At 50.6% G+C, this 137,797-nt stretch overlaps 2 protein-coding genes across 4 annotated transcripts; one reads left to right on the plus strand and one right to left on the minus strand.

The window, feature by feature from the left end:
* Window positions 1–7,207: 7,207 nt before the first annotated feature.
* DSTN (destrin, actin depolymerizing factor) lies at window positions 7,208–44,543 on the plus strand. The gene is made up of 4 exons (XM_082671382.1): window positions 7,208–7,442; window positions 38,434–38,741; window positions 41,281–41,357; window positions 43,371–44,543. Exons 1-4 carry the CDS (start codon window positions 7,440–7,442, stop codon window positions 43,478–43,480), a joined length of 498 nt encoding a protein of 165 aa, XP_082527508.1. The 5' UTR covers window positions 7,208–7,439; the 3' UTR covers window positions 43,481–44,543.
* A 3,773-nt stretch (window positions 44,544–48,316) lies between these two features.
* On the minus strand, window positions 48,317–107,279 carry RRBP1 (ribosome binding protein 1). Of its 3 annotated transcripts, XM_082670133.1 has the most exons (24): window positions 107,095–107,273; window positions 84,172–86,203; window positions 72,100–72,248; window positions 70,938–71,060; window positions 66,367–66,519; window positions 65,562–65,680; window positions 63,465–63,618; window positions 61,735–61,873; window positions 59,757–59,926; window positions 59,607–59,641; window positions 57,094–57,184; window positions 56,317–56,409; window positions 54,501–54,593; window positions 54,340–54,420; window positions 54,138–54,227; window positions 53,627–53,719; window positions 53,197–53,268; window positions 52,656–52,751; window positions 52,114–52,197; window positions 50,445–50,552; window positions 49,802–49,885; window positions 49,553–49,651; window positions 49,078–49,221; window positions 48,317–48,877 (listed from the first exon to the last, which is right to left on the minus strand). In XM_082670133.1, exons 2-24 carry the CDS (start codon window positions 86,180–86,182, stop codon window positions 48,836–48,838), a joined length of 4,323 nt encoding a protein of 1,440 aa, XP_082526259.1. In that variant the 5' UTR covers window positions 86,183–86,203; window positions 107,095–107,273; the 3' UTR covers window positions 48,317–48,835. The 3 variants fall into 3 exon arrangements, 2 of the variants coding, with proteins under 2 accessions (XP_082526259.1, XP_082526260.1); XM_082670134.1 differs by lacking the exon at window positions 50,445–50,552; XR_014297691.1 differs by lacking the exons at window positions 48,317–48,877; window positions 49,078–49,221; window positions 49,553–49,651; ... (10 more) ...; window positions 57,094–57,184; window positions 59,607–59,641 and having other exon boundaries at window positions 59,790–59,926; window positions 61,735–61,898; window positions 107,095–107,279.
* Between the last annotated feature and the right edge of the window lie 30,518 nt (window positions 107,280–137,797).

The following is a 137,797-nucleotide window of genomic DNA, read 5'->3' on the forward strand; positions in this document are numbered from 1 at the left end:
ACAGCAGAGCAGCCCCTCAAAGCAAAAACAAACAAACAAACAAAATTCATTTATATCTACCTAGGTATCTTAGTCCACGGAGTCTAGTTTTTTGGTAAAAACATTTGGTGTTCTTTCCTTCCAACCATCTGTCTCTGAGTGAGCCCCTCTCACCACCTTTCCGTACTTGTGTTTCCCAGCCTCAGTGAGAAATCATGTGGGGAACTTCCTCTCCTGATACCTCACCCATTAAGCTCCAGTAACATCTCCCTGCTATGATCTGCCCCTCCAGTAGGAGTCTGAGAATTCCCAAGGGATCCTGGGCGGAGTTGTCCTTGGCATTGATCTGTTTGCACTCGTGATCTCCTTGTGGCAGGGCCCATGACTTATTCATCTTCCTGTCCTGGTGGCAAACACAGCCACAGCTGGCACACAGTAGGGACCCAGCTGTCAAATCTAACTGAAAAAATCTTGCAAAGTGGCATCCCACTGTGAACGCAATGTTTCGCCTCCAAACACACTTTCATTTTTTTAACATTTACCTCCTCTTTTTCGTATGAGAAATTCAGTTGGTAAAAATAGATGAGATGACGCAAACATACTTTAAAAAGGCCAGGCTGCTAGGACTCCTACTTGGTTAGTGTGTATTAGATTGAACCATAAGAAAGTCCTGTTTTTGTAAGTCAAAGATAGTTGTTGAGTATTGCCCATTTTCTATGTTCAGACTAACATAAGTGAAAATAATATAACTACAAATACACCGCTTTTTACTTTTCATCTCGAAGGGACTGTTTTACTTTTCATCTCGAAGGGACCGTTTGGCCCAAGGGGGATGAATAACCACTGGTTGGGGTTATTGTGAGACTACCTACTCCAATTTCTCAAGTATCAATAGTGCACTATTATCTGAAAAACACGTCATAGTTGTTCAATTTTTAACATTATAAAATAGTGGTATATGACTTTAAGGATTAATAGAGAAATCAATAGTGTTACCATGTGGTACTACATTGTTCCCATGAATGTACTTAAATATATTTAGCCCTTTCCTAAAATAGATGCCCAGGCCCCTGGGGCTGCCTGATCCAGCAGGACTAGGCTACAGTAAAGGAATGTCCAGAATGTATTTCCTATGGCTTCCATTTGCCTCGTTTTGTATAACCACCCATCCCCCGTGGTGTTAAGGAAGCAACGAGGGGTCCCTAGTTCTCTTGTTCGGCATCACTGTGAGAATAATAATAAGCAGATGGCTAACTCCTCTGGGCTCCTAAGGAACATCTCTCCCCCTAACCTCATCTGTAGAATGGGACTAATAATAATATCAACCTATGGCCATCACCACTAGTTATCTCCCAATATCCATTTCCCCTTCTTCCTTGGTAAAGGAACCCCAGTTTCTTAGCTGAGCACGTTGCTACTCAGAGAAGAGACCACACTTCCCAGCCCCCCTTGCAGCCCTGTGACCAAGTTCTGATCAGTGAGATGAAAGGAGAAGCCTTGCCTAGAACTTCTGAGAAGTTTCTTTAAAAGGGAAGAGGCAGATGTCACATTTCTACTTCCACATTTAAGGAGTTTGCAGCTCTGTCCTAACAACAAGTAAGAAGCTGGACAGACAACTCTTCTTGGATCCATGAGAGAGAAGAGAACACAGGGCAAACCGCCGCCCCCAAAGTGGAGACAGACAGGAGAATCCAGGGAGCTGTGGTTAACCAGAGCAGTCTTACGAGGGGCAACCACCGGGGAACCAGTGCCAGGTGGGAAAACCTGAACTGTGATGGACAAGTTAGGGAAGGCTCAGTGTGGACAAGTCTGAGGGTTAAAAACTCCCGAAAGACTCAGTCACAGGGGGACCCTGTGTTTTGCCTCCTGAAGCTTACCATGTTCCCACAGTAAATATCAGAGAAAAATCCCCTCCTGCTTCCTGCAGGAACCATTGGGAAATCCTCCAGAGCACTTTGTTCTTCTTAACAAAGCCTGCCCTCAGGGGAAACTAGTTAATCGGAGCCTAACCAGTCAGGATTTGATCAGAGCCTAACTCATCTGGGTAAGGGAAATACCCACCTCCAGCCCACTCTAGACAACTTGGGAGTGGGGGTAGGAGTGGCTGAGAAACACTTGTGCCGTCCACAGAGGCACAGGCTCAGTAAAAGACTGAGTCCCCTCACACCACACCACGTTACTAAAGGCCTATTCACCACAGTTCCTTTTGCCTAGGACATCATGTCCAGCTACCAAGAAAACATGACAAGGCATACCAAAAGGCAAAAAACAAACAAACAAAAACCCACAAAGAAATAAAGAATGCCTTTGATGGGCTTATTAGTAGACTGGACACAGCTGAGAAACGAATCTCTGATCTAGAGGACATATCAGTAAAATCCTTAAAATCAAAAAGCAAAGAGAACTGAGACTGAAAAATACAGAACAGAAAATCCAAGAACTGTGGGAAAGCTACAAAAGGGGTAACATACATGTAATGGGAATACCAGAAGAAGAAAAAGAGAAAGGAACAGAAGAAATATTTGACACAATGGTGACTGAGAATTTCCCCCAATTATTGTCAGACACCAAACCACAGACCCAGAAAGCTAGGAGAACACCAAGCAGGATATGAATACCAAAAAACTACACCTAGACCTATCATTTCAAATTACAGAATATCAAAGCTAAAGAAAAGAAAATCCTGAGAAGGGGGAAAAAAATCTTACCTATAGAGGAACAAAGATAAGAATTACTGACGTTTCCTCAAAAACCATTCAAGCAAGAAGAGAGTGAAGGGAAACACAAAGTGTTGAGAGAAAAAACCCACCAACCTTGAATTCTGTACCCTGCAAAATTATCCTTCAAAAGTGAAGGAGAGGGACTTCCCTGGCGGTCCAGTGGTTAGGACTCGGTGCTTTCAATGCTGAGGGCCCGGGTTCAATCCCTGGTCAGGGAACTAAGATCCCACAAGCTGCGGGGCATGGCCGAAAAGAAAAAAAAGAACTTTTACTTTTCTTATTCTTAATTGATGGATTAATGGATAACAGTTTGTTTCAAATAACAGCAACAATGTATTCAATTATATATGCTTTTGTATATGTCATATATGCCTATATATGCTTAGATATAAATGAAGTGAATCACAGGAATAATATAAGAGGAGGAGGGTATTAGGATTATTTTGTTACTGTATTTTGTTACTGTATTAGGATTATTTTGTTACTGTATTATTTTGTTACTGTACAGATAGTGTAAGGTACTCACACTATCTGTCAAGCGGTGAAGCGTTATTTGAAAGCAGACTTGGATTAGTTGTAAATGTATACTGCAAACTCCAGGGCAACCACTAAAAAAAGTGAGAAAAGTATAACTGATATGCTAGGAAAGAACAGAAAATGAAATCATCTAAAATGCTCAGTTAAAACCACAAATGACAGCAAAAGAGTGGAAGGCAAACATAAGACCAAAGAACAAAGGCAACAAATAGAAAACAGTAGTGAATATTACAGCTATTCATCCAGCTATATCAATAATAATTTTGAATGTCAATGGTCTAAATGCACCAATCAAAACACAGAGGTTTTCAGAGTGCATCAAAAAAAAAAAGAGCCAACTCTATGTTGTCTACCAGAAGCTCACTTTAATATAAAGACACATACAGATTAAAAGTAAATGGAGAAAAATATACCATGTTAACACTAATCAAAACAAAGCAGGAGTAGCTACATTAATTTCAGACGGAGTCGACTTCAGAATCAGCAAAGTTCTTGTGAATAAACAAGGGGGTTACATAACGTTAAGGGGTCAGTTCTCCCCTAAGACATAATTCTTTATGTGTATGTTCCCAACAACAGTGTCAACCTAAGTGAGGCAAGACCTGACAGAACTGCGGGGAGGAATGGGTGAATCCGTTATCACAGTTGGAGACTTCAACACTGCTCTATCAGACATGGACGGATCCAGTAGGTAGGAAATCAAGAAAATCAGAAAGCAAGCTACGGGCCACCACACACCCAGCACAAAACCATGACACAAAGCACCGACAGAAACAAACCACAACACAAAACACCTGCACATGGCTTACTTCTCCATAAGGCCATTCACCAAATTGAGAGCAGTGGTTACCTCTGAGGAGGAAGCTGACGCTGTGGGGATGGAGAGCAAAAGCGCTCTGGGGGCTTTTCTTATTGTATCTTGGAATCTTGCATAATGAGAACACACTCATATCTTACTTACATAATTAAAATTATTTTTAGAAAAGAGCACAGACATAAATAAGGGTAGGGGAGAGAGAATAGGTGAATTTGTGAAGAGGCAGGAAAGAAGCTAAAAATAGTTTTTCTGCAATATATACTGGCAGGGTTATATCCCCTCGCAGGCTTTTCCTGATCATTGATTAACACATCTCTCTTCAAGTGCCTCATTAATGTATTTTCTCCCCTACCACTCATATTTATGGTTTTAAATGAAAGCACCTATATGTTCACAGATGGTTACATACGCAGAATATTTTCTAAATTAGAAACGGAACACACTCAGTCTCATATTCAAGGGGAGACCTTATGTTAAAACTTTTTCCCTCTGTGGGATGATAAGGAATGAAAATATCTAGGAAACTAATGTGTAAAGGAAGAGGTTAAAGTTCAATGGGGTCTTAAGAAAAATGGGGGCTCATTTTAGGTTAAAATGAACTGATATAGAGGTTTGCCTGATGGATTGTAAAACATCTTCAGATACTTCACTGACCGAAACAAACATGTATTAAACACCTACTATACATCAGGGGCTATGCCAGTCCATATAAGATACATTCTAGGGACTTCCCTGGTGGCACAGTGCTTAAGGATCCTCCTGCCAATACAGGGGACACAGGTTCAATCCCTGGTCCGGGAAGATCCCACGTGTTGCAGAGCAACTAAGCCCGTGTGCCACAGCTACTGAGCCTGCGCTCTAGAGCCCGTAAGCCACAACTACTGAGCCCGCGTGCCACAACTACTGAAGTCCACGTGCCTAGAGCCAGTGTCCTGCAACAAGAGAAGCCACAGCAATAAGAAGCCCGCGCACTGCAACTAAGAGTAGCCCCTGCTCGCCGCAACTAGAGAAAGCCTGCGCGCAGCCACGAAGACCCAACGCAGCCAAAAATAAATAAATTAAAAAAAAAATGCATCCTAAACACCCCTTGACCTCAAGGAACTCTCAATATAAAGTAGTGATGGTGGCAGCAAATGCATATATAAATTACAGCTATACTAACAGTAGGGAAAAATGTTAAGACCTCACTATGGAAGTGTGGTCTGAGGACCCACAGCATCTGAATCTCCTGGGGCAACTGAGACCCACTGTTAAACCCTTGAATTTGCATTTTAACAAGATCCTCAGGTGGTGTGGATGCTTCTCAAGGTTTGAGAAGTGATGAACTGTGGGACTATAGAAGGACCCACTCTTGATCCCTTGGGAAGTGGTCAGAAGTCTCCAGACTCTTGGAACATTCCAGGATGAGAGACCAACAGCCCCGTGATGATGGCAGTTAGAGCAAGAAGGATTCTGGAATGAGAAGTTTAGTCTGGAAGGATACTGGGAACTTTGGAAAGTGTGGGAGACAGGACAAAAAAGGCAGGCTGAGGCCAGAGGCAGAAGGGCCAGACTGAACTGCTGAGATTTCTGGAGGAAGCCACAGGAAATTTTAAGCAGTAAAGTGACAGGATAAGATTCCTCTGTTTGGCCATAACTCTGGTTGCAGTGAGGAGGACGAAATGCATAAGAGAGGTTGGAGCAGGCTCGACTTGCATCCTTACATGAGGACGATTCCGTTTTGAACAGAAAAGAAGTCTTTGAGGACTCAGAGATGGAGGGTGGCACTGAGTCTCGGCCGACAGGGAAACACAGGGCTCCAGCTGCAGCTGGATACAGGTGGGTTCTTTCTTCTCAAAGTGCCCGATACCCACCAGTCACATCAGCATCACCCGGGAATTGTTAGAAATGCAAATTCTTGGGTCTCACCTGAGATACATTGTCAGAAACTCTGGGGATGGGGCACACAAATCTGACTTGGAATAAGTTCTCGTTCACATTGCAAACCACTGTTCTAGCCTGCCAAAAATCTTGTAGTAGGTGGTAAGGCTTAGAATTGCCACAACTTTCTTTCTTAAAAAGAAAACAAACACAAAACAGGAGAGTAACGAGAAATGAGTCTCTATGTCTAGAGGCCAGAATAAAAGCCACATATAACCTAGATTTTATATAGTGCCCAGGAAAAGCAAAAGACATATTGACCATCTTGTCCAAAAGCCTCACATTTGGAGAATTAAAATAGTTCTGGTAGAGGCCTGTTAAGTTCTAGGTAGCCTAAGTTAAGTAAAACTTAATCATCACGGTTGTAAATTCTTTTTTGCCTTTATTCCCCAGAAAAACACCCTCAGAAAAGGCGCTGGGATTCCTTCTGGCCCTCTGAAAATTGTGTTTCTGATGCAACCGCCCATTAAAAAAAACGCAATCTCAAATTAAAAATCCCCAAAACGGAGCAGCGGGGCTGGCGCCACCATCCTGAGGCATCTCTGCCGTTTCCCTGCCACACTGCTGCGGACTGCAGTGCTCCTTTCCCGGGCTGTTCCCAAAGACAAATAAATCACTCCTTGTTTTTTCCAGACCTGAAATTAGCGGTGACTCAGAGCGCTCTGAATCGCCACAATCGCCTCGGCAAAGAGGAAAAATGTGCAGATTTTTCCTCTCGCCCGAGGGCCAGACGTGCAGGTCTGGGCCAATCAGGCGAGGATGGCGGGAATCTCACCAAAGTAGGTAAAAAATGCGGGACGCGCGGCCCCCGCGACCGCCCGCGCCCCGGCTCCCGCTGGTCCTTTCTTCGTCCCTCCCTCCCTCCCTCCCTCTCGTCCTCCTTCCTCCCTCCCCCCTCCTCCTCCCCCTCCTCCTCCCCCCTCCCTCCTCCCTCCCTCCTCCCTCCCGTCTCCTCCGCCGCGGGCCCCGCCCCTCTCACCCCTCCCCCCCCCAGGCCCCGCCCCTCGCGGCGGTGCACACCTGGCCAGGTGGCTACTTCCATGTAAGGGCAACGGCGGCGCAGTGGGCGGGGCGCTACGTGGCCCCGCCCCGGTGAAGGGGCCACCGCCCCTCGCCCGCAGGTGCCAGCTGAAGCTCCGCCCCCTCGTCCGGAGCTGTTGGGGGAGGACCTCGCCCCCGCCCCACAGGCCAGAGCTGGTGAGGGGTACCCGGTGCCCCTTCTCCGGAAGGCGAGGAAGACCCCGCCCCCGCGGAGTCGGGGTTGGGGGGGGGACTGCCGGGGCGGGGCGTTGCCAGGCCGGCCGGTTGCGTAGCAACGGTGGGCAGCGCGTGACGTGCGCCGCAGCGTCTGGGCCCGAGGCGCCCGCCAGTCCCTGGGAGGTTAGTGGGGCTGCTGTGAGGAGGTCGCTCTGCAGACTTGGTGCTCGCCGGCTCCCTCTCCGCGCTCTGCGGCCGCCGCGGCGAAGATGGTAAGCTGGGGGCCCGGGGCGCCGCGGGGTCGGGGCGGCGGCGGCGCGGGGGGACCCGGGCTTCGGCCGCCGCGGACCCGCTGGGCCCCGCGCCGGGGCGGCTCCCCGGCCGCTGCATTCTCGCCGTCGCCGCCGGCGCGGGGCCTCCCCCTGGCCTCGGTAGCCCAGCCGGGGTCGACCCCCCCGCCCCGGCGACGCCGCCCGGGGTCCGCCCGCGCTCCCGGGTGGGGCCTCTTTGGCGCACGTTTCGCCAAGGCCGGGAGCGGGCGGTCGGCGACTCGGGCGGTTTCGGCCCCTGAGGTCCGTGCGTCTTGAGGAGGGAACGAGGCCTTTATTGAGCCACTTGGGGGGCGGGATGGCCACCGAGCGTGACCCCCACGATTCCGAACCGGGCCTGCGGTCCTTTGCTGCCGCCCCCGGTGGTCCGCGTCCCGCAGCTCCTCGTCCTGCGCGTTCGGCCGGGCGGTGGCCTGTCCGGCCTCCATGTACGGTCACAGATTTTCTTCTACCTGCAAACAGGTTGGCTCTGCCAGTATTTAGCGGGCAGGGGGTGGGCATGATGCTGGGATGCTAACTAAAGCAAATGAAAAAGCTTTTTAAAGTCCATTAAGCTATCCGAGTCGCTAAAAAGTAAACAGATGTTCCGCATATTCTAGGTGTTGGACTGCTTAATTCACGTATTTTCCCCTCTAAACTGTCACTCTCGTTTGCTGTAGAACCGTGCTCTTAAGTGGACGATGAAGTAGGACATTTTGTCGTTTTCTGTAGTCTGCGCATTCTGTTACCATTTTTGGTCAATGATTTGCAGGCAAAGGCTTACCAGACTTTGCTGGAAATATTACACTGTTATTGCATCTGTCTGCCTGGAAACAGTTGGTACCAGTTTATCTTCCTACACAGTGTTTTCACTGAATGACAATTTGGGTTTTCTTAAGGTATTGCACCTTTCAGGGCTATGCAGACTGGCTCAGTGGTGGAAGAAAATTAGAGATTAACAGTAGTTTCTGGATGACTGAGGATATTTAGTACGAATTTGATGTTGTTCAGTTTTTGGTTCTTCTTTGGTTTGATTTTGTAAGCTACAAAGGAGATCGGCATCTTACAACTTTCTAACTTATTTAAGATTGTACTACTTTATGCTAAAAGACTTAATCTTAGGGCTTTGAGTTTTCATAAATTTAAGACCATACACTCAGACGAAAGTGCTTTGAAATCAGGCTGGAGCCGGCTTTAGTGCCTTCTGATTTGACATAACTTTATTTTCTGTTTGAAAATAGGACCAAACCTTTTTACTTTAGCTAAATGCTTAAACTTTAAAGCTTAACTTTCTTATTTCTATACATTCAAATAAAATGAAGAGTCTGTTTAAAATATTTATGGTTCGGAAGGAGGAGGAGAAATAAAAATTAATCAAGATGGGTGATTCCGAGTACGTTTCAAACTTCGGGAGGTCGGAAGAACTTATGAACTACTCTTGTTAGGATGCTTGCAAAGAAAGAGAGTTTAGAATACAGGTGACCATCTTTATTTTATTATTTTAATTGACACAGTTGACTTACAATGTTGTGTTCATTTCTGCTGTCCCGCAGAGTGCTTCAGTCATACATATATATACATTCTTTTTAAAATATTGTTTTCCAGTATGGTTTATCATAGGATGTTGAATATAGTTTTCTGTGCTATACAGTAGGATCTATATGTAGAAGCTCGCATCTGCTAACCCCAACCTCAGTCTGTCCCTCCCCAACCCCCTCCCCCTTGGCAACCACAAGTCTGTTCTCTTTGTCTCTGAGTCTGTGTCTGTTTCGTAGATCAGTTCATTTGTGCAGATGACCATTTTTAAAGCTTACTCTTGTATTTAGCCTTATGAGCACAGAGCTTCTCCCTTCATTCCAGCTATTAGAGAATATTATGAAGATGTATGTTTATTCCCTGATTTTAGCACTTTACCTCTGTATTTGAAACTGTTTAGATCTGTTGGTTGGATACTTGGTTCCAAGTTTCTAAGATTTTTTTTTTTTCAGATTGAATTTTAACTGTTGATGGATTTGTTCTACATTAACAAAATCACTTCCTGGTACTCACCAAGTCTTCTCGAAGCACTTGGGAATAAAGCAATTTGAAACCAACTCAGATCACCCTGAGCACTTTAAGATGAGATTTCATGTTTTTAAAGTCTCACTTTACAGTGCCAAAGAAAAAAAAAGCCTACCCTCCACAGGAACCACATCTACACTCTCCAAACAAAACTTTGGTGTGCGTGTGTACTGGGTGCGCCAGCTTCCTCATACAAAGATTATTTACCAGCCTACCATGAAATTCCTAGGGTTATCTGCTGAGTAGTTCTTCCTGTTGGGTATGGATTGAGACATCACAGGAGACTGGCCTAGCTTCTCTTGTAACCAGTGGCTCTCTGGGAAGTCAGAGTGTAGTCTTGTCCCTGAAACAGTAAAGGTCTGCATGATAATCTAACCCTTAACCTTACCCTAATCAGAACTCGGCTCTAACAAACTGAGCTGTTGGCTCAGACTGAATTACACCTGTATTCTTCCACTTGATGATTAGCAAAAACACTTTTACTTACAGCAATCTAGTGGAAGAGGTTGGGCATGTGTTCCTGTGCCCATTTAACATATTACAAAACAGTCTGTAAAGGTTTTATTGACTTGTGGCCTTTTCTGACTCCACATCAGGTTTTAAAATAATTTAAAAATTAATTTTGAAACATTTTAAGCAGGAAGGTACACAGAATAATAAGTTCCTTTGTACAAAAAAAGAAAAGGTTAACTTTTTGCCATATTTCAGGTTTTTATGTTACCTTTACAGGTAAATACGCATCTTTTTCCTCATCCCATTCCCTTCTCTCCCCAGAGGTAACCACTCCTGTGTCAAAGACGTAATGTACTGGCCGATTAAGGAGATGATTTTTGCAGGTTATTGCATTTGAGAGAACATTAATTGAAATGAGGAACATCTCAAAAACAAACAAAAAAACAACAAAAAAGGACAGAGACCTGGGGCTGGTAAACTGAGGAGTCTTGAGGAAGCCTGGGGACATGTCTTAATCTGGAAGTAAGCAAGAGCAGGATCCTTCTGTTGCCCTGAACACAAAATGATGGGAGTGAATTTCTTAATCTTCACTGCTTTTCAGGAGCTCAGGGCTCAGGTAAAAGTTCAGCATAGTCACCTGAAACTAACACATTTCATTGATGTTTCCATACTTTCAGTTGTACATGTATGCATCTGTAATAATATATGTTGCCTTGACGTATTTTAAGATTTTACATAAATGTTATCATGCTTCGTGTATCCTTTTGCAACTTTGAAAAAAAGAACTTGATGAGGTTTAGTTCTAGTTTGCCTCCCATCAGCTGCTTTCACGAGCCTGTTTCTCTATTTTCACTACTTGGCATTATGAGACTTTGAAAACCAATCTGATAGGTGTGAAATGGTTTCTCATTCTTTTAATTTGCATTTCTCTGATTAGCAGTAGTTGAGTATCTTTTCATTCTTGTTGCAGCTTATGTTTTTACATGGATGAGCTTTCAGTGACCCTGACACTGTGTAAATACTCCTCACGTCTTCATATAAACTCATTTGTGGAGCCATAAAGTAAATCTAACCTTAAAAGAAAATCAGCGAGAATGTGCTTGTCAAAGCCAGACCTGCATAATGAAGACTAATATACCTTGCCTCTGGCACCTGCTTTTCTTTGCCTGCCTTTCAAGCTGCTAAGTAACAGAAGTTCAGTACTCTTAATTCTAGCCACCTGCCCTTGTGAGGCCCTGGTTGTGGTAGAATGCACAGTGATCCAGAGTAGAGTTCCATCTTTGCCACAGGGCGTGGAGATTAACATCCTCTGTTCTATACTTACCCTTTTCTTTCTTTTTCCTCCGTTTTGGGGATTTTTAATTTGGGATTGCGTATTTTTTAATGGGCAGTTGCATCAGAAACACAATTTTCAGAGGGCCAGAAGGAATCCCAGTGCCTTTTCTGAGGGTGTTTTTCTGGGGAATAAAGGCAAAAAAGAATTTACAACCGTGATGATTAAGTTTTACTTAATTTAGGCTACCTAGAACTTAACAGGCCTCTACCAGAACTATTTTAATTCTCCAAATGTGAGGCTTTTGGACAAGATGGTCAATATGTCTTTTGCTTTTCCTGGGCACTATATAAAATCTAGGTTATGTGTGGCTTCTAGCCAAAATGTTAAAAACAAACACACATGGGATATACGGGAAAACTGTACTTTCTGCTCAATTTTGCTGTGAACCTACAATGTCTCTACAAAATAAAGGCTATTAAAAAAATAAAACAAATAACCATAATCGTTTTTTGTAAACAGAATTGTTTTAAATCAAAATGGTGTTTATTGTATACAGGAAGATTCTAAACATTTGTGTTTTTGTTTATGTTAATGTAACTTATATTTTCTTTCAGTAATAATTAAGATACTTTGAGCCGAACACCACATTTGAAATTTGAAAAAAAAAATTGAAACTCTTTAAAAACTGTTGTTTTAACATGTACTTTTTTTTTATCTACAGAGTAATGCTCTAGTCTGAATAACTAGGCCTGGTCTCTGTCGTAGTCTTTGCTATTTGCATACCTAAACCACAGAAAATAATAAACCATAAACATGATGCTTGTTATTTAAGCATCTTGAGCTACCTTTCCACATAGCCTAATACTCCTCTCTAGGTTTTCCATGAAAGACATACCCAAAGATTTATATGTAACACTCAGAAATATTTTAATCATTGGTGTTAGAAATGAGTTTTCACTTGGAGTTGTCCTGCTTCTAAAAGCTGTCTCCTGTTCATTTTGCTTGAAATTTTACATTGGGAGAAGCATAGAAAAATAAACATCAGATTGGTTCATCTCAGTAATGCTTTGACAGACTTGTTACTTAATTCATGGAATCTTGGAATTCATGTACAAGGAATCTTCTGTACAAGGTCCCCCATAGAGTTGAGTACATAGTCTTGAGTGATCCTTAACTCTTGTAAGATTGTCTTCTAGTAGCTGACATTGTAATGCTTATGTGCTGTTTACCCTATTTCATGATTTGTTTGCTGTGTTAAAGAATCAATTTTTGGTAGATCTTTTAAAAGTAGCTCATTTCAGGAAAAATGCAGTCAGAATTCTTAAAATTCATATTTTAATCTGTAGTGTGAAATGGTGGAGATTTTGGCTTTATTTTTTTTGACATGACAAGGGACCGTCAAAGAACTCTTATTCTGTTGCAACAAGGCTTAGGATGAGCACTTGAAAGGTAGAAACTTCAGTGCGTACTGTAGCAGGAAACCTACATTTAAAACTAATTTATCTGTGTGTTTGTGCTTTTGGATCACATTAGAGGAAGACTGTTTACTACTTTCAACATTTTTGCATTACTTTGTAGGTTGTTCCTCCTATTTCTACCCATATTTTTCTACCCGTAGAATTTTCTACCCATATTCCTGTCTTGGCTTGTTTTCAGAAGATGGGCAACTTGTAAATTTTTAAATTCTTTCACAAAGCACATTTTTGTTGGTGGTAGTGTTTTTTTTTTTTTTTAAGTAATAGAGCTAAAACTAAAGCATGGGCAGATATAGGTAAAACTTCTCCAGCTGGCTCTGGAGCTATCTTTTAAGTCAGTTATGGAAGCTCTGAAGCTCTGAGGAATTCTCAAATCATTGAGGCCTTGTTTTAAAAACGTTGTAAGTCATCTTTAGACCAATGTTGTCGAATAGAAATAAAATGTGAGTTACATATGTATTTTTAAATTTTCTAGTAGCCCCATTAAAAAGGTAAAAAGAAAAGATGAAATTTGTTTAACCCAATATATCTGAAATATTTTATCAACATTTAATCAATTAAAAAATGAGACATTTTACATTCTTCTCTCATACAAATTGTTTGAAATCCACTGTATATTTTATACTCAGCACAGCTCAATTCAGATGCTCGGTTTTCATTGGAAATATTTGGTATATATTTAGACATAAAATTTATAGTTGAAAAAGCAGAGTCATATACTTAAGTTGCTCCAAGCATACTTAGTTTTCCAGTAATGGAATTGATAATGAATTTAAAAATTTAAGTTAATTAAAGTGAAATAAAATTAAAAATGCAGTTCCTCGGCAGCACTGGCCATGTTTAATGGACTCTCTAAACCACATGTGGTTAGTGGCCACCTTAACGGACCAGCCTCAGACTTTGTGGATTGGCCTGTTTAATGTGTAAGGGGACGTTAGTGTGGGTACCAACACTTTTGTTAATTCTTGGCATGTCTGCATATGACTAACAGTGCTGAGGTAGCCTGTGAATCCCTTTTATGGAACTTATTAAGATGTTTTGTGGGACTAGACTGTTGAGCTCCATTGGCTAGGATTTGTATATTTCAGTACCACAACACCTCTCCAAGTAGGCCCACAACAGATGTTACCAAATGAACACGAATGAGTGAATGAGAGGGCATTCTTCATTATGATGGGGCCGGGTCCCATGGAGATGGATTACTTTAATTTTTATACTTTCTATTCCCACATACCTTTCTTTTAATACAATGGGAATTGAGTTTTGAGTACTGAACTAATTGAATAGTACCTCCCCTTTGTATATTGCGTTATAATTTAGTTCGAGTCTTAACAGTGAAAATCCTTTGAGATAGACAAGGCAGGTATTATTAGAGTAGCACCTTTCAACTAATTCTGACATGCAAAAACTGCTCAGTAATGCCAATTCTCTTTCTTTCTTAAAAATGAAACTGAATGGTATTTGATGCTCATTGAGGCATCCTGAACCATAGAAAAGCACTTGAAAGCTCAACAAATGAAAGAACAAGAAGTAATGCTATCTTAGATAACTTATAAGTATTTGCTGTGTGTCAGACATTGTGTTAACTTATCTCACTCAATCCTTCTAGCAACCCAGTGAGGTAGGTATTGTTATCATTACTGTTAAACTATACTGAGAAGTGGTTAAGAGCTTGAGCCCAGAGTCTGGCTGCCTAGGTTTTTTGAATCTTGGCTCTGCCACTTACTGACTATATAACCTGAGACACATTACTGACTGTTCTGTGCCTCAATTTCATCATTCCTCCAAGTGGGGATGATAATAGTACTTAACCATCACAACATTTTGTCGATGCATATAAGTAAAGCAATGCCTGGCACACAGTAAGTGCTTATCAGCACTGGCTAAAACAGTAATATTAAACAACCTAGATCCAAGTTTAACAGTCTCTTTTCTTTATATTCTGAGTACACCAGTGTTTACTTCAGTAATTGTAGATAAAATAAAAACGGTGAAGGAGTGCATAAAAACATGTTTCTAATTGTTTATTATTTCTTTAAACTAATTTTATTTTACTTGGAGTCATTATATATGATCAACTTTTTAATTTGACTTTTGAGGTGATTTTGATCCTTGATGTAAAAATATCTTGTCTTCCACTCATAGTTATATTTTTCTTGAAGTAATTAATGGAGAATGAAACACAGTTGTTCATTGCCCTCAAGGTTTAGAATAGCAATCATCTATTCAATAAATATTTGAGAAGTTATTATATGCCAAGAACTGACCCAGGTACTTGGCATACAGTACAGAAAAACAAAGTCCATTCCTTGTAGAAGTTATATTCTAATGGAGGTGGGCAGGTGGGAGGGACAACCAAAAAATTACAAGATCATGTCAGGTAATGGCAACTGGTGTGAAAAAAATAGGGTGATCAATAGGGAGTACTAGAAAAGTTGGCTACCTTGGGGTAGATTCTTAGGGAAGTCCTCTTGGGGTGACATTTGAGCTTAAGACTTGCATGGCAAGAAGGAGCTAGCTAGCCATGTTAAGAGCATTTTAGGTAGAAGGAACTCTGTAAGTAGAAAGGCCTTGAGAAGAGAATGAGCTTGACATGCCAGGGACAAAAAAAGGTTTGTGTAGTTGGAATTCAGTGAAAAGCAGGGAGAAAAGTAGGAAATGGACTGTAGGCAGGAGCTAGAGCTGGGTGAGCCAAGGTGACTGCTCCAGGAAGCTGTCGGGTGTCTGGTGGTAGGGAGGTGTTAGGGTGTTAAGTTGTGGAGTGAGATAGGATTTAGATGTACAAATGGGGACAAAACTGATTGACGGTTGCTATTAGTCAATCAGTCAGTGGTAGCTTGGATTAGAATTGTTAGTACTGGGATAGTGAGAAGTGATTGGATATTGTATATTTGGGGGAAGAGCTGACCGGACTTACTGATCATTTGGGTGTGTGGCATAGGGGAAAGAAAGACATCAAAGATAATTCCAAAGATTTAGACCTGAGCCACTAGGTAGTTGGTGGTGTCATTGTGCTGGGGTACTATATAAAAGAAGCCAAAATAGTTTGGCAAAAATTGAGGTTCTTGGGGCTTCCCTAGTGGCGCAGTGGTTGAGAGTCCACCTGCCGATGCATGGGACACGGGTTCGTGCCCCGGTCCGGGAAGATCCCACATGCCGCAGAGCGGCTGGACCCATGAGCCATGGCTGCTGAGCCTGTGCGTCTAGAGCCTGTGCTCCGCAATGGGAGAGGCCACAACAGTGAGAGGCCCGCGTACCGCAAAAAAAAAAAAAAAAATTGAGGTTCTTGGAACTTTGAGGAACAACAAATTGATGCAGAAGTATTACAGATCTTTAAAATATCTTCACATCTGATTGTAATAATAATGTATGTTCGTTATATAACATTAAGGAAAATTGAGTTGTAATGACAGCCCTATCCAAAGTGCATTTGGTGCACTTTCTTTCAGGCCACTTTAAACATATGCTCATTCTTTCAATAAATAAGTGTTAGGTACCTTCTGGGAATCAAGTACTGTTGTAGGTTCTAGAGATTCAACAGTGTACAAGACAAAGTCCCTTTTCCTATGGAATATACATTCTCATGGGGGAGACAGGTAAGAAATCAGTAAATAAATAAGATAATTGGAGATTGTAATAAGTACTATAATGGAAATAAGGGAGATAGTGAATATCTGGAGAATGTCAATGTAGATTTTTCTCAAACAGTTGAGTTCATCTGTAACAGTTTTATGTCCTTTATTTCTCACATCTCAATGTGACAAGGGTGTCAAGCTAATTTAATGGGGAAACGAATAGCGTCTTCAACAAATGATGCTGGGACAGGTGATGTCCACATGAATGAATTTGGATCCCTGCTTCACACTATATACAAAATTTAACTCAAAATGGGTCATAGACCTAAATATAAGAGCTAAAGCTATAAAACTCCTAGAAGAAAACATAGGCATAAATCTTTGTGAACTTGGATTAGGCAGTGTTTTTTGGACAATTTTCGTGGTATTTTTAGGCAGTGACACCAAAAGCACAGGTGCCAAGAGAAAAATAGGTAAATTGGACTTTATTAGAATTGAAAACTTTTTTGCATCGAAGAACACCATTGAGAAAGTGGAAAAGACAACCCAGAGAGTGGGAGAAAATATTTGCAAATCATATGTCTGACAAGGAACTTGCAGAATATATGAAGAACTCTTACAACTCAACAATAAAAAGACAACTGAATTATATGGGCAAAGGCTTTGAATAGACATTTTTCTAAAGGAAGATACACAGATGGTCAATAAGCTCATGAAAATATGCTCAAAATCATTAGCCACTAGGAAATGCAGATCAAAACATAGTGAGATCCTATTTCATACCCACTAGGATGGCTGTAAAAAAACTAACATGTTGGCAAGGGCATGGGGAAGTTGGAACCCTCCCACATATGTTGCTGGTGGGAATGTAAAATGGTGCAGCCATTTTGGAAAACGGTTTGACATTTCCTCAAGAAGTTAAACTTAGGCGTTACCATATGACCCAGCAGTTTCACTCCTAGTTATATACCAAGTGAAATGAAAACACATGTCCACATAAAAACTTGTACATGAATGTTCATAGTGTTATTCATAATAGCCTCAAAGTGGAAACAACCCAGATGTCCATCGACTGATGATTGGATAGATAAAATGTAGTATATCTGTACAATGGAGTATTATTTGTCAGTAAAATAAATGATGTACTGATACATGCTATGACATGGATGAACCTTAACACATGTAAAGTGAAAGAAGCCAGTCAGAAAAAGACTGCATGTTGTATGATTCCATTTATATAGCATATCCAGGATTGGCAGATACATAGAGACAGGAAGTAAATTTGTGGTTGGCTAGGTTTGGGGTTGGTAAGAATGGAAAAGAGGAGTGATTGTTCATGAGTACTGGGTTTCTTTTTAAGGTGTTCAGAATGTTCTAAAACTAGACTGTGATGGATGCACAATGCGAATAGACTAAAGCCCACTGAATTTACACTTTAAATGGGTCAATTTTATGGTGTGTTAAATATATCTGTAAAAACTATTTAAACTGTAATGGTATTATGCATATACAGTGATGGTATTAAATCATCTTCCTGTTAGATTTTAATCCGTATTGTAAGTAGTGCCCAGTCATCCTTGAGCATAAATCTTTGCCTTCATTGGCATTGTTTGTTCAAAATAGAGTCCTAGGTATGCAGTTACTGAGTCAAATTTTGGTGTTTGTGTGTATATATTTCTGATTTTTAAAATTTGCTCATCATAGAAAACTTGGAAAATAGAGGAAACTAGGGAGTAGATAAAGTCACTTATATTCCCACTGTTAGAGATGAAATTTCTTTTTCCTCTATGTATTTTACTGTACATAAAACTTTATATCTAGCTTATTTTTTCACTTAAACCAAATCATAATTATTTCCCCCATGTCATTAAAAGCTTACCATAAACATAATTTTAACAGCTGTATCACAAGCTATCCTGTGGATATATTATGATTTTCTTAGTAATTCTTCTGTTTTTATTTGGACTGTCTCATTTTTAGTATTATGCAGATTATTTCCCCAGAATAAATTCCTTGAAGTAGGAATACTAGGTTAAAGGGTCAAAGAGTTTAGATTTTTTTAAGGCTCTTGGTGAAAATGGCCAAATTGCTTCCTGAAAGGTAACAGTGAGTAATATCGTTGCCTGTGGTGGAAGATAAATCTGGAAGGGTAGGTTGGTTCAGATAATAAAGGGCCTCTTATGCTGTGTTAATGAATTCGGACTTTTGTGGGTGCTTGGGAATTGGTGAAGATTTTTAATCTTGGGCGTGATAGAAGATTTGAAGAGTAGATGAGAAGGAATAGATTTGAAATACACATTTAAGGAGGAATTTGGTAGAGCTTAGAAACTGAGTGTGACCACGGAACAAAGGTAGATCAGTTAACCAACAGCATCAAGTCTGCTTCCTGTCTTCGGTTCACTGACATGCTAGCTCATCCTCCAGAGAAGCCAAGTTGTTAAGCTAAGACAACATCGTTTACCATTAGCTTATGGTGTGTTCAGTATTATCTTTCTCAAAAGGGACTAGAGTGTTTTTTACATTGTTGCTCTTGAAGTAAAAACTAAAAGTAATGTATATTTTTTCCATTTAGGATAATTTACGTAAAGTAAAATTCACCATTTTTAGTGTAAGTTCTGCAGATTTTGGCCATATACAGTTGTGTAACTACCACCACAATCAAAATATAGAATAGTTCCTTCACTCCAAAAAAGTGCCCATATTAATACCTCCTCCAATCCCCAACAACCACTGATGTTCTTTTTTTAAAAAAATTTTAAATTTAATTTTATTTATTTTTTTATACAGCAGGTTCTTATTAGTCATCAATTTTATACACATCAGTGTATACATGTCAATCCCAATTGCCCAATTCAGCACACACACCCCACCCCCGCCGCTTTCCCCCCTTGGTGTCCATACATTTGTTCTCTACATCTGTGTCTCATTTTCTGCCCTGCAAACCAGTTCATCTGTACCATTTTTCTAGGTTCCACATATATGCGTTAATATACGATATTTGTTTTTCTCTTTCTGACTTACTTCACTCTGTATGACAGTCACCAGATGCACCCACGTCTCTACAAATGACCCAATTTCATTCCTTTTTATTGAGTAATATTCCATTGTGTATATGTACCACATCTTCTTTATCCATTCGTCTGTCGATGGGCATTTAGGTTGCTTCCATGACCTGGCTATTGTAAATAGTGCTGCAATGAACATTGGGGTGCATGTGTCTTTTTGAATTATGGTTTTCTCTGGGTATATGCCCAGTAGTGGGATTGCTGGGTCACATGGTAATTCTATTTTCAGTTTTTTAAGGAGCCTCCATACTGTTCTCCATAGTAGCTGTATCAATTTACATTCCCACCAACAGTGCAAGAGGGTTCCCTTTTCTCCACACCCTCTCTAGCATTTGTTGTTTGTAGATTTTCTGATGATGCCCATTCTAACTGGTGTGAGGTGATACCTCATTGTAGTTCTGATTTGCATTTCTCTAATAATTAGTGATGTTGAGCAGCTTTTCATGTGCTTCTTGGCCATCTGTATGGCTTCTTTGGAGAAATGTCTATTTAGGTCTTCTGCCCATTTTTGGATTGGGTTCTTTGTTTTTTTAATATTGAGCTGCATGAGCTGTTTATATATTTTGGAGATTAATCCTTTGTCCGTTGATTCGTTTGCAAATCTTTTCTCCCATTCTGAAGGTTGTCTTTTTGTCTTGAGTATGGTTTCCTTTGCTGTGCAAAAGCTTTGAAGTTTCATTAGGTCCCATTTGTTTATTTTTGTTTTTATTTCCATTACTCTAGGAGATGGTTCAAAAAAGATCTTGCTGTGATTTATGTCAAAGAGTGTTCTTCCTATGTTTTCCTCTAAGAGTTTTATAGTGTCCGGTCTTACATTTAGGTCTCGAATCCATTTTGAGTTTATTTTTGTGTATGGTGTTACGTACAGAGTGTTCTAATTTCATTCTTTTACATGTAGCTGTCCAGTTTTCCCAACACCACTTATTGAAGAGACTGTCTTTTCTCCATTGTGTATCCTTGCCTCCTTTGTCATAGATTAGTTGACCATAGGTGCGTGGGTTTATCTGTGGGCGTTCTATCTTGTTCCATTGATCTATGTTTCTGTTTTTGTGCCAGTACCATATTTTCTTGATTACTGTAGCTTTATAATATAGTCTGAAGTCAGGGAGTCTGATTCCTCCAGCTCCGTTTTTTTCCCTCAAGATTGCTTTGGCTATTTGGGGTCTTTTGTGTGTCCATACAAATTTTAAGGTTTTTTGTTCTAGTTCTGTAAAAAATGCCATTGGTAATTTGATAGGGATTGCATTTAATCTGTAGATTGCTTTGGGTGTATAGTCATTTTCACAGTATTGATTCTTCCAGTCCAAGAACATGGTGTATCTCTCCATCTGTTGGTATCATCTTTAATTTCTTTCATCAGTGTCTTATAGTTTTCTGCATACAGGTCTTTAGTCTCCCTAGGTAGGTTTATTCCTAGGTATTTTATTCTTTTTGTTGCAATGGTGAATGGGATTGTTTCTTTAATTTCTCTTTCAGATTTTTCATCATTAGTGTATAGGAATGCAAGACAGTTCTGTGCATTAATTTTGTATCCTGCAACTTTACCAAATTCATTGATTAGCTCTAGTAGTTTTCTGATGACATCTTTAGGATTCTGTATGTATAGTGTCATGTCATTTGCAGACAGTGACAGTTTTACTTCTTCTTTTCCAATTTGTATTCTTTTTATTTGTTATTCTTCTCTGATTGCTGTGGCTAGGACTTCCAAAACTATGTTGAATAATAGTGGTGAGAGTGGACATCCTTGTCTTGTTCCTGATCTTAGAGGAAATGCTTTCAGTTTTTCACCATTGAGAATGATGTTTGCTGTGGGTTTGTCATATATGGCCTTTATTATGTTGAGGTAGGTTCCCTCTATGCCCACTTTCTGGAGAGTTTTTATCATAAATGGGTGTTGAATATTGCCAAAAGCTTTTTCTGCCATCTATTGAGATGATCATATGGTTTTTATTCTTCAATTTGTTAATATGGTGTATCACATTGATTGATTTGTGTATATTGAAGAATCCTTGCATCCCTGGGATAAATCCCACTTGATCATGGTGTACAATCCTTTCAGTGTGTTGTTGGATTCGGTTTGCTAGTATTTTGTTGAGGATTTTTGCATCTATATTCATCAATGATATTGGTCTGTAATTTTCTTTTTTTGTAGTATCTTTGTCTGGTTTTGGTATCAGGGTGATGGTGGCCTCAGAGAATGAGTTTGGGTGTGTTCCTTCCTCTGCAATTTTTTGGAAGAGTTTGAGAAGGATGGGTGTTATCTCTTCTCTAAATGTTTGATAGAATTCACCTGTGAAGCCATCTGGTCCTGGACGTTTGTTTGTTGGAAGATTGTTAATCACAGTTTCAATTTCATTACTTGTGATTGGTCTGTTCATATTTTCTATTTCTTCCTGGTTCAGTCTTGGAAGGTTATACCTTTCTAACAATTTGTCCATTTCTTCCAGGTTGTCCACTTTATTGGCATAGAGTTGCTTGTAGTAGTCTCTTAGGATGCTTTGTATTTCTGTGGTGTCTGTTGTAACTTCTCCTGTTTCATTTCTAATTTTATTGATTTCAGTCCTCTCCTCTTTTTCTTGATGAGTCTGGCTAATGGTTTATCAATTTTGTTTATCTTCTCAAAGAACCAGCTTTTCGTTTTATTGATTTTTGCTGTTGTTTTCTTTGTTTCTATTTCGTTTATTTCTGCTCTGATCTTTATGATTTCTTTCCTTCTGCTAACTTTGGGTTTTGTTTGTTCTTCTTTCTCTAATTGCTTTAGGTGTAAATTTAGATTGTTTATTTGAGATTTTTCTTGTTTCTTGAGGTAGGCTTGTATAGCTATAAACTTCCCTCTTAGAACTACTTTTGCTGCATCTCATAGGTTTTGGATCGTCGTGTTTTCATTGTCATTTGTCTCTAGGTATTTTTTGATTTCCTCTTTGATTTCTTCAGTGATCTCTTGGTATTTAGTAACATATTGTTTAGCCTCCATTTGTTTGTGTTTTTTATGTTTTTTTCCCTGTAATTCATATCTAATCTCATAGCGTTGTGGCCAGAAAAGATGCTTGATATGATTTCAGTTTTCTTAAATTTACTGAGGCTTGATTTGTGACCCAAGATGTGATCTATCCTGGAGAATGTTCCGTGTGCACTTGAGAAGGAAGTGTAATCTGCTGTTTTTGGATGGAATGTCCTATAAATATCAATTAAATCTATCTGGTCTATTGTGTCATTTAAAGCTTCTGTTTCCTTATTTATTTTCATTTTGGATGATCTGTCCATTGGTGTAAGTGAGGTGTTAAAAGTCCCCACTATTATTGTGTTACTGTTGATTTCCTCTTTTATAGCTGTTAGCAGTTGCCTTATGTATTGAGGTGCTCCTGTGTTTGGTGCATATATATTTATAGTTGTTTTACCTTCTTGGATTGATCCCTTGATCATTATGTAGTGTCATTCCTTATCTCTTGTAACATTCTTTTTTTTAAAGTCTATTTTATCTGATATGAGTATTGCTACTCCAGCTTTCTTTTGATTTCCATTTGCATGGAATATCTTTTTCCAACCCCTCACTTTCAGTCTGAATGTGTCCCTATGTCTGAAGTGGGTCTCTTGTAGACAGCATATATATGGGTCTTGTTTTTGTATCCATTCAGCAAGTCTGTGTCTTTTGGTTGGAACATTTAATCCATTCACATTTAAGGTAATTATCAATATGTATGTTCCTATGACCATTTTCTTAATTGTTTTGGGTTTGTTTTTGTACGTCCTTTTCTTCTCTTGTGTTTCCCACTTAGAGAAGTTCCTTTAGCATTTGTTGTGGAGCTGGTTTGGTGGTGCTGAATTCTCTTAGCTTTTGCTTGTCTGTAAAGCTTTTGATTTCTCCATCGAATCTGAATGAGATCCTTGCCAGGTAGAGTAATCTTGGTTGTAGGTTCTTCCCTTTCATCACTTTCAGTGTATCATGCCACTCCCTTCGGGCTTGTAGAGTTTCTGCTGAGAAATCAGCTGTTAACCTTATGGGAGTTCCCTTGTATGTTATTTGTCATTTTTCCCTTGCTGCTTTCAATAAGTTTTCTTTGTCTTTAATGTTTGCCAATTTGATTACTGTGTGCCTCGGCGTGTTTCTCCTTGGGTTTATCCTGTATGGGACTTGCTGCACTTCCTGGACTTGGGTGGCTATTTCCTTTCCCATGTTAGGGAAGTTTTCGACTATAATCTCTTGAAATATTTTCTCTGGTCCTTTCTCTCTCTCTTCTCCTTCTGTGACCCCTATAATGCGAATGTTGTTGAGTTTAATGTTGTCCTAGAGGTCTCTTAGGCTGTCTTCATTTCTTTTCATTCTTTTTTCTTTATTCTGTTCCGCAGCAGTGAATTCCACCATTCTGTCTTCCAGGCCACTTACCCGTTCTTCTGCCTCAGTTATTCTGCTATTGATTCCTTCTAGTGTAGTTTTCATTTCAGTTATTGCATTGTTCATCTCTGTTTGTTTTTAATTCTTCTAGATCTTTGTTAAACATTTCTTGCATCTACTCAATCTTTGCCTCCATTCTTTTTCCGAGGTCCTGGATCACTTTTTTTTTTTTTTTCCCCGGTACGCTGGCCTCTCACTGCCGTGGCCTCTCCTGTCGCAGAGCACAGGCTCCAGACGCGTAGGCCCAGCAGCCATGGCTCACGGGCCCAGCTGCTCGGCGGCACGCGGGATCCTCCTGGACCGGGGCACGAACCCGCGCCCCCTGCATGGGCAGGTGGACTCCCAACCACTGCGCCACCAGGGAAGCCCCCTGGATCATCTTCACTATCATTATTCTGAATCCTTTTTCTGGAAGGTTGCCTATCTCTATTTCATTTAGTTGTTTTTCTGGGGTTTTATCTTGTTCCTTCATCTGGTACATAGCTCTCTGCCTTTTCATCTTGTCTGTCTTTCTGTGAATGTGGTTTTTGTTCCACAGGCTGCAGGATTGTAGTTCTTCTTACTTCTTCTGTCTGCCCTCTGGTGGATGAGGCTATCTAAGAGGCTTATGCAAGTTTCCTGATGGGAGGGACTGGTGGTGTGTAGAGCTGACTCACTGATCTGTTCTTTGTCCCTGTAGTTTCTTTCACCTTTGCACGAGTATCATATAAATGGAATTGTGCAGTCATAACCTTTGAGTCTGGGTTCTTTTCACTTAGGATAAGGTATTTGTACATCAGCAGTTTGTTCCTTTTGTTGCAAACAGTATTCCATTCCCCAGTTTAGGAATGTATTCTTTGTTTCCTATCTTAGTGAAAGGTGAGGCAAAATATTGTGGAGATCTTTTTCTCCCTAATATTAATAAGTGCTTGAAACAGTCATTCTCTCCACCTTGGATAAAACCACTAATAGATATATCTTATTATTAAGTAGTGCTTTTTAAATTTTTTCAACTGCAGAATCAAATGGCTATTTAACAGGGGAGGGGATTGCAGAAATTTTGAAATGTGTCAGTTTGTTTTATGGGATATTGACTTCTTAAAGGTCATACTCTTTGCATATTGAATACTGTATACATTAATGTCTCTTATCTAGCATTTATTCTGAAATTAAGTGATGCTTACATATCAGTTTTAGAAATAAAAAGTGTATATTTGTGACCTTTAGAACAGAATATTAAGTAGAAAACTTACGTTGATTAAATAAACATTTATTAAACAGCTTCGGTTCCGGGTAGATGGGGGATTGTGTGTATGTGTTAGGCAGAGGGCATTGATAAAGATACCAAGAGTTGAGGTGATGTCTCATGGTGGTTTTGATTGTTTCCCTGATGATTAGTGATGTTGAGCACCTTTTCACGTACTTCTTGGCCATCTTTATGTCTTTGGAAAAATGTGTATTCAGAGCCTCTGCTCATTTTTTAATTGAATTTTTTTTGTTGTTACTGAGTTGTATGTGAGTGAGTTCTTTACATATTTTGGATATGTACCTTATCAGATACCTGATTTGCAAACATTTTCTCCCATTCAATAGATTGCCTTTTCATTTTGTTGATGGTTTTCTTTGCTGTGCAGAAGTGTTTTCATTTGATATAGTTCCACTTACTGATTTTTGCTTTTGGTTTTTGGAGTCAGATCCAGAAAAATCATCACCAAGACCTATGTCGAAGAGCTTACCATCTGTGTTTTATTTTAGGAGATTTGCAATTTCATATCTTCCATTCAAGTCTTTAATCCATTTTTTGAGTTAATTTCCTTATGCTATAAGATAGCGGTCCAGTGTCATTCTTCTGTACGTGGCTGTCCACTTTTCCCAAAACCATTTATTAAAAGAGATTGTCCTTTCCCATTGTACAGTTGACCCTTGAATAGCATGGGTTTGAACTGCACAGGTCCACTTAGAGGTGGATTTTTTCAGTAAATATGTGCTGTAGTACTACACGATCCGTGGTTGGTTGAATCCACCAATGCGGAACCATGGACTTGGAGGGCTGACTATAAAATTATATGCAGATTTTCAGTTGTGCAGAGGGTCAGTACCCCTAACCCCCAAGGTGTTCAAGGGTCAACTTTTTATTCTTGGCTCCTTTGACATAAATTAATTGACCATATATGCATTAGAATGTCAATTATAAAAAAGACAGAAATAACAAGTGTTGGTGAGGATGTGAAGAAAAGGGAACCCTTGTGCACTATTGGGGGGAATGTAAATTGGTTCAGCCATTATGGAAATCAGTATGAAGATTCCTCATACTGATTTTTTAATTTAATTAAAAATTAAAGAACTACCGTATGATCCATCAGCTCCACTTCTGGGTATTTATGCAAAGGAATAAAAGATGTATGCAACCCCTTGTTCATTGCAACATTATTTACAATAGCCAAGGCATAGAAGCAACCTAAGTGTTCATTGATGGTTAAGTGAATAAAGAAAATGTGCACACATATATAAATACATAAATGGAATATTATTTAGCCATAAAAAAGGAGATTTTACCACTTGCAGCAACATGGATGTAGCTTGAAGGCATTAAGCTAAGTGAAATAAGTCAAACAGAGGAAGACAAATACCTTATGATCTCAATTATATGTGGAATCTAAAGAAAAAAACCCAAACTCATAGATAAAGAGAACAAATTGGTGGTTGCCAGAGGCAGGGTGGTGGGCAAAATGGGTGAAGGTGGTCAAAAGGTACAAACTTCTATTATAAAATAAATAAGTTCTGGGGATGTGATGTACAGCATGGTGACTATAATATTGTAATAGTACTTATTGTATATTTGAAAGTTGCTAAAAGAGTAGATCTTAAAAGTTCTCATCACAAGAAGGAAAATTGTAACGATGTGTGGTGATGGATGCTAACTAGACTTATTATGGTGATCATCTCACAGTGTATACAAATACTGAATCATTATGTTGTACACGTGAAACAACAGGTATGTTGTTGTGACCTAACAATGCTGTGTCAGTTATAGCTCAAAAAAAATGTCTTTCAGTTTCATCATCATCGCAAGTACATTCATGGTTCCATGATGTGATATGCAGTGAGTTGTCCTTATAAAATCAAATGATGTAAAAATTTTCCTTCTTTACAAGTTGTTTTTGTCAGTTATGAGGAATCTAAAAGATAAACATTATAAATATATGCAAACAGTATGTCAGAGGTCTGAAGTTCTGTATTTTTAGGAAAAAGAAAATAATAGCAGGTCTGATCAGGACCAAAATATTCTGTGGAGATCAATAAAAATTGCTTAGAAGTTTTTCGCTTTGTTTCTTTCAGAAAACCCTAAAGTTTTGAGATGTAGTATTTTCCTTGGTGTAAACTGAAGAATTGTACCATAAAGAATGGGGAAAAAATACAACATTTCATAAAAATTTTAAGGGATAATCATTTTTCAAAACCTTATAAAGTAGCTGATATTTCTTAGGTAGAATAGGGTTGGAGAAAAAATGATACTGTTAGTTCTTGCCCTTAAGGAGCACAGTCTAGAGAATGAGACACCCAATAGAAAGTTCATCACAGTCGTTGATGATTCTGTGATGGAAATAATCGTCCTCTGTGTTAGCATATGGTGGTTGAGAGGCCAAGTAAGCATTTCCTTCCCAGAGGGGAGGCCTGAGCTGAGCCCTGAAGGACTTGGCCGGCGGCAGAGGAGGAAGGTGAAGTATCACTAGAGAATGTGGTGTATTCAGGGAATCCCAGAGGTCGTGCATGACTGGAATTACGGGGTGCACGTCAGGGAGAAGTGGGAAAGGAAGCTGGAAAGATAGGGCATAAAGTGCTTGGCATGGATTTTATCCTGAAGGAAATTGGGCACTTGAAAGAAAACAGGAAAGACCTAGGACTTTTTGCCAGTGTGCTTCTATCCCTTGGTTGCTCGGACCCCCTCCCATTTTTCTATCTAGATTTGAGGCGGGTGGGGGGAGAAATGGGGGCTGTTACTTTCTCCGTCAGGTTTATGGAACTCCTTATTGTTCCTGCCCTGCCTTTCTGACTCCCTGCCTCAGCCTCCCAGCAGGTGGGGAACCTGTTACACCTAGTAAGACTGTCTGTAAATAAGATTGCATACAATCGGAGTGAGACAGATGTTTAGCAACTGGGCCTTTATTCTATCTAATCTGTTTTGGCTGTTGAGATGATTTTTCTGTAAGTTATTTTTCTTTTGGTGGCGGGTTTTTTTCTGTGGGTGGTGGTTCCTAGAATTTAGGTTATTGAATGAGTTTTTTTCCTTACCAAGTAAGGTGTAACCATAAAATGGTTTTCGTGGAACTCTAAACATTAACATGCAGCTAGTAGAGAGTTGCTGTTTGGTCTACATAGGCTGTCTCAAGGACATTGTCTGTACTTTGCTGTGAGGTGAATGAAGGACTTCTACAAGTGGAAATTGGCTGTAAATTTAACAGTTTAGTCACCCTGGCTTTGGGGGATGAGCTAGTGTATCAGGGCAGAGGGTTAACTAGGAACATTTTCTGGCTCGCTGCTGGCCTGTGTAGTGACTGCGCAAACGACAGAACGGCGCTTCCCTCGGTGGCGCAGCCCCAGGAGGCAGGCAGATGGCGCTGCTGCCAGCTTCGCAGCCCTGCAGAGGCGCCTCTCGGCTAGTGGAGCAGGGGCTCAATTTAGCTCTTTCTTGGCCCCCTTGGCCAGGCACGGTCTAGAAAACTGTACTCAGCAGCTGTGGACATTTTGGGCTTATCAAGGGATGGAGGATTTGCTGTGTGCTTGCCTGACTGATCTTTACTTACTGGGCAGGGACAGATTTTAAGGCAGAGCCTGTTAGCTCGCCCCACAGCAGGCCCCAGTTTTCATCCTTGTGACCTTTGCTTCACACCTGTAGCTGATAGTTGTGCGGAGGATAATGGTAAGAGGTGGTGTGACTCAATCTTGACTGTTAAAGAAGACGGTTCTCATCCTTTGTGTTCTTCATATCTTTGCTGTTCATCCATTTAATAGTCACGGGAAGAAAGGGGAGAGATACAGCGAATGTCAGTATGTTTTTCAATCTGTAGTTGCGGTCGTCAGAGGACAGGTAGAAATTACTGTTTCAAATACAAATTTTAAGCTGTCTGGTTGTTTTGACTCTTCCAAATTAACACTCAGAATATCCCCGTGCCAAAAAAAGAGTCTATTATAAGTCTCTTATCCCCCCAAGACTGCTTCCTTACCTCCAGAAATAGTTGGCCATAATTATTACAGTAAACTGGAGTTGAAATCCTTGCTCTTGGGGGCATTATTTTACTGCATAGTATAGTAACGGTGGTTCCTGAGGACAGGAGGCATCCATAACGCTAAATAGTATAGTGTTTTTCCAAGGTAGAAAACTACGTAATATGTTTTATAGATTTGTCTACCCAATATATACTATTTTGGTACATATTGAGTTAATTTTATGTGTTATTTTATGTTAAACTATTTAAAATCCTCAGTTGTATTAGCCATATTTCATGTGCTCAGTAGCCGTGTGTGGTAGTGGCTGCCATATTGGACAGTGCAGACAGAGAACATTTGTATCATCACAGAAAGTTCTGTTGTTCAGCACAGCTTCAAGGTGGTGTTGGAGGTGGAGTGTCTTAGCATCATTTGCATATGGCCACCTATTTTCCTGTTTTCAGTATGATAACTAAGCCAGAAAGACATACTGTTTACCCAGAGAATAACCTCTAGTATTCCAGGGAGTGGGGTGGCGGCAGAGTGGAGTTCAGGACGGGATCTAGAGACCTAAATGCTTCTCAAACTAATTTCATTCATTCTTATTTGAACTCTCAGTGGCTTTTTGGTAGGGAGATAAATTAAATGTATGTATTCTGCCTCCCACCTTGACACAGGATCTGTGAGGTTCTTAAATCTTACATGTAAAAATGTCCCTGAAGTACTTGTCACTCTCATTTTATTTGTTGTGTGATCATTATTGCTCAGAGGCACCAGTTGTAGTAGCCAAAAGCCTAAATATTCTGTAGTCAGTAATTTTCTGATTCTCTTGGCCCTTGTGCAAGGCATGGTGTAAATAAAGGATAATTGTGAACCCATTTAAACTCCCCAACTCCTTTGATTAGCAGTTATGGTGGGTGTTTAAGAGTTGGTAGGTTGAGAAAGGACCTAATTAATGCCATTTTTTTCTGCCAGGTGTTTGTAAATTTGAAACTGTATTTGTCTGCTATGCAGTATTCTACTTTCAAATGTTTCAGACGCTCAGCTTAGAAAAATAATTTTTTAAAAATTAATAATTTTCTGAGGCAAAACAACAGCTTTCATTCCTGTTTTCTCCAATGAGGATTGGGTTAAGTGTAGTTGGCATCAGTTATGGAGCCAGCAGGCATCCTACGTGAGTTTGGTAGTATAGACATAGACCACTGTTTCTGAAGTTTTGTTGAAAGGTAGGCTGCTGTAAGCCATCACATTTCGTTTTTGGCCTGGTTCCGTTGTCTACAATAACTGAATCAGAAAACTTGAGCTTCTTTCAAAGATTACCACCCTTACTCTAGAAGTGGAGAGAGTTGATGTTTTAACTTTAAAATACCCAGTGTTTCATAGTCTTTGTAGCTTTTACTTCCCCCTCTGTTTGTGAGTAGTAACTTTATTTAAAGAAGCGTACACTGGGTGAATGTTGAATATAAAGACAGTGCCTCCGTGTACATTATGCATTTAATCTCTGAATCAGTGTTTTACACAAGCTCTGCCAGAGGAGACTCAGGTTTGAGATCCATTATGCTTCAGGTACAAGTTAAAACTGGTAGTCACGTGAGATAGAATAAGTGAAGAATCATTTAACAGCAACTATTTTAACATGGGGGTGGAGTTCTGAAAGCAACTGTTATTCTCCAGTGGTCACTGGTACAGAACAGAGAGAAACTGAAGTCGTGGATAACATATCTTTTTAAGGTAATCACAAGGCTCTTGTAATAGCAATCTATTTTTGCTCTCAAGATTTTCTTTCCCAACAGTGCAGCAGATTTTGGTCCTATTTCAAAGTATCCTTTAATGGTCTTTATTGTTAAAACTTTGCAGTTGAATATAAATAACTCTTTAGAAGTAAATTTAAAATTGCAACTGAATTTGGTTTTGCTTTAAAAAATAAACTTTGGATTTCTTGACAGCTGAGCAGTTAAAATGTTAATAATTAACATTTTAGAGAAATACTGAAAACTGAGACTTATGGGAGAGGATCTTTTCTATTAGGTAAAAAACACAGTGAACAAATGATTCTGAATATTAGTGTTACAACTGTTTTTAAGAGATTCATTGAAATGTGATAACAAATCCACAGAATTTAATACTCACAGGAATTCTTAACCATCATGATAGATGAACTGTATTTCAATATAATTGGTTTTTTTTTAATGCTGTATCTTTTATTTTGATTGAAATACCATGTTGAGAAAGGACCCATAGGCTTTACCAGGAGTCTGTGGCTCAAAAAATGCTTTGACTTTGGGCCTATTAGTTTTTATAATGTACTCTATCACTACTGCTTCATTATAAAAGTTAAACTTGTAGGCAAAGAAGTAAAATAGCAATGAGCTAAGATTTTAATGTTTCTTGAAATTTTAGAGCAACAGTTTAGTGATTGTCACCTGGGGCTGATTGGAAATGCAGAGTCTCAGACTCTACCCCAGATATTCTGAATCAGAATCTGCAAAATCTGCATTTTAACAGGATCCCCAGGTGATCCTACTGACCTGGTGCATGCCCCTAAGTAAATCAGTTGAAGGAACTCCTTTACTCAGGAGATGTTAAATGACACGCCCGAGGTGACACAGCTGGTTAGTGGGGAAGCTTGGGTGGAGCTGTTGCTCTCATAATTCTGGTGCTTTAATATCAAGTTATCTGCTTTTGGCCTCTAAAAAGTTAATAAACTGTAGTTACTTAAGGAGTAGTTTATCTTTTTTCCATCCCACTAGTCCGTACCCCAGGCTTTTCCGTTCACCCCCCAGAGTCAAGGTGGAAGAAGAGCCCTGCTGGTGCCCGTGAGACCATGGAGGAGCAGTGGCAGAGGCGCCGGGCTGGAGGAGTGGTGTCCCCTGCCTTCCCAGTCTGCCCTCGCAGTTTTATTTTAGTCCAGCTTTATAAAAATCATTATCAAGAGTCTAGGCACCAGTTGTTTAATCTTCCATATCAAGTGTATTCCAAGTATATACTAAGTAAATCAAGGTCTAACAAATTCAAGCATATTTTATTCATTACAATTGAATCTAATGTACATGTTGCCTCGTGCATGTTTTAAATTACTTTCAAGGGCAAAAGTTAGTATTACAGTGTTAGTAGTCGTAAAGAAATCGTACTTGTTTAACATCGAAGCCCCTAAAGCCACCGCAGTGGGAAGATGAGAGAAAATGAGCATTTGGTGATATCAGTCAGCCTCCTGGTCACTGACCTGAACACTTGATTCTGTCTGCTTCCTCGCTGTCTTCCCTTCCCAGCCAGCGGCTGTGGAGCACAGGGGATGTCCTCACCACCTCCTCCTTGTACTGTGCCTGCCACGCTGGTGGAGGCCTCATGGCCCCGGCCTTGCTGACCGCAGTGGCCTTTAGGTTGTCTCCTTGCCCCAGTCTCCTCCTGTCCTGGCTCTCTCATGCATGGCTTCGTGTATTTTCCAAAAAATACCCAGTGCCTCCAGACTCCTGGGCCTGCCGTTGGTGGCCTCTCCCCCGAACCCAGTCCACATCCTGGTTTCCTCCTCTCATACTGGACGAACCGCGTTCTGTTTGTCAGGAACTGTCTTTTCATCCTTTCAGCCCCCTTATTCTGGAGTGCTTTAAGTCACCTTCCAGACGAAACTTTCCTTGATTTACCCGCATCCCCTCCCTGCCCCCAGTTTGATCTCTACCTTCTTTAAACGCCCTTCTGTTGGAGTTTATCAAGGAATAGTGAATGTTTTACCAAGTATTGAAGCACTATATGTGCTCTTTATCTTCTCCACTAATCAGTACACTCCCTTGAGGGTCTGATTTATTCTTGATTTCCTCAAGGGAACACAAAAGTGAACAAGACAGACATATAGTCTTAAGGAGCTTACTGCCCCTTTGGGGAGACAGTCAAGTAATCTTGAAGGTAGGACATTGAGGCTGTAGTAAGTGCTATGGGCTAGAGGCATATGATCTCATGGAAGCGCGTGATAGTGGTTTTGGCCCAAACAACTTGTTTTCCAAGTGAAAATTGATCTGAGGTGTAAAGAGTGAATGAGGCACAGTGAGCAGAGGCCCCGAGCCGGGAGGGAGCCTGAATGCAGACAACTGACAGAAGGCCGGTAGTGAGCTTCCTGAACTTCCGAGCACGGGTGCTGTAAGGTAGGGCTGCAGAGGTGGGCGGATCACGCCTGCGCAGAGCAGTGGAAAGCCGCCACTGAAGTGTTTTACGCACGGTGATGGTATTCCTGTTCCAGATCTGTGGCTGCAGTGCACTGGATGAATTAGGGGGAGTGGAGGTGATCACAGGGTGCGTGAGCAGTCTGTTGTGTTTGGGATGACAAATTAAACGCCAAATATCAGTGGCCTAATAATAGAGTAAAGGTTTATCTCTGTCGTGCAGTGCAGTGGGGTTGGGCAGCCCTCTTCTGTCTTGAGGTGTGTCTGCCAGGGTCATCTTTGCAGGGGAAGGCAGAGCTTGAAGATCAGCTTTAAAGGGCCAGGCCTGGCGGTGCTTCCTGTCACGGTGACCACCTCTCACCGAGCAGGGCTCAGTCTTGTGGCCCCAGCTGAGCTTGCGAGGAAGGCTGGAGAACGTGGTCTTCCTGGGTCCATGCATGTCCTCGTCTCCCTCCCCTGCAGTGACTTGAGAGGTTACTGGCACAGTTACGGTAATAGGCAGTGGTAGCTTGGGCTGGGAGAATGGCAACAGAAATGGGGAGAAATGAATATCTTGGAGAAAAACTTGGAAATTCAAAGGGCTAAGTGAAGTGAGGGTAGAGGATTGTTGAGGATGTCTCTTAGGTTTGGCGCTTATATGAAACTGGGATGGTGGTGTGTACTGGGAAAGGAAGACTGATGAGAAGGAGACCAACCTGTATCAGATTTTGGACATGCTGAGCATCAGATCCCTTTGAAACATCCAGCTGCAGATGTTAGATAGGCAATTGGGTGTAAAGACTGTGAGTTCAGAAAGGCAGAAATCTGAACACCGTGCGAGTCCTTTGGATTAGGTGATGGAAACCTCGAGCGTGGATACCTCAGGAGAATGCAGAGTCCTTCCTTTCCACCAACACCGCCATCAGCATCTGCTTTCTGCCAGATTGCTCAACCGTTGCCTCTCTGACCTCACTGAACCTGTGGGGTCCTCGGATCCCTTTGCTGGTCCTTAGGGGATTCCCTTTGGAACTACCCATCATAGCTATTCTAAACCTTTACCCTCCCTCTTCCTATTATAGAGGAATAAAGGCATAGTCTTTCCTAAGACTGACTCGTGCATCTGTGCCCTGCATCTCGTCAGTCTCATTAGGATTCTGACTTGTTTGAGTGGTTAAGTATCCTCTGGAGCCAAATCGCCTGAGTTCAAACCTCAGTTCTTCTGTCAGTTTCTTTGTGACCCTGGCCAAGTTACTTAATCTTTCTATGCCTCAATTTCCCCATCTGTAGGATGCAAGCAGTAATGGTAGCTAGCTCATAGAATGGTGATTTAGAAGTGTGTGACAATAGAAGTACTCAATATTAGTATTTTTTTCTTTTTCTTTAGGGTTTGGCTTTCTTTCTCTTGTTCCTTCAAGCTCTTAAACTGTTAGTGTGGCCGCATCTCCCCAGTGGAAGACAACTTACATGCATTGGAAGTCAGCGTTCAGTCCTCCCCTTCCCTTCGCCATCAGCCATCCTGTCTGCTGTACCTCAGTTCCCTGTGCATCCCCAGCCCACTGCCCTGGATTCCTGCCCATCCCTCTGTCTCCTGAAATGCTCAGAGGCCCAGTCGTCAAGCCCAGTGGTCCGTTTCCAGTCATTCTCGAACTTTACAGTTTCTGGTATTGCTGACCTCCCTTCTGGAAATATTTTCTCTTGGCTTCCAGGATGGTCTTTTCCCCCTTCTTACTTTTTCTTCTTAGCCTTCTGATAATTTCTTCTTAATTCCATTGACTTGTTTCTCTTTTGCTACTTAATGTTGATATGCCTCCGTGGTATTGACTTTGGTCCAAAATACCGATTAAGTGGAGCCTTCCTATTAGATTTGTGCTGTTTCCAGTTACTAACTGGTCATCTCCACCTAGATGTCTTGCACATTCTTCAAGATTAACGTGTTAAACTGTGCCCATCCTCCCCCTTCTGTTTATCCATCAGTCTTTCTAGTCACCAGTCTGGAGAATCCATCCAGGGTCGTCTTTGATGCTCTTCTGTACTGTTTCTCTCAGCTGTATTGGCTCTGCTTTGAAATGTCCTTGGATTTGTTTTTGTTTTCAGCAGCACTGCTGTAGTTCAGAGCTTTCTCTGGATATTGGCAGTTGCCTCAGAAGTAGTCTTCCTGCTTCCAGTGTCTTTGCCAGTTTCTCCTTCACAGTCTTTGGTGTTAGTTTCCTCAAGCATAAATGTCTCTAGTATTCCCCTCATCAGAAACCTCCATATTCCTCATTTCAGATAGAAAAAAGCCAAAATTCTTCCTTACTGAGGCTTTTAAGGTGCCTGTAAGTTACAGCCAGATTTGACGGAGGTTAGTTGCATTATGATTGCAGGATGCACATTTACTTTCTGTTTTCAATTACTGATACGTAATTAATTTAATTTCCAAGTCGGAATTGAGTGTTGTTTGAAATACTTCACTTAGATATTGACAGATACATTCAAATATTAAATGGTTGGATTCAAGGCTTCACATGTTTCCTTCATGCTTTTAAAGATGGATTAGTCAAATGTGATTTACAAATCACCAGTTATGGACTAGGGAGTTAGAGGAATTAGGGTCTGTTTCTAATTCCTTGTTAATTTTTGTCACTTTGAACATTTTATTCATCTCTATTCAAAAAATCAAAATAAAGATTCTTAACTTGCTTTCCATAGATGAACTGTGAAGATCAGAACAATACTACTCCTAAAGCAGTAAAAGAAGGTTTAAGGTAGTATTTTTTAAAAATGGGAAAGCGGTAAGATTGTGTAACTTTGGAGGTAGTTTTCTAGCCTTAATTTTCTATATATTCCTCTTTGTTAGAGTAAAATGTTCATTTAGGATTAGATTAGGTAGGATTGAAGTGGATTATGATTAGATGTAGATTAGATTAGATGGGATTGAGGTGAGCTCTTTTAATCAATGAGATGATTAAGTGGCCCAGTTACCTTAATACTAAGTAACTGCTAGGATCTTTGTGTATTTTAACCCCCAGAATTCTTACATGGATTTTTCTTTTCTTTTCTTTTTTTTTTTTTTTTTTGCGGTACGCGGGCCTCTCACTGTTGCGGCCTCTCCCGTTGCGGAGTACAGGCTCTGGACGTGCAGGCTCAGCGGCCATGGCTCACGGGCCTAGGCGCTCTGCGGCATGTGGGATCTTCCCGGACCGGGGCACGAACCCGTATCCCCTGCATCGGCAGGCGGACTCCCAACCACTGCGCCACAAGGGAAGCCCCTTACATGCCTTTTTAAGTAACAGCTTTATTGAGATATAATTCACATATCATAAAGTACAGTTCGCTGATTTTCAGTATGTTTCCAGAGTTGAGCATCCATCACCACTATCAAATTCCAGAACATTCCATCACTCCAAAAAGATGCCCGTCCCACTAGTAGTCACTCTGCATTCCCTCTCCCCTTTGCCACTGGAAACCACTAATCTGCTTCCTGTCCATGGATTTGACTGTTTTCAACATTTCAGGGAATAGACTTGTGAGCAATGTGGCCTCGTATGTCTGGGCCTTTACTTAGCATGGTGCTTTTCAAGGTTCATGTGTCGTGTAGCGGGTATCAGCACCTCATTCTGTTATGGATGAATAATATTCCATTGTATGGATATGCCACATTTTGTTTATTCATCAGCTGATAAACATTGGATTCTTTCTACTTTTTGGCGGTTAGAAATAATGCTGCTATGAACTTTCACGCACAGGTTTTTGTATGGACATATGTTTTCATTTCTCCTGTGTCTATGCTGAGGAGTGGTGTTGCTGTGTGTTAACTCCATGTTTAATGTTTTGAGGAGCTGCAAGATGGTTTCCTGAAGCGGCTGCACCATTGTTGTAGTTCTTTCAGCAACATTTAAGGGCCCTAGTTTCTCAACAGCCTCACCAACATTAGTTTCTGTCCACAGCCATCCCGGTGGGTGTGAAGTAGTTTTTCATTGTGGTGTTGATGTGCACTTACCTAATGACTAATGGTGCTGAGCGTTTTTTTCCAAGTGCTTCTTGACCGTTTTTTAAAAATCTTCTTTGGATAAATGTCTATTCAAATTGCTTGCCCATTTTTAAATTGGGTTGTCTTTTTTATTGTTGTTATAAGGTTTCTTTATATATTCTGGATGCAAGTTCCTTATTGGATATACGATTTGCAAATATTTTTTCCTAGTGTGCAGGTTATTTTTTCATCTCACACGCATTTATATTTAATCAAATGGTGTGATGTTAATTTTGGGTATCATTAACATTTTGGCATTGTTTAGTATTTAAATTCTATTAAGTTTATAATTCTTGCTTTAGAAAAGCTAACATGCAAACCAAAGTAGTTAATGAAGCATAAAAAATTATAAAGTTAATGGAAATGGCACATTCCTTAAAGAAGTTGAAAAGATCAAAAAGTGATTTTAGATCTTTGGTTATCAAGATCTTATGTAACCACTTCTTCATTTTGGAATAGCAAGTATAACATGGTAAAAGGTTATTTTCTGTAGTCAGTATAATCCTAAATTAAGCTATCCTCTTTGTTATAGCAGTAAATATTTATTTATTTTTAATCAAGATATAATCGACATATAACATTATGTAAGCTTAGGGTTTACAAGGTGTTGATTTTTGATTCATTTATATATTGCAATATGATTACCACCGTAGGTTAGCTAACACTTCTATCACATCACATAATTATCATTTCTTTTCTTGTGGTGGGAACGATTAAGATCTAGTCTCCTAGCAGTCTCATTTATTCTAATTTTAATTTAAAACTTGGAGATTTTATAAATGAAATTTTACAGGTATGTGACTGGTATGTTACTGGATTAATCATATAATTTTGACATGTTAGTAGAACAAAGATCTTTCAATTCTTTTATTAGTGAAGTATGTGCTGTAGTAGTGGAATTTTCTCAACCCAGCCACTCTGACCATCTATTATTCGTTATGAAAAGAATTTCGGGTATTATTAACACCCAAACTGGGGAGATGACTGCCCCAGTCAGGGCTCTGAGCAACCTTTATAAGAAGAAACTAATTCAGCACCCCAGGAAGCACTGCTTGCTAGGTTTCAGGGTTGGAGGAGCTGCTGTAGCTGAATCTTCCCTTATTCCCGCATAATAGTGATGAATGGCTTAGATATGTAATCTTTTTAAAAGTTTAATGACTGCAATTAGTGTTTGCAGCTCAAATTTTCTAGTCTTCCTATTAGATGGTAAATATACCTAAAAAAATTTAAGTGTATGCCAGTCTATGAACCAAAAGTTACGTAGTGTTTTGTATTTGGCATGATAAAAACTGTAAGCCTCCTTATGATTTTTTCCCCTCTCATTCTAGGCCTCAGGAGTGCAAGTTGCTGATGAAGTATGTCGCATTTTTTATGACATGAAAGTTCGAAAGTGCTCCACACCGGAAGAAATCAAGAAAAGAAAGAAAGCTGTCATTTTTTGTCTCAGCGCAGACAAAAAGTGCATCATTGTGGAAGAAGGCAAAGAGATCTTGGTTGGAGATATCGGGGTAACCATAACGGATCCTTTCAAGCATTTTGTGGGAATGCTTCCTGAAAAAGATTGTCGCTATGCTTTGTATGATGCAAGCTTTGAAACAAAGGAATCCAGAAAAGAGGAGTTGATGTTTTTTTTGTGGTAAGCATTGTTAGAAATATTGAACCTTTGTAAATCTCAGAGTTAATCTCTCATTGTCAGCTTAGCACCTCACCAGATTCTTCTCCAACACGCCCTGCCAGGAACCAGCCTCCCGCTTCACTTGTGCCTCTGTGGCCTTTGAAGCTGGTGCTGGCGTGGCCTCCAGCTGGGATTTGCTCTGCATTCACATTGTCCAGTAGGGTAGCTACTAGCCTCTTGGGGCTGTTGAAATTAAAGTCTGAAGTTCAGTTTCTCAGTTGAATCACCACATTTCAAATGCTCAGTAGCCACATGTGACTAGTGGCCACCTTTTTAGGTAGCACAGCACCGATACAGAACATTTCCTTTGCTGCAGAAAGCTCTATTTATTAGACAGCGTTGTTGTAAATAGTGAAACTGTGCTATAAAGTGATTTACATGGCCTTAAAAGGCTGTTTAAATTAGTTATTCTGGTCTTTTCAAGTAAGTTCATATTTGAGATTAAGCTTGATTTAAAAGTCACCCTATATTCCTCATTTAATTGTATTGTATGTAGTACATTCCTTGGTATGGAATTCTTACACAGCGAGAATCTTCTCTGGCTTCCAAGGGGAAGGGGGAAGTGGTAACGGCCTCTGATTTGGGGGGCGTGAGTGTCCTCTGGACTCTGGCCTGAGCCCAGCAAGGCAAGGAGGGGCTTAACTCTCAGCTGTGTGCCACCAACAACGTGGGACCATGGGGCTGGGAAGTCAAAAGAGTTCAGGTCTCAGGGAATGTAACCCTAGGCCACGGCTCAGTCCCTTGCAGCCCTGGCTGCACCTGGTGAGGTCAGATGCACGTATTGGGCGCCCACTGTGGAAGGAGCCTGGCAGCCACAGACACAAGTGCATAAAGATAGTAGTGAGACTTAAAACCGAGCATGTTGAATGAAGGTGCATCCTTTAAACTTTTATTTCTGCTACATGCCAGGCATTGTGTTAGGGCTGGGAAAATAGCTGTGAAAAAACCAGCTAAAGCCCTGGCTCTTCCGGGCTTTACTCTTGAGTGGCAGGTATGGCAGGTAAAGGTTTAAGCTTTTAAACTGGTTAATATTTCCTTCATTTGCACTATTTTTTATCCTGGATTTTTATCCTTTTTTTTTTTCCACTATGAAAATGATACATCCTTATTAAAGAACATTTGGAAAATAAAAGTAGAATGAAGAAGAGAAGATTCAGTGTTAGTGCAGTGTTTTATTTTTGCTTTATTACTTTTTAAAAGAAAGATAAAACCTTATAGGAGTTTTCCATCACAAGCTCTGTTTAGGGCCCAGGGAACGGCTCTTGCTTCAAGTATTTTGAAGATCTGTTTAGAGTAAAATCAGAACAGCTAAAGCTTTTTTTGTCCCTGACGTATTTTGCATAAGAAAAGCACCCACTTACTTTTGTAGCTGGTGCATCTGAGGTCCTTGTTGTGGCTTTGCCTCCCTCCTTGGACCTCAGAGTTGTGAGGAATATGCGCTGAGAGACCGAGAAACTGCCCTTCGCCTTGTTCCCAGGAATAGACTCAGCCCGCTGTGTGGGCGGCAGACTAGCTGAGGGCCCCACCGGGCCACGGTGTTCATGACTGTGGAATGTCCTGGAAATATGGCAGCTAAATGGAATCGTGGTGGTGTGGAGTGCACGCAGGCCTGAGGTTTGGTGTATAGTGAGAGATGATGCATTCGTAGATGTGCAGTTTGAGTAGATGAGATGTTTCTGTGCATTGTTAGTATTTCTCTTACTTTCAACGTTGCAGGTAAAGAACATGGTAAAGCGTATGCTGTGCTTCCAGTATTCGTTCAAGAGGGGGAGGCACTAAACATTTTGTAAATATGAGATAATAGTTATATTAACAATTAAGACATAATGATTGCTGAATTACCATTAAGCTTAGAAAAAGAAATCCTTGTGACGTGTTTTACTATGTTAGACTGAGATGGACAACGAGTGCCTGAGGTCAGAACTTGCTGCTGGAACAGATGTGAATGAGGGGACCGGGTGGGCAGGGGTAGTAAGGGGACTTGGACTTTATATACATTCTTTTCCAGAAAACAATCTGAAGCAAAAATTGCTAGCATCTCTTAATTCTGGGTGGCAGATACTTGACTTACAGATTATTCTCTGTACTTTTCTGTATTTTGAAACTTTTCCACCAGAAAGTATTAAAAACCTCATACAAAAGATGGTGGTTATTAGCCTGAACTCAAGCCTTTATTGATACGAGTGAAAAACAATTATTTGCAAGAAAACAGTTGGGTCATACAGTGAATTATCCAACGTTGTTTCTTTTATTCTAGCGCCATTAACTGATTTCTAATCATTGGTCCTCAACTTTTTTCCCACCTTCGTCAACCTGAGTTATTCTGTATACGCTCAGCCACCACGGTCCAAGGAGCGGAATTGGAAAAATTGTGTAGTTAGAGAAGCTCTCCCAGAAGATTCTGAGGACCCTCCCTGCCCACTGCTGCAGATGTTTAACAAGATGTAAATTGAACTTTCTCTAAACCACTGTTTTTCTTCTTTGGCGCTTCTGTATCCAGGGCTCCAGAACTAGCACCTCTGAAAAGTAAAATGATCTACGCAAGCTCCAAGGATGCAATCAAAAAGAAATTTCAAGGTAAGGCCTAGCTGACTTCCGGTACTCGGCGGTGTCGTGAGCCCTGGCACGGGGACCGCCTGTTCTAAGAAGCACCTTACTCTCTTTGGAGGGCCCTGGCCACAGAGGAGGGCATCACTGCTTGTTTAGAGGAAAACCCTGGAGGCTGACCCAGCTTTCTGCGCGTCTCTGCCTTGTGCAGGCCACCCTGGGCCGAAAGGCCTGTGTTCGATATTCTGTTCCCTCGACACTGTGTGTGTACTCCTGTTCAGTCTGGTGTGAAACTAGTTTGAGATGCTGTCAAGTTTCTCACGTAGCAGGTGGGGACTAACTGGTCATACTAAGTAATAAATTTGCTGTTACCTCTGAATGTAGTTGACAGAACACAGTTGCACAAAGGAAATGTTCATAAATGGGAAGGGCTGCTCTTGTCGCTGGCTCTTCTTTGGAATGGTATGATTTTACGTTATAGACGCATCTGTGTCCAGAGGAGAGTGGCCTCAGTCCTTGGGCTGGCCAGTTATATTTGACTTGCCGCTGGGTGATTGGGACCCTGATGAGATGGCCTGGACGCACTTACTGTCTCCAGCCAGGAGGAGATGTTGGTATGATGGACAGAGCATGGGGCAAGTGCCCTTAGCCCGCTGAGGGCTAAGCTTGTCGTCTGAGTGCTGTGTGACCTCCACGGGCCGGGTTCTCCCAGCTGGGAACGGGAGGTGCGCAGTAGAAGAGGTGGCCCCCTACCTTCCTGCTGTGGCCGCTCCAGACAGCTGGGAGAGCCGCGGTCACAAGGGCTTGGCCTAGGGTCATTTTCATTTTGCTTGTTTTACTGTGACTGATTTTTATATTCTTGTAGTAGATCGGGTTTGCCCTAGCGTGTTTTACTTGGGAAAACAAAGTTCTCGCTTCCTTTCCTGCATCGTGCAGTCCTTGTCAGGCTCCTCATGTGCTTGGTTTGGTGTCGGGCTGCCCCTAGAAGTGTGTGCACTGGCCGGGGAACTGGTGTTTTGACGTGACCCCTTAGCTTCAGCACTGGCACAGGGCACCCCAGAGGGCGTCGGAGTGGATTCCTCCTCGCTCTGCGGTGCGTTCCAGTAAAGGAGCTGCTCCGTGGACTTGATCTGCTGACGTGAAAGACCATCTCCCTGGTGCCTTTTTTCCTGGTGAAACCTTCGCTGGCTTTCTCCAGTCAGTCCTGAGTGGTCCAAAAGCTGACCTGCTGTGCTTTCAGCAGCTTAAGAAATGGTCTTAAAATTATGGAAAATCAGAAAATGCAGCTGTTTAAAAGAGAGCAGCTGTTTACAGAGAAGCTACTGTATATGATTCCATAATTGAGCTCCTTTTGTGCAGTGTGGTGTTGTAATTTTGATGAGAAGGCGATCAGTAAAACATTTTACATAGTCTTAATTGTGACAGATTTCTTGATGTATTGTGCGGTGCCACTGGAGACCTGTTTTCTGGAGCAGAAGTGATCCCATTTGTAAGTGCTCTTATTCCTCAATTCAGTTGACTAAATCAACTGTACGATCAAAACATCAAATTCATATGTTTATGTATATTTCAAAAACCAAGAAAAACTTCCTAGACCTGCTTTTTAACTTGTTGAAATACAGCGCATCTGTAGAAAAGCGTACGTGAATTACGGTTGTTTCCTGGTTTAATGACCAGCGCCCCGAAGCCTTCCTGGTGCCCCTCCTCACACCACTGCCCCTACTTCTTCCCCCCAGGGACACCAGTCCCCTGGCTCCTAACAGCATAAGGTAGCTCTGGCTGATTTTGTGTTATACGAGTGGAACCGTCTAGAACATACGCTATTAAGTCTGGCTTCTTTTTGTCAGCATTAGTCTGTGAGAGTCATTCGTGATGATGCATGTGGTTACAGATTGCTCGTCACTGTGTGCTATTCCGTGGTTTGTATATGCCACGGCTTTCCCACCCACGTTTGAACTGGTCTTTTAAAACAGTTGGATATCTTAGAGAAATACGTAAGCTACTGCCATAATTCTAAATAGAATTGTTGTTTTTCCTCCCTAGGCATAAAACATGAATGTCAAGCAAATGGGCCAGAAGACCTCAATCGGGCTTGTATTGCTGAAAAGCTAGGTGGATCCTTAATTGTAGCTTTTGAAGGATGCCCTGTGTAGACCATCACTCGGTGCCACAAACTGAAAGCTTCCGTGTTTAATGTTATCCTTTCGCTATGTAAGTAAAGCTGATGCGTTTAGGCCAGGGACTCGCTGAGGGGAGCTGTCTTGTCATTTGCTAGGGTAAACTATTCCATGCACATGTGCAAATGGCCCTAAATAAATCTAAACTCTAAAGTTGTATTGGTGTGAAATTAAATTCTTACTGGCCAAATGCCTGTTTTGATTAGTTGACTTGTAAAGATTTTTGTTAAGCTCATGATTTTTAATAGTGCAGTTCACACAACAGTCCAAGGCCACATGAAGAGAACTACTGCATCTTCATTAACCTCAGTAGTTACTTTGTTTCTTTTGCTTAGAGAATTGGTCATAATCTGGTTATAATTTTGGCCCAAATTCTTTTTTCTCTGTTGAGCTAAACTGAGTAATGGAAAATAATTCTCACAACATGTAACAGCACTAATGTACTTACTAACTACGTAAGATTCTACCAGACGTGTGGTGGAGACTGCTTAGAACCAGCACTGATCTTGCACAGCACTACTTCATGCACGTAGCTGGCACACAGGAAGCAGCTCCTGCACCTGCAGCTGCTCGCTGGTCTAGTTGGGAGGCTGTTCTGAGAGTGACCTTGCATCTTGGAAATCTGGAGAATGTGCACTGTCTTGTAACAGCGAATTATAATGCAAATTTGGGCTCCAGTGTAATCCACTTTGTTGATGAAAATGGTGCGGTGGTGTATTGACAGACTGGGATACCGGGATGTCTTTAATTGTGTCTCCTTCAGAACTGTGTTGCTTCTGGTACAATAAGGTTTGGAAGAACATTATGTTTACTCTGGGGCCTGGGCAAGCTTCTTAATTTCCTAGAGTAGTTTGCCGACTGTCTGAAGCAGGGAGCGGGTGTGACGGCCGACAGCCACGGGAAGCCACGCTGAGGACACCTGGAAGTGACTGCCTTTCACATCACAGGCGTAACACTGAAAAACACAGAGATGCATAAACAGTGGAATTTAGAAGTAGCAGTACTGGCTTTATGTAATAAAGGAAGCATTTTTAATTTCTCTCTCGTGTAATTATTCATGGCTGAATTGGGGATAAAGGATTTTGCCTTCCATGTGTGGGGTTAGGTGTGGAAGTTTGGGTATTTCGGACAATTAGCGTTAAGGCCACAGCCCCCTCCTCCTCTGACTGAATGAAAAAGTTGGTATAAAAGTTGGGAGTCTTTCTCTTATTCCAAATGTTTATCCAAATGCCAGGATTTTGTCTCTCTGATTCATCTGGGAGCCAAAAAAGGATACGCTTTGATCAAAGTACTTCTTTCAAAATTATCTAGAAAATAGTGCTGGCTTTACCAGCACTGGCTTTACCAGCACTATTTTCTAGATAATAGTGGTTTTCTAGATAAAAGTGGTTTACTGATAAGCTGCTTGTCGTTCTTTCATCCTGAATTTGTTTTCTCTTCTGGAAAGCAGTGCTTTTAGTGAGTGTACGTTAACAGGCCTCCGAGAAGCGCTGCAGGCCCAAGGCTGCCCTTTTGAAGAATCAGCTTTGTAGGTAGAGCCAGGAGTCTAGAAGGAGAAGGTCTTTTCTGTGGCTTCACCTTGTGACGTGTGGCCCCACCTGTATGAGTACCACCACTCCTCCGTGCAGGTATGTCGGGGTGGGGCTGCTGCTGTGGGGAGGGTTTCGAGCACAGGGATGTGATGTGATGTAAACAGCTCCCAGCGGTCCACTTGACTCCAGAAATTGGGAAATGCTAACAGTCACTTATATCTCTGCCTAGGGGAGCTTTTGGATTCCTGAGGTTGGGGCCCAAGAATCCTGCTAACCAGCACTCCGGGTAATTCTGCTGCAAAATTAGAGTTTTGAGACCTCAGCTGACATTGGTGAGGAGTAAAACCACAGGTATTCTCTGCTTTCAACACATTTACACTTTTATAAGTGTTAACACATTGCAGAAGTGTGTGTGGAAAGCTGACTTAGGGTTCATTTAATCATTACTCTTTTGTCCCAAGGAGGAAGCAGATAAAGCCACTGCTAACGGAAGTTCAGAGCTTGACTGTGAAGTTTGTTACTCAGAGAATATTAATCTCTAAGAAAACAGTGAGCACAGTGACTCAATAACATTAGGCTTAGTCGAGTGGTTTCCTTTTTTTAGAACTCCTCAGAGTGCTGGCTGGTCCACACACAGAAGTGCAGCTTCTGTTTCTTCACCAGTTCGTGCCCTTTGCACTATCAGAGCCTGGATATGCCCAAGGGCAGACTCATCACTTTGTCATGACCTGGGGCACTTCTGAAACGTGCAGTCAGTCTTTAGACCAAGTTCCAGCCGGGCTGCAGCTGGAAGAAGGGTCACTGCATGGTTGGCTGGAGGGGCAGCAGGAGGGGACTTACTGAGCCTGCAGCCAGTGCCTCAGTAGCCAGTCCAGAGAGGTAAAGTAACTTGTCTAAGGTCACACAGCTCATGGGCGGCACAGCTGGACAGCTCAGGTATCGTTTTCCGGTCCTAAGCTATTCCCATCACGCATCTGGAGTTCTGAGATTTTGTTCTATTTGGGGCGGGAAGGAAAACAACACTCTTCTTTTGCGTTTTGAGTCCTGTTGGCCCCAAACCTGCAGGAAGCTCAAAGAGAAGGCGTTTGTGGAGTGTCTGGTGGCTTCTAGGATCTTGTGTCTTTGCTGCCTGCAGGTCAGGCATCCCGGTGTTTGTGCATTTTATTGACCGTCACGCGGAGGTGACTGGAGGAAGCTAGTCCAGAAAGCCGCCACCAGCGTGACGGAGCTTCCGGGTCTGGAGGGGATGTTGATGGGCCTCGTGACTCTGAGCTTCAAGTCAACCCGGGAGCCTCTGCAGGGGGACTTTGGACCAGATGCTGTCAGAGCCCCCAGCTCTCCTGTCGGGGCCTGAGACATGGGCTGGGTCTGTGAGGGCAGCTGCCCGCCCCCCTCCCCAGCCCGAGGGTGGGACCTGGCCCAGGGACAGCGAGGCCCGTGGGCTCCCCCTGCCGGCCATCCGGGAGCTGCTGCTGCTGCTGGGCCTCAGGGTGGGGGGTTGGGGAGAGAGGGGCTCACCCTGCCCTGGGCCGCCTGGTCCCCACAGGTGGACGCTGGGCCCCACCAGGCGGTCTGAGGACGGAGCCCAAAGGCAGCAGCTCGGCACCCCCAGGGTCTCCTGTGCCTTCTTTCCTGGAAGTGACCCATTCCTGTGCCTTCAGGGGGCATCTGCCTAGCGTCAGGGTCCTCAGTTCTGAAGCTGGTGTGGTGAGGGAGGGGAGCTTAGTGGAAACGCAGGCTCCTGGGCCCACGGTGGCCACTCGGATGCCAGAGACCTGGTTTGGGGCACGAGGCCGTCCTGTTTCCCACCAGAAAATGGCTCCAAACCCCTACCCTTGCGTGAAGGGCGCTGTGTGCCAGAGGGTGAGTCGTGAGCCGGGCGTGGGCTCCAGGCTCACAAACCTCCCCAGGTCTCCTGACCTTGGCTGGTGTTAGAGGCGGGCCTGAAGCCTGCCCAGCCTTTCACCAGGTGAGCCACTCTCACTTCTGCAGGGTTCTTTGCAGGGTGGGGGAGGTTCCTCTCCCACAGGCACTGAAAGATGTCACGTGAGAACTGAGCCTACGGGCAGGCCCGTGGCCAGCTCAGGTGTCATCAGTCACTTCCGCTTGGGCTCCTGGCCAGAACCTGTGTCCTGCTGCCCGCGGGCTCCCTCTCCACTTTAGCCCCCTGCAGAGTTCCAGGCGGGTATGACTGTCCCCCTCAGTGGCTCCCAGTGCCCTCCTGTCTAGACCACTTGACTTCATGACCTGGCTACACAGGGCCCTCCCAGACACTCACTCTGTGTGCACCACTGTCCCCTTGGCCTTGACCCCTCCTCCTCTGACAGTGCCTCTGTGCTGAACTCCAGCTTCTGCTCACATCTCTGGGGAACTATCCCAGAATTTCCAGCACCCTGATCCCAACAGAGTTGCAACATACAAGTGCCACACAGCAGGGCCAGGTGGCCCACGTACCAAGTGCCCCTGAAAGCCAGGCCCAGGTCTTGGCTGTGCAGACTGAAAGCACTGCCCGGCCTCTGGCAGTGGCTCGCATGGGGCCTTGGGCAGCACCCTGATCTTTCCCTCCCCAAGGTCCCGAGGCTGCTGTGACAACCACCCCAGAGAGGAGTCAAACCCCCACCCCCCACTGCGATGAATGGGATGCGGAGCTTCTCAAGCAGGTGGTGAGACCCCAGTACTCAGCTGCTTTCCCTGGGAGCACCACCCTCCCTTCCATCTGGCTGTACCTGTAGTCTAAGTTCAGCCTATCAGACCCCTCTCCCAGGATTATGGGTCCTGGAATTGAGCTGAAAGTACCAGCGAGACCCCCGCCCCCCGCCCCCGCCCCGCCAGGGTTGCTCTGATTCACCTTCTGTTCCTAGGCTGGTGCAACTGCTCCTGTCACCCTGCCTCTAAATCCTTTTTTTTTTTGCTTGAGCTCCAGGTTCCTTACAAAGCCCCTGACACACCTCCTGACCACAGATTCTGTGGGCCCCTCAGAACACAGTGGGTCCAAAGATCACCCCAAGTTCAGCTGCCTGCCCCCCCGCCCTGGGCCAGCCCTCCTGCGGCGTGGATGTTTGCCCAGGTCCGTGTTCATTCCTGGAACTCACTTCACATGACAGCCTAGGCTGCCCACAGCCCTTCTAGGGAACCGCCTCAGTTCCTCAGGGTGGAGCCCACAGGGCATCTGGCCACCAGGTGTCACAGGCCCTGCTCCCTCATCCTGCCCGGTGGGTGCTAGGGCCCGGGTGGGGAAAGCGCGGGGGGGACCAGAAACAACACTCATTCTCTCCCAAAGTGCCGGGCGACACGCGGGTTTTAATGGCATCAACACCCAGGAGGTCACACGTCAGTTGTGGTGGCAACTTCTTCCAGGGGTGAGAACTGCTGCCTCGCTGGCTGTGACCCTACAGTCTGCGCTGCAGCCTTCAGGACTCACCACCTGGACCGCCCATCGCCCGACCGCCAACCCCACAAAAGACACAACAATTGCACTGACTGATTGACATACACACCCCAAGGTCCCGGCCCCCTAGCACACACCCAGGTCTGTCACACAGCTGCTGAGGGCTTTGGCGTCTGCTGGCCGGTGGTCCAGGGCCGGTCCTAGGGAATAGTGTTTATCGAATGTGACAAAGATTCTTTTACAAACTGGGGTCTGGAAGAGCTACTTCTGGTGCTAAGAGACTCTCGTCTCTATGGCTTCTCAGAGCTACCCAAGTTGGGCCCAGATAACGCTGTGTTGGTTTGTTTATTGGTCAGGAATGTGTAAGGCATTTTGGTAAGTTGAACAGTGACTTTTTTTTCCGCAGGAAGCTCAGACAGATGTTCCCTCCTTCGAGCTGCTGCTGCCGGCCTCCTGTGAACAGAGGGCGGGGGAGGGGCAGGCTGGGCCTAGGGGCCTCGTCCCTACACCACCCTACCTACCACCTTCCACCTTGAGAGGCCCCTGGGGCTGGAGGAGGCACCCGAGGGCTTGGCGGGGCAGAGGACAGCTTTCAGGCATCCCGGGGCGCCCAGCCCTGCCCAACCCCCGAGGGGATGGCCGGCGGCACTCACTGGTCTGTCCAGCTGCTCCTGCAGCTTCTTCACCGTGTCTTTCTCCTTTGCCAGCTGCTCCTGGGTCGTCTTCAAAAGCTCCTGTAGTTTGGTGGCAGCGCGTCCCAGGTCACTGGTTAATTTCTTCTCCTTTTCTAGTCTCTCCTGTGGGTCAGAGGGTTGAAGGGGATCAGCCTTCACGTGACGCACAGCAGGAAGGCCACCTGGCTGCGCACGTGGGGCCGAGGGTGTGAGGACGCGGCCTGCGGGTCACAGGGCTGTGCTTCAGTGTCGGGCACTGGTTGCTGAGCACCTGCCCTGTGGCCAGGGTGACGGAGGAGCTCAGCTTCAGTTCTACTCGATTTAAATCGTCACACTGGTGACGTCCAGCTGTGACACTGGACACTTAGGGATCCCCCCCCGACCTCGCCAACCTCCAAATTAGGCTGGACGCTGCCCGAGGGGCCTCCGGGGGTGACAACGGGGAACCTTGTACCTTGAGCCGCGTGGCCTCCTCCGCCTCTGAGGACCCGAGGGCGCTGCTGCAGCGGAGCTTCTCCAACTCCCCCTGCAGACGACTCGACACGAGCTGAGCCTGGACAGAGCGGGGCAGCGGGTCAGGCCCCATGTGGACAGGAGGCGGGTGACGATGGCGCAGCGACACCCCCTGGGGTGGGACGCGGCTCAACCCCCTAGACCCGCCGCCCTGACCCAGAGAAGCCCCGACGGCACGGGGCAGCCTGACCTCCTCGAACTCAGCTGTGAGCTTCTGCCGCTGCGTCTGCTCGTCCTCCAGGATGGCTTCCGTCCGCTCCAGCTGCATCTTCAGCTGCATGCAAACACCGCAAACATGCTCGGAACCTGGGGCAGACCCTCCTGGGTACCCAGGGCTCTGGGCAGCCTGACACCTGCGGCCACATCTTCTGGCTGTGCCCAGGGCCCCCTCGACCCTGCCCTGCCTGGGACAAGCGAGCGGGGAGGCCTGTGTGCCTGAAGCCCCCCTGGGGGAGGCAGGGCCCCGACCCCTGGGAACGGAAGCTGGTATGGCTGAGAAGAGACGCAGACGCAGCCCCTCTGCTGAGACCCCAGGACAGAGGAGCCTAGGCACCGCACGAGCCCTGGCGGCCTTCCCACCCCGGCGAGGCTCTGGGCGGCTGCCGCCCACATCAGGGGTCTGGATGGCAAGGGCCCCACCAGTGATGCCCCAGCCCCCGCCCCCCTCCCACTCTGGCGTCCTGAGGAGTCGGGCATCTGGGCAGTGGGGCCGGGAGCTGCGAGTGGCCGGAGTTTAGCCAGAGCAGAGGCTGCCGTCCCTGCCCTCCAGCTGGGTGGAAGGGCCCACACGGCGGTCAGTGATGGACACCGGGGGACGGGCTCACCACCCTAACCTCGATGGGGTCCTGCTCTGCTGAGGGGGCCTCTGGGGGGGCAGCCGGGGACCCGGCTACGTCACCATCCTCTACGTGGCTCTTCATCTCACTCAACTGCTGCCTGACCTGGAACAGGGAGGGTGGGTTTGTGCCTGACATAGCTGGATGCACCCCGCAGGAGGACGGCAGATGCTCTCAGCAGCCAAAGCCCACGGGGGACCTGCTCTGACAACTGTGGCCTGTGTTGGCTCCCGTGCAGGTTCCCTGGGGCAGGAGAGCCAGCGCCACGAGCCCTCACCCGAGCCAAACTGTGGCCGAGGGGCCCGCAAGGGGCCCGGGCTGACCCCACATGCACTCTGTGGCAAGGCCAGCGGCGCAGAGACCCCCGCGCCGGGAGCCAGGTGACCCCCAAAGGATGTGGTATGCGCGGGGCTACGGAATCTGAAGAACGGCAGGCGGCCGGTGGGCTCGGCGCAGACACTGCCGCCTGCCTCCCGCTACCCTCCTGGGTGCGGTCCCCCGTCAGGGCCTTTTGTGGGGTCCCCGACAAGCTGACACTCTTACCTCATAAGGTCCCCTCACCCCTGAGCTCCACTGCTGGGGGGCCTAAGCCCCAGACCTCTGAACCTCAAGTCTGAAGGGGCAGCAGTGTCACCCACAAAGCTTGGGTGAAGGTTCCCAGCGGGGATCTGGGGGGGGCCCTGACAGAGCTGCCCCATGAGGGGCGCCCCAAGTGTGTGGGGCTTCACCCTCCAGGTCCTTTCCTCCTGCCAACAGCCCCAAAAGTCAACACCAGACCGCAGAGGCCAGTGACGAGGAGAAACTCGGGGCGTGTCCTCTGCATGTGGCCCAGGCCTGGCTTGGACATGGCTTTGGAGAATGGCCCTCAGACTCGGCACCTGCCCTCGGGGGCGATGGTCCCCGGTCAGGCCCGAACGACCAGAGGGGGCACCCGGGGAGCCAGAGCGTGCACCCAGCGAGGGGGCTGCTCAGTGGGTGCTGCTTTGGGAACGCCAGCCCCCCGGACCAGACCTGGGGTCTCCTCGCAGAAAGCCAGACACGTACGTTTTTCACACACACACAGCGCCCCGCGCCCGCTCCCCCCACCCCCCCACGCCGGTGGCTCAGTGTTAACAGCCAACTCATGATTTAATGAAAGACCGTGCAGATCACACGGACTGTGTCTGGCCTCACGGCCTGGTACTGGAACCAGTGGGCCGCCCCCCCGCCGCTACAAGGCCAGGCTGACCTGGCCAAGGAGCGCGGACCAGAGTCACACATCAAGGCTGAAAACCGGAAGAACCAGAGGCTCCCGCGTGGCCGGGAGCCCTGCGCAGCTGCAGACAGGTCACCTGGTACCGCCCAGCGTGGAGCAGGCTGCCCTGCACACTGCAGATCTGACTGACCTGACCTGAGCCACTGCTGGGTGAGGAAGGACCCTAGTCCCACAAGAAGGACCCTAGTCCCACAGAAGGCCACGGGGCAGAAGGACCCCCCCAGAGCTCCCAGCGCAGACCTGGAGCCCCGTGGTCCCGGCAGCCACAGGCCCAGTGTGCAGCGTGGAGCAAACGTGTGAGGGGCCGTCCACACCGGGCCCAGCACAGACCGGCGCACGTCCCCTTTGACGGGATGCAGAAACACACACACCCAACCCCAGGGCACATGCCGGCCACACCAGTTCACTCACCAGGGCAAGCTCGTCGCTTTGTTTCTGGGCTTCACTCTTGGCTGCATCCAGCTGAGACTGAGATTCTAATAAAAGCTGCCTCAACTTGGACAGAAAACAGACCCGGGTGGTGGGAGAAAAGGAGAGAGAGCCAGTTCCAGTGAGTCAGCACCTCACACCCAACCAAGCACATCCACATACGCCACCCGGAGAGCCTGTGGGGCGTGGGGGAGGGGTGGGCGCAGGCCCCCAGGAGCTTCTGCTCTTTTTTGAAGACGAAGGAAGGATCGCCTTCAGTACACGCTAGTCTCAGGCCTGCACAAATGTTTGTGGATTGTCTTTTGCAAAGCGAGGCCAGAAGTCGGAGATCGAACCAGGATCGGGGGTGCCAGGCTTGTGTTCTCTGCTCCCCGAATCAGAAAACACTGAGATTTAAATGCCTTCCCCGCAGAGATGGTGTCTCCACACCGGGTAGAGAGATCCTCTCGCTGCCAGGCTGACCTGGCTGCCCCCTGCCCTGGCCGCAGGGCCCCCACCAGGCCCACCTGCGCCGGGACACTCACCCCTGCCACCTCCGTGGCGTAGTTCTGGCACTCGGCGCTCGCGGCCGCCATGTGCTTCTCCAGCTCGGCCTCCAGATGTGACGTGTGCTCCCTCACCTGGACACAACACACATCAGGAGCCTCGAGCCGGCCAGTGGGAGGGCACGAGCCACGGGGACAGGGCGCTGGGGCCACCAGGCCCTGGGACAAGGGCTGAGAGGGGCCCCCGTGGCCTGATGGCTACGAGCCAACTGAGGCCATGCAGGGGGGTGCCCCCCAGGCCCAACACCTCCTGAAGACGCACCCTGGGGCCGCACGTGTTCTCAGACCTCAGCAGCTTTTAGGTTTACTTGCAAGGAGGGTGCAGAGTGCAGCAGGGCCACCCGGCAACCCTCCCACGGTTCATGAGGCCACGGCAGAAGCCATGGTGCACTGGGGCCCAGCCACCCCGAGGTCGTAACGGCTCATTAAGGACAAGCAGGGACGTGCGGTCGGGGAAGGAAAGCCGCTAGAGGAGCCTCTGTAGCAGGATGGCAGGCCTCCGGACGGCGCCCGCACGCACCTGATCGGCACTTTCAAGTTCCCCTTTCAGCTTCCCGACAGTCTCTTCGAGATGCTTCACTGTGACCCGCGACTACAAAGCAAGAAGGGGGAGCGCCGTCAAGCACGAGCCCCGGGGGTCCATCCTGGGATGCACCCCACCTCCCGGGAAGCCCTGTGGTGCCCCCGCCCCCCCCCCACCCCCAGGTATGACCAGCACTCTCTTCCTTGGGGGTGGGGCTGGGGGGGGGGTCTCCTTGAGACCGGGACTCAGCTGTCGGTCATTCCACAATGACACTGTTTGTGGCATCACCAAAACCCAGCAAATGTGACTCCCAAGTGACCCAGATAACCCGGTGGGCGTTTCCCCTGAATTGTATGGCATTCTGAGGGAGTGGAGTTTGGGTTCCGAGGGAAGGTGGGCCCTGGGGAGACTGGGGGCCGTGCGGTACCTTCTGGAGCTCCTCCTCCGTGGCGCTCACCCGGGCCTTCCACACCTGTTCCTCCTCCTCCACGCTCTTCTGCAGGGCTTTGAGCATGGCCTCCTGCGGGGACGGCACTGAGCAGGGCCTGGAGAGGCCCCCCCCACACCCCCGTGGCTCCCCGCAACCCCCCGGCTCAAAGCCCAGAGCGGCGGCCGTGCGGGAGGAGGGGGTACAGTTCCGGAGGGGGGCCCCCGGCCGGTGTGCGAACAAGGTTGTCAGGTCTCTCGTCTCCGGTGGGTTTGCACCAGGTGGGCCTCAGCGGCCCAGGACGGGGAACCCAGGACTGGCCATCGCAGAGGGAGGCTGAGTGAGCATGGCCCCTGGAGTCGCAGGAAAGCGGATTCAAGCCCAACGCTGTCCTATCCCTTCCCATACTGTGCCCCAGACCTTCAACCTGAGCTCACCCCCTTCACCATTCAGCCAAAGAAACTGGGCCCAGAGAGGGGCAGTGACTTGCCCAAGGTCACAGAGGCCTCACCGTCTCGGCCAGGATGCTGCGGTACTGGTCACACTCGGCCTGAAGGCTGTTCTGCGTCTCCTCCGCCTCCCTCAGCTTGGCAGCCAGGTCCTGAGGGTGGAGGGCAGGACAGGGGCCTGCTGAGCCAAAATCCGATGGCCAGCTCCAGGCACCCTCCATCCCGCAGACAGGGCAGGGCGCGAGTGACAGTGGCCGTGCTCACCGAGGGCTCCGTGTGCGCTGGTGGCTGCTTCAGCAGCTCTGGGCCTTTCTCTTTGAGCTCCTGCAGCCAGTCGGCGTAATTCTGCGACAAAAATGTTCAAGGTCGGGCGGGATGTGCCCCCACCCGCACAGGGGTCCCCCGAGAGCTGCCTCCCCTCCTACCTGGTGGGTGGGGGCAGAGAGGCCCGGGAGCAGGGCCAGCAGGGCCTCCCTGGTCTGGGCCTCCGTCAGGCTGAGCTGCTTCTCCGACTCCTCCTGGGGGCGGGGCGGGAGGGCGGGAGGGTGGTCAGCCATGGAGCTTACGGCAGCCCCGGGGGTTTCACCCCAGGAACATGTCCCCAGCCCTTCAGGAGAGGGACAAGGATCGGAGGAGACCAATGGTGGCTCCGTGGGGCCGGCTGGGCGGGGGTGTGTCTAACCTTAGCAGTCAAGTTCCGGCCACCCCACCCCAGGCCTGGCCAACTTTAAACAAACTCAGCTCTAAAGAAGAGGGATGGCAGCACCCCCTACGGGACATGCAGGTTCACGGACACCTCCCAGCAGACACTCAGGCTCAGGTCTTCTTTCTGAGCGTGTGCATATGGGGGGCAGGGAGCGCAGAGAAGAGGGGTGGCCACCAGGGTCAGGAGCTCCTGCAACCCTGTGGGCGGGAGGATCAAGGCTGCCATGTGCTGAGGGGATAAGGCAGGTCGGGGTCTCGGCTCTCCAACAGCTCCTGGGCCCCCTGCAGCTGCGCTGGCCAGAGCCCCCTCCATCCCCCCTGATGCTCCCACTCAACGCAAGAAAAAGGAGCCCAAGAAAGCGGGAAGGAGCCATAAGTAAAGCCGAGAAGGACTGCACTGTCCCTGGGGACAGATAGCCTGTCCCCACACCCTGGGGTCAGGGGGGCGGTGCAGATTTCTGGCTGAAAGTCCCATCTGGTCACCCGTCCCCAGCAGGCTGAGCCTGCCGCCTGCCCCTAAGGGCCCGAGGCCTGGAACGGCACTAGGAGCTCCCGGACTAGAGCCGGGAGTGAGGCTGTGTGTGTGACTTGGGGCCGGTGGCGGGGGGATGGATGGCCGGCAGATGGACGCCCAGCCTGACCACAGCACCACGTGCCTAGACTTGAGTCTCAGAAGCCGACCCTTCTCGCTCACCTGCTGATCCGTGGCCTGCTATGGGCCCCCGACCTCGTGACCACCATTCAGGTGCCCGGGTCATGGGATGCCAAGCAAGGGCTGAGGACCCAGAGGCCAGCTCCCTGTCTTCATCTGGCTGTGTGACCACAAACAAGTCAGGTGACACCTCTGGTCACAGCTTCTGCATTTGCCACAGAAAGGCCAGACAGGCGCCCAGGTCACTCCTGGGGAGTGTAAGTGTAAGCTCCCCAGCTCCGCCTCTCGGAGGCCTCATCTGACACAGCCTCAGGCTTCCTGGGAGGCTTGTGAAAGTTGCTGCAAAGCTCATGATAACAGGACAGTAATTCTGCGTTGCAGGGGGAGCAAAAGGGAGAGGGAGGGCAGGCCTGGCCAAAGCCAGTGGTGAGGCCCCGCCTGCTCATGCTGCAGCTGCAGACCATGTCCCGGCCAGGGCCCTGGACACTGACCCACCCGTGCTCCCCCGACCTGGGCCTGAGTGCTTGCTACTAAAGACTGTCCTTCCCCCAAAGCTCAATCACGGAGCCCCTGGGCCAGGACCGCAGGGGGCCTGAGAAAGCAGACAAACGTCAGGCGAGAAGAATTAACACGAGCGAAGTCCATGAACAGACCCAGCTCGGGGCCCCCATGGCCTCCGAGGGCAAAAGGCCCAGCTGAGAAGCAGGAGACAAGGGCTTGCCGCTCCCCGCATGTCGGGGAGAAGGCAGGAGGGCGGGCAGGAATGTGCAGCAGCCGGGCCCCGGGTGGACTTCTGAGATGCCCTGAGGCTGAGGCTGCCCTGCACGCAGTCTGTGTGGTCTGCTGAGCTGCTAGACGGAGGCGATCCCGAGGCCGATGCTGACCTTGGCCTGGGTCAGGGACCGCAGCTTCTCCTCGCAGCCCCTCTCAGCCGAGGCCAGAGCCTCCATCGCCTTCCAGTTCTTCTCTCGGAGGTCCTGGGAGGAGAGGGGAGACGGTCAACAGCCAGGCTGGTGTCCGCCGGGCGGGCGAGCCCTCTCCGACCCGTCTCTGGACCTCACAGGCCACCCCGGGCAGCACTGGCGCCAGGCTGCTCTCGGGTGGCCGGGGCCTGCGGGCGCCTTTCAGGGAGATGCGTCTGCGGGCGGCGGGGATCTGGCAGCTCTTCAGTGGGAAGAGGGTCTGCCACCAAATGGGGCCGTGTGTGTGTGTGTGTGTGTGTGTGTGTGTGTGTGTGTGTGTGTGTGTGTGTGTGTGTGTGTGTGTGTGTGTGTGTGTGTGTGTGTGTGTGTGTGTGTGTGTGTGTGTGTGTGTGTGTCTTGGGGTGTGTGTGTGTGTGTGTGTGTGTGTGTGTGTGTGTGTCTTGGGGTGTGTGTGTGTGTGTGTGTGTGTGTGTGTGTGTCTTGGGGTTGTGTGTGTTGTGTCTTGGGGGGGGGTCCGGGGGGACGGCCCGGGTCGGAGGGACGCAGCCGAGGTTCCCATGCGCCCACCACAGAGGAGGCGCCCTACAGCCCCCTCCTCACGCCAGGTGACCACATGACCAAGCCGACCCAGTGGGAGTCAGGACCCCCGAGCCCCACCACAGGGAGCAGCCGGACGGGACAAGGAGAGGCCCCGAGCCCCCTCCGCATCCACACGGCAGGTGGCCCCTTGACACTCACGTTGTTCTTCACTTTTTGCTGCTCAACTGCCTCCTTGAGCTCCGTGGCCTCCTTCTCCAGACACCACACCTGCGACTCCAACTCCATGAGGCTGAGGGGGGATGGCGGCGTCACTGCCGGGCTCCGAGGGCCCACGGCCGCCATAGGCCCTGTCTCGGGGCCCCTTCCTCTGCCCCAGAACACCCGTGGGGCCTGGGGCTACGGTCAGTCCCCTCCCCAAGCCGGCACAGGCTTCAGGGGAGCCCCAGCAGCCACCGTGGCCCCTCCCCTGAGGGCTGGGGGCCCAGAGGCCAGCGCTGTCCCACTTGGTGGCACTGGCTGCGGGGACGGCAGCGGTCAGAGCTGCCACAACGGCCAGTGCGTGGACGCGCCGTGGACAGTCAGGTTTCCAGATGCTCTTTCTTCTGGTAAACTGAGCCTGGTCCCACTCTGTCCCGCAGCACGCGTCGGCTGGCCCTTCCCTGCGGCCACAGCTGCCCTCGAGACTGGGCTGGGGCTCCTCGGAGGACGCCGGGGCCGGAGGCTCGGGTGGCACCGTGGCCGGCACACCCATCAACTGCATCCCTGCTCTCGGCGCTGGGACCGTCCTGTGTCCAAAACCTAACTCTGCTGAGACCCGAAGGCTCCCCCTCAGTCCTGCGCCTGGGCTCCAGGGAATCAGCCCAAGACGACCCCAGATGCATGCGGCTGGCAGGCCGGGGGGGCCATCTTTTCACACTTCTCTCTGGACTCGAGGCCCTGCGGCTCCGTCCACCCCATCACCCGGAAAGCGAGGGGTGGATGCTCTAGAACTGCTCTGGCTGCTCTGAGGAAGACGCTTCAAATGGACACTTAATACGTCACCTTCTGCGTTAAGGTTTAGGACAGGGAAGCCCCGGGGTCGCACAAAAGCTGACATCCAGAAGCCGCCAACGCCGACTTGAAGCAACACAACAGGGCCCCTCTGGGAGCAGGAGGAAGCCCGTCTGAAGATGCCCCCGGGGGGGACACATTCGTATTTCTCACCAGGGGCCGGCAGTACACCACGCTAAGGAGGTGCATGAGGACCAAATAACCTCAGCGAGGCTGTGTGCGCTGCCCGCTCTGACGCCCCCGAGCACCGTCTCATTTTCATTCTAAGTACCGTTTGCATGTGGCCTTGAAGACGGCTGTCGACTTCTTGGATGTTGGTTTCAGGCCACAGGACCTGACCCCACCCTCAAAGCTCCAGTGGGACCCCTCGCAGTTTCTCCTTAAGCCGCTGGCATTCTGCACCAGCGCTGGCCCCGCACACACCCCTGCAAGAGCACCCCCAAAGGCACGAGGCCCCGAGGAAGAAGGCACAGCAGGCCGGTGGCAAGGACACGCTGACAGTCACCCCCCTTGGTAGCTACGGCCCGAGTTCCAGAACATCTGGGGCCGGATCACTCATCCCCACCCCAGAACACGATGGCCTGGCCTAGACGCAACTTCCAGATAAACAGTCTGAGAAGGAAATTTTAAAAAACCCTAATTCTGCCAAACATCTACATGATGCAAAAAGCTAGAATCAGCCCTGCTTGCAGCATGACTTAGGTAACTAGCAATTAGCTGTGCAGTCCAAGAAGCTGATCGTAAAATACAAGAAGCAAAACGCTTAACAAACACCTCTCTACCCTGGCAAGTGCCGTGAGAAACAGAGTTTGCGCAAAGCTTTCTGGGAAGGTGCACGGAGAGGGTTTCCTTCTGAGTCTCCAGCAAGATGCTTTGGGGCCGCCGTGAGGCCGGCTTCCTTCCCCAGCCCCCAAACCCGAGCCCAAGGCCACGGAACATGGGCTGTGGCCTGGGGAGGCGCTGGGGAGGGGACTCACTGGCAGCAGCAGCCGGAACAAGGGAGGTTGGTCAGTGGACGACCCAGGACATGACCGACCACCTGCATGCTTAACCCCACGTGGCTGCCCTGGGGACCCCCAGCCACGGCAGCCAGGGCCACCCCCCAAGCTCATGGACATCTGCTGAGGGACACGTACCCAGCCCCCTGGCCTGAGAAGCCCACCAGATCTTAGCAACAGCAAACACACAGTCCAAGCAGGCCTGGGGCTGGGCCACTGAAGTCACCCAGCATCAACCCTGCGACCTGGTCAGCTGTGAACCGCACCGCATCCCAGATCTGTGCAAAAGCCCGGGCATCCTCCCGAGTTCTCCACTCTGGGCACGTAACCACTTTCCCGTTTGGGTTACAACTTCAGCTCCTAAATTCCCTCGCCCTGTGACGTGGAGAGAACACCCTGACCAGCCGGTCCTTCCCGGGGAGAGAAGGATGGATGGATGCATGGATGGACGGATGGACAGCGAGGCCCATCCCCCTGCCGAGGCGCAGCCACTCTCCCCACAGCCTCGCTCCTCGAAGCAGGAGCTCCCTGCAAGGTGCCCTCTTCCCTGCCCAGCCTGTCCTCGTCCTCGAGGTCACTGGAGGGATGGGGAAAGGCAGGGCGTCTCAGAGGGCTCCTCCCTGGGACCCCCGCACCCAGGCCACGGCCCCTGCCTCCTCTTACCGGGCCTGCTGCTGGTTGGCCTCCTCTCGGCTGGCCTGGAACGAGAGACAGAGCCCTGAGGTCACCACGAGACCACCTCGCATGACAGGTCATCAGGGCAGGGCCCCTGTGGGGTGGGTGGGGGCGCTCCCAGGAGGAGGTGCAGCTGACCTGGGCATCCCGGGCCTGGCTCGCCTCCAGCAGGGCCTCGATGGAGCGGATCCTCTCCGTGAGCTGCGAGTTTTGCGCCTTGGCCTCGTCCAGCTGCCCGTGGACACTGCTCAGCTCCTCGCACCTGCTCCTCACCTCAGCCTCGGAGGACTGCAGCTTGCCGTGCAGCTCTGCGGGGAGGGAGGCCAGCGGGTTGCAGGGTGCGGGGAAGGCCGGCACAGGTGCCCCATGCTGCCCAGTGCACGCCTGCGGGCTTCCAGGCACTCCCCTGACCCCTGGGTGTCCTGTTAGCTGGTGGAGAAAGTCACAGCCTGGCTTCCTTCTCAAGGACTCACTAGGGTAGAACAGAACGCCCCCGGATCACTCAGGAAAAGATGGAAAACTGAATGGGCTCCTGTTGCAGTTTCTAAAACCTTACTCTCTGGGAGATGGGCTCACGTCGCTGAGACCAGAGGCAGGGGGGCGCCTCAACGTGCCCTCCCTCGGTGACCTCCGCTAAGCCCCACCACGGCTCTGAAAGTCCTCCACGTGTGCCTGACTCCAAACGGCGGCCCGGCCCTGGTCTCCTCCCTGAGCCCTGGCTCAGACGCCGGCCACGTCCACACGCAGCTCTGCTCAGACCTCCTGGTCCCCTCGCTGTGGCTGTTCTGCTTTCCTGTGCCCCCGCCTCTCACTCACCTACCAGGCTTGTGGATCCAACGTCCACTGCCTGCCGAATCCACCAGCGCCTCCGTGGCTGCCTGGGCCCAGCCCAGGTGCCTTTGGTCCGACGACTGCAAGGCCCCATCCCTGGTCCCCACCGGGAGCCGGAGCATCCAGAAGTGCAGATGGGATCCCGCCAGCCCTGCCCGTGCTCCCCGCCCCCTCAGCACTCCACACGGCCCCTGAACTCTTCAAAGGAGGGTGGCCCGGCCCTGCCCGTCTACCCCACACTAGCCACTGCCTTCTTCTCCAGTCTCGCTTGCTGACCTGCATCTGTTTCTTGTACAGGCCAAGTTCAAGTTCACTCCCATTCTCAGGGGCCCCTTCGCGGTTTCTGTGAGGCTGGCCTCTCCCCATCATCCAGACCTTGGGTTTAAACATCCCCTTCTCCCTAGAGAGGCCTCCCCTGACCACTCAAAGCCACATCCGGCCCATCACAGCAGGGGTCAGCAAACTAGGCCCTTGGGCCAACCCAGCCCACAACGTGTTCTTGAAAAATAAAGCTTTATTGGCACGCAGCCAGGTCTGTCTGTCTAGGGTGGCTTCTGCACTGTGGCAGCAGAGCTGAGCAGTTGTGACAAATACCATTTGGCCTACAAAGCCAGAAGTATTTACTGCCTAGCCCTTCACAGACACAGCCTGCCGTTTCTAGGACCTGCTCTCGGTCGCGCTGCCTACCTGAAGTCTGTCGACATGGGTCCATCTACTGTGCCCGTCTCTCCTGCCGGAACGCGGCCCCAAGCCCGCTGCTTCACTCCCGGCCAAGCCCCAGGCACCCACAGGAGTGCTCGGCCCCCAGCAGCGGCTCCAGAAGTACTGGTGAGCCCTCACTGGCACGGTCTGCCCTGCTTCTCTAGGGGCCCTTGGTGCCCTGGGTTTCGTCACCACCTCCCGTTTGAGAAGGTGACTTGTGAACACAGGGGGACCATAAACCCACCTTCCAAATCTGGCCTCCAGGCCTGACTGGGCTGGAAGAGAAGGCCGGCAGCAGCCCCAGGAGCATCATGGCTCCAGGTGGGCCCCACAGCAAGTGACGCCGAAGGGGCAGCATCTTCCACCTTGAGCCCGCCCCCGTATCCCACCCCACAGACCACACCCCCACAGGCTCCATCCCACCCCCATATCCAGCCCCACAGGCCCCGCCCCCACATTCAGTCCTCCGCAGCCCAGGCCTGACCCCGAGCACCCCCGGCACGTCCCCTGACGGGTGGGGAGTCAGGGGTCCCAGCTGCCCTCGCCACCCCCACCACGGAGCCGGCCCCCACACCGCCCTCACCGGCCATCTGCTGCTGCTGCTCCCGGGCCTTCTCGGCGTCCGCCCGGAGGCTGGCATGGCTGGTCTGCGAGCGGCACAGCTCCCGGCTGACCTCATCCAGGCGCTTCTGCAGGGCCTCCTCGCTCTCCTTGTGAGACGCCTGGGGGCCAGCAGAGGGAGGAGGGCTGGGAGGATGCGGCAGGAGGTGGGCCCTCAGCCGGCTCTGCCGTCTAGAGCTCCTCACACCCTGCCATCCTGTGCCGATGACTTATATAAGCCTCCTGGATTTCCAGGTCAGTTCACCTGCTAGAAAAGGCCAAGAGGCCACCCTGGACCCTGAAGAGCGGGCTCCTGGGGAAGAGGCCTCAGGTGAAGGCAGGACAGCCCCAGAAAGGCAAAGGCCCATTTTCACCTGAATGTGGCACAGGGAGAGGCTTCCTACAAGCTAAACGTCCGGCCTGGGCTGGAGATTTCCCGAGGGGGCCTGGGAAAGGGCATATGGTTGTTAGGCAGTTCTGGACAAGGCATCCGTGTGTGTCAGCCACCCCAAGACACAGGTACCACCACCACACCCACATTACAGGTGGGGAAACTGCACCTCTGAAATCCGGGCCTCACTATCAATACCACGGGGACTCTGTGACCTCAGAGAGAGGAGATGCTCGCGGCCTGGGAATTCCTGGCTACAGTGATGGTGACAACCCGGGCGCCAGAAGGCTCCAGCCTCGGAAGCCCCAGGGCCACCCGACAGCCTTCAGAACATAACCACCAGGCCCTCCCCAGGGGCTCTGATCTCACTGCTCAGGGTGGACCTACTTTACACCAAGTTATCCATCTCAATTCCACCCAAACAATCCAAACTTTGTTTATCTGTGCCTGTTTTTAGGCACACACACAGCAGTCTTACAATTTCGTGTCTGTCGTTCTAGTCCCTTCCATAAAACAGCCCCACTGCCCCACACGCTACAGCCGAGAGCTTCAGTGACTGAGCAGAAACAGGTGCAAAGCTGTGTGGGTCTCCAGGGTTTCCTTGTCCTCCAGAGAAGTTACACGCACAGAGGTATGACAATTGCCCCACGCCCGGTCACCCTGCCCCGAAACAGGCCAGCTGGGGGACGCAGCACTCGTCGGGCCAATGAGCAGGGAGGCCCCGAGACTGAGGGGCCCACTGGTTGCTGCCCAGCACCTATGGGGCAGGGAGGGGACAGTCTTCCTCCCTCTGGACAACAGGCGTCCCCCTGGGAAAATACGAGCTTCCGGGCCACATCCAGAGGCTGAGAAGAAAGAACACCCACCGGGCCTTGAAGCCAGAGGCCGCGCCCGCCGGCCTGGCTGCGGCCGGAGCTGTGACACCACACGTGTGGCAAGGGTGGGACGCTGACTGCTCTGGGGCTGCCCTGGGGCTCAAACCCTGGCTGTGGGTGAACTGGCAGAGTTGCTGAACTTTGTGCATTCAATTTCCTTCTGGGTAAATTACAGATAATAACAGTATCTACCCCATAAGGTTGCAATGAGAATTACCTGAGTTAAGCTTGTAAACGTTCAGAACAACGCTTAGCACACAGAAAGCACCCACTCTATGCTGACCAGGTATCACTACTAACGAGGCCAAGGTCAAGGGTTCCAGCCCCAGCCCTGCCTGGGTCCACTGCAGTCACAGTCACAGCTGAGAAGGGAGGACCCAGGGAGGCCACGCGTAGAGCCTGGCGGGCAGGATTCACGGGCACCGAGGCGGCTGCCCCCGAACTCACCTGCAGCTGCAGGACCTGCTTCTCAAAGGCGGCCGCCTTGGCCTCCAGCGTCTTCCGCTGCTGCTCCTCCTGCCGTGCGGCCTCCGACTTCTCCACCAGCTCCTTGCTGACCTTGCCCAGCTCCTGCCGGAGCTTGGCCAGCTCTGCATTCTGCCTGCAAGACAGTCAGGAGGCCCCGCATGACGGACAGAAGAGGGCTCACGTCAGCTCTCGCCAGCCCCGAGAGCCGCCCCGGGAGATGGGACCGGAGGTCTGAGCCCTTCCTCCGGGGCACCTGCTCTTTCTGAAGTAGCTGCCCATCTTGGAGCCCCTCTGAGGCCCTCTATATAATCAGCCACGTGGGTGTGACGTGTTTTGTTGAAGATGCTGTTTTACAAACACGGTGGAGGGACCAGCAAAAGCCAAGGGCAAAATGTGCACTAAAGCAGCCCATGGAGCCCCTGACAGAAGTGGCTGATTCCTCACGGCTGGTCTGGGCCCAAATGAGCCCTGGGATGCTGCCCTGCAGGACCGGGGCCGGCGGCCCGCTCGAGTCCACACGCTGGATTCACTGGCCCACTGGACCACAGCCAGGCAGGGAAAGAGGCTGCAGCATCTTACACGAGACCCCTCAACGCTGCACAAGAGCTGGGTCTCAGGACCAGCGAGGAGGTTCAGGAGTGACGGAAGGAGATGTGACTGACAGCGAAAGGGGCAACTCCGGACCCGCCTTTCCCAGCATGAGGAGGTCATCAGCGTGCAGCCTCCTTCACAGCACAAAAGACACCTCTTCACGGCAGGACTGACCGTCCAGCCAAGGGACAGTACCAGACCAGGTGAAGGCGACAGAAGAGACGGTCCACAGCCCTGAGAGGCAGGAAACCTGGCCAACACCAGCTCTGCCCTGCTGCCTGGGGAGGGGAGATGTGGGCCCCCCGTCTGCACGGGGGAGGCCGCCCCAAAGCCCTCTGCGGGGCCCTCAGTGCACGCTTTCCAGGGCCAAGATTCGAGACCGGGGAGCCCACGCGAGGCTGGACTCCGGTACCAGGGATGGGGATGAGGGTGGGAGGCCAGCTGGGTGGCCCCTTGGGACCGACATGAAGCTCTGGGAGGGACGTGGGGACACCCGTCCCACACGGCAGAGTGTCCGCAAGCTGATGGAGTCAGCAGCCGCAACTCAGGGCCAGGCTTTAGAGCTGTCCCCAGGATGGAGCCAGTAGTGGACACTACATGAGAAGGAAGCCAGTGTCCCTCCGTCCCCACGGTCACCTTCTGCCATGACTGCTGAGGAAACCGCAGCCCCAGACCATCAACCTGCCAGCAGGTCAGGACGGAGATGAAGACAGGGACCCCTGAGAGAAGGGACCAGCGAGGAGGGTGGCCGTCAACCTCACTCCGAGTCAGCGGGGCCGCCAGGAAAAGCAGCCTTGTGAGCACAGGCTTTGCTCCCGGTGCCGCTTGTGGGCGACACTCTTCCCACACCTGCCCTCCTGCTACGGGCGCCTGCTCTCTCTGCTCCCGTCAGCCTCCTCTGGGGGAGAGGGGATGGTCTGGGGATAACAAGCACCCCAGAAATCCCTACAGGACACCCCAGACGAGAGAAGGCAAAGAAACGGGAACCAAGAGAAAATGCAGTGGGGCTTCCTCCTGGCCAGCCTGCTGGGGTGGTGGTGCTGAAACCAGGGCCACAGAAGACCCTGCCCCCTGGGGAGTGGCCTCTGCCGGCTCACGGAGGCCTCCTGGCTTCAGCTCCTGAGCAGCAGACGTCCCCTCCTGCACAGGAGACCTGACCAGGGGGATTCAGGGCACTCAGGCCCACGGCAGGGCCCACACCACACCAGACCCTCATCTTGGATGGTCAGCCTGGCTCTGATACTCTGGGCCAGAAGCAGGGACACTGTGAAAATAGACATGAAAAAGTATCTGCTCTCCCAGCAAAGCCAGGACCTGAGGGGATCTGGTGACATGGATGCCGGGCATGGGCTGGAGCTCACTAGCCCTCCCAGGGCCTGACCACGTGAGAGGTCGCCGGCCACGTGTTGAAGGCTCACGGAGGGACCCTGCCCACTCCGGGCCCTCGGGGAGGTGCCAGGGTCCGGCCAGGGGCGCAGGGCTTACTTGCTCTCCACTTGGCTCGTGGCCTGGTTCAAGGCGTCCCTCAGGATGGAGTTCTCCTGCTGCAGGCGGGCCAGCTGCGTGTTGGGGCCATTCTCCAGCTGCTCCTGGAGCGTCCGGATCTGAAAGGTCATCCAAGGGGCATCAGAGGCCGCTCGGCCTGACACAGAGAGCCACCTCGGAGCAAGGTTGGCAAGACCCCAGCCCGCAGACAAGAGCCCGGAGGGCTCCGCCTTCTCCCCCCGAGGTGGGGAGGCCCCCTCAGAACAGGGGCCGGAAAAGTGCAGAGCCGAGCACTCAGCCCAAAGCCCCAGATGGAGCTGGTGCGCTCTGCCCCGACCGAGGCTCTGAGACCCAGCAAAGGGCCACAAGCCACAGCCTACGGTTACCCCGAAGATGCCCGTTTCCTGCCCTCTGACCCCCTGTGGCGCGGCCCGCGGAAGCGGAGTGCAGGGCTCTGACTGTGCAGGCCAGGGCTGGCCCGGCCCTCCGCTGGGGCTGTGCGGTGTTTTGGGCCTCTAGTTTTATGGCGTTCTCCCAACCTCGAGTGGAGGAGGTGGAGCCGGCATGACTCCAGGGTCATGGAGAGGCTGTGAACTTGACCCATGGGCCCCCAGGGAAAAGGATGGAGTGCTGACCACTTGGGACCAGAGTGCTTTCAGACAATGCTCTTTAAAATGTGCATACATCTTCCTGCTTATTAACGTTAAACACACACACCATCTGGCCAGGTGAAACAACCCTCCCCCAAACAAACGCGATGGTGAGGGCCCCGTCCGCGGGCATCCGTGCCCGCCCTGCTGCCCACCTTGCCCTGCAGCTGCTGCACCTCCTGCACATGCTCCCGGTAGCTGGCCTGCATGCGCGCCTGCACAGCCGTGATCTCCTGCTCCCGGGCCACCAGCTGCTTTTTCACTTTGGCCTCCCCGGCTGCTGCCTTGGCCTTTTCCGCTGCCAGCTCCTGGGAGAAAGCAGAGGGCAGAGAGGCTGGTGAGGCGGGCGGGGGCAGCTTATCAGATGAAACCAAGACCATCATGACCCGGAACATGACCTGGGGCCAGGAGGAGCCTGATTGCAGAGCCACAAGACCCCCGTCCTGAGCTCTCGGACAGACGGGAGCAGCCACAGCAGAGAACGAGCAGGGGATGAGGAGGGACCCCGGAATCCCTGCCGGCCTGACTGGCGGAGGGCTGGCCATCAGGCCTTGAACACAGTGGGCACCGTGGATACAGGCAGGAGCTGGGCAACGTGGCATCCTGTCCCTGGGCTCTCCAGGGGCACTGGCTGAACCCTGCTGGGATTACAACACCCTGGTTTGGCTCAGTGTCCGACAGCCAGGCCCCAGAACGCCCTCTTCTACTTGAGTATCTCTGTCAGGACTGACAAGGCAGCAAGCCCTGATGGCCGAGGGGTCAGCCCACTCCTAGAGGGCCTAGGTCCCCGTGGACAGCCACTCGGTCCACCGCCCTATCCCTGGAATGTCTGCTCCGGTCAGTGGCAGATACCCACAATGAACACGGGACGCGGGGCCTGGGGACCCAGAGCCGCAGGCAGGGGCAGAGCGCAGGGTGGGAAGGGCTGGCCAAAGGACGGGGTCTCCATCATCGCATTAGGAATGGCAGTGGACGGAAACAATGGGGGAGCAGGAAGTGATAGTGTGAGGAGGGACCCGTGCACCGGCCCCCTGGCGGAGGTGCTCTCTGTCGAGGGGGCCTCTAGCCAGACTGGGGCACAAGTCCCATGAGATTCAAGTCCCCTCCCCGTCCTGGGCAGTGGACCAGAGAAGCGGGAGAGCCTCCTCTTCTCCAGGCCGGGATGCTAGGGAGGTCTATCCCAAAGGGCCAGAGGGCCCCTCCCGTCTGAGATGGGACAGAACTGGAGGCCAGGGAAGGGCCGGGCTGAGCGGGTGGCCGCTGGGTGCCAGGGCAGCTCTGCATGCCTGGAGTTCCCTGGGACCATCCGGGACCCCTGGCCCCGCTCTTCAAAGAAATCCTCTTCCTGGCTGTGCCCAGGGCGAGGGCCCACAGGGGCAGAGGCCACTCGGACACGCATGTGTCTCGTTCCTTCAATCCTCTCAGTAAGGCGAGGCTCTCCATCTCTGGTTTGAAGCTGAGCTCACAGAGCCTCGGGGAGGACACGCTTTCGAAGGCCGAGAGCAGCCCTAAGCGACAGGATGGGCAGGAACCTGGGGCCTTGTGGGCCCACGAGGGTCCCAGAAGGGATGGTATGCGAGGTGCCCCTCCTCTGGCTGAGCTGGCCGCTCGGCGGGGATTCAGGGCTCCGGCAGGCTTCCTCTGACCCATGCCTGCCACCCTACCCCAAGCAGAACAGAGGCCCCTAAGTACACGGTCCAGCCCGATGAATAATCACGGCCACACAGAGGTGGCCCTCCGCCCACCATGCCAGATGCCCGGAGGCTGAGCATAGGTCTGGGGAAGGCCTTCCCCACCCTGAGCAGGCCTCAGGCAGGTCTGGGCATCCACCCGGCTCAGGGTGTAAGGATCCCAGTCTCCTGGGACAGGGTCCCAAGGCCACCAGGATTCAATGGGATTTCCCTTCCTTTTGCCCTGGGACTTTTTAAAGGCAAAGAAAGGCCAGATTTTCCTCAGGGCATCTGCTTCATCCTCCACAGCTTCTCTTTCCTCTAGGAGCTCAGAATCCCAGGACTCCTCCTGTCTGTCAAATTCTTAATTCAGTTGCAGTGGTCAGACTTATCTTCTTGAAAGGCACACCTGCTGCTGGGGGCCGGAGCCCCATTTCCTCTGACTGAGCTGAGAGGCACCGTCGCGACACCACCAGCCCAGAAACTCACTTGCTCCCCAGGCCGAGCGGGCCCTGCACCGTGAATCTCCCGAGGCGGCTGAGGCGTGGACTGGAGCACCCCCGCCCTGAGAGTCTCCTTGTCCACGGAGGATTCAGAGCCCAGCCTCTCGGGCCCGCGTGAGGACAGGATGGGGTCCAGCCCAGAGTGTCACCTCGGGACAGAGGCCCCGGTGCCCAAGCAGATGACAGCTGGAAAGAGTTTTCCAGAAGGACGGCTCTGGAGCCACGTGTGGTTCCTCAAATCCCTGAACACGTCCCCGAAGACGCTCAGAAACCAGGATGGAGGTCTCAGGACGCCCGAGCCCGTGAACTGGTGCCCGGAATGGTCTTTGAACCCAACTCTGTCGACTTCACCCACTTGCAAGGCGCCCACTTAACCTGGCAGACAGTCCACACGGCCTCTGTGTCCTTTAGCCACAGATCACAAGAAAAGGAATTCACCAAAACCCTCTTTTGCAACCATAAAAACTTCTGTACAAGGACAAAGAAATTGTGACGGGAACTAAACAAGAAACGCGGATCCTATCCACCCCCCAGCTCCTGGGATGATCAAGTTAGTCGGAACTTCTACATTCTCAGAAGTTTCTCATATAACTTTACTCAACGGTGCTAGGCTGGAAGACGTGGCACAGCAGTGGAATCCCCTCCGCTCTGCTTGAAACTCTCAACAGAGAAATGCAGGGACTCAGCATCCACGGACTCCAGGGCACAGAAGGACAGATGGCGATGCCTGGGCCTCAGTGGCCCCTGCCAGGCAAGGTGACCTCTGAGCTGAGACAGGAAAATGGGGGCCCCACCCTGGAGGGCTTCCTGAAGGAGGGGGCTCTTTCCAGTGAGCCAAGCGGTGAAGGGCACTCGAGGCTAATGCAGGAGCACCAGAGGCCCCGGGGAGGCAGTGAGGAGCAGGCGCGTCGGGGAGCAGACTCGGGTCTGAAGACTGGGAGCCACCTGCGCTTGAAGAGGCGGCCCTCCCAGGGCTGCATAAGCGCTGAGAGCCCGTGAAGACCCCCTGCGGCTCAGGGAGGAGGATGCCGTGGGGGAGGCAGGGCCCCAGCTGGACGCACTGTCAGACGTCTTGCCTCAGAGCCAAGGCCTGGAGCCCCAGGGGCTGCGCCTGTGTCTCATGGCAGGGAGACGGTGCCTGGGCAGGGCTGGAAATGCGTCTGGTCAGGGAGGGGGAGGGTGAGGGTGAGGGGGTCTGTGGGTCAGCTGCGCTAGGGTTTGGAAACTCAAGTAGCCGCCCCGGAGGGGAGCAGCAAGTGCCCTACACAGGCAGCAACGCCTAAGGGGCTTCCTGTTGCAGGGTGCACCCCCCACCCCGCACCTGCTGTCCAGCCCGAGGTGGCCGGAGACCCCGGCAATGGCCACCATCCCCGTCAGAGGCTGCAGCTGCTCACTCGTGACACGTCCAGCCCACCCTAATCTCAGGGGCCAGCACGAGGAACTGGCCAGACAGCCACACAGCCACCAGCCACAAAAACAGTCACTCCCCTTTCCTCTCACGTGAGCTTTATTTTGGGGTCAACACATCTTCTCAGGTTGTCCAAAAAGAGGATACAGAAGAACAGCCCCCAGAACCACAGACTCCACAGTCGCTGCTGGCCGCAGGCCCTTGGGGCAGGAGGCCTGGGACTCACAGCCCACTTCCATGGAGCAGAGGCTCCTGGCCTGAGACGCGCCAGCAGCTGGGCGGAAAGGGAAGCGCAGTCGGCTCTTGGGAGCAGGGTGAGTGGCTCTGGCCGCCCTGCATCCAACCAGCAACCCGAGGCCGCGGGGGACACTCCCGAGAGAGAGGACGAAGGCCACCGGGCAGGAGGCTGCACTAGGGGAGGCCTCAGAGACCGGCCTTCCCCTTCCGCCTCCTGGATGGAGCCTGACCAGGAGCGACCACGGCAAAGCCTCGTCTTCCGCTCCCGCCGCCCGTCCGTCCCCCACTGAACAAACCTTCCCGTCTGGCCTATAGCCGCTGCCGTCGCTCAGGACGAACTCTGAGGCCTCGTGAGCGAGCGACGCAGGCGCCCAGCCGTGTGGGATGTTCCGAGGCCCCAGCCGCCTCCCTGCGCCCGCTGTCCCGCGAAGGAAGCAGGGACAGGGCGAGGGCCACGCAGGGCGCGATGCTGGGAAGGACAGCTTAAACGGGAGGGACGAGCTTTCTGCAGGGCCCCGGACCTCCTCCTCACAAGGAGCGGCCATGTGCCGACCCCTCCTGAACGAGGCCCCCAGCCCGTCGGGGCAGCACGGGCCCTCGAGACCAGTGTTCACTGTGTACATACGTGTCACGTGCTGAACCACCACGGGACCGCTCCCCAGACAGCGGAGAAGGGGCAGCAGCCCCGCTAAGCCCTCGCCACGGCTTTCTGCTCCAATTCTCAAGAAAAGACCCTGGGACCCACCGTGCCCACCCTCCTCTCAGGGCATCACCCTAAAAAGACGGGGCCACAACCGCAGGGCCGGCTGTCCCCTCCAACCCGTGCGTTCCCAGTCCCGAGAGGGACCCCGCTGTGCAGGGGTCCTCACGCAGCCACAGCCCCCGGGCCGACCCGGCGCCAGCCCTACCTTATTGAGCTCCCTCAGTTTGCTCTTGGCGGCGGCCGCGTCCTCCTGCTCTGTGGCCAGCAGCTTCTCCTTCTCTTCCAGCTGGCGTTTCAGAATCGCCACGGGGTCACCCTTCTGAGTGGCCTAGAGATGCCCACAGAGCCACGTTAATGGGGTGGCCAGACGCCTGGTTTGAGACTCACCCCGACCATCAGACCCCGACCCAAAAGCAGAGCGGCAGCCTGACGGCACACACTTCTGGGGGCGGCCCCTGCCTCTGCCGCCCGGTCGGCCAGGCCTCGGGTCCAAACTCCTGGGGTAGTTGTGGGAGCATGGTTCTTCCCTAACCCCAGTCGATGGTGGCCAGGGCCTCTTCCTGGCCTGCTGGGGGCCGTCGGCCATCGTCCCTGGCTTGGTGCCCATCCCTCAGCTGCTGGGGGCGGCCTGCAGGCTGCCAGCTGAAGCCTGGAGGCCCGGGCACGGGGTGGGGGTGGGGGGTGGGTACCTGGGGACAGTGGCCTGAGCTGAGTTCAGGCCTCTCTTGTTGGAGGGGAGCGGCCACCTTGACCTCCGGCCACTTCAGGCCCAGAAGACGGCCCAACGCGCACTGAGCGAGGAGCTCCTGTGACCGCAGGGCCCGTCACCACTCAGCAAGGGCTGGGGCGGGGCGGGGGGGGGGGTGACCCAGTGGCCTCAGGACACTCCCAACATCTCTCATCACTGAGGTGCCACAAAATCCTCCAGCAAAATTACCTACAATTCCAGCTGTTTAAGGAACAAACATGCCCCGCGGCACCTCCTGGGGCAGCTCGTGGCCACAAGCACCAGACAGAGAGAAACCAGGGAGACAAACACCCTCCTTCCTGAGCCCGAGCCCCGGCCACAAACCAGCGGATCCCAGCTCCTGGCCCCCCCGACGCCCCGCCCCGGCCCTTAACAGCCCTCCTGCTGCAGTGGCTGGGCTGCAGCTGAAGCAGAAGCATCTGCGGGTGATTCACGCAGCCCGACCTGGGGAAGGGCACAGAGTTTTGCCGAGAGGCAGGTGGAGGTGTTCCAGGAACACTCCGCGCAGCTTGTCAGGTCAGGTGCGGCTGGCCTGCGGGGCACCATCCAGGGGAGGCCGGGGCCCAAGACCAGGAAACCACTGCCACTCACTGGCCCCTGGGGTGGGGGGAGGGCCCACCTTATGCCACGTGTCCTGGACAACACCTGCTTTCTCAGACAGGATCTCGATGAGCCGCTGGGCCTCGCCCTCGCTGAACACCATGCTTCCGACCGTGGAGACCAGCGTCTTGTAGGGGAGGCAGAGGGGGCTGTCGGTCTCCGGGGGCCCTGCACAGAAGGGAAGGGGCAGGGACTCACACTCGGGCACCAGCCACCAAGCCCGTCACACCCCAGAGCAGCAGAGGCCAGTCAGAGCCGAGGTCTCTGTCTGGCTGCCCAAGGTCTGCGGGCCGAGTGCAGCGAGCCCACCCTGGGGTCTCAACTGGACTCAGCTCAGGTCCTGCTCAAAAACAGCAGCGGGGAAGGTCCCCAGGAAAGAAAGGCCGAGTATTCCTGGGCTGGAGGAGATGTCCCCCTACTTTTTCATCATCAAAGTGAGCAGACTTGGGCAAGGCATACTTTCCCATAGGTGCTTTTTTCCTTCCTTCTTTTCCCAGCAAACTGCCTGGGCCAGCTCTGGCCGTGCGCCACCCAGCGACGCTCACGCCCCTGCCAAGACTGAGCCCCACCGGCGGGGAGCAGGAGGCTGCCTCCCCGACGTCCTGGTTCAGACTCTCTATTTCCAGCCCTCCCTGGACGAAGCTTAAGGCAGGTTTCAGGACAGGGATGGCTGGGTTCGTCCAGAACAGGGCTGCCCGCTCGCTGGTCCATTAGTGCGTGACCTTGCTGGAGAACACAGAGCCATGTGCCAACAGCCAGCTGTCACTCCTGGACGCCCGACGCCCCCGCGATAGCTTCACTCTCACGCAGCCCCTCACACAGCCCCAAAGACACAAAAGGGTGAACAGAGACCCCCCCCCCCCCGTCTGGCAGCTCCTCGCACTGAGCTCCCCAAACTGCCCACGAGCTGTGGAACGACAGGGCCCCAAACGAGCTGAAACAGAGCCAAGCGGCCGCCTGCAGCGGCACCTGCAGCCAAGCCCACCTCACTGAGGACAGCGAGGGGAAGGTTTCCATGGCAACCGAAATTCTCTGGCTTGTCACAATATTTTCACTCCCTAGTCACAATATTGTCATTACAAGTCAAAGCACTTAGCAGGATCCCCTAATAAAGGGGACGTGGCACGTGGCGAGCTGGTTGCTACGAGCACCTTCACTTTAGAACTTTCTACCCCGCGAAGCTCGGGAGTAAAAATAACCATGTTGGGCTTCCCTGGTGGCGCAGTAGTGGAGAGTCCGCCTGCCGATGCAGGGGACACGGGTTCGTGCCCCGGTCCGGGAGGATCCCACATGCCGCGGAGCGGCTGGGCCTGTGAGCCATGGCCGCTGAGCCTGCGCATCCGGAGCCTGTGCTCTGCAACGGGAGAGGCCACAACAGTGAGAGGCCCGCGTACCGCAAAAAAAACAAAAAAAAAAACAAAAAAAAAACAAAACCATGTTGACATTAAAGGCCTAGGAGCTTGAGGGTGTCATGAAAACTGGGAGGTGGGGGGAGGCCCTCTTCAACCTTCATTCTTTTCACTGAAATATGTACGTAAAATAATTTTAATGGTAAACTTCTGCACCCTAGAGAAAATTCAAGTACAGCTAAGCCAAAAGAGAAGGAACCACTCGGACGAAAACCTCACGGTCAGCAGTTTGGTCTCTGGGCTTCCTGCTCCGCCCCGTCGGCCTGCAGACCGATGTTTCTGCCAGGCTTTTTCAGAAGAGGGAGGTTGGCCGGAGTCAGACTGGGCAGGATGGCCTCCCTGAAGCTGGCCACTCAGATGTTTTCCTCTGCGGACCCAGAGATGCCTGCTCCTGCGCTGCCCCCAGCCATGCCGGCTGCCAGGCACCTGCCACGTGGCTAGTGGTGGGAACTGGGGTGGCTCCCAGGGGAGCACACACCAGATTGTGAAAACTTGGTATGGAAAAACAAAAGAATGTAAAATACCTGCAATGATTTTTTTATATTGATTGCATATTGAAATGATAGCATTTGGGGTAACTGGGTTAAATGAAATATATTAAAATGAATTCCACGTGTCTCTCATTTGCCTTTTGTAGTGTGGCTCACAGTGTATTTCCAGCCCTGGGGCCCCAAAGCACCGCCTGCTGAAGCCCTGGCAGCCCCGTCCCTGCAGAGGCCCCAGAGTGACCATCCTCCTAGGCCCCAGGGCCCCTGCTGCACTGCCCCCCACCCACCTGGGGGAGGGGACACAGACCTGGATGACACAGCTACGCTTCCCTATGGAATGCCGCATCCTTCACGGCCACTACCCCAGTGGTCTCACAGATGCATTCCCTCCAGGAGGGCCCTGTGCACAGAACGTTCCTGAGAGTATTCTGGGAGCGTCATTCTAACACACGTTTGTTAAAACTTTCTCATGTAATTATACTAAATTGTATTAGATGTCCTAGTGAACAAAGTCACAAAAACCTGTAACAAGTGGAACACCCCAAAGCTATGTAACGGCAGAACTTAACTCTCCTCGCCCACCCCCCACAGAAACTTCCACGGCCTTCTCCATCCTCATACAAACACTGCAGCATTAGTTTTAGAGTAGAGAGATATGACTTTACTTTATTTCATTAAGGTAAGAACGGTGCCATATTTATTCACCCCAAATCGGGGAAAGTAAAACTGAAAGAAAGGAAAGTTCTGGGAACCAGAACTCTGGGCCTCACGTGAGTGGCATTTATTTCTGGGTTTCAAGGCCCACGAGACGGGCACGCTGACCCATACACAAAGGACTAACGTGTCCTCTGGCAAAGGCTCGAAGGCTAGAAATAATCCTTGGGGTTGTGAAATCTTAAGGCCCTAAGAGAAACTTGTCAGAGACTCAACGTCTATTCTGTGAAGCCACAGGCTTCACAAGGACCACGTAGCAGTGAACTCCCGTGAGAGAGAAGCAGCCAAGGCTCCGCCCACGTAGGTGAGTCTGAAATTCCAGGTACGGCTGGGCCAGAGGCCTGGGGGAGGAACCAGGCAGCAGAAGGGCACAGCGGCCGGGGAGGGCCAGCGTCTCACTGCTCTGGAGTAACCCGGGCTCCTGCCTGGCTGGGGACACAGTGAGCACCCCAAGCGCTGTGCCCTGCAGGGACGGGGCAGCCTCCCCTGAGCGGGTGGCCTTGGCCATGGTCCTTTCCCTCCAGGTGACAGCTCCCACGGGGTCCAGGCCAGAACCCGCAGGGCTGCGGACGCATCGAGGAGAGCTAGAAACGAGACTGCTGTGTGCCATCTCCTGACCTTCAGTGCTGACAGCTAACTCAGTGAAAAAAACCACCACGGAGCTGAACACATCCACGGGCCAATTCCGATCTGCAGGTCATCCCTGTCCTTGGGCTGTGGGCACCCTGGTCAGAGCAAGGCCCCTGGAGCCAGGTGGTCTGGGCTTGAATCTTGGCTCAGCTCCCTCCCACCTGTGCATCCTTGGGCAAGCAACTTCACCTCTCTGAGCCTGTTTCCTCATCTGTCAAATGCGGGCAACGGCAATGTGCTGGGCACAGGGTAAGCACGGCAGAACCGATCAACAGGGCCAGGAGCACCCCACACCCTGACCCCTCCTTGGGCGGACAGCGCCCCAGTGAGGAACTTGGGTGGGGAGGCAGGGGGTGAAGCAACTCTGCCTTCCTCTGCCCCCGCAGCTGGCACTCACGCCCCCGTGGACAGAGCGCTGGGGCCCACGGCCCCTGCTCGCACCACTGTCTTTGCACACGAGGTCAAGCGGGCAGCACATTTAGGGAAATGAGGGGCCCTCTGCCTCCCTGGGCTCTGAGCAGAGAAGCACTCAGCGCTTGTATAACGTGCCTCAAACTCCCAAACTACGCTCCCTTTCGTGACCACGCCGGGAGGCTTAATCACCTAAAATTAGACCTGTCCTGCAAAAAGGGCTGAGGAGTCTCCCCTCTCACCGTCGACAGTGGGGTCTCAGCCACCAGGGACTTGGCGCTGTTTCAGCAGCAGCCCCTCCAGGTCCGGGCCCTGGAAGCCCTGCCTGCTCGTGCCCGGCTCAGCCAAGCGACAGGGGGCGTCAGAACAGCTGCAGGGACTGCGCGCACACAGCTGTGATCGAGGGAGTTACTGCCAGGCCCTGGCACGGGCGTCAAGAGCTCCAGCTCCACTCCAGCTGCTGCTGCAGGTGCCTGGAAGCCCTGTGCAGATGGTCTCCAGACATGAAGTATGCACCTACTGTGTACCCCACAGTCTGCAAAATCCTGGAAAGGCCTGTGGGACTCCCAGCTGGGAGAGGGGAGGAGACCCCGGACACGGAATCAGGCAGCAGAGCCACAGGGCACCTGGGGAAGCAGCCACGGCAGCAACACTGGCGAGGCTTCTAACGCAGGAGGTGCTTGAGCCAAACACTACCAGGTGGAGAGCAGGAAGGGGAGGGAGTGGCAGGGATGACCCGAGGCTGGTGGAGCAGAGGCAGGTGGCACTGGCATGGGTCCCGGGGATCCGGGCTTCACCTCATGGGCAAAGGGGCAGTGCCTCAGAGTGAGCAACGTTTGCACTTGAGGACACCTGGGGGCCAAGGCTGGAGGCAGGTCAGGGAGGAGCCCAGGGCCGGGGCTGAGAGCACCCAGGAAGCGGGGTGGCGGTGACAACCTAGGGCTCTGACAGCAGACACGGGTGGGGTCCTGGAGGCCGGACGAGAACTCCAACGGCAAAGACGCTCACATCCCAGGGAGCGTCCAAACCGGTTCTGAACGCCTCCGCTCACACACACAGGTGCAGGCCGAACGGCAGCTGCTGGCTCGGGACCCTGCAGGGGCGCCACCCCAACAGTGTGGGTGGGGGACCTGCACGCTCCCCCCAACAGGAAGCCAGACCCCAGCCTCGGGAAGCCCCCCAGGACATTCCCCAATCACCTGAGCCAAACTCAGGTCAAAGGCCAGGGCCCCAGGAAGGGCCCCTGCGCCTCCTGGAAGCCCAGCACTTCCCAAGCAATCGTCAGATTCAGAAACAGAGCCAAGCCCCCGACTCCTGCTGACCCCAAGTCCAGAGGGCGGCCACCGTGTCCAGAAACAAGGAACCTGGGCCACATCCCCAGCTGCACGTTCACGGACAGTGGCCGTGTAGGGTCCTCCTGAGTCTTCGGGAAAGCGACCCTTCGAGGCCCGCGACGGAAGATCCACCAAGTGTGTCAAGAGCTGGAGCTGCAGCTCCTGCCGCCCTCACAGCTGCTGGTCTGCACCACGGCGGTCCAGGGCAGCACACACGCGGCCGACCCCAAGCCCGGCTCAGGCTGAAGCCCAGCACTGCCCAGGGCTTCCGGCTCCCAACAGGGTGCAGGCCTCAGACCAGCGGCTGCACTGGACCCTGGCAATGGCGTTTTAAGTGCACTGGAGCAAAGGACAAATAATGTCAAGAGCAACCCTACCTGGGGCCTTTGAATCAGGCCTTTTCATTTGGCTGGAGAAAAAAGTAATCTCTTGACAAGCTGGGAGACTGGACACATAATGACATCTAATGGAGTTTTTAAAAAATCCTATAAATTGAATGACTGTATTTTTCTCTTTATACTTTTGCTTTTCCCCCCAAATTTTAACAAAATCAATTTTAAATCTGAAAAAAGAACTAAAACACATCACAGTATTTCTTAAAGAAATACAACCCCTGGAGGGCCTTTGCACAAGCTCCTTCCTCGGGCCTGAGGGGACCAGGAGGTCTGACCTACTGCCTGCAGGAAGGACGGGGGACGTACAACCTCAGCCTCCTGCCCTGGCAGTGACGGGAGCCACAGTGCCACCCCGTTTAAGAGGAGTGAACGGAGAGCCCTGGAAGAACATCTTCCAGCAGGTTCTCTGAGACGTGACACCAGACTCGCTTCCCCAGGGGATGTTTTGTTCTTTCAAAAAGAAGAAAGGGAAAAGTTGAGTTTGAAGAACTTACACAGAAAGTGAAAAAAATCTCAGGAGCTCTGCAGTTTTCTTCAGAGCTTCAGACCCCGAGAAACTGAGTTAAGTTCAAAAGAGAGGCTCAAACGTAATCTCCACACCCCACCTCTGTGCCTCGGCCTGTGCAGGAGGGGCAGCTGCTGGTGGTTGAGCCTGGGCGGGGGCAGGCGGAGACCCAGGCCCGGGGTCCCAACTCTCCCTTCTGGGAAGTCCTGAAACAGAGCTGAGCTTTGGTTTCTGCTGTCCTAAAACAGGTAAAAATACAAACCCACCTTAAAGGAAGTTGGGGGATAAATGCACAGAAAGAGCCCCTCCCCACACACCAGGCTGGAGCACAGTGGGGCCGGTTCCCCGGGACCCCGGCCTCAGGCACAGCAGCCCGCGGGGGGTGGGGACAGCAGGAGGCAGGGGTACAGCTACTGTCCAGTCACACGGCTCAAGATGAGGCCCTGTGGGCCACAGACACCCCGACTGAAGGTCTCCTGGTGGGTCTGGCCCCTGTCCTGTTACATTACAGGACACGACCCTATTCCTGCATCTCCCGGGGTCCAGCAGTGGCAGGAGGCCTCTCACAGCACGGAGCTGACACCCCTAGGATGCCGCCAGGTCCCGGATGCAGGAACTACCTTTCTCTCTCACCTGACCTCAGTCACCACCATCTGCTGGGTGCCCAGGGGCTGGGGCAGCCCAAGAAGCACTGGCCACTTCCCTTCCTCAACCTGCGCCCCCGAAGGAGCAGTTCTCTCTGCGGCTCAGAGGATGCTCAGGGCCCTGAGGTCAGGGCCCTGAGGTCAGGGCTGGGCTCCCTCCTGGCGCCCGAAGGGGTGGGACCTCCACTTTGGTACGAGGAGGGCCTGTTTCTTCAACTCACAGACAAAGAATGGAGTTTTGGTTTCTCTTCCATTAACAAGAATACGTGTGACAGAAAAACTGGAAAATGCAGAAGGGTGAAGGGAAGAAAATAAAATTCACCTACAGTCCTCCCCGCAAAGATGGCTCTTCTGCCCCGTGGACCTGTGAGCGCATCGGACTCAGCCGTCGTGGGATCGTGCGGGCCGGTCTGAGGGTAGGTACCTCCACCTCCTGGAGGCTGGCTGGGCCCTGACGTGATGGCCTCTGGCCCCTGGTAGATGGCACGCGTCCGTGTTAAGGGCCAGGGTCTGGCATGATGCTGGGCACAGAGTCCAAGAGGAGGGCCCCCCAGCCTCAGCCTTGCTCGGCAGTGATGCCCGCAAACCAAGCCCCCGTGGCAGCATGAGTCCCAGGGCTTGGGCCCAACTCAGTTTCCAGAAGGTGCCTCCTGTCCGGCCCAAGTCTGGGCATCCAGTTCCCCAGGCCTGGCCCGCACTGTGTTTGCGTGGACTCCCTTCCAGGAGCTGAGGAACGGCCCTGCCGAGAAGGTCCCAAACCACCCCCATGTCCGCTTGCTTCCTGGGCAAGAAGCGTGCTTTCCTTATGAACATGAATACTCGCCGCGGTGGCCCTCGGAGAACAAACCAGCAGAGGCCTGGACGGTGCAGCCGACTCGGAAGCTTCCGTTCTGGAAGTTTCCACTTCGTTATGATTCCGTGAATCCCCTCTTCTCCAGACACTGGGAAAAGAATCCGTGCTTCTGTTTCAAAACCAAGTGTTTTCTCGTAGTCCATACCTGGGCTCCTGACGGCCCTGAAATCGCCCCCATCTCCACGGGGCCACGTGAGCACCGAGGTCAGGTTGGGGGGGCGCTCACGTGGGCCCATCACCGCGGGAACCGTCCGCTGCACCAGGCCTCCAGAGGGTAAGGCAGATAGAGCTTGTCTTCCTAAATTAAAAAAGCACCCGCCTTTGGATTTAGCAGTTACCTATCTAGGAATTTACGTTATAGAGATACTCACCCAGTGATACATGTACGCCACTGTAGCATTAATTTCAGCAGCAAAAGAATGGCACACTGCTTCGTGGCATTTAAATAAATGACGTTATGGTCACGCCGTGGGCTACAATGCAGCTGAAAGCAGCAGCCCCAGGGTGTACTGAGGAATAAAGGAGGCAAGTCCGTCTCTGCAACGCAGGCCCGCTGCGTGTGCCGTGTGATGAGCGGGGCATCTCCGGGGGCCCCCCGGGAGGTCGGTGGTGGCTGCGATGGAGTGGAGAGGAAGACTCTCAATTCTTACCTTCCACGCTTCCATACTGTATGAATTTTGTTTGCTGGAAGCACGCATTTACACAATAAATTTAAGAAAGGATTAGGAAGGTGGGTGTCCATGTCAAAGTCTGGTCAGACCTGTCACACAGCCTCAATTTGCTCCTGTAGGAAGATCAGATCAGAAGTTCCGGAATAGCTCCAACTCGGGCCTGCGGAAGCGTGTCCTGTGCCCGCTCTCCTCTGGGGCTCCCGTCAGCGGAGGCCCTGCTGGGACAACCGGGTGTCAGGACAACTGCGGGAGCCACCCCAGCTCCAGGGCTGCTCTTGCTGCTGACATGCCACGTGTGTGGGCTGGCCACAGGCTCTGGGAGCTCTCTCACGGTTTCCGTGATGCGGGGCGACGGGGAGCTCACTCCCACCCCACTCAGGACACAGACAGAACAAAGACGGAGGAACTCCTGACGCCACCACAGGGCTGCAAAGACAAGTCCATTTTCACGGGGCCTCCTGCAAGGTGACCCAAGAGGCCCCCTCATTCCCGATGGCTCTTGTTTAGAAAAGCTTTGTCCAGTAGAACCTTCTGTGCTGATGGAGATGGTCTTCATCTGCACTGTCCAAACAGGTAGCCACTGGCCCTGTGGAACTACTGAGACCTTGAGTGCGGTTTTCACTCTGACCTTTTGATTGATTTGAATGTTAACTGGCCCCACGTGACCAGCAGCTCCCGTACTGGTCAGCGCAGCCCCAGAACCTAGCTCTCTGGTGCCAACGGTTAAACCTCGTGGCCCTGGACCCTCCCCTGCCCGAGCCCGGGTCCCCTCCCCCAAGCTCCCTCCCCGGCCTGCTCCGCACCAGCGACACAGACCCCCCCCAGCCATCTCCCTCATCCCCGCGGCATGGTCATCAGGACACCTCACCCCCCAAGGCATTCACACCTCCAGGCCCCTGAGTTTCTGGATGCCCAGGGCCAGCCAGCCAGTGGGGATCTGTCCACAGTTCCCTCGAGGGTATACCCGTGGCCCTGAAGAAATGGAGTGTGCAGCCCCCAAACCGACTGAGTCCTGGCTGGCAGGCAAGGAGGTCAAGGGCAGGCAGCCAGGGGTCAAGGGAGGAGCACGGAACACGAGGTGTAACTAAGTGAAGGGAACGCGGCCTGCTTCTCACTGGGCAGTGCGGCCACAGGGGCCAAAAGCTCGATGTGAGTCAGATGAACGGGACCCCAAGCTCCACAAACAAGCTGTGACTGCAAGGGCAGTGGGGGCCGGTTCCATGAGCCACGGGAAAGGCCGAGCCACCCGTCCACACCCGTCCTCGCACCCTCAACCACCATGGCTGTGGCGGACATGGCTCAGCGGGGAATGCGGGGCAGTCAGAGCGACAGGTTCACTCTGCCCTTGGGAAGCGGTCCTTCACAGGCGCAGCTGCAAGGCTGCTCGAAGCCAAGCCCTTACAGAAAGAGCCCACCTCCCTTTCCTGCCCCCACCCTCAGGAGACTCGGGGCCCTGACCATCACTGCAACAGCACCGGCATCTCCGGGGAGCCGCTTAGACATGCAGCACCTCGGGCCTCACTGGGAACCACTGAGTCTTTATCTTAACAAGACCCTGCACGTCAAAGCCTGAGAAGCCCTGCCCTGGGGGGATCTCCACGGAGACGGTGGGGGTGGGGTGGGAGGGCAGCGGCGGACAGGGGCCTGCATCCACTTCGAGGGTCCACCAACCGTGGGAAAATGGGGGAAAGCACACGGGGCACGTCCAGGAAAATGAAAAACCGCAAGCACATCCCCCACATTTCCAACTCTTCAGAGTTGAAGACAAGCAATTCACCGCTCAAGTGTCACATCACCCGCAGGCCACCGGTGTGGCTGCGCTCTCTCTGCGGCCTGTCCGTGTGCTACGTGGCTGGCCGTGTGGCCCAGCGCCCCGCCCTTTGTGATTTTCTCCCTGCAACCTCGGAGTCACGGCCTCCTGCCACGAGTTGATCAGTACTAATTTCGGCCATCTTTCCTATTTTCTAGGGTTTGATTTCTTTTTACGTTAACTCCAATATGATACACACCTGACATTTTCACAGGGACTAAGCAGACCCTTCCAAACCTTAAACATCCTGCCTAGGATCACTGCCTTGACCTGTCCCCTCCCCGCCCTGAAGCGCAGGTGAGATACAGTCTAGTTAGGACCAGTCTCTTCCCTGACCTGCTGGCCTCACTCCAGCACCCTACTGTAATTACAATAGTTTGGGACTGTGTTCACACATCAGACAGAACCGGCCTTCCAATAGCCACTTAAAAGTCTATTCAGTATTCTTACTTATTCTTCCCTCCAGGGGGGACTTTTAAGCCCACTGAAATTTTGGCAGGAAGAATAATAAACTACTAAGTTAACTTGGGAGTGACTATCATTTTATCTGCAATATTTAATCTTTCTTATCCTGAATCATGGTATTTTTTCTGTTCAAATTTCCTCTTATACCACCTCAGGCGAGCTGCTCTGTGGGTTCACACAGGTCGTTAAGTTAGGTCTTCCTCCCAACAAGGTTCTTTATTACCTGCAAATTAGGACAATTTTGCCTTCCTTTCTAATATTATCATGTTTCTGTTTCATACCTTACTTCAATGGCCAAAGCCCTACACAGTAACGATGACCACAGGAAGCTCTAGTCTGAACACACCTGATGCGCGAGAAGCCAGAGAACAGGCAGCTCTCACCTGCATCCCCGTCTTCTGCCTCGAATGCCCTCCTCCCAGGGTCAAGTGGAGCATCACCGTGAAGAGAGGGCAGCGTGCTCTCCCTCCGCCACGGAGTCAGGGTTGAGGCTGAGCGCCTGGGTTTTCAAAGGGCCTGAGAGGCTGACATGGCCTGTGGGGCAAGGTGGGCCAGTCCCTGACCCTCACATGGGACGAGTGTTGCCTGAGTAAATGTCCCCCCAGAAGTTGGGGCGGAGGAAACAGCAAAGCAGATACAACTTCACAGAGGGGAAAAACGTAGGGCCCTGCCTACCTGGCACAGGTCCAAACGTTTCAAAGCCCCTAATGTACCTCACCAAGACAAATGCAATTAATTTTCCAAATCAACTAATGGCTAATCTAAGAAAGAAAGAAATCTAGAGAGAAAGAGAAGGAGAGAGAGAGAGAGAAAGGGAGGGAGGGAGGAAGAAAACATCAGACTACTGTATCAAGTGAGTGATGAATATGAAACAGGAACTCGCGGGCCCAATTTCTACAGTAACCCATACTAAAAAGATAACGGACGTTCATGTTCTACATTATCTAATATATGTATCTGATACATAATGTCTATTTTAATGTGCTATTAATGCTCCATTACATAACGGGGGTGGGGGGTAGCGAAGAGGGAAAACTGGGAGGCAGGGGTGTGGATGCCATTGTTTCTCAGAAACGTCATCCTACTGCTACTCATGCAACAAACATCTAGAAAAGAACAAAGCTATGCTAAAGCACCAGGTGAGGTAAGAACGCAGAACAGGCTGACAGAACGCAGCCAGACGTTTGAGAAAGACTGCAAGACACGGAACTGTCCTAGACTGGGTGGTGGATGGAGTCACTGCTCCTAATTCCTCACCCCTCCTCAACTCACACCTTTTCCCAGGTCGCTCCGCAGTCCCTCCCACTGGGGACAGTAGACTTCCTGCCCCTTGACTCAGGCTCAGTCTCATGGCCTGCTCTAGCCAACAGGATGCTGGTTTGAGCAGTGCCCTTTCACAGCTCTGCCAAAACCATGGGAGGGCCTCTGCCCTCGAAAGTCACTGATGCCTCGGCCAGGGCCCCAGAAGTAACACATAGAAGAGACCTATGTTCAACCTGCAGCAGGAGCTGAACCAGTTAAACTGCAGCATGAAGCAGAGCCACCAGCCGAGATAACCCCAACCAGTCAACCTCCAGCCAAGTCAACAGAAACATGAGCAGGAATAAACGACTGACACTGTGAGACCCTGAATTCTGGGATGTTTGTTATGCAGCCATGTGGCGATAGCTGACTGATACAGATGGCTTCCCCAAAGGGAATCCATAAGCCACTTAAAGACTGCTTTTCCCTCCAAAGTCATAAAGAAATCAAAGCTACTCACCAGGCTCACCTTTCTTCTTAGACCCAGACTTCTTCTTCACAGGAGCTTCTTGCTTTTGTGCCTCCTGGCTCTGGACCATATCTGCATTTTTGCCCTGCATAGGAGCTGACTCTGCCTTTTTACCCTGGTTGGCAGATGCATCCACCTTTTTGCCCTGGTTGGGGGACCCTTCTGACTTTCTGCCCTGGTTCAAGGTTCCCTCTGCCTTTTTGCCTTGATTGGGGGCCCCCCCTTCTGCTTTTTTCCCCTGGTTTGCAACACCCTCCGCCTTTGTGCCCTGATTAGCAACCGAATCTGCCTTTTTGCCCTGATTCTGGCCCCCCTCCGCTTTCCTGCCCTGGTTGGGGGTTCCCTCTGCCTTCTTCCCCTGGTTCTGGGCCCCCTCTCCCTTCTTGCCCTGGTTCTGGGGCCCCTCTGTCTTCTTGCCCTGGTTGGGGGCCCCCTCTGTCTTCTTGCCCTGGTTCTGGGCCCCCTCTCCCTTCTTGCCCTGGTTCTGGGGCCCCTCTGTCTTCTTGCCCTGGTTGGGGGCCCCCTCTGTCTTCTTGCCCTGGTTGGGGGCCCCCTCTGTCTTCTTGCCCTGGTTCTGGGCCCCCTCTGTCTTCTTGCCCTGGTTGGGGGCCCCCTCTGTCTTCTTGCCCTGGTTGGGGGTCCCCTCTGTCTTCTTGCCCTGGTTCTGGGTCCCCTCTGTCTTCTTGCCTTGGTTGGGGGCTCCCTCTGCCTTCTTGCCCTGGTTGGGGGCCCCCTCTGTCTTCTTGCCCTGGTTGGGGGTCCCCTCTGGCTTCCTGCCCTGGTTGGGGGCCCCCTCTCCCTTCTTGCCCTGGTTGGGGGCCCCCTCTCCCTTCTTGCCCTGGTTGGGGGCCCCCTCTGTCTTCCTGCCCTGGTTGGGGGCCCCCTCTGTCTTCTTGCCCTGGTTCTGGGCCCCCTCTGCCTTCCTGCCCTGGTTGGGGGCCTCCTCTGTCTTCTTGCCCTGGTTGGGGGCCCCCTCTCCCTTCTTGCCCTGGTTGGGGGCCCCCTCTCCCTTCTTGCCCTGGTTCGGGGCCCCCTCTGTCTTCTTGCCCTGGCTCTGGGCCCCCTCTGTCTTCTTGCCCTGGTTCTGGGCCCCCTCTGTCTTCCTGCCCTGGTTGGGGGTCCCCTCTGTCTTCTTGCCCTGGTTGGGGGCCCCCTCTATCTTCTTGCCCTGGTTGGGGGCCCCCTCTGTCTTCTTGCCCTGGTTGGGGGCCCCCTCTGTCTTCTTGCCCTGGTTGGGGGCCCCCTCTGTCTTCTTGCCCTGGGTGGGGGCCCCCTCTGTCTTCTTGCCCTGGTTCTGGGTCCCCTCTCCCTTCTTGCCCTGGTTCTGGGCCCCCTCTGCCTTCCTGCCCTGGTTGGGGGCCCCCTCTCCCTTCTTGCCCTGGTTCTGGGCCCCCTCTGCCTTCTTGCCCTGCATAGCACTGGTGGCAGAGGCACTGCCCTTGGCACCCACTGGGGACACAACCACCATAGGGACCTCCTTGGGAGCGGCTTCCAAAATGGCAGCCTTTGAGGCAAGAACCTGGATGGAATTTACTACAGAACTGACTGCTGGTTCCACCTTTGCCACTTTTTTCTCCTTCTTCTTTTTGTCCTTAGGGGAAGAAGCCGGCTTCTCCTGGGGCATGGCTGGTACCGTGGCTACAGGGGGAATGACCACGGGGGACTGGACGGGGGTTGGAGCCACTGCCACTGCAGGCGCCCGCACTGCGTCCTTGGGGAGGATGGTCACGTTGGGGCCTGGCTCATGGTCAGGTATCTTCCCGTTGGGTTTCTCGTCCTTTTTCTTGGTCTTTCCTTTCTTCTCCACTGTTTTCTCCTTCTTTTTCTTCTCCACTTTCTGGTGGTGAGTTTTCGCCATCTCCCTGCGCTGGTTGGCTAGAGCTTCTTCATACGACGTCTCCTTCATGGAGAACGTCGACACCAGGAAGATGCCGATGGCGGAAACAACCATGAATCCACCAAAGACCACAACCCCCAAGGTCTGGGTGTCGTAAATATCCATCCTGGCTTGCTTTCCTTTCACCTGCCAAATACATACATGTCAATTATTTTTTGTAGAAACTGAGGTATTCAACAAGCACCAACCCCACCCCTAACACCTGACTTACGGTTTCACTAATTCTTCAGACTGATAAAGTGAAGGAAGAAACAAACTCAGGCCATCTCCGATGTCACCCATTCTCCCCGCCCCCTTCAGAAGTGAGCAACTCTTACGTAAGATATTCCATTAGTGCTGGGACATACGAAGCCATGGAGAGACAGCAGCGAGGAGCTCTATAATCAGGGCACATAACACCCAGGAGACTCAGATGCCATGCTCCCAGTTCACGATGTTCCTCACGGCAGGGGTCAAAGATGCACATGAGCACAAGCACCGGCCAGGTGTGAGACAATTGGGAGTAGTGAGGACTGTGGCAAACTGCCCCACTACATTAGGGCCAGGTGACGCCCAGCCACAGCTGATTACTGTAGACATGCGGGCACCGTGTTGAGAGATCTTTCGCTTTCTCACATTAGGACAGAAAATTTTTTTTTGCTTAACGTGAAGTTGACTGATTTTAAAAATACCATGTGAGTCAAACCAAACACGGCTGCCGGCTCTCAGCCACAGCGTCCAGGCCAGCAGGCCCTTGCGAGCCATCTGACTCTGCTGCCTCCATTTCCTCCAGTGCTGATAAACACAGCTACCCAGGGCCAAAGATGAGAACCCACGCATTACAATCCGGAAAGGTGATCAAAAGTTGGTGAGGAAAAATGGCCTTTAACCAGTGATAGCTCCGAAGAGCTATGCAACCTGCAAACTTGCACATTAGGAAACAGGAAATACCAGTCTTGGGAAGCCGACCAAGTAAGACTCCAGGTTTGGAATTTCACATCCAGAGGCTGCAAAGAGGGAGGAGGACAGTGTCACCAGGTCCACTCCTCGCCCTGGGGAGGGGACCCTTTGCCTGATGACAAACTCCCAATCAAGAGGATGAACCACCCCTTCTTGCTGGCTGGGGACCAAAGTCCATAGGGTCAGAGGTGGCCAGGTCCACACCCATCAGCTGTCAGCCGGGCTAAATCTGACTTCAGTGAGAAACTCCAACAGGCTCATTTCTTGGATACATTCAACTTTTATCAACTAATATTGATGCTACTACAATCGTATTCCAGTCCCCTGAACTGGGGAGTGAGAAACAGCTCCCCCAGGAGGACAAGCAGTGGACCTGAGAAGGGAACGCAATGGTGAGGTGGGGGAGGAAGGCAGCAAGGGGGAGAGCTGAACGGCCCCCGGGTCCCCAGAGCACAGTTTCTCCGTCTTTCTACAGAACGCTTGCGGGAAGAGGGTGGAACGCGCTCTGCTCTCCACGGTGGTAAGTCCCTCAGCTGCGGCTGTGACACTTACTTCACCCAGACTGTCGCCGGGCCTGCAGCTCCAGGTCAAGCTCCACATTCCACTCCTCAGGCCCGAGGTGGACTCCTGGGGCAGCGGGTTCTGACCCCGGGCCATGGGTTCTGGCAGCGAGATACACAGCCAGGGCCCCTCACACATGACAGTCAGGAGAGGTCACCCCACACGAGCCCTTCGGGATCCTCGCAGCCAAGTGTGCAAAAGGCCTGGAGGGGGGTCCCGTGGGTGGGAGGACAGGGACAAGAAGCTGGAACGTTCCAGGCCCCGTTCTAACCCCGCTGCTTGGAGGGCGTCCACCAACTGAAACTCCGGGTCCTCACAAGCACCCCTCAGAACTTCGCCAACGTGGACACGTTTCAGGTACAAAGCAACACCATAATCACTATATCCATCCTATTCAGATGACAAAAACCCTTTGACCTTCTGTACAGCACAGGGAACTCTACTCAATGCTCTGTAATGACCTACATGGAAAAAGAATCTGAAAAAGAATGGATACAAAACTCCTTTGAAACACCCCTTCTCCAGAGGCAGCACCACGCCAGGGGCCCGGGTCACCCTGGCTGAGGGTCCGTAAGCCCCGGGTGGCGTCCCCAACAAGCCCTGGAGGTCGGGTCCCCTGGAGTCCCAGGGCCACCACCCCCACGATGGGCGCCTGCCCCCCACCGTGGGCTCTGCAGATGTGTGGTTTGGTTAGAAAAGCCACGGTTGAAAAGTCAGCTTTGACTCTCAAGTTAGGCAAACACGGGATACAAAAATATATTCTCTGTCAGGGGCAGAGTGGAGAAAAGCCAGCTGGGAGAGCACTTCCCTCCGCAGTGGACAGACAGATATCTGAGTCCATCACAGATGTGTCTTCCCAGCTTTGCAGGACCGCTGCTCCAGAAAGAAATTGTATCCCCACCACTAACTCCTGAGTATGAGTTTCTTTGAAAGGACGCTTTCACAGGAAGATGAAAAGCCCTAGATTTGTGGTAACTCAGTGAAACAGTGAAGGCTCAGGACACATCACCATCACCACGGACAGCCAAGAAGTCGAGGTGGGAGCCGCCTTCCCGCTGCCCCGCAGAGTCAGCTCCTGCTCGAGGGGCGGGAGTGCCACCCGTGCTCACAGGCACAGCAAAGCCAGCGATGCCTCAAGGACGCTCTCAAGGTCAGCCTTCAAGGTCGGCCTTCTGGCGCTTCGCTTCTGAAATCCCCACCATGGTAAAAGGCCCCCAGAGGGAATCTCCCGCAGGGTTTCCCCAAGGGCCGTGCCCAGGAGGGCAAAGAATCCGGCCAACCGTGCCACTGCATCCTGTGTGGGCTGACCACAAAGAACCTGCACTCCGTCAATCCCGGAAACCTCTATGAAATGCGCACTCTTATTTACTATGGCCAGTCCGCTTAGAGTGCAAAGCAGAAAGGTGAAGGCCTGCCAGGGCAGGGGGCAGAAGACTCCCCCGAGGCTCGGGGACCGCTCCCAGGCCTGGCCGGCTGACATGCCCTGGGCCACCTCGGGGCTCCTCAGAGAATGGCTTTCCTCTGCTCCTGGGAGTAAGGACTCGGGAACAGAAGTTAAGTGGACGCCCCAGGCACGGACTACATTTGCTGATTCGTGTGGCCCGACCTGGCTTGTCCAGTCTGGCCAGTTCAGTCCAACTTGGCAATGGGGATTTGGGGACGTTTTGCGAAAAGGGCCCTCAACAGCACCGCTGGGGCGGGGTCTCATCACTCTCCAGCTGCTCCTCGGGGGCCACGTGTGGGCACTTGGAGAAGCCACGGCAGGGGAGCGAGACGAAGCCTCCCGACTGAGCCCAAGCCCCATCTCCTGGGCGGTAGGTGACTTACCAGGAAGGCACAACCCAAAACACAACGACAATAAAATGGAGACACTAGCAGGTGCGGCTGCATCAGGATCACTGTCTCCTTGTTTTTGTAAATATTATGAAATATTTCAAATATACGGAAGATTAAGAAAAATACCATGAACGTCCATTTACCTACCACCCAGGTTTAGCAAATCCAAACATCTTTCCCCATTTACTTTAGATACATATGTGTAGTATCTCATCCTTCTCTCCAGAGAGAACCAATACTCAGAACGCCACCACTTCCACACGCGTGCGTGTGCTTACACATGTCTAGCACTGCTACGGTGAGGGCTGCGTGAGACACCACTGCGGGCATCACCTGGCAGCATTTCATCCTCTAGGACACACCGCAGGGCCCAGGGCTGCTCCCCCAGGGCAGTGCCGCGAGCTCCGCCCTCTGCGGCCCGCACCATCTCCTCCTGCACTCACACCCGGATGCGGCCCCACGTGCCTCCCATGGTGAGCTGCCCTTCATGCTGCTTCCACGACGTTGTCTGCTCATACCCTTGGCCCATTTTCTAAAGGGTTGTCTTTTTCCCTCATTTGTAGGTGCCCTTTACACATTTGGATATTAACCATTTGTATCCAAGTCTGCGGTTTCTTTTTCAACCAATTTTGTTTGAAAAATTGTTTCACTGTTTTGTTTCACAGTGTTTTCTTGTTTCATTGCTACCACCCCAGAGTCAAAGAGAACCTGTTTCCTTTTTCTTTTTTTAAGGAAAAATCTGTTGCTATCCTTTAAATCTAAATAATTACTCAGTTGTGTTGGAGAAAGGCAACGCATTCCTAGGAGTCAAAACGCAAAAGGAACAAAGGGGTTGATACCGAGTGAAAACCTCCCTTACACCCCTGACTCTCAGCCACCCAGGTTCCAACCACTGGGAGAGAAGTCCTTTCACTGTTTATTTCCTTCTACAAACTTCAGAACACTTTTCATAGCTGGGTTTCTAATCACCTGGGATCTACTCTGGCATAGGAAAGGAAACAGGGTCAGCTTCCCCCACGGCTTAAGTTACCCAGCGCCCCTTCCGGACTGGTCCATCCCCGCCACCCCCCGACTTTTACAGCCTCCTCTGTCCCATCTGGTTTGCAGTACACGTGGATCCCTCCTCACCGGACTCACACTTTGTTCCACCTAAATGTTATTTACGCCCTGCGTCAATACTACATTTTGGTCTATGCATCCCTTCCAAAAATTCTACTGGAACTTTTATTTGAAACACACTGAATTTACAGGTGAACATGGGGAGAGCTGATGCTGTATACTATGGGAGCTGTCGGTGAATGGAGCGTGTAGCACTCCACTTATTTCAATGTTCTTTTATACTTGCAGGGAGCTTTTATGATCTTCTCTATAGAAGTCTTACACATCTTTTTTGTTGTTGTTAAGGTTATTGCTATTTTTAAATGTACTAGAAAAAGATTTCTTTTTCTTTTTCTAGCTACAGACAACCAGCAAAGTTATTCATTTTTGCGTGTGTGTCGTTTACCCAAATATTAAGCTAAACTCTCATCAAATCCAGGAGTTTGTGGATCCTCTTCAAGAAAAATCACCTGTGAAAAGAGTAATTTCTTGCTTTCTAATCCACACCATCGCTTCTCTCTCGTCTCACAGAGCCGGCTCCAGGCTCGCTGGTCTCACGGCCAGGTCTCCACTTCTGATCCTTCACTGTTAGATGCTGTGTTGACTGTAGGCTTTTGGTAGAAACCTTTGATCAGGTTAAGCTATCTTATGTTCCTAGTTACCTTTCCTTTTTTAATAGGGTATTTTAGCAAATGCTTTCTCTTTACCACTTGACATTTAATCTGAATTGGATTGAATTAAAAGAATATATTCTAATGTTAACTCACAGGTGGTTCTGATGGTGTAAACACTTCTTGACGGTGGGTCTTTTCTTTTCTAATCCCTCACTAGATTTGGTCTGTTCACATTTTTATGTGGGATTCGGGTGGCTGTGCTGTCAAGCGGGGCAAGTCAGAGCTCATTCTCAGACTGTTCTTACGCAGTCTTGGTAGCAAGGTCACTTCAGTCCCGTAAGATGAGCTACAATCTCTTTTCCTCCATCCTTTGTAGGTTCACAAGAACTTGCCTGTAAAACTGTCAGAATCTGGTTTTTCGAGATCTGTTCTTGGAGGGGGGAGAGTGGGTAGAGAGCTGATTTTTCTTTAACTGAAGTATAGTTGCTGTATATTATATAAGTTACAGGTATACAATACAGTGATTCACAATTTTGAAAGGTTTTTAAAGTATAAACCTACTCCATTTATAGTTATTATAAAATATTGGCTATACTCCCCATGTTGTACAATAGACCCTTGTAGCTTATTTTATATCTAATAGTTTGTGCCTCTTAATCTCCTACCCCTCTCTCGCCCCTCCTCGCTTCCCTCTCCCCACTGGCAACCACTAGTTTGTTCTCTATACTGTGAATCTGCTTCTTTTTTGTTATATTCACTAGTTTGTTGTATTTTTTAGATTCCACATATAAGTGACATCATACGGTATTTTTCTTTCTCTGTCTGACTTATTTCACTTCGCACAATACCTTCTAGGTTCACCCATGTTGTCGCAAACGGCAAAATTTCATTCTTTTTTTATGGCTGAGTAGTATTCCATCATATACGTATATATAAATATATATGCGATATATATATCACATCTTTTATTCATTCATCTGTCGATGGACATTTAGGTTGTTTCCATGTCCTGGCTATTATAAATAGTGCTGCTATGAACACTGGGGTGCATGTATATTTCTGAATTAGTGTTTTTGTTTTTTTCAGATATATACTCAGGAGTAGGCGTGCTGGGTCATACTGTAGTTCTATTTTTAGTTTTTTGAGGAACCTCCACACTGTTCTGTTTTCCACAGTGGCTGCACTAATTTACATTCCCACCAACAGTGTATGAAGGTTCCCTTTGGCAGAGAGCTGATTTTTAATTGCTATTTCAATTTCAATGATGATTCCAGAACCAGCTTTTGGGTTTGTGATCCAATCTATATAATTAATTTTCATTATTCCTTCCTCCAACTTCCATTGGTTTATACTGTTCTAACTTCTTGACATGAACCTCCCTGATCATGGCTTTATCAGTTTCTCCTGGAAATCTGTTGATTTGTGTTTTATTTGGAGGGCATCTATTAGGTGAATATAAGATCAGAATTGTTACATCTTTCTGATAAAGTGCCTACTATTTTTTCCTTTATTATAAAGTGATTTTTTTTTTTTTTTTTTTTTTGGTGGTACGTGGGCCTCTCACTGCTGTGGCCTCTCCTGTTGCGGAGCACAGGCTCCGGACGCGCAGGCTCAGCGGCCGTGGCTCACGGGCCTAGCTGCTCCGCGGCATGTGGGATCTTCCCGGACCGGGGCACGAACCCGTGTCCCCTGCATCGGCAGGTGGACTCTCAACCACTGCGTCACCAGGGAAGCCCCTAAAGTGATCCTCTTTATCCCTAATAATGATCCTTTTTTTTTCCACTTCATTCTGATTGTATGTCTGAATACACTACTATGTGTAAAATAGACAGCTAGTGGGAACCTGCTGCATAGCACAGGGAGCTCAGCTCGGTGCTCTGTGATGACCTAGATGGATGGGATGGGGGGGATATACGTATATATATATAGCTGATTCACTTTGTTGTACAGCAGAAACTAACACAACATTGTAAGGCAATTATACTCCAGTTAAAAAAAAAAAGTTATGCCAATTTTGGGGGGGTTAATATTGGCCTAGAATCATTTTCTGTTCTCCACATGCAACCTTTCTGGGTTCACATGTTCTAAGTGGAGCTCTTAAAAGCAGCATATAGCTGGATTTTATTGTCAGACCAGCATGGCAATTTGCTTTCTTAACTGGTACGGTTAGTTCACCAACATCTACTGTGATTGCCTACGTATCTGGACTCATTTATACCCTTATTTTGTTACTCCTATTTACAATACTTTTTCTTTGCTTATTCCCCCTTTATTTATTTATTTATTTGCATTCCACTGGACATCTTTTCCTCTGTGTTTGAAAGTTACTCTTCTGTTCTTGTGTGTGTCTGTGTGCAAGCGCTCTTTTAAAAAACTGTAATTAATGGGCTTCCCTGGTGGCGCAGTGGTTGAGAATCTGCCTGCTAATGCAGGGGACACGGGTTCGAGCCCTGGTCTGGGAGGATCCCACATGCCGCGGAGCAACTAGGCCCGTGAGCCACAACTACTGAGCCTGCGCGTCTGGAGCCTGTGCTCTGCAACAGGAGAGGCCACAACAGTGAGAGGCCCACGCACCGCGATGAAGAGTGGCCCCCACTTGCCGCAACTAGAGAGAGCCCTCGCACAGAAACGAAGGCCCAACATAGCCATAAATAAATAAATAAATAAATAATTTAAAAAAAACTGTAATTAAAATGTCTTTTCCCCTTACGTTCTCCTAACATACACACCTGACACTTCCCAGGAGCCTTGGTGCTCCACCCACTTCTCCCGCACACATACTTGGGCGACCTGCGGGTGCTTGGAGTTCCAGACACTCGTGTTAAATTACCCAAACGGTTCCCAGTCTGCTGCTGGCCACTGCTTCGTGCACCTCACGCCTTCTTTTGAGTCTCCCCAAAGCACGTCCTCGACTACTTGCTTCAGCAACAGTCTCCTCTTGATAAACACCCGCAGTCCTCACAGCCCTGGAAGGACTTCTTTCCTTCACCCTCGCTCTGCATGAATGGATTAACTGGGTCCACAGTCCCGTGCTGACAGTTATTTTCTCTCACCACTTTGAAGATATTATCTTATCTGTCTTCTGGCTTTTTTGGTTGGCAGCCATGGCAGGGTGTGTGCTTACTATGGAAAAACATGTTGTTGAGCTGTCATTCCTTTGTAATACCTTTTAAAAATACCTCCTCGCTTTTAAGCTCCATCTTTGGGGTTCCAAGCCTTTACCAATGCCTTTAGACGTGTTATTTATTTTTATTATCTTAGGCTCACTGTGCTTTCTCATGTTTTTCAGCAGTTCTGGAAAGCCCTTGGCCACTCAGTTCTCTGGAGATTTCCTTGCTCCTGTTTCTTTGTGGTAGAAGTCCTAACTAGACCTCAATCTCTCTGTGCTACCACTCGGACATACGCTCCACTTCGCCAATTGTCTCTTCAGCTGAATGTAACCAGTTCTATAATCAGTCCTTTGAGTTATTCTATTTTTTTTCAAGTTCGCCTTGTTTTTTCCCTGGTGTTATTTTTTCCCATTAATGTTTTCCACTACCTACTTTTATACCTCTGACAGTGACTCTGGCAGGAATTTATTAAGTTGCAACCCTGTCTGGGCTGAATTTCAGGCTTGTCTCTAAAGAGCTATTTTATCTTTGCTTCAACGAAGCCTTCAGAGAAGGCGGCAGGTAGGGACACATTTTTAGATGCAGCAGCTCCTGTTAAATATTCCCAGGAGACTCTGCCTCCCCCGCCTCAGGACAAAACAGATAAGCTCCCATGCCATCTCCCCTGGCCACTAGTCTGTCCCTTCAGTGCAGGTTTTACATTGGAGTGTGAGTTGGGTTCCCACTCCCCACACCCAGCTCCCACCTGGACATAAAAACCAATGACCCAAGACCCAGACTTCGGAGGACTACGTGACACCCACACTGCAGGGGCAGCTCACCTCTGGACCCAGACAGTCCCCGCCCTTGTCTTATGGCATTCGGTAATCTCTTTTACTACCTTGTAAACTCAGCTATGCTTTTTAGAGAACGCTTATTAGCTCCATCTAACATTTCTAAATGTTTATAGAGAAGAGAGTTTTCAGGTCATCTCATCTAAAATTTTAAGTGTGACCTCTAATTCTTCTTTCTTTTTCTTTTCTTTTTTTTTTTAACCTAAAACTAAGAGAAAATCTTGTAACTAAAAGATATAGTATTCGGAAATAATTTATTTCATGTTTTAAGAGGATGGAAATAACTGACTTCCTACTTCAAAGAAACAATGCTATTCATTTTAAAGAAAGATAAAACACTAAAAATAGAAATGTATTCTATTCTCAGCCTTGGCTTTTTCACCGGCCACTTCAGATTCAATTTCTTTGCTAAGGAAAAAAAACAAAGCATTGACATGCTTTTGTGTTTCTCCAATATAACAGTCTTTGGAAAAGTAGGTACTTGAATGGACCTAAATCTTCTGAGCACTTACGAGGAGCCTACAGGGCTCACTACACGCCCCTGAGGTAGGGGTCAGGAGTCCTGAGTCCTCAAATCGCCCACGAGCAGTTCAGATGTGCAGAGTTCTTCCTGCAGTGGACACGAAGCTCCCAGGAAGCAGGATCAGTGGTCTCCCCACCGTGTCCAATCAAACCTGGGCACATCCACGCTCCAAGCGTCTGTGTAGGCTCCACTAAATACCAATCAGGCAGGGGCCACTCATTTACACAGTCACAGGGTTATGAGAACCACCTTGAAACAGAAAAGCACAGGCATCCTGGCGGAGGAGAGAACACACACTGTGGGGTCTCACACGCTTTGGGAAAGAGTTATTTTCTTCTTGGTTTTTCGGCTTTTACACTATTGCAGATGGGGTCTCTCTTAAGTTTCATTTTCTGTTTGTTGCTGGTAATACTGACATGTAATTGATTTCTGTAGGGTTTCCCCCCCCAACCCACAGCAACCTTGCCTAATTCTACTAACTTTCTACTAGTAGTAATTCTACTACTTTCTTCCCAATCTTTCTATCCTCCGCTTCACTTCTCTTGAATTTCTGCACAGGGCAGGACGGCCAACACCGTGCTCAAGAGAAGGCGTGTCAGCTGGCAGCCTATTCTTCCTGATCTCAAAGCAAAACTTCTGGGCGTCTTGCTATGCAGTGCAATGTTTGCTGTAGACTTTCCTGCAGGTGTGCCTTCATCAGGTTCTTGGTTCTCTTCTTAGCTTAGTGTTGTTAAGTTATATGTTCCCAGAAATTCACTGTTGTTAAAACTTGCAAAATTATCACCATGTTGAGATGAAAAAAGGCGGCTTATACAAACAATGTGTGGTAGAGCCCCCTCCTCTGGTGGTTAATAAACACCTATGACACTGCTTTGCTTTTATTTATTAGCACAAGTTGTTCATGATAACCACTCATCTTTTTAACGTCACCACATCTGTAGTGAAGTCCCATTTTACACTCTTGATGTTATTTGTGCCTTTTTCTTGACCAATTTTGCTTGATATTTGTCAACATTATTCATCTTTTGTAAGAATGAACTTCTCCACTGTATATTTACTTGTTTTCTGTTTCGTTAATCCCTTCTCATTGTCACTTCCTTCTGAGTGGTTTATTTTGACTTTGTTACTTCTGGAGACAGATGCTTACTTAGCTCATTAATTTTCATCTTCTTTCTTAATATGTGTATTTAAAGTTATCAATTTCCCTATAAATATTTTAGCTACATCCTACAAGTTTTGATGTGTAGTATCTTCATCATTCATTTCAAAATATTTTCTATTTTCCTTCTTTTTTTGACCTACAAATACATGCTAGAAGTGTTTTATTTTAATATACACATACATGGAGATTCTCTATTTATCTTTTTATTCATATTTCTAGTTTAACTGACCTCTGGTCGGACTACCTGCTCTACATAATTTCAATCCTTTCATTTGTTGAGATTGACTTTAAGGCCCTGGATACAGCCAATCTTTGAAAATTCTGAAGTCAAATAGGTATTAGCTGGCTACAGTGTTTTGTTTTATTTATATAGAGTCATAGATCACATTCCTAATTTTGTTCAAAGTTCTAATCCTTCGTGATTTTTTGTCTGCTTAGCTGTCAATTACTGAGAGGATATTGTAAAATTCTCTACTATGCTTATAGATTTGACCATTTCCTGTAGTTCTGTCAATTTTTGTTTTATATATTCTTTCATTTTCACCATCTCTTGTAAACAAGAGTTGGATTTTTAAAATCCAGTAAGATATCTTTATGTTTTAACTGGAGTATTTAGTCAATTTACAATTTAAAAAAAAATTTTTTTTCTTTTTTTAATTTATTTGGTTGCACCGGGTCTTAGTTGCGGCAGGTGGGATCCTTAGTTGCGGCCTGCGAACTCTTAGTTGCAGCATGTATGTGGGATCTAGTTCCCTGACCAGGGATTGAACCCGGGCCCCCTGCATTGGGAGCATGGATTCTTAACCACTGCGCCACCAGGGAAGTCCCCAATTTACATTTTAAATGCTGATATAGTTGAGTTTAACTCTATAATCTTATTTTGTGTTATTTCCCCACCAGTCCTGGAGTTCTTTTTGTCTCCTTTCTTATCTCTTTTTGGATTGTTTTTAAATCACTCCATTTCTTCCCCTCTACTATTGCAGAATACAGTTTCTATTCTTTAGTGACAACCTTTAAAACACAATAATATGTGAGGTTCACAAAGTTCAAAATTAAACAAAACTTTACTCCCTCCGCTAATTCTAACACCCCCCTAACTTAGGTGTTATTAACCATATCCTTTTCCCAGTGCCCCTCCCAACATTATTATTATTATTTCACATTTGTTTAGAGTTGCCCAAATGTTCCCACCTTCTTCATTCTTCTTTCCGTTTGGCACTATTTTCCTTCCAAGAACATCCTGGAGAGTTTCCTTTAGCCAAGATGTCACTAATTAACGGTCTTGGTTTTTGCCTTAAAAGTTACCTTTATTTCACCCTCACTCTGGAATCTTTTCCTTTGGTTGCTGTATCACTATACTTTCTACATGTGGGTGTTTTTCCCTTGTTTGGATGGGTGTCTTCTCCATTCTGTACAATTCTCAGTCATTATTTCGTCCAACACGGGCTCTGGCACACCACCTCTTCTCCCTGATTCTCAGTTGGTCTTACAAGTTACTTACAAGTCCTATTTTGTTCTAAAGTGAAACCTGTACATTCTGCTCTATCTTCCAGTTCAATCACACACTTCAATCTGTTGGGTTTTTAACTATAGTGGTTGAGCTGCCCATGGCTAGAAACTGCACCTGATTCCTTTATCAAATGTGTTAGGTCACTTAACAGTTTCCTTTCTTTGTAGGTATTTTCCACCTTGTCCATTACTTTAAGCAGAGTAAGAAGTGCTTTTAAACACTGTGTCAACCACTCACTGTCTCTGTTTTCACAGAGCTCCTGCTGGTCCTCATTCACTGAACGCCTGGCGTTCTGTGTTTGGTTATTCTCAACCAGGGATGCTCGTTTGCCTTGAGCCGAGGATAAAGGCGCAGTCTTTCAAAGACCTGCTCGCTTGTGGACCGGCCGTGGGGCACTCTACAAAGAATCAGAATTGGCTGGAAAATGTCCTACCACTGAGGTCACAGGATCTGCACGAAGGACAACATCTCAGGAGGGGATGGGCTTACTTCTGACTCACCTTCACCCTGGAGGTGCAAGAGTCCTCGGTGGGCACAGCTTCCATCATCCTGCCCACCTTGGTCTCTGCCCCCTGCGCCCAGAGGTGCCATCGGAACTCACAGTTTGCCCAGTTCACCGAACGCCCTCAGGACTGTGCTCACCATCCAGGGTTATTCTTTGCACTGAGACTCTGGTCTCCTCACTACCTTCCTCAGGATCTTCCAAGCCATTCAGTGCTTTCCACAGGTGTTGTTTTCATCTGTTCTGTAGCACTTGCCCCACCCGAGTGAGAAGACTGGTCCAGCCCACCAGTCCACCCTGTTACCGGAACACAGCCCACCCTTACTTCTTCAAGCTACTGACATTTGGCACTGCTGTCACTCGTGGCCAAACCAAACCCCAGCCAGGCAAGCTCTTAAAAGGAAAGAGGTCATCCCTGCGATGTGACAGGAGGGCTGTTGGGTAGGGTGACTCCCAGATCCAAGCCTGGATGCACATCTGTCCCAGGAGGAGGGGAGCCTGCCCAGTGCCCTTGCCTCCCGGCCCTGGGCTCTGCGCAGGGTCCCGGCAGGTGGGCAGAGGCTCAGGCGGAGTGACCTCTGGTACCCAACGGCCGGCTCCTTTGTTTTGAAGAAATCCACTTAACACTCCAACAGTCACTACATCTACCTTGTTGGAACCGGGGTGAGGTGGGGGGGTCTGATGAAGAATCTCCCCGCAGATCAAAGCTCTGTGAGCCCTCCCTCATGTACTGCGAGGGGTTGCCTTTCTGCTTGGACAGCATCTGCTCACCGGCAGTAAAACCTGACCCTTTTCCGCAAGCCCTATGCAAAGGCTCCTCTTTGATGAACCATCTCCAGGACATGGGGAGGGCAGCACGAGGGGGTGCTTCTTATCAGTAGCAGTGGTAACTCAACTTCACCCTGGTTCCTTGTTGAAGTCATGTTCCAAGATCCTAGGCTGCTGGTGGGAGTACAAATGAGGACCAGCGCTCTGGGGAGTCCGCACTGTTGTCCACAGCTGAGCATATGCCTCCCGTTGCTGCAGCCCCACCCCTGGGAACAGACCCTGTGGAAAAGTGGACACGGGGTCGCCAAAGTCAGGGGCAAGACTGCATTTTACAGTATCGTGTAATTTAGAGTACATCAAAACAGAAGCCCGAAAGTGGAAACTATCCAAGTGCCCCTGCACAGTGATGTGCAGAGTATGTACAATAGGGGGATGAACTACAATAGCCCAAGACCACGGATGGACCTCATGCTCACACATAACGTCGAATGGGAGGCCACGATGAGCACAGGCCGTGTGTCCACTTGCCCCGAGTCCACGCGCAGGCGCGAGGGACCTGTGAGCTACAGGTCAGGGTGTGGTTACCCCCGGGCATGGGCAGCAACCCGAGGGGCACGAAATGAGCTGCTGGGGGACAATGCTTCTTGTCTGGCTGGCCACGTGGGGCGCCGCTCCGTGAGCTGCAGGCGGGACAGCGCATTTTTCTGTATTTGTTCTACTTTAGTGAAGAGTTAAAATATGTATATACACACATGCCAACTTTGGTAGGAAAATGCATCCACACAGCTCTCAAAGGAGGAGCATCTCTGATGCCAGGCGGGTCTGTCACGGCACATACACTCCTGCCACCCCCAGGCCCCTCATATGCGCTCACTACGCAGCTCCCAAGAGAGGGGAAGTGGAGACCAAGGTCACAGTGGGCACCGCCTCCCACCTCCAAGCCCCACAGACCTCACTGTCCCTGCGGCTTCCAAAACCAGACTGTTCAGAACAAACCTCAGGGCTTCCCTCTGAGGTTGGAGGCAACAACACAGGCTGCAGTGGCCAGCTCGGCCGTGGCTAAAGCCCCGTCCATGCCCCTAACAACATGTCACTAACGAGGCCGCTGTTGACGGTGTCGTCACCGCTCACTCTTGCGCACTGACCCCTTCCCCGAGTCACTGCAGTTACTACGGAATTCCCCAACTACGATGATCTAGAACTCACCAAGAAATGAAAACGTGTTCAACAGAAATAAAGTTGCATCTAATTCCTATGCAGGATGAGCCTTAATTAAAAAGGAAATCGTTTTGCTACAGCTGAGTTGTACATTTTAACCACTGAATGAAAAGTTCCAATAGAACATACTGCCTGGGCTGAGGGCCAGAACCCGGTCTCTCACGGTTCTGCGTGAAGTGCGTAGGCCAGATCCTCCCGTCAGGAGGGGCCAGGAATCTATGATCTACTTTTCCATTTCTTTGCCTAAAAGCAAAGGCAGGCAGAGAGGAGACAACGAGGGATGTGGGCTCGGCCTGGAAGGGGCTGCGATCAGCCAGCCCGCCTGTCTCCAGTATCCCACACCTGCCCAGCGTCCACGCCCGGTCCTCGAGGAAACGCCATCTGGGAGGCGGGAGGTTCACCTCATCCAGCCCTCTCAGTCCAACAAAGTCTGACTAAAAGAAGGGAGAATGGAATGCCAACTACCGGAAAAGAATTTCCCCTCCTACCACGAAGGAGCACTCTTGCTCACGAAACACAAAACCCACCTCTTTTCAGAGGCAGTGCACTGTTCAAACCAAAAATAACGTTTTGTTTCCTGGTGAGGGCGTCGTCACTGATACGCTCGGCTGCTCTGCAAACCCATCTAGCTCATCAGCTCCGCCGGGAAATAAAGGATGCTCACTGCGAATTCTCCTCCTGGAACCAGCGCAGGCACCTGGGAAGGGCCCGGTCTGGTGAGGCCCCCGCGTGGGTGACGGACAGCGGAGAACAGGCAGCGCTGAGACCAATCTAACCGGCCTGCAGGTGCAGGGCACCTGGGAGAGAGCGAACGCCCAAGCCTTCTGCCAAGGGTCACTTCAGAGCATTGGCTTCTGCTGGCGGAGCAGGATGGGCCACATGTGGCAGCACCGCCATGAGTGTAACGGTCAGTCTCCCAACTGGAGCCTGGCTGGGGGGAATCCCAAAGTCACTTGGCTTTGGAATATGTTTTTTGTGTTTATATTTGATGCTCTAGGAATCCAGGCTACTTGAGGCTAAATGATAATGTACTCACAGAACACAGGCACTAGAAAATCACCTGTTAGCTCGGCAAGGATGGGCACCTACTGTGTGCCACTGTCCAGACACTAGGGACACCTCGGGGAAACAGGGCAGCCACAACCCTGCACTGGGAGAGCTTACAATCCAGTGTCAGAAATGACAAAGTCAGTCACATATGTGACACATCAGGTGGTGATAATGAAAACAAAGCCATGCAGAGAAGTGGGACTGGGGTCACCGGGCCTGTCACTTTAAACAGGGTGGTCAGGGAGGTCACAATGCACAGACCTGAGGATGGTGGGGGAGCAAAGCCACATGGCCGTCTGGGAAAAAGCTCCCCAGGGAGAGCAAGAGCATGTGCAAAGGCCCTGCGGCAGAAGGGCCTGCCCGGGAAACAGAGCAGGGGGTGGGGGTGGCAGCAGTGAAGGCTGAGGGAAAAGTGGGGCCTTGGAGGCCACTGGACAGACTCTGGCCAAGGAGGGTCCTGAACACAGGGTGGCACGATCTGCTCTGGGAACAGACCAGAAGGCAGGGGGTGAGGGCAAAAGCAGGCAGACCACTTCAGACCTAGTGAAATAACCCGGGGGATGAGGGGTCTGCACCAGGCTGGCACCAGGGGATGCGGTGAGAGTGGACGGAGCTGACACGTTTGCCGTCGTAAAGGATACAAGTGTGAGAAGGCATGGAGTGAAGGATAAAGCACGATGTATGGCCTGAAAGATGGAGCCAACTGGCCTGGTTTCATATTACACGAGGAGGAAACTGAAGCCAAGGGACGAGAACAGTCACATCCAAGGTCACACCACTTACTCTGGGGACTAGAACCCAGACCACTGCTCCCCCCGCTGCCCCAAGCTGCAGCCAGTGGGGGACGCCGGTGACTACGCAGGTCACATGCGGACGCCCTCCAGCTCCTCTTTGCTCCCAGACGCTGGAGTAGACAGTGTCCCTCGGGGACCACCGGCACCCAAGCACGTACTGTGAGCGAGGCTGGGAGGAGAGCACAGCCCCTGCCTGGGGAAGACAACCACAGTCCACGGCTGCCACCTGAGAAAGCAGAACTGGTGTGCCCAGAAATTCCCACTTTCCCCAAGAGAACCCCCAAATCTAGATTTTAACAACAACAACTTCTCCAATTTTAAAAGGTGGCTCAGTTGTTTAGCAACCGGGCCTGAACAAACCTCACGTGCCAGCCAAGTTCCATCCATGCAGGGCTCCAGCTGGGAACCAGTCTCAAGACAGCCTGAAACACACCTGGTTCACTCACACCTCAACCAGGGCCAGGGCACAGAATTAGAGCTTTGGGTCTAAGATGGTCTTCTATTCCAACTCTGGAGCCAGCAGATGGTATTCACTATCACTATAAATAGCTGATCACTTCCGCCACAACCTTAGGGGCCTCCTGTCTGACCAACAAGAAAGTAGCTGTCTATCACTCTGGGCTCTGTTAACTGGTTTGACGTTACTCTACACAACGTACTAAGATGAGGCCACTAGTAAAGCCAAGAATTCAGAAATTCTCCCCAAATACTATCCAGTGATCCTTTCAAAGTTCTATGGAATATAACAAAGCCCTGCAAAGAGCCAGGAAGCAACTGCTGTCCGCCAAACAGGAAAATGCCTGCACCCTGGACCGTGTAAGGTTAGGAGACCGGCAGCTGTTCCAGCCTTGCCAAAATAATCCAACGTAGAAATTACAGAACTTTCTTTATAAATTAAAGTTGCCCTGCGTTGCTAGGCATGTGGGAGATGCATGTCATTTACAGCTCTTAAAGGAAACACGCTACATGTGTCTGGCCTCCAGTCGTGGGAGTCGGCCTGCCTGTTTCAGGAGACTCATCAGAACTTGTGTGCCTAAGAAAACAGCCTCCTAGGAAGTCCCCAGGTTAATTTTCCATAATGCTAAGTGGCCCTCTTGCCCAGGCTCTCTCACTTAGAATTAAATATTTACTTTCCCTACAAGCCATATGTTTTCTGCCCAATACCTATCTTCCGTGTCTGTTACATTTGACCACTTTGATGCCCTTGGTGTTAGGTAAGAAGCTCTCCAGGGCAGGACCACTGTCTGTGCTACGCCCCTGCTCCCCTGCCTTGTTTCCCTTAACATGCAGTTTATAATGCACACCAAGGGTCAGGAAGAACTGCTTTCTAAATGTGACATCTTATTAGGTGGAAGCGCATGAACAGCCACTAATTTAATTTTATTTAACTTTAATTAAGTTGAAATACCTCCGTGTGGCTACCGTACTGGACAACACAGTTCTAGATGGAGTGTCTTCGGACACGAACGAGGTTCGTTTGTGGTGTCTGAAGGCCTGGCACACAGGAGAAGCTTGACAAAGACATGAAATGAAAGCCCTGTCTTGGTACTGCCACATCCCACACTGAATCCCCGCCTTCGTTTCCATCTTCCAATTCCAGGTGCTTCCTGGGGTACTTACTGTCCCAACGAGTATGGAATTATACGGCCTGTAGGTGTCGGTGAACATTCAGAAGGCCGTGCCCACATCGCCCAGCAGCTGGGCAACAGGAACTGACCTGCTGGGCCTCCACGTTCTCATCCACAGGATGGGAACAACCACATCTACGCTATGGAAACTGGCTGCTGTGAGGCCGAGATGTACACCAAAGCCGTGAATCTGACTCTAAACAGTAAACCTTAAAAATCAAGTTGGGCTGAGCTTCGGCTGTCCAATGAGATAGCTGGAGAAAATTTAACATGTGTGTTGGTCTACCTCATTTCATCCGCAATTATTGTGTTACGGGCCAGGCCTTAACCATCGCCGGGCCAGAACGTACAGATGGACAGCAGTGTCTCCACCGTCATCATTCTCACTGACCATATTTTTTCTCCCAAAACAAGATTTTAGCACAGAAAAATCTGGATTCTCGAAAAGAATGGTTGACTCCTTGCCTATACGTCACTCACCTCCTCGTTAAAACTCCTTGGAATAAAAGAACAAGTAAGAAAAGTCTGGGGTCCTGACATTTTTAAAAGGCGTCCCTGCTACATAATAAACTAGGATGCCAATCAAATGGTTTGCATTCAGCCACTTACATGGAATTTGGTGCTGTATCATCACTACAGCCTACTGACTTAGGGCTCGTTTCAGCAAAGAGCATAATTGCTCAAATGTGACTCAGTGGCTTGGGATTTATTTAAAATTCTCCCATCACCAAAAACTATTCATGCACCAAGGTACCAAACTAACTTCTTAATCTCTGTAGAGATGTTCAGAGGCCAACTCCTAACTGTGAAAGTGAAGAGTTCTGATCCAGCACAGTGCCTGCGGCTCGACTCCCTGGCGGCTGTTTCCAGTCCCCGAGACACCTTTCTCTCCCTATCTGGCCACCCACCCCGCCACCCTGCAGCTCAACGGGTCCAGAAGCCCTGAACGTGCAAGCCCTGCTCCGCCTCCTGCCTCCAGCTTTCCTCCTTCGCTTCATCAGAGAGGGAAGTGGCATCTCCAGGCCCTCAGAACCGGAAGCTTCTTTCTGGAAGGAAAACAAGTTGGCAGCCCACAGTGGGCCTGACCTTTGGAGAGTTCATAAAGGAACAGAGACGTCACCACAGCCCGCTGCAGGATCACAGAGCCTTCTCTGGGGTTGGATCAGGGGGAAGTCAGGACAGCCAAGCACAGAGGAAAGCGTAGGGGGAGGCAGAGTGCTTCCCAGCCCCGCGGGAACAGCCAAAGCTCTGAAGAGACCTCCTCCCCAAAGTCCAGAAAACGCCACACAAACGCCCCCGCTCTGAAGGTTCCAGCACACCAGGCAAACAGTGACCCGCGAGGCTCCCAAGAGCCTGCAAAGTTTCATTTTCTAGATGCTTCCTAGACTCTGCTGACCTCCGACCTCCAGGAGTTATTGCCAAACTTCCTTCTGCTGGCACAAGGTCCCAGGGTTTCCCAGCACTTACCTGGGAGGCTGCCCGACCCTACAGTGAGTGGGTGGTTCTATCTCCAGGCTACAGATAAGGAAACCCGGGTTCAGAGAGGTTAAGCAACCTGAGCAAAGGGTCTGCAGCGTGGCAGGGGTGGGATCCAGACGACAGGACGTGGCAAGGCTGCGTCCGCAGCGGGTGGGCCAGAGCCAAACCCAGACCCCACCACCCTCCTGGCCCGAACACCCTAGAAACTCATGCAAAAACAGTAACAGTCAACACCTGTGGACTACTCCCTACACGTGCTGGGTCTTCACGGTTCTCTCTCCGGCAGCCCGGCTGTTCCGACGTGGAAGCGGACCCCGGAGTGAAACAGCCTGGCCGACTCCCCACGGTGCCGGCTTTCGGAAGCCCACCCCTTAGCCATGACACCACCCGAGCTACCGTTTGTGATCTGCAATGTGGGGAGGGTTCCCCGAGGCTTCCCAGATGCTGCCCGGGAAGCGCGGACCCCAGCCCGCCCTCCCCTGCCCGGCGCCAGGCCGGGAGCCCGGGACCCGGGGCGGGAGCCAGGCGGGGTGCCAGCGCGCTTGACGGCCGGGCCGGAGGTGCCACTTCCGCCGGGCCTGGCACCGCCGGCCCATTCATCGTCCCCCCGCCGGGCGCCCTCGCACCGGGTCCGCGCGGCCGGCCGGGCAAACAGCGCCCCCGGCCCCGCCGCCAGGGGGAGCAGGGAGCCGCCTCCCGCACTCCGGGAAGTTGCCACCGCGGCCGCCGGGCGTCCGGACCCGGACGGTCCGGGTCTCCGCACGGCGGGCCCCGCGGCCCCGAGCCCGGCCCGCCCCGTCGGCGCCGCCCGGCCCCGCCGCGCCCCCAGCCGCAGCCCGAGGCGGGCGCGCTCGGCTCGGGCCCCCATTCAATCCCGCCCCCTCCCCCGCCGGCCCCAGCCGCCTTCCGCCCGCCCCCACCCCCCCAGCCCGGACTCCAGCCCGGCAACGTCATCCAGCCGCTTCCCGAAGCTTAACCCCTTCCTCCGCCAGCTGTGCGCCGCCCCGCCCCGCCGCCAACTTTCTTCGCCCAACTTCGGAGCGCGCCGGCCGGCCCGACGGCCCGGCTGGGAAGGACAGAGAGAGGTGGGGGGGGCGGCCACGTCGCGCCGCGGGGCCGCCGCAGGTCCCGCAGACGGCGAGGGCGTGGGGTCCACACCTCGGGCACGCTCGGCCAACGCCCCTGCACCGGGTTCGGCCCGGCACACGCCCCCAGGGCCCGCCCGGACCCCCAGGGTCCGCCGCCGCGGCGACGGCCGGGGGCGCCGCCGGGGGAGGGGCCACCAGGGAGACGTGTCACTCCCGGCGCGGCCCGCCCGGCCCGGCCCCGGCGCCCCGACGGCCCGGCCCGCGCGCCGCCACCGCCGCTGCAGGGCCCGGCCAAGTTTCTTACCTGCAGCCGGAGACGCGGGAGGGAGAGCGAGAGGGCAGGAGCCGCCGCCGCCGCCGCGGAACCGGGAGAGAGGAGCCGGCCGAGCCTCCGCCGAGAAGCCGCCCCCGAGCAACTGCAGGCGCCGCGACCCCGACGCCACCCGCCCCGTCCGCCGTCCGCTCCGGCTGCTCGCTGGCTGCGTGCGCGCGTGTGGAGTCGTGGCACTTTCTGCCTCGGAGCTGGCAAACGGCCCCCTCCGCCGGGATCGCCGCCTCCTGCCTTCCCCACCCGGGCCAGCCATTCATCGAGCCGCCTCTCCCCATTGGCCCGTGCCCCGCCACTCCGCCGGCCGCTGACCAGTCAGAGCGCGGGCGGCCGAGCCGCGGCGGCGGCCATTGGGCGGAGAGGCGGGTCTCCGCTTCGGCCAATGGGAGAGGGGAGGAGCTGCGGGGAGCCTCGGGGGCGGGGCCTGTGAGGGGCGGAGCCGCGCGGCGCGGCGCTCGGCCCAGCGCGGGGGCGGGGCGGGCCCGGAACGCGCGGCCGAACGGGGGAGGGGGCGCCGGCCGGCTCCGCCCACCCCGGGCCAGCGACCCTGCTTGCTGGCGCTGATTCCGGGAAGGCTGTGGCCCGGCGGGCCGCGAAGGTTCGAATCCCAGCGGCGCCGCGCCTGCGCCCCTGGCCCCTCCGGGCTGAGATGGCGGTGGGTGTCACCCTGAGCAGGGTTGCGCAACATGCGAACAGTAGGGAGAAATGCTTCGTTTAAAACCAACTGACTTCCCCTGCAGCAGCGCCCCCTCCGGGCCCTAGATGTGAGGACAAGTTATGCTGGGGGTCAGTTCAGAGAGGGCACGTCACTATCTTCAAAGAGATTGCAATCAGCACCAGAAAGAATTTTCTTGAGTAAACTGGGGCGGAAAGTCCAGACGGTGCAGGAGGAATGGAGGGTGGACGTCATTTACACCCATTTTTAGGGAGGTTACAACTGAGGCACCGTCCAAACCTCAACTGGCAGCAGGGCAATGACTGCAGTTGACCTTCCGGCATTTTACTCTGCAATGGGGAGGGTGAGAGGGTCTGACGCACATAAACTCACCCACTTTCCAGAAAACTGAGTAAACGGTGCTTCATGACAGGACTTCCCGACCCCTACCCCCCCCCCCCCATATAACCCAGCACTCTCTCTTCATAACCAAATAAGTCTCAAGATAATTTTAGGCCTGGTTTCTAACCATTATATCAGTGTCTCTTAAAACTAACTCTTTGAACTTGAGTCAAAGCCAGTTTCTTTGAAATTAAGGTTTCTGGGAGGCCAAAAGGGCTGCTGCAGGCTGATCTGCCCTGTACCACTTCCCCCACCCCCGTGGCTGCAGAATCCTGTTCCTAATAGCTGTTTCTTGGACAGTCTCACATACTCCCTCCCTCTTTGTCACTGGTACCATATGAGTTGTTAGATGTGGAAATACAAGCCATCATGAGGGAATAAAGAGGGGCTGGGTTGAAATTAAACCGTTCATTCATATTTTTAATCTCAGCAGTTCCCTAGCATATTAATGATTAATCCGCGGGAATTAACCTGGATTAGCTTTCCACACTCAGTCTTTTTCCAGTGGTGAGCCCCGGCTTGACGTAAAAGTCAAGAATCCCAGCTTCTTGCTGGCATATGCTACCAACTAGTTCTAATTGACCGTGGGTAAACCAGTTAGCCTCTCTGAACATGGATGTACCCTTTTAGGACAATCGCTCCCCTCTCTGGGTTTTGGAGAGTCATTCTTCCATCCACCCATCCATCCACCCATCCATCCACCCATCCACCCATCAACCCATCCTCCCATCCATCCTACCTACCCATCTACCCATCCATCCACCCATCTATCCACCCATCCACCCACCCATCCATCCACCCATCCACCCATCCACCCATCCATCCATCCACCCATCCATCCACCCATCCATCCATCCATCCACCCATCCACCCATCCACCCATCCATCCATCCACCCACCCATCCACCCATCCACCCATCCACCCATCCACCCATCCATCCACCCATCCATCCACCCATCCATCCATTCATTGGTGTCTGTCGAGTGCCCGGAAATCACTACAAGCTGGGCAAGCAGCCTAGACTGATACTCAGACCCAGTAAAGACCCAACTGCCCTCAGAGGCCTTGCTGTGGGCACAGACCTCCTTCATCTTATTCACACTGGTTTTCCCAGAAGCAGATCCTGACCAGGAGGGTTTGGGTGCAAGTGACTCATTTGAGGGATGATCACAGGAAACACTGGTAGGAAAGTGGGATGGGAAGGGGCTGGTGAAGAGCACAATGTCAAGCAAGTGGCCTCTGCGGGCAGCCAAGGCTCAGCATCGCTGGGCACTAGGGAACCATGTGGAGCCCGCCCCAGAGATGTCCCCCCTGCAGTGCGGGACTCCCAGTCCTCGTGGTGGAGGGCTTCTTCTGGGGGGCTTTAACTCACCCCGATGCTCCGTCAGCCAGAGAAAGCCTTCCAGCAGAGAGAAGCAGCTGTTTGCAGCAAGAAGCCCTTGGCAGAAGGCTGAGTGTCTGGGGCATCTGGGGGCCACGATAGGACCTTCTACCGACCCCACACCTGCACAGAGTAGGGGCTCCGTAAATGCACATTCCATAAATGTTGTTAAACGAATCATAGGATTACAAAGTCCGTAGGAGCGAAGGGTGTTTACAAAAAAGGGTCTCTCTGTCTGCTCCCTCCTGTGATTGACGTTTTTTTGGCCTCAACACAACATAGGGTTCAGTATGGACAAGTGGCCTGGCCTGAGCCTTTGCCTTTGCTCAGTCCCTGCCCCTTGTCCAGCCTCCACGAGGAGGTCAGCTCCTGCCCCACCCCACCCCCACCTCCTAGCCGACCTGACTCACAGCCACTGCTGTGCCTGCAGACTGCCCTCCTCGGCCCTGCTCCGCCTTCTCAGCCTGTCTCAGCCTTGGTCTCTCCCAAGGCGTGTCTGGGAAAAATGGGAACCACCCCCAGGACTAGATGGACAGGAGGTGCCTGTGGGGGAGTGAGGGGCTTCCCCCAGGCTCAGAGCCCCTGGCCCTGCCGCAGGCCTGTAACCATCAAGCCACCCAGCACGAGAGGGATCCCATCGCCCAGCACAGCCTCCAGGTCCTATCTGCTCAGTGCCAGACACAGGCTGGAGCCTGGGAATCAGGTCCCTGCCGCCCCCTGGATGACAGGCCAGTGAGGGCTGTCACATGAAGCCAGGCCAGAGAGAGGCCGAGGCGAGCTCAGACTGCGGAGAGCAGAGGGGTGAGAGCAGAAGCTGGAAAGAGAAGGGGAATTAGCCAGGCCAGAAGGTGAGAGAACAGGGCGGGTGGAGGCCTGGGATCTAGGTAGCGTGGTGCACCAGGGGCCTGCCGATTTGTGGTGTTTTGCCAAAGCTTGAAGGGTGAAGGAGAGGGTAAGAAGAGCTGAGTGTCAAAAGGCGAGCCTCACGGGCACAAGGGAACCATGTAGAGGTGATGTCAATGCTCCACACCTTGGCGATAGTGACAGTTACACGATCAAATTATGCGCTCTTGAAAAGGGCGACTTTGGTTTGTAAGCAAATTATTCTTCAATCAACCTGACTTAAGAAAAAAAAAAAAGGATACGTCCTTTTTGGGTTTTAGTTGTATATTAAAAACAAATAAAGCATTCTTATTGGGAAAAACTAAACATACAAGAATAATTACCTAGAACAGCCCATTAACTCATGACAGGGCTTTGCTTTCTATGACTAACTTGCAAATATTATTTTTAAAGAGTAGGTAGAAAGAGAAGATATCTTACAGTGTGAAAAGAGGTTTTACTTTATCAACAACTAAAAAAGGATGATAAAAGACAAACAGAAGAAAAATATCATGTGAAAAAAAGGACGTAACGTTTTTAGGTCTTATCACGTGCCAGGCACTATTGGAGATGCCTTACAAATAAGGAAAATTATTTCACCCTCAGAACAACCCAGTAAAGGAGGCACAGTTATTATCTCCACTTTAGAGATGAGGAAACGGAGGCACAGAGAGGTTGAGTACCCTGCCGTTTGTCACAGGGCTGGTCAGAGGAGGGGGGTGGGCGCCAGGGTCCATGAGCATAACCACTGCATTCGGTGCCAGATCCCAGAAGGTGTGCTGTACCTGTGCGGGTTGCAGTGGTGGTTCAGGGAAGGCTTTGTGGTCAGTGACAGCCAAGGTCGCTCCCATGGCCCCCTATTTCGGCTGACTGTGATGCTCAGCTAGGTTGGGGACCCACTGGGTTGGAGGCCATTGCAATAGTTCTGGTGGTGAGGGCTTGAACAGAGCAGTGGCACCGTTGCGAGGTGTAAGGGTCCTTCATGAGGGTGTTTAGGAGGTGGAGTAGGTGAGGCTTCGTGACCACGGGAGTGAGGGACAGGGAGGAGCCACCTGTGAGCCCCTGTTCTTGGCCCGAATGACAGGGAGCATGGTGGTGTCAGTGCAGGGGCAGGGCATGCAGGAGAATGAATAGGTGGGGGAAAGGAAGTGGGGAGGATGTTGCCTGTTGTCTTGACATGTCGAATTTGAGGAGTCTTGGGGAAGTCCGGGGGAGATAGTGTTTCACTGGGTCTGAAGCTCAAGGGTGGAGGCCAGTGTGGCTATTACAGTTGGAAACCTGAGCACGAGAGGAGGTTCAGACCTTAAGGACAGAGATGAGATGATCACACCCAGCATGTGAAGCTGGGAGCTGCATGTGGATGGGGACAGGAGAAACCAGAGCTTGAGTCCTGCACAGAGAAAGGAAAACCCACAAAAGAGTCTATATCAATCTGCTTTTGCTGCATAATAAATCACTCCAAAACTCAGTGGCTTATCACAATTCTGGTTTCCTATTAGAGCTCACACATCTACGGCAGCTGAGGCTTGGCTGATCTTGGCTGGCCCACGCATAAGTCACGCATGGGTGGGCTGGGGGTTCACTTCTAGTCTGGGCTTGACTGGAGCATCTCAATGCTGCTCCACAAGGCTCATTCCTTTCTTTGGGAATCAGAAACTAGAGAGGGCGTTCACTTCTCATGGTGATGGTTGAAGCAAAAGAAAACAAGCAGAAATACACATGGAAGGGAAAGAGTTTCAAGAAGTAAAGAATGATTAAATGCAGACTGGAAATTCAGCAAGATGAAGACTGAAATGTGTGTTAAACGTGGCAACTCAGGAATCAAAGTTTTAGAGGAAGGGGTGGGTGAAAAGTTGGCCACCGAGTTGTGGAGGGCTGAGAAGTGAATGGAGCCAGGGTGGGGAGCAGGTAGAAGCAACGTGCATCCATTCATCCAACAGATGAATCCAACTCAGGACCTATCACATGTCAGTCACTGTTCTAGGAGGTGAGGAGACAGCCTTGAACAAGGCAGAGGGTTCCTTTCGTGGAGTTCACATTCTAGTGGGGAAAAGACGGTAGCCAAGTCAACCAATACATAAGCAAGGTGAGTCAAAATGGTGCCAAAGGCTACAAGGAGCGAGAAGAGGCTCCTGTGAAGGAGAGGGGTGGGCTTTGGGAATGGGGGGTGCAGAGGATGTAAGAGGCCGGTCAGAGAAAACCCCTCTGGGGAGGTGATGGTTGAGCTGACACTTAAAGGACGAGAAGAAGCTGATCTTGTGAAAAGAAGGAAGAATAAGTGGAAAAGCCCTGGGGTGGGGAGGAGCTTAGCAGCTGGTTCAGGGAACAGAAGGAGGACTGTGTGACTGGAGCTCAAGAAGGAAAGGAGAGAAGGCAAAGGCCGTGAGGCACGAAGGTGCAGACAGGAGAGGAGCCTTAGGATGTATCGGAAGCCAGGGGAGCGGGAGCCTTAAGTGGGAGAGTAGTGCCGTCTGATCTGCATTTTTTTTTTAATTTTTATTTAATTTATTTTTTTATACAGCAGGTTCTTATTAGTCACCAGTTTTATACACATCAGTGTATATCCCAAAAGGTCACCTTAGCAGTGGTGGGCAGAATTGTTAAGACATGGAATGGAGGATCCCAGGACCAGGTAGGAGGCTTTTGTAAGATTCCAGGCAAAATATGGTTGATGTGCCGGTAAATATTTAACTATTGGCTACTGGAGTTGGGGGCAGGGGAGCATTCCTAATTTGTAGCATTTGCCAATTTCTGGGGTGTGAATACTCCCATCGGAGCTGATTTCAAGTAACCAAACACAAAGATGCGAAGAAATTCGCAGTAACATACCATTATAAACCATACAGGTAACCTCATGAATAATCTCAAAGGCAGATATAATAGTAAAATGTAGTCAAATAATTAGGAAGTGATGAGGATGAGTATTTATTGCTTTTGTTTTTACTATAATCTATGTCATTGTAAGTTTATATCATAAAATGTTTAATAATGGCTGTGTTTAATGAACTGCTTGAAAAATTCCTGAAAATGCAACAATCAGCCCTTATGAGGTGGCTGGTTCCTTCACAGAACTGAATATAACAGTCACCTGGACTGGAGTGGAGGGCGAGTGTGAGTGTGTGTGTGTGTGTGTATGTGTGTGTGTGTGTGTGTGAAAGAGACTCAACAGTATTTGAAAATGTTAGAAAATGAAATCCTGTTCATGCTCATGTTGACATTTCTGCACACATCTCACGCCATGTCTGAGCTGTGGACTCGTTGCGGGCAGTGGCTGGAACTGATGCATCATTCTGTTCCCTGAAGACCTACCCAATGCCTTGATTCTGGTAAAAACTCACCTTAGGTTGGCTCTCCTCAGAGGAAGACCTTGAGAAAAAGATTTGAGTGAAAGCATTTTATATGGAAGGTGATCCCAGGAGTCACCAGGAAGGGAGTGAAGAAGTGAGCCAGGGAAGGAAGACAGCCAGTAAACAGCGCATCACCAGCAAGTTTCCACCGTGAGCAGTTGAAGCTTAATCCCGCTGAGGAACCCTGGGATGCGGTGGTGTATGCCTCAGAGGTACCACCCTGAGCACCGAGGAAGCCAGAGTACTTACTCACCGACACCTACCCATCACTGGTTGAAGGCTGCTCCTGGCGTTTCCAGCCCACGCCCCAGAGAAAGACCTGGGGAAGGGTGCTGGTGTTTGCAGTCAGCGGCTGTGGAGATGCCCAGGAATGGCAGAGGGGATGTGAACAGGGCATCAGCTGGGCTGATCCAAAACTGATAAATATTTCTTCAAGGAATGAACAAACGACTGAATGTAGGGCCCTCTGAGCTTCTAGAAACACAAATTTAGGGTTTAAAAGCTTTGAAACAGAACGCAGATCCTTCCGCTCCACAGTCAGCACATTTATCTTATACTTTTGCAAAATCTAGAGCAGGAGACCTATGACATCCCAGACGATTTAAGTTCTGCAGCAGTGTTACTCGAAATCAGAGTAATGTTGTTATACACTTAAAGAAAACGCTCTGTAGATAGACTATACTAACCATCAAAAGAAAAATAAAACTTACACAAAGAAAATAGATGGTAAGAGTGATCCCAAATTACAAATTTCTATGGTTGCTAGTGGTAGTAAAATATACCTTGGCCAAAAATGTTTGGTTTGCTGTGTGGGTGATGCTGGAAGTGAGCTTAGAGATAGGAGCTTTTGCAAAATTGAGGACTGACCTGGGGCTGGCTGGGTCCCCAAAGAAAATATGGGGGAAATAAATAGATGGATGATGTTTGCGTGGTACTTTCCTATTTCTAAAGTCCTTTGAAAATGATCCTTACTAGAACCGTGAGAGGGAAGTATTATTATCATTAGCTCAGTTTACAGGTGAGGCAGCTGGTGTTCAGAGAAGTGCAGTAGCATTGCTCAAGACCCCACACTTATAAATGACAAAGTTAAATAAGTCTAGAGACTCCAAAAATGGCATCTTTCCATGATACAACCCTCTGCTTTTGCCATGGAAAAAAACAGTGGGGAAATGAGCAGGTATAACAGACCCTACGTGAGTTAATGAAACCTTTCTCCTTTCTACTGTCCTTCCAGGACTCCATGTGTTTCCCCTTCAGCCTGCTCCTCAGATAACAGTGAGCACTTGGTAAACTGTCAGAAATATTTTAATTGAACTGAATGTGGTCAGCCTGGCTTGGTTAGATGCCTCACACTGGACATTCAGATTCAAAATCTGAGGGCCATCAAGTTAAAAGGCTTTCCCTGAGCAGAAAGCCTCCTTTACTAGTCTAGCTAGTTAGACGTCTTGACTCTTTTTAAAGATTACCAGCAATGAAGAACTCAGGACTCCCAAACTTTGTCCCTCGTGCCCGGTTTACTTTATTCATTCATTCGATGAATGTATCTGGAGCCCTGCTACACTCTAGGGTCTATGCTAGGTGCTAAGAACTCAGTGGAGAACAAGAAAAACAGGACCCTGTGCTCGGGGAGCCTGTGGTGTAGTAGGGATGGGCACAGGCAATCACTAATTCATCAGCCTAACGTTCAGCTTGTGGGAAATGCTCCAGTGTAAATAGAGTGAATTGGTGTACAGAGCTGTGAAAGACCCAACTGTCTTTCTTCTCTCGCTCTTTCCAATCCATCCACTCGCTTTTAGCAAACTCAACCTTCCAAAACCGGTGCTTCCATCTTGTCTTGTCCCCTCTTCAGGAGCCTCAGATGGTCTCCTCTACGTCAAATCTTTCTCTGCCTGACTTGTGTGGACTCCCGTCGCCTGGTCCCCCCGACATTCGCCAAGCTCTACACATTCCCGCCCGTGCCCATGCGGTGCCTCGGCCCAAAGCATGCTCTCCCAGCCTCTTGCCGTCCCCTTCTGCCCCAACTCTCAAGGACTGCCTTTGCTCGTTCATCCTGGAATCGGGCACTACGTTTGCCAAGCCCCCGCTTCTTGTTGTGGTGCAGAGCTGCATCGAACTCGGTTTCTCTCTGCCCTTGAAGAGCTCTCAGAACTGCTTCCTCCACAAAATCTCTGAACACATTTTTCCCCCACCGCTGGCTCCACGGAGAAGCTGCCCCAACACAACTGGGCACTAGTTTGCCGGCAGATTCTGTGAACAGGAATTAGAACTCTTCAACCAACATCAACGCTTATAAAAGGCCTAAAAGGTTTTTCCTTCTGAATCCACTGTGATTTCTGGTTCTGCAATGAGATGCTTTTAGCTTTTGGGAAGTCCTTTCTTGTATCTATCTTAAATCCCTCCTACCTCCTTCGTACTTCTTTCTTAAAGTCTTATTCTTCTTGGCTTTAGGGCACAGATAAGGCATCCCCACGCAATGTCCATTCAACGTTCACCGAGTGCGTCTCAGTTGATTAAGTGCCTGGCACTTAAAAATCATTATTCTATCCCCTCTTCTGGGTTCTCTTCTCCAAACTGCAGCTCCTTAAACCTTTTTTCCACGTCTTTTCTCGAACCACTTAATCATCGTGTGGCTCTTCTCAACTCTGTTAATCAGCTTTTTTTTTTTTAATCATTAGTGAGAGTTTTGAAGGTCTTTAAACCAGAAGTAAAAAAGAAAATAAAATCCAGAAAGGGCCTGCAAGGGCGATTGAGCTCAGCTCTCTGCCTTTGGCCTGGCAGCCCCTTCAACCAGCTAACAGATCAAGCAGACTGTCTCAGTTCGGCACAAGCGTCCAGCCTCCAATCTGAACGTGCGCTGCAGACAAATTAGATTCGGTGGGATGAGAACATAGCCTGTGGCCCCCCTGACACCTTCTTTAGATTGCTGCTGGCCACTGCAGTCAGAAAAATCCAGGCCTGGGCAGAATTGAGTTAGCTGGTTTAATTTAGGCAACTTTTATTCCTTCTTCCATTGTGAGTCCACAGACTCTCACAGAGTTCTGGGTGCCACCTGTGGGGTGTGTGTGTCTGTGTGCATGTGTGTGGGGGGCGGGGGGAGATGAACTCCGGCTAATTCACACTAAAGTATTACTGGCTTACCACGCAATGCCTCTAAAGGCAGGGGAGGGTGAAGGCAGCCATTGAGGATGGGGCTCCAGCCTCTAAACCGTCTGTACCAGGAAGGCATTAAGGTTTATATTAAAGATGCACATGATTTTTGCATTCTTCTCCACAATATATCCACAAAGGCAGTTTTTCTAAAAAGGGAAATTATTTTATTGTTATTTTTATGACACGAGAGTAACGTATATGAATACATAATGCGGATAATACAGGAAAAGCTATCAAGAAAAACGTGGAAAATCACCTGAAGTCCCAACCCCTGCCATGTGACACTTTTTACTTTTCCCTTCTATACTATTTTCTATTAATAAATACAGTTTAATGTATATTAAATATTTAACATTACAATATAATATATATTTAAGATGTGTATAATATAATATAAAGTTTTAAATTATTTACTACTGTGTAAAAAGATCCTAGCAATTTACCTGGTAGTGTCAGGTCCAGGCAGTGAGGATGGCTCGTCTGACCTCAGGAGTGACCCCTCCAGGAATCATGCACATTTCAAATGAGGAAGAAAGAGAGGGCAGAAGAACTTTCTGGAAATGTGCTGGGTGGGCACTTTAGGGAGAGGGGGCGTGCATCCCAGCCTCTGCCCAAGTCTCCCAGGCCCTGCCCGGCCCTCAGCCCACGGCAGTGGGCAGCCGCTGGCGTGGACAACTCCAGGGCCTGGCAGGTCTGTGAGCGCTGTCGGTGCGCTGGGTCTTCCCTGAATGACCCACCTACAAACCTAGATTCATCTTCCTTGCAGAGAGGCCTCACTCTCCTCCAGCAGAAAGAGAAACACGCCCATTCCTAAAGAAGTGTTTTCTTTCTTTCAGGCAGGAAAATTAATGAGCTCCATCTTTGGCATGGATTAGAAAATTCCACCGTGGCCTTGGCAGGGCTCATGCCAACACCAGAACTTTAGAGAAACCCCACATTGAGAGCTACGAGGAACAAAGGTAAGGCTGGCTGACCTGATTTCCTTGCTCACAGTCGGGAAGGGAAAGGGGAGAGGAACAAAGCACCTGGCTGGAGAGGTGCGCCCGGTTGAGGGAGGTGCTTCCCCCCCTTTCCCGAGCTGTTCTGGGAACTAGCAGCACAATGCCCTCCTTATTCCCTGGTCCTCACCACATGGACTGATGTAGAGCCTTCCCCGGCAAACGTTCAGACTGTGGCCGCCAGCACGTCTCGGGCAGATTCCTTCAGCCACTGGGGTGGGTGCCCGGTCTCAGCAGAGGAGGAAAAAGCCGTGTTTGCTTCACAGTCTCTGGTTTTTGGAAAACAGTTGGCAGACTGAATAAATACAACATGTTGCCTAGTTATCAATAAGTATCTGTTCACTCTCAGTACATGATTTTTGAGCACCAACTTTGCTCCAGGGGCTGGAGACATAGCAATGAACAAAACAGAGACCCTCTACCCAAGGAGGTTTGGGATGGGAGGTAGACAATCAGCATTTAACAAACAAAATAACTTCAGGTACTAATAACACCAGATGATGAGGTAGAACATGGTAGCGGGGAGGAGGCTATCTCAGGACGCTCAGGAGAAGCCTCCAGTGACGCTGTTGCTGAAACCTGCATCACCTGAAGGATCCAGTGGAGGCAAGATGTGGGCACAACAGTCTTCTAGGCAGCGGGAACAACACGTGCAAAGGCCCTGAGGGGGGAATGTTGTCTGGCAATTTCAGGGAACTGAGTGGAAGCTGATGAGGAAGGGGTGGTAATGAGCAAGGCATAAAGAAAGGCAGAGACCGGGTTTATTACAGGAATCATCATATCTCACATTGTAGGGTGTGTTACAGTTTGCAGAGGGCTTTGAACACACACTATCTCAATTCAATCATTTTCCTTAACAATATTCCTTACCCAATAGATAAAGAAACTGAGGCTCAGGAGGTAACTTCCTCAAGGTCACAAAACTAGGAAGTGATGGGACAGGACTCTGACCAAGGAGTCTGTTTGCACAACTCCACAGGGCTCTATCCACGTGGCAGGGGAAGATATTTGTATCATTGCTTGGAGTTTGTGCAGTGCACGGCCTGTGCCACTGTACATAGTGACCCTGTGCCAGCTCAGGTCTATTTTCTCCAAATTTCTGTGGTTTATTTCTGTGCTGGGGCTGTTGGAAACACAAAGAATAAAAATATTATTTCAAGCCCTTGGTGAGCACATGATGTGGTTAAAGAGAAACAATATAAGAAAAGATGGTGGATGATAACAGTATTTGTTTCCAGCAAAGACATTATGGCTGATTTCGCAGGGGCTGCGAGATTTGCGCCCGGTTTGAAAACTTAGATTGGTGGGCATACAGGAAAAAAATCATAGGACTTCATGACACAAACATGCAATTAAAACCTGGTGAGTCGTCGACCACCATAAGTGCTTGCCTCCAATGGCTGCAGAATTTTTAAAAAATGAACGTTTATTATTCTATCATATAAACAATAAGATCATACAGGTGAAATTTTGGCAAATCTGAGAAGAGAAAAAAGATCATCTATAATCCCATTCATGAAACAAAACTTCTTTTCACATTTTAGTGTAGCTCCTTCTGGTTTTTCCCCAGGGAAGCAATATGTGTGTGTGTGTGTGTGTGTGTGTGTGTGTGTGTGTATTTATACATACATATATATATGTATCTGAACATATATATATGTAATACACATCATATATACACACACTGCAAGTACAAACACACACATTCTCACCTTTATTGCAGTATAATTTACATGCTTTAAAATTCACACATTTTAAGTGTGATGGTTGACAAGTTTTGACAAATGTATGCACCCGAGTAACCACCACTATACTAAAGATTAGAACATTTTCTTTTCCCCAAAAGATTCCTCATCCCTTTACCCCATGCGCCCCAGGCCCTTCCTTAGCCTTGGACTAGTTTTGCCTGTTCCAAAACTTCACATAAACACGATCAAGTGTGTACTCTTTTGTCTCTGGCCTCTGTTGCTCAAGGTATTTTTGAGGTTTATCATGTTAGCTTGTATGTACCAGTGGTTTATTCCTTTTTATATCTGATTAACATTCTATTATAAGAATATACAAGAATTTGTTTATTCAGTCACCTGTTAATGGACATTTGGGTTGTTTCTGGTTTCTGGTTTGGGGATATCATGAATAAAGCAGCTGTGAAATTCCTGTACCAGTCTTTTTGTGATGTTTTCATTCCTTTTGGTAAATACCTGGAAGTGGAATTACTGGGTCATAGGGTAGGTCTCACTCTATGGAAAACTACCAATTTTCCAAAGTGCTGTAGCATTTACAATGTAGAGAATTCAATTGCTCCACATCCTTGTCAACACTTAGTATTGCTGCTTTTTTTTTTAAGGGTTTTTAAAAATTTACTTATTTGTTTATTTTTGGCTGCATTGGGTCTTTGTTCCTGCATGTGGGCTTTCTCTAGTTGCAGCGAGTGGGGGCTACTCTTCATTGCAGCGCGCGGGCTCCTTGTTGCAGTGGCTTCTCTTGTTGCGGAGCACAGCCTCTAGGCGCGTGGGCTTTGGTAGTTGTGGCACGTTTCCCATGTTTCTAAATAACACTGAAATTAACATGTGAGTGCATAGATTTCCCCCATATTTTAGATTATTTCCTTTAAATTAATGACCGAATAAAATGATCAGGTCCAAGGCATTTTTGTGGCTTCAGGAGGGTAAATATGAGGTGAACATTGAGACCACTGTCTTCAAAGGCACAAGCTGAGCCCCCGTTCCTATCTCAGTTCTGTGCTGGGGTCTCGGAAGGGGACCCCTTTCATGAATGTGAGCCTTTTGTCGAGAGGCAGAGCTAATGATGGCTTTGCGGCCAAATACATTTTGAGTCCTGGGTGATGCTGTTATTGACACCAGGCTCCAGTACAATGGGCTTCGTTCTCCCTCCAGCCATGTTGAAATGTGGGGCAAGAAGAACTCAGGTGCCTCGTCCCCTAAGAATGATCTACGCAGGTGCCCAGCCAAGCAGCCTCGGGCCCCTCAGTAGCAGTTCCAGAATTTCTGTACGTGAAGCGTCTGACTGAAGGGGGTGGGAACTTGCCTTGAAGGGTATTTTGATGCCATGCCCAGTGTCTTCATCTGGGCTGTGTGTTTGTTGGCGGCCTCGGGAGAACTGGTGATGATGGAGAGGAGTGTGTGGAAGGAGCGGAGGGCTATGGCCCCCTGCAAAGCAGTGGGCTGATCCTGCCTAGTGCAGGCGTGAGGCTGGGCACCCTGGAAAGCACATTCATCCCATCGGCCAGCAGACACCCTTATCAACCCCTCTCCAACCATCCCACAGCCGCCCAAACCTGATAAAAGCCATATTTTATATGGTGTCTGGTCCCCCTCCAAATTCTTATTTCAGGAAGAATCATCCAGGGAGGTGGAAACCAGGAGGAATTTGTATGGCAAATCAGTCCCCTGTGGGTACCACATTCAGGCCTCCCGTGTGGAAGAAAAGGCCTTGGGGCCAGCTTGCCGAGGCCCCTTCTTCCCGCTGGCCTCCTCCCGAGAGTGTCAGCTGAGCTCCTGCGTTTCCTCAAGGTGTCCCTGATGACAGTCCAAAGGGTCACCAGCAGAATGAATGCCTCCCTCTGCCCTGAGACCCGACACTCACCAGCAATTCCCAGAAATTCCCGATTGTACTAAGCCACTTTGTCTTTCCTCCTCTCAATGTGAACTTATCAAGGACAAAAACCATTCCTTATTCACCATGTCCTAGTTCGGGTTCCCCTCAAAGCAGACCCTGAAAAGAGGATTCAAGGGAAAGTCCTTTACTTGGGGGCTGATCCCAGGAAATTCTGGTAGGGGAGGGGGGAAGTGAGTCAGGAGAGAGGCAGCAAGACAGGATGTGTAACCAAGGCGGTGACCACTGCGGGCAACTGAGGCTCGGTCCCAGGGGACCTCTGGGAGATGGTACAGAGACCTCCTCCAAATGACCACACCTGAGCAGGAGGGTGACCAGGTGGGGAGACTTTATTCCCTGACCTTGCAGCTGCACTGCCTCCAGGCAGGGTGGGCTCCAGCAGCTGGAAAAAGCCACCCAGCAAAGAGACACAGGTGCTGGCAGCTCTGTCAGCTCCCTAGTGCACCGAAGGGGTAGAGCCAGGAGGCTGCAGGCAGCCAGGGCACAGACAGCATCAGCCGTGCCTTGCCAGCGCGACTCGGCACCTGCAAGGGACAGATCCTTAACGGAGCGGGTTGTTTGAACCCAGAGGCTTGGAGGTACCCCCGGAAGTCAGTTTGTGAAGGAAAGCTGTATAAAAGATGGGTTTGTTTTAACTGCGTTGACCCCGGCCAGGCAGGGGCAGGGACACCCAGCATCGGGGGGTCTCAAAGCTGCTCTCAGGCTTGCAGCACAGACACCTCACTGCCTCTCCAGCAGTGCCGGCCCAGAACGGCACCCAGAGGGGTTCAGTTCTTGGTGGGGGGGTCCCCTGACACCAGCAGGGACAGCAGGCTGTGTGTGGGCCGCCCCAGGGTGTGACATCACGATGCAGTCCATTCAGGATCTGCGGACTGACTTGCCCCTGGGCCCAGTTATAAGCTGAGCCCCCAGGGCTGGCCTGCACTTGCGGGGCCAGGCAACTGAGACACGCTGACCTTCGGCGCCGACCTTCCAGGCACCGTTGGTGAGTACTCAGGCTTCCGGAGAGCTGTGGACACAGAGACAGCCCGTGGTGGGCGGGCCGAGCCCTTAGGGTCTCATACTCAGAACAGGATTATCCAGTCTTGGGGCCAGGACTGTACCAGGACCAGCCCAGGGCCCTTCCTGGGGAAGCCAGCTCAGGCCACCCAGGCACCCCTTTTCCAGCCCCTGCCTGTGGGGTTACTGGCTGCAGGAAGTGATATTCTAATCACCTCCAAGGCCTGCTTTGCCACCTGGCCCCGCTCCCTTGGGCAAAGGTCAGCGGTGTGCTTGCTAGAGGCTGGGGGGGAGGATGGTCAGGCTCTCAGATGACAGATCCCAGGGAGGTGGTAGGCCGTCCTCGGGCCCAGGACACACTCACAGCCGTGTGAGCAGGTGGGGCCTCGGTGGTGCGAGGGATGCTGAAACCACCGCCCCTCCAGAGACGCACACCAGGACCCTTCCTCTCTCTCTGTACACACTGCTTCTCTGGCGGTTTTTAAATCAACTCCCATGGCCCTCAGGTGTGTCAGGACTCTTTCTCCCCTTTGCGGACAGTGAGGGAGATTTGAGCCGGTGGTGGGAAGTGGGTGGATGGATCAGGACCCCAAGAGAGCAGGCAACACGGAGGAAGGGGCTGGGGGTGAGGCAGGGACGGAAGCCACCTCTCGAGAGGATGCTGGCTCTTCCCAGCCGGGCCGCCAGCAGTCAGCCAAGGGTGGTCTGCGGCCAATGGGCAGGGGACCCACGCAAGGGCACCAGGCGGCGGGGCTGGCCTCCCTGCAGCCCCCTTGCGCTCTCCTCCAGCCTGTCCGTCCATCAGCTTCAGGCGTCCAGACGGGCCACTCACCGTCTGTGACGGGGCACCCGCAGGTCCCCATGGCATGCGTCGCCCTGGTGTTGTTCTGGGGCCCACGGTTTTGAGCAGCTCCTGGATTTACCCGAGTGTGTCAGGCAGTAAGCGAGATGGGTGCGCAGAGAAACCTTTTACCCTGAGGCTTCACCATCACTCCTTCATCTTCTTTGGATGCCTGACCCCTACCCCGACTCCTCACACGCGAGTCCCTGGTGCCGGCGGTCTCCAAGTCTGCTGAGAACACTGGTTCCACCCAGGTCCACTGACCGAGGCGAACAGTCTAGGGTCCAGAGATAGAGGGCCCCTGCGCCAGCCCCCATTTGGAGAGGTGGGAGGGAACACATGTGAAGCACCTACTGTGTGTCAGACCTGCTACCTCTGCCATTGCTCTTAATTCCTGCCACCAGGAAGGTGAAGCTTATAGACACAGAAGCCAAGAACTGTGTTTCAAGAGGGGCATTAACCTAGAATTTATATATACCCTGTGTTCAGACTGGCTCTCCAACATGAGAGCACTCTGAAAATAGAACGAGCTGCTTTGCCAGGCAGCCAGGGTGCACCTTTGGAAGCGTCCAGGCAAGCCAGGTGCCTCCGCCAGCAGGGCTGGGACGCGACCCTTGTGATCAGTCGGGAGATGATGGACCAAACGATCTTTAAAGGCTGCTCTGGATCCCAGATTGCAGGATCCGGTTCTCAACACCTTGCTAATCTTCCACGTTTGAGTCCAACTGGGTCAGGCCTCCCAGGGCAGCTGCAAACTTTGTCAGGAGGGGAGAGCTGAAGGAACCACAGAGATAAGCTCTGTGGACCTGCGGGGCCCCAGGTAGGAAACAGGGGTCCAGGCTGGAAAAGGGTGTGGTCCAAGGCCACAGCCAATCCGCAGAATGAATGTTTGTTGAATGAATGAAGGAAGGAGTGACAGTGCCAGGGTTGGAACCAGCCTGGATGTGAATCAGACATCCCTTCACCCATCTCTCCTCCTTTCCTAAGACTGTTCTCAATCAAATTATGCTTCGGCTAACACATACGGAGCACCTGCTGTCTGCCAAGTGTTCACAGAGATTATTTCATGCAGTCCTCCCCTAACCCATCAGGTGGGTGTCCTCCCCTAACCCATCAGGTGGGTGTCCTCCCCTAACCCATCAGGTGGGTGTCCTCGCCCCCATTTCTCAGATGAGGATGATCAGGTACCCGCCCCAGAGGTTGGTGAACTTGCGGAGGTGTCACAAACGCTAAACAACAGCACGGTCCCGCTAACTCCAGGAAGGGCATGCGTCTCCACCTTCGGCCTCCCGGCTTGAGCAAGGAAGCGCTGCTCTTCCTAACACAAACTGCCCACGACTTGACCGGTCCCTCAGGCCCTGTCTTAGCCCCGCCCCCAGACTTTGGCCTGGCTGACATCGGGCTCCCCGTGGACCCTCCTGGTTCTCTGCCCATGCGTCTCGCTCTGACAGGACACCAACAGATGTTATGCGCCAAGGAAGAAAATATGCTAATCGAAATCAGCTTCAGCTAATTGTAGCAATTTCCCTTCTGCGAGTTGCCCTGAAATAGTAGCCACGCTCTGTTCTTTTTCACATCAGGGAGCCCCAAATTGGCAGCTTAAATGAGGTTGCAAAGAAGGCAACTAAACAGCCTCTTTGCTGCCAGTTACTGTGAATGAGGCCTTGAACACACGCTCTGGGCAAGACCCCAGCTCCGCTCTCTGTGCACTTGGCATCTCGCTGGGGATTATAGGGACCCGCTCTTGGGCCGGAAGAGCCTCACTGAATCCTGGGGAAAACCAGGACCTCAAGGGATGTAATGAGGTACCAAGCCCCAGAGCACACAGTCTGACCTTGAACCCTGGCTTACTTCTGACTTGTTCTATAGCCAGCGCCGGCCAACAGGACTTTCTGCATTGACAGAAACGTTCCCATCGGCGCTGCCCCATATGGTAGCCATGATCCACGTGTGGCTGTTGAGCTCTTGAAATGTGGCTCGTGGGACTGAGAAACTGCATTTTCAATTGTACTTAACCTTCACGTAAGTTTAAGTTTAAAGTAAGATAGCCTTGTGTGGCCAGTGGCCGCCAAAAGGGATGGTGCCTCTGTAGCCCTGCCAGCTTCTGTGACTCCATCCCCATCCCACAGACCAGCCGCCCGTGTCCCCTGTCCCTTGGCTGCACCCCCTTTCCTCTGGCTCAACATCAGGACCTCAGGTCAAGTATGTCTCCTCAGAGGGACCTTCCCCACCCCCACTCCAAATCGGTCCGTATCCCTCTGAAGTCATCGTGTGTCTCAGTTCAGGCTGCCATAACTAAATACCATCGACTGGGTGCCTTCCAAACAACACAAGTGTATTGCTCCCCGTTCTGGAGGCTGGACGTCTGAGACCAGGGTGCTGGCAGGGTCGGGTGGCAGACGGCCACTTTTTCACTGATCCTCACGTGGTGGAAAGAGAGGGAGAGAGCTCTCTGGAGTCCCCTTGATGTGAGCACTCACACCGTTCACAAGGGCTCCACCCTAACCAGCCCCCAAAGGCTCCATGTCCTAACACCATCACCCCAGGGGTTAGGATTTCCACCTGTGAATCTGGGGGGACACAAACATCCGGGCCACTGCATTGTGGTTGCATGGTCTCCTGTCTATCGCTGTCTCCCTGGACAAGAACATCAGTCCTGCAAGAGCAGGGGTGCTGCCTATGCTTGCACCTCCACCCGTGCCTGGAACGGCATTTGGAACAGCGCTTGGCCGGTGGCAAGTGCTCAGCACAGAGTCTGGAGCGAGTGAACACCCTGCAGATGGCCCGGTAGCTATTCCTCAGCTAAATAACAAAATGACTCCAAACAGTGGCTTCAAACACCAATGATGAGCTGTTTCTCCTGATTCTGTGGGTGAGATACTTGGGCAGGGCTCAGCTCCATGTGATATCAGTGAGGGTCACGTGCTCAGCTGCGTTTATCTGGGGGCTGCGCTGGATGAGGCGGCCCAAGAAGGAAGGCCCTCCTCACTCGTCTGGAGCTCACAGGTCCTCAGGCGGCATCCCCACAGGGTTAGCCTAGGGTCGGACTTGTTATATGGCAGCTGGCTTCTGCGGGAAGAAGCAGAGCCTCCAGGCCACTTGAGGGCCAAGCAGGGCACGGAAGCACCACTTCCAGCACACTCCTGGGCCCAAGCAAGTCAGGGGGCAGCCCAGATAAAAAGGGAGGGGAAACTGTCCACCGCTGATGGCCGAGGCAGCAGTACACGCAGGGAGGACCAGCTGATGTGGCCACAGTCACCACAAGGTGTTTCTCAGGCTGGAATGTGCATCAGACCACCCGGGGTCTTGTTAAAATGCAGATCCTGGGACTTCCCTCGTGGCCCAGTGGCGGTTCCTACGCTCCCAACACAGGGGGCACGGGTTCAATCCCTGGTCGGGGAACTAAGATCCCACATGCCACACCATGTGGCCAAATTAAAAAAAAAGTGCAGATCCTGATCCAGTGTGGGATGTGGCCTGAGCCCCCGCATTCCTAACGAGCTCCCAGGAGACGCCAAGCCTGCAGGTCCCCACCCACACGTGCTGGCGCAAGGCTCTCTTAGAGCAAAGTCCATCAGCACTGGCCCTCTGTTTAGGTTCAGCCTCACAGAGCCCCAAATACCACCACAACTGCATCCCTCCACTGGGTTGAGCCTTGTGCCCTATTGCTGGGGTCCGTGTGATCTGTCCCTTCTCCTGGCACTCGGGCTTGCACCCACACTGCCATGGGCAGCCATCCCAGTCCACGTCCTGAGCAACCCCCTGCACTTCACCCTTCCTCCTCCCATTTAACATTTGATGCTGCCCATGACCCTGGCAAAACTGGTTGGGGCTCTTTCAGTTACAGGATTAGAACCAAACTCAAGCTATTTTAAGGGAAAAGGATTGATGGGAGCATGCAAGGGCTTCAGGAATGGCTGGATCCAGGGCCTCAGTGATTCCAGAAAAGTATTTGTCACCATCTTCAGCTCTGCTTTCTCCTGGGGTCTTGCTGGCAGACTCTCCAAAGTGAGGAAGAGATGCCCCTCTGGTTTGCACTTTCCAGCAAACGTGCCAGAGTTCTCTCTGGTTGGCCTCGTGGGGTCCCCTGCCCACAGTGAAGCAATCGCTGTAGCCAGGAGGATGTGTTACCTCACGGCCAGGCCTGGGTTCTGTGTAGGCCCTTGGAGCCAGGTGGTGAGGCCAGCCCCCCTGAGTCACATGGAACGAGGGCAGGAAAGGTGGGATTCTCCGTGGAAAACTGGACAGGAGGAAGAACTTCTGGAACGTCAGGAAACTAGCACGGTCGACATGAGACAGGTGCTCTATTATGGTGGGGGAAGCAGAGGGCAGGGGCCCTATCAGTTCCAGGGGGCTATCTGGGCCTCCTGTCTCCCAGCACAGACTCAGAGGGACTGCTGAGCTAAAGAAGAACTTCAGCACCAGAGGAGACATGAAAATTAGCCAAGGCATGGTCCACAGAACCCTGGCCCAGGGATGTGAACTGATGTTATTTCAAAGGCCATGTGGTCCAGGAAGGTCAGGAGACAGTGGGTTAGGCCACGTCAGCAGTTCCCTCTCTGCGCAGGACTTGTCAGGGCCTTGAATAAGCTGGCGGACACTGAATTGACAGGAACTGGGGGGAAAATTAGAGGCTATTGTTCTGTTGAGCGCACTTTGGGAAATTATTAACCTAACTCCACCCCACTCATTTTATGGACAAAGCAACCAAGAAAGGGAAGTGACTTGGACAAGGTCATGCAGCTCTTTAGTTTCAGGCTGAACCCCACCTGCTGCTACGGTGACCTATGTGACGCTGCATAGAAGCATCACCTTGTGCCTCAGGGGGCCCTGTCCCAGCCCTGGTGGTTTTCCTTCCTCTGGAGGGTGTTCTCTGTTCTCTTAGACATTCCCGCACAAAGGCCCTGTGAGGGGCTGCTGGAGCCCAGAGGGCTGCCCAGACCTGAAGGGACTATGGAAAGTGCAGGAAGCGCGTGGGTCTGCACTTAGGAAATCGCGGCCTCCTGACGGGCAAGGTGCCTGCATTGTGAGGTTGAAGAGGCTCGATGCCTGCACAGACATGGAAGAGTCAGCAACAGTCAGGGGTGCCAAGCCCGTCAGGCAGGAGGGGTTAGAAGGAAGGTCGTGTTCCTGGAACCAAGCACGCACTCTAAATCCAGACAGAGGTTGTGCGTCAGGGCCGCAGCGAGCTGACGTGCATGACGGCTATAACAACATCATGTTTGAGGACCCGGTCTGGGCACTTCTCAGCCACTCCAAGACCCACATTTATAAAGAGAAAGCGGCTGTTGGTTAGTCGGTGGGACTCACAAGTATCAGCTACACATGGAGGACCCAGGCTCTTCTCCTTGCTGAGTTCACCATCTTGGCTCTGTTATTAAACTCTCCAAGCCTCAGTTTCTTCATCTGTTAAATAGAGCTACAACGCATTCCTGCCTCATGGCTCTGTTAGGAGGATCAAATAAGCCTGTAGCAAGGGCTCCTGAAGTGGCAGGGGGAATGGAGAGGTGGGATCAGGGCCAGCTTCCCGGCTGCTAAGGAGCCTCTGCCCGGCTCCCTCCGGCCCCTACACTGCCACTCAGAGAGAAGCTGCATCCGTGAGCAGACAGCAGTGGCTCGGAGCCCAGAGAGGTGTAAAGGGCTTCTCCATATGGGGCAGGGGGTGTGTGGCATACGTGTCCCTGGTCACTTCGAGGTGACTCTATCCAAAGGCCAGGCGGAGAAGCAGATGTCATGAGCAGAGTGGGGTGTGTGTACCTAACCCTTGAGAGCAGAGTCAGCGCCAAGCGTGGCTTGGTGGACTTTGGCCATCAGCACTCAAGGCCACCCAGAGGGAAGGGACTGGAGTCCACACCTTGGCATTTTGGGCCGGGTTTGCACACACAGGAAGTCAAGCCTTCACCAGTAGGTGCTTTCACAGTTGAAAGTCCCAGTGGGGACTGAAGAGGAGATGCTGGGACTGTCTGGCCACTGAGTGGGAGACGGGAGCAGAGGCGGGAACGGTGGTTACCTGCTTGTAGATACACTTCGTGGGGAAGGTCAAACCACATCCCCAGGAAACCCTGTCTGAGGTTGAAGATGAGAACCACTCTCGTAAGAGTTGAGAGTGGCAGCAGAGGTTCCTAATCTGGGGCGCTGGTCCACAACCCCCAAAAACAGATGTCAAATTTTATTTATATGTGCAGGTGGGGCGTTTTTCTGGAAGGAGAGTCTATAGCAGGAGAGGCAAACTGGTGGCGTGCTTGGTTTTGTTGGGTCCACACTGTGTTTCAGGTATTTGAATTTTTGCCCAACATTTAAAAATTGGGAACTTGCATATAAAAATCAAAACTTTTGTGGGGCTTCCCTGGTGGTGCAGTGGTTAAGACTCTGCGCTCCCAATGCAGGAGAGCCCAGGTTCGATCCCTGGTCAGGGAACTAGATCCCACATGCACACCACAACTAAGAGTTCGCATGACACAACTAAGGAGCACATGTGCCACAACTAAGGAGCTGGTGAACTGCAACTAAGGAGCCCACCTGCCGCAACTAAGGAGCCCACCTGCTGCAACTAAGGAGCCCACCTGCTGCAACTAACACCTGGCACGACCAAATGAATAAATTAATTTTTAAAAAAAGTTAAAAAATAAAAAATGTTGGTGTCTCTCGAAATAACTCACAAGATCTGACCACCTGGGACCCACACCCCTGAGAGGGGCTACCTCATTAAGGTGGGGTGTGGGCCCCCAGACGGCCACATCCGCACCACCTGTGGCCTCCTTGATGAATCCCAAATGCTAGTCCACACTAACCATTGCCCTTGCACTGTTTTTCCTCATGGATTTATTTTGTTCACTTGCCTGAATCCTCTGGCTTTTGCGTTTGTAACCCCTAATCTGAACTTTGAACAGAGGCTCAAAATGGTGTGTTTTCAACAAAGGCCATTGAAACTGAGATCCCTTCCAGCCTAAACTCTTCCCTAACAATCCAGGGTGGAGACTGATGCTTCGTAGGGGCAGATCACAGCCCTGCCAACGCCAGGGAATGCAGAATCTCTTCCCCGGAAGGAATGTAGTTATGCTCTGGGTCCAGAAGCGTGTTTACAAACGGGCAGGCTTATCTCATGATGGCTACAGAACGCCCAAAGGTCTCCAGAAATAACTGAAACTCCTTTGTATCGTCTCTGCAAGGGGCCTCTTTGCAAAACACATAGTTCGTGTTCTGCTTACATGATAACGTAATGAGTGAAACCAATGGCAATCTTTGGAGAAACATTTCTTTATGGCCTCGAGAACCTGGCTTTTGAAAGCGGACAGATCAGAAAGAGAACAGAACTCTGGGTGAGACCTCCTCTCTGAAGGCAGAGCTAACAAGACTCTGAGTCTTAAGTAGGACTTTGCATTTGGGAAGATGGGGCAAGTCACTCAGAGCTGCTTTCTGAGCTGAGACTCACAGGTGCATAGACGCCTACTCTCACAACCCTTAGAAGGTACTGGACCTGCTGTGCTGAGGACCCAGACGAGGGCAGGCACACAAGTGTGAGAGCAAAGGGATAAAGGAAAGTGGAGTCTTGGCCTAGAACTTGGACTAGAATCTTGGAATCTTGCCAAAGAGCAAGTAGAAGACACACACGTACGGGCCTTGCATGTCTTAGAATGGACTGAATATATGGCTTAAAATGTGGCACGATGGCAAGTTTCCTCCTGTACAATGGCCGCCAGCTGCAGCCCTTGCTCGTATCTGCACCAGAGCAGAGGAATTCAGTCCAGAGCTGGAAGGAGAGAACGTGATTGTCCAGAAATCCAGCAGAAGACTTTCTTGATGACTCAGTGTTTGGGAACCAGATGTTAGTCTGAGCACAGTCGGATTTGAGGCCTGGTGATGCCCCAGGCCAGTTAATGTGTCATATCTGTAAAGGGGGCCATCGTAGACCCCGCTTCCTCGCACTGCCGGGGAGATTAAATGAGATGATACACAAGAAGAGCTTCCCATGACCCTGGAAGCTGGACCAGCGCTAACTGCTCTCTCGGGCTGGATTTCCCAGTCACCGACCCTGAGAAACTGATTTGAGCACAAGAAGTAATTTGCAAGGGGATCCGGGTCACACCAGAGGGGCGGGGGGAAGGGTGGCAAGGAAGGGACAGCGGCAGTGCTCAGAGCAGGTCGCCGCCTGGGGCCATCCACCTGCGGGTCCCCACCCGAGCTGTGCAGGGACTGGGTGTTTATCCACCTGCAGGTGTTTATCCACCTGCAGGTCCTTGCGGTGGGAACTGCGAGCCCCGCCCGAGGGAACGTGGGCGGGCAGGGACAGCCTCTGAGAAACCTGCCCTCGTTGTTCTGATTTTTCGAATTCTGACCTGGGAGAGGCAGGAGCCAGGCAGACCTCAGCTCACATCCATCCCTGCCCTCTACTGGCTGCGTGACCCTCTCCGCCTCTCTGGGCCTCGGTTTCCCCATCACTCAGAATGGGAACAATTCCCCACTGCTGCCTAGCTAATTCTGAGAATTAAGTGTGACCACAGCCACGGACAGGGAGAGGCGGTCGGTGTCCTGCAAACGTGAGGCCCTTGACTGCGTTTCCCTCACTTCCCCGCAGTGGACGTTCTGTTCTTGCCCCAGGGTGAGCCCAGCCGGCAAAGACGGTCCATCCAGAGGAGCAGGACACGCTGAATCCAAACTAGTGTTGGCCTCCGAGGCGACTTGTGAGTGATGCGCTGTCCTTCAGCAATTATCTCCCCGGCCGTGTATTATCAGGCTGTTTCCCCTCTCTAGCTCCGTGGGTCTGTAGCTTTCATATCCAGAGAGGGAGGCAGAGGAGCTGGCCTGAAAGGGGCCAAGCCAGGAGAGAAATCTCAACAGGAAGAATTTCTGGCCCTGCAGCTCACCGGGCAGCCCAGGGTCCACAGTGTGGGCGGACCTAGGGGCTTCTGCTGAGTCAGAGGTGGGGAGAGAGCTGCCGGGAGAAATGCAGGCTGCCCAGCAGAAACTGAATTTCAGATAAACTGCAAATAACTTCTTTAGAATAAGTATGCCTTATTCTAAAGAATATGAAAATATCTGGGTCAGACTTACATTAACTAGTTATTTATCTGAAATACAAATTTAACTGGGCATCTTGTATTTTCATTTCCTAAACCTGGCCACCCTAGTCTGGAAGAACAAACCCTCACAGGAGGTTTGGGTTAGAAATCAGCCCAGCGACCATCCAGCCGGCCCTGCAGGCCAAGAGGAGCGGAGAAGGGTCACCCGACCCCGGACTGGGCCTCCGGGAGCTTCACCCCAGGGCCTGTAACCGCCCCCTCGATTGAATCGCTGTTACCGTAAAGCATCGTTAACCGTGCAGTGGAGTCGGTCACAAATGCACTCGCGCTGCACCCACATGTGCAAAGAAAATGCACTTCTTTGTTCTTACGCAGTGGGGTCCAGGCAAACATAGGCTAGCCGGTCAGTTCCGGGAAGCAGACCTGAGACCAGGATGCAGGTGCACGTGGCCCGGAGAGGGGGAGGGGAGCAGGAGGGGGAGGAGCGAGCAAAGCTGTTGCCGCTAGGGGCCCCTCCCGCTGGATCTCACAGGATCCCGGGAGCAGTAATGGTGCCAGAAAGCGGGTCCCTCCCCAGATGAGGGGACCGGGCTTTGTACTCGGTGTCAGGTCACAGGCGTCTCCAGGAGTGGCCGCTTCCACTGCAGGGCCGGGAGAGCCGCCGCTGAGTGTGGGAGTGTGGGTGGCCGCACTTTTAGCAGCTGGGCCATAGGTGCTCCGGCTGGTCCAGGGGATCTGGGCGTGCGCCAACCGCACCTAGTACGCGCTCTGTCTTCAGTTTCACGCTGTGTCCTTTCAGTGTGAGCAGTCAGCTATCCAGGCCGATTTAAAGAGTGTCTTTTGGGAGATGGTCTCCTTAGCAACCGCTCTCCCCCTCCCCAGCCTCCCTAAGGAGTTCTGTGGCTGTGGGGCTGGGCAGCGATGCTTATGCGTCTTTAAGGAGGGGGCGGGGGGCAGGACTTTGAGAACTCGTGGTGCCTGCAGGATGATGGCCTGACCCCTGAGGCAGTGGCTGCCCTGGGGGTCATCAGCCCCTTCTGGTCTTGTAGGGGTATTTTGGCACCCGATGCTGGAGTCTATGGCTCGGCCATTGCCCTGGTTGTAAGGTCCCCATTCCTGGGACCGCTTCATCCGGATGCCAGACTCTGGCTCATCCATCAGCCCTCAAAGCATCTTCTGCCTGGTGCTCAGGCTCATGTATCCAGCAGTTGCTCACGGCCGCTGCACCACTGACCCAAACACCTTGGAAGCAGCCTGTTCTTGTCATCTCTTGATAAGCCCAGTGAAGCAGGCCACTGGGTCTCATGCACCATTCCCAGGGCCTGGCCAGGCTGCCAGAACTTTCCCTCTGGAATCTTACATGTCTGCCCACTATGGGATTTTTGTCCCAGAGAGGGAGCTCCCTGCCCCTATTACCTGCGTCCCAAACAACCTGTTCTCTCTTGTGGGTAATGGGGTGAGCTTTCTCCTTCCTCTTTCTAGAATCTGCGGCAGAAAAGGTAGATTCTCTCTTCTTCTTTCCTTCTTCTGGAGAAGCTCCTTCTCCTTGTCTCTGGGGCTATAATGGCAGAGAGAGGAGGAATCTAAAGCTCTACCCAAAAGGGGGTATAAATCAAGAGGTTAATAAAATTGATCTGTTACAGCACACCCATGTTCATAGCAGAATTAGCCACAATAGCTAAAAGGTGGAAGCAGGGCTTCCCTGGTGGCGCAGTGGTTGAGAATCTGCCTGCTAATGCAGGGGACACGGGTTCGAGCCCTGGTCTGGGAGGATCCCACATGCCGCGGAGCAACTAGGCCCGTGAGCCACAACTACTGAGCCTGCGCGTCTGGAGCCTGTGCTCTGCAACAGGAGAGGCCACAACAGTGAGAGGCTCACGCACCGCGATGAAGAGTGGCCCCCGCTTGCCACAACTAGAGAAAGCCCTCGCACAGAAACGAAGACCCTACACAGCCAAAAATAAATAGATAAACAAATGTGGGGTTTAAAGAAAAAAGAATATTATTAAAAAAAAAAAAGGTGGAAGCAACCCAAATGTCCATCGATGGGTGAATAATGATAAAATGTGGTCTGTGCATAAAATGCGATATTATTATTCAGCCTTAAAATTCTAACACATGATGCAATATAGATGAACCTTAAGGACAGTATGCTAAGTGAAATAAGCCAGTCGCAAATAGACAAATACTGTACGATTCCACTTATATGAGGTCCCTAGAGGAGTCACATTCGTAGAGACAGAAAGTAGCATGGTGGTTGCCAGGGGCCAGGGGAGCTGTTGTTTAACTCCAGTATGAAAAAGTTCTGGGAATGGGTCACACAGCAATGTGAATATACTTAACACTACTGAACTGTACACTTTTAAAATGGCTAAGATGGTAAATTTTATATTATATATATTTTTACCACAATTGAAAATAAAAAGTGAGGGAAAAAATATCTGTTACAAAAGCAGATGTCCATGGAGGGTAGCTAATACACTCATCCGTTCCTTAGATGACGTATTTTATTAGATCAGCCCTGGATCCTTTGCAGAGAACAGGGCCCCAAAGAAGAGGAAATACTTTCATGAAAGAAAAATGCAGCCAGGAACAGTCCCAGCTAGAACCACCTCCCAGACAAAGGCTATCCAGCAGAGACAGAATTTTAGAGACAGGGCAATTATATTTAGGGAAAGGGGGTTAGGAGACTGAGAATCATGAGACAGGAGAGGTGACAGCTGGAGAAGCTGCGGCTTCTTCAGGGGACCGCTGCAGGTGGCTCAGGTCTATAAAGCCTTACTCAGAACCGTGGGGGCCACAAGTTTTGGGGGACTCAGATTTTTTTGGATTTTAGCAAAGCAGTGTGGTGCCTATTCTGTGCATCCGAGACCGTTCCCAGGAGAGTCTGGCTCGGCACCCTGTAAACAAAGCCATTAATATGCCTGTGGTAAAATGTATAAATATTCACACTAAGTGGGATAATAAAGACTAGAAATAGCCTCATGTCAGTTCAGACTAGGTTTTGCTGCCAAAGAAGTTTCAAAAAAAAAAAATCTTCTGGCTTCCAGAGCTTTTTGGATTTTGGATTTGAAAATGGCAGAATGGGGACTGGGGATGTGTGTGAAGTCTCCACCATCTACAGATTATAAATTAACAAAGACACATGACATTGGGAGGGACCAGAATGATGAGTTCCCGTGAACCCAACGTTCTGATTTTATAAATATGAAACAAAAGCTTCTCGCCCAAGGTCACGCTCCTGGTCGTGGGCAGAGCTGGGATCAGACTCAGGTCTCCTGTGCCCAACCAGCACACCCAGTAGGGGTCTAGCCGAGGCCTTCACACCCAGATTGCGCTTTGAGTGGAGTCTGGAATCCGTGACGCCAACCCTCCCTCTCCTTTCTAGTTCCCTGAAGAGGGGACCCCTTGACTCTAGGCATGTCCTCCCGCAAAGCTGAGTTCACCTTGTTAAGTTTTCTCTGGGCAGGGCACCCACAGAAGGACTTGTCCTACAGGTTCATAGACGACTCAGTGCCTTGCATATAGATGGTGGTCAGTAAAGATCTGCAGAATCAGTTAATTTATTTGGGTTTTCATCACTTGTAGACCCATCTAGAGAAAGAGCTATCATTAAAAGGCCACGTGTAAGACAGCCACCAAAGATCTTGTTTGCCATTGTAGAACTGGAACTAAGGGCAAGGAAGGCAAATATTACCTTTATTTTTGAATGATGAACATTCATGGTCATTGAAAATTGATTTTTCCATCCCTGACGCCTAAGCCATGGGACTGATCCTGCCCCGGGTCTCTGGGCAGAGTGAAGATGCTTTTGTGCCTAGAACAGTACCTAGCATATAGCAGGTGCACCACCTCAAATGTTGAATGAGTGAGTGAAGGAATGAACATTGGGGGTGTATTAGTTAGGACTCTTTGTTACAAATAGCACAATCTCAACTTAAACTGATTAAACAGAAGTAGAAAATATTGCCTGACGTAATTGAAAAGTCTAGGGGTAGATGCCTTCAGGCGTGGCTAGATCCAGGCCTGCAAATGATTACTGGGGAACCTCTCTTTTTCCTTATCCCAGATCTGGCTTTCTTATATGTTGTTTTCCGTCTTAGGCAGGCTCTTGGGAGCAGGTGATGGCAAACATGGTTACAGCAGTTCTGGTCTCACATTCTACCAAGCTGAGTAATCCTTGCAGAGAAAGACATCCTAGACTTGGCCTGGGCTAGGGAATGCACCCATTTCTGAACCAATCACTGAGACCAAAGTGATCCGCTAGTTTCATTGGCCAGGCCTGTGTACGGTTGCCCCGTGGAGCCAGGGTGTTGGGATGACAAAGACTGAGGTTTGGGGAAGAGAGGTCAGTAAAGGGAAGTGGAGGTGATGGTCCCAGAAGCAGAAGGAGCAGGCACTGAGCAGGGGTAGACAGCTGACGTCTCTTACAGAGCTGGATGCCAAAGCGTCTTCCCGTGGCATGTGAAGGATGCAGCAAGCTCACGTTCTAGAAGATGATAGTGCTTAGAAACAACAGACACCAACTTGGTCCGATACCCACAGAGAGTCGGCTTGAAGAAGAATAGTTAAACACAACCCCAATGAGTCAGCTCACCTGGAGTGGGGCTTACGCTATTCCCGACTGTGCACTAGGAGTCGACATTCTTGTTTGATCTCAACAGTCATCCCGATGACACTCATTATGCCCACTTTACAGATGAGGAGACTAAGTCTTCGGTTCAGGAATCCTCTTGAGCTCTCCTAGCTCGTAAGCGAAGGGGCAGATCATCCCACCCTCTTATTTCTGACTCCCTAGCTTGGGCACTTCTTGGGCCCATCTGTGTTGCTGGGCCTGCCATCTCTCAGACCTGCTTTTCCCCGTGATGTTTGCCCCTCGCCCCGGGGGTAGCACGGATGGCCGCCCGCAGGCTTGGGTCACCCCAGCCGAGCGCTCCTCACAGAGGGGCATTCCTGGGTGCGCCAGGATGTGGCCTGAGAAAGTGAGGGGGAGGTCCCACGCCAGCCAGCCCCAGGCCATTGTGGTGAGTATGGTGTGGCCTGAAGAGTAATTCTTGAATTGACTGAACAAAATGGAGCCCTGGTCTTCAGCCCATGAACTTCCATCCTAAAAGGGAGGCGAACTTACAGTGGCTCCTTGGACCCTCCGCGGATTAAAGGGGAAGGAGTCAGACCTCAACGCCACAGGAACATCACCACCCTTCCGAGGCGGGAGGGCCAGACCCGGTCATCTGAAGGAAGAAGACTTGCTCTGAGGAGTGGGACAGAGTTACCAAGAACCTGGGGTGGTATTTGACAGACAAGGTATCCTTGGATCCTGATGGGTGAGAAGTGGGTAGTATCCTCACTCCCTCCTGGTCCAAGTCC

This window comes from Grampus griseus (genome assembly GCF_964374135.1).
Source record: "Grampus griseus genome assembly, chromosome: 14".
Classification (NCBI taxonomy): Eukaryota; Metazoa; Chordata; class Mammalia; order Artiodactyla; family Delphinidae; genus Grampus; species Grampus griseus.

Coding starts and splice junctions, on each gene's coding strand:
- DSTN (XM_082671382.1), top strand. Junction 38,742..41,280: donor GAGTTGATGTTTTTTTTGTG/GTAAGCATTGTT, acceptor TTCTGTATCCAG/GGCTCCAGAACTAGCACCTC. Junction 41,358..43,370: donor AATCAAAAAGAAATTTCAAG/GTAAGGCCTAGC, acceptor TTTCCTCCCTAG/GCATAAAACATGAATGTCAA.
- RRBP1 (XM_082670133.1), bottom strand. CDS start 86,182: ATGGATATTTACGACACCCAGACCTTGGGGGTTGTGGTCTTTGGTGGA. Junction 61,874..63,464: donor AGCAGGTCCTGCAGCTGCAG/GTGAGTTCGGGG, acceptor GCTGGCCCCCAG/GCGTCTCACAAGGAGAGCGA. Junction 49,222..49,552: donor AGGAGGCCACGCGGCTCAAG/GTACAAGGTTCC, acceptor TCTGACCCACAG/GAGAGACTAGAAAAGGAGAA.